A 144179-nucleotide genomic window follows, 5' to 3' on the forward strand; every position below is an offset into this window, starting at 1 on the left:
CAAAACACTTTATGGTTTCAAATTCTTTTTTACCCCAAAGGAGATTCAAGAATCCGAGTATGGTTAAGTAGGGAGCAGTAATACAAAAAATCTTGTGTGTGTGTGTGTGTGTGTGTGTGTGTGTGTATGTTTTTCTTTGTGTGTGTTTTTACAAGCAGATGTACTTCCACATTTCTTGCACCCCTTTTTTGCTTTGGTAAGGCCAAGCCCCACAGGACACATCATACAAACGACCCCTGCCTTGAACTCACAGACTCAAGGGTTGAGGAATTTATTTACCCTCGCAGGATAACTATAAAGGTTTCCAACTGTCACATAGCATTAAAAATAACCCAACCCCCCCCCAAACCGTAAGACGCGAAATCCTGATACACTTAAATGCTTCCTTTGCTGCAGCTGTTCCTCAGATTCCTAATCGTGGACTCACTACAAGGACCAGAGCAACAGGATTCTCTTCATTTTGTTTAGAATAAAAAAAAATTTTAAGGGACATTTCAAAATAATAAAAAAAAAAAACTGAAATTCAAATTCTGAAAATATCTTGCCTTTTTTATTAATCATGTCATCTAACACCAATTAAAAAAACAAATATGTGAATATGATATAAAAATACGATCCCAGGATTAACACTTTGTTGCAGGCACAGTTATCTCACAGAATAAATGTTTGGAGGGCCAGGGAAAAGAGTTTATTTTTGTTTTTGCTTCTCTTAAAAAAAATCCACAGCAGTGCAAGTAGGATCAGGATGGGGCCGGCGGGGGGAAGAGTCTTAGCAGCAAAATGTCCAAGGTTCTCTAATCACAATCAAAACCAACGGATACTGGATTTAGGAAAAAAAAAAAAAAAAAAAAACAAAACAGGGATGAAGGGGATGCTGCCCAGACCCATTCGTCATCAATCACTAAAAGACTTCCGTAGCAAAAGCCCCAAATTGTGACATATGAAGGACGTGCTCTATTACACAAGCAATCATAAAACGTATCCCTCAAGCTTTTGACCACGTCTGTCACTTAAATATATGTACAGGAATTGGGCTACTCTTCTTATTCATGTCCCTTCCGGTCTCCACTGTTTGGTCGCTCTGGGTAGGCTCTTGGTGTATTTTGCCACTTCTGGCCTCCAACATGTGAACAGCATTTGCACCACCGATGCTGCTCCTGCCTGCCTCGCCGGCCTTGGCTGTTTCTCGCAGAGGGTGGGCAAGGGGGATGGTTTAATGATCATTGTTCTGTTTCTCTCTCATCCAGGCATGAATCTGTTCTTTCAGTTCTGGCACTGAGAAAAGAAAGGAAAGAATTAATACCCCAGATGGGAGGGCTCTTCCTGAGAGATGATGCTTGTAGTTCTGTATAAAAGGAAAGAAAAGGCAATTCATTCCCTCACTGAACTGAAGGCTGAAGAAGAAATAGGACATGAAAAGTAAGAACTGGAATTCTGTAGTGAAAAAGAGCAAAGAATGTTTTATGTCTTGTCCATTAAGTGTCAGAAACCATGTAGTGTCTGGATTTGTTACATTTCCCCCTTTTGACTACTCTCTGATACACGATTTTGGCCTCACTGCTCAGTACAGGTGCAGGCACTGCAGTTCGAGCCATGCCCTCCTCTACCTGGCTCCAGCATGCTCTCTGTCAGCGTCTGTCGGTTGAAGGGGTCCGTGGGGGAGTTCAGCAAGTGCCGCAGGATGATGGAGCGGTCCATGATGGTGCCAGAGGGCAGCCGCACGGGGTCAGTCATCAGGGTGTCCATCAGAGGGTCTACAGAGACAGAGCAAAGCAAACTCTGATCTAACAATAGAGCCTAAAACTGAAAAAGAAAACAGAGTCCCTCCTATCAGTGAAAAATATAACCATAGGAAACAGCAACCAAACGGCCCCTACCAGGCCCCCAAGTTTAGGAGGAAATCAGCATTAGATAAAGGCATACACTTCACCTTTTGTAGAGGGGAAGCACCCTTTTGTCAGCTACTGCTGGGAGGAAAGAACAGACAAAAAAGACAGCAGGACAGACAGGCCCTCCCGAGCTGTATGGCGAAGATGGCAGGCTAGAATCAACCTTTCCTCTTAGGACTACTCAGAATTCTTTGAAAACATGAGTCCCCACTTGTAAAGGCAAGATTGACCTTAGAATCTTCAGGGTTGTTATCTGGTTTGAAATCAGGCTGAGGACTTTTTTCTCTTGTAATTTATAATATGAACTAAAGGTAGATAAACAGAATTTCAATTTCTGACCAGTGTCTCAAAAAGCAATGAGAGGGGGCTTCCCTGGCGGTGCAGTGGTTAAGAATCTGCCTGCCAATGCAGGGGACACGGGTTTGAGCCCTGGTCCGGGAAGATCCCACATGCCGCGGAGCAACTAAGCCCTTGCGCCATAACTACTGAGCCTGTGCTCTAGAGCCCGCGAGCCACAACTACTGAGCCCACGTGCCACAACTACTGAAGCCCACGCACCTAGAGCCCATGCTCCGCAACAAGAGAAGCCACTGCAGTGAGAAGCCCACGCGCCACAACGAAGAGTAGCCCCCGCTCGCTGTAACTAGAGAAAGCCCACGCACAGCAACGAAGACCCGAGGCAGCCAAAAATAAAATAAATTAAATTAAAAAAAAAAAAGTAATGAGAGCACAGAATGTCCTCTTCTAATGTTACATGTTTCAAGTTAACTCAAATCAAAGAATTCCACGTGAAAAAAGCGGGCCCACTCGCCTCTGAACTCGTCTGGGGCGTCACTGTAGTCGATTTCTGCACGCGCGTTCTTGGCCACGATCTCCTCCACCTTCTCAGCCAGAAGTTTAAACTTCTCTATCGCTATTGTGGATTTGATCCCTGCCTTCCGCATCTTCAAAATAACTTCTTCAAACAATTCTTTGCTGTAGGATCTCTGAAAATGAGGAAAGACACCGTGAGACGTAAATATATTTTAAGTGGAAAAAAGCAAGCTGCAGAAAATACCCAAAGCATCATCTGTTTTCTAAAAAAGCCCTAAAATTCTAATGTACATATATAAATACTTTGACATGGCTATAAATACATAAAGACTGGGCTAATACGCACCAAACTGTACAAGGCCTCTGGAAAGGGCTTCAGGATTGAGGCAAATGCGGGGAATTTTAAAAAGTTTTAATTACTTTTATAGCAAACATCCATTTCTCTTAAAATTTAAATATTAAAAAGAGAAGGAAATATTAAAAAGAGAAGGACTGAAAGTCTACTTCAGTCCTTGCCAGGCACTGAGCCCTAGCAGCCTATGAGAGGAGGTGGAAATTTCAGTTCTTTTCCCTAAAGGTAAACATGGTGAAAACAACCCAATATAGTTCATAATCAACAAGCGCGTTCTCCCATTCCCTGTCAATCCTTATTTAAGATCTCTCAGTTCAACGCTGTTAAATGTCAGGGGCTCTGCTGACGGGAGCAGACAGGGTTTATGCCTGTGAGAGTGGGAGGGCTGGTCTACACAGCAAGCGCCCACCAAAGACCCAGGCAAGCCTGGGTTTCAATCCTGGCTTTACCATCTACCTGCTGTGTGGTCTTAGAGAAAGCTCTAACTCTCCTGAGCCCCAGTTTCCTCAGGTGTAAAATGGGGGTAGTAACACCTACCCCACAGGTGCCTAATTTATATAAATCACTGCCATTTCAAAATATCAAAGTATATCGTATTTTGCATTTACGGCAAAATCACTGAATGCTTGTCACTTTAGTGACAGTGATGCAAATGGAGGAGGGGAATGACTAAATCTGAAACTCTGAATGACAGGACCATAATCTGTGACCTGTGATTTCTAAACGAGGATTCACATGAACATCATGGGATGAACTCATCTCAATACTTGTGTTCCCTTAGAAGGCTGGAATGAAAGTCCTCAGTCTTTCTTCGGTTCTTTTTTAACTTCAGTTTCTAAATAAGTGCACATGCTCGCTTTCTCTCTCCACACACAGCCACGCCCCTTATTTAATCCATGCAACTCAGGGGAAAAGAGAGGAGAGGACAAAAAGCCAGCAGGGCACTTGGGCCTGGCAATAATCCTTTAAAATAATTTGAAAAGTTCAGAGAGCCTCGGTTATGGTTTTCTGAAACTAAATTACTACATTAGGTCAACAGATACTTGATTTGGTGTCTACTTATTATGAGCCAGGTAAGCTACAGTCCCCGTCCCTTTGGGAAGAGGCACAGGGGATAAATGGCCAAAGGGTTATGGTGAGATGTTGGAAGGGCAAAAACGCACAGGGTGGGTGCTGCTATCCACACTACTGAGACGATTCACCTTGAACTTCTCTGTGTAAACAAGTAGTCATTCTTAGCCCATTTACTATTCTCGAAAATATCACCCACTCTATTTCTCAAAAGATGATTGAGTTTTTAACCAACTGACTTCTGCCTGCTGTTAAGTCAACTTCTAAGATAGAGCAGTGGAGTGAGCATTATCAGAAATCAAAGGGTAGGGACTTCCCTGGTGGGGCAGTGGTTAAGAATCCGCCTGCCAATGCAAGGGACATGGGTTCGAGCCCTGGTCCGGGAAGATCCCACATGCTGCGGAGCAACTAAGCCCGTGTGCCACAACTACTGAGCCCACGAGCCACAACTGCTGAAGCCTGCGTGCCTAGAGCCCATGCTCCGCAACAAGAGAAGCCACCGCAATGAGAAACCTGCACACCGCAACAAAGAGTAGCCCCCGCTCGCCGCAACTAGAGAAAGCCTGTGAGTAGCAATCAAGACCCAGCACAGCCAAAAAAACAGAAATAAGAAATCAAAGGGTACTTATGATAAGAGGACATGGCACTCAGTTTCAAAGAGCAGTGGTGCCAATGAATCGACCAAATACAGATTACTGAGCTGCTGCTTCAAGTTCAGTGTGGATGGTGTCAGAGAGGAAGCAAAGATGTTGTGGGTTTTTTTGGCTGTGCTGGGTCTTGGTTGTTGTGTGCGGGCTTTCTCTGGTTGCGGCAAGTGGGGGCTATGCTTTGTTGTAGCGCACGGACTTACTGTGGTGGCTACTCTCGTTGTGGAGCACGGGCTCCAGGTGCGCGGGCTTCAGTAGTTGCAGCACATGGGGCCCAGAGCGCACGGGCTTCAGTAGTTGTGGCGCGTGGGCTCAGCAGTTGCAGTGTGCGAGCTCTAGAGCACACGGGCTCAGTAGTTGCGGCTTGTGGGCTCTAGAATGCGGGCTCAGTAGTTGTGGCGCCTGGGCTTAGTTGCTCCGCGGCATGTGGGATCTTCCCAGCCCAGGGCTTGAACCCATGTCCCCTGCATTGGCAGGCAGATTCTTTTTTTTTTTTTTTTGCAGTACGTGGGCCTCTCACTGTTGTGGCCTCTCCCATTGCGGAGCACAGGCTCCAGACGCGCAGGCTCAGCGGCCATGGCTCATGGGCCCAGCCACTCCGCGGCATGTGGGATCTTCCCGGACCGGGGCACGAACCCGTGTCCCCTGCATCGGCAGGCGGACTCTCAACCACTGCGCCACCAGGGAAGCCCGGCAGGCAGGTTCTTAACCACTGTGCCACCAGGGAAGCCCAGGCTGATTCTTAACTACTGGACCACCAGGGGAGTCCCAAGATGTTGTTCTTGACCTCAAGGACCTTACAGAATGGCTACAGAAATTAAACATAAAAATATCTGCAAATCATGTATCTGATAAAGGTCTAGTATCCAGAATATATAAAGAACTCACACAGAATATATAAAGAACAAAACAGAAAGAATCCAATTTAAAAAATGGATAGGGGCTTCCCTGGTGGCACAGTGGTTAAGAATCCACCTGCCGGGCTTCCCTGGTGGCGCAATGGTTGAGAGTCCGCCTGCCGATGCAGGGGACGTGGGTTCGTGCCCCGGTCTGGGAGGATCCCGCATGCCGCGGAGTAGCTGGGCCCGTGAGCCATGGCTGCTGAGCCTGCGCGTCCGGAGCCCGTGCTCCGCAACAGGAGAGGCCACAGCAGTGAGAGGCCTGCGTACCAAAAAAAAAAAAAAAGAATCCACCTGCCAATGGAGAGGACACAGGTTTGAGCCCTAGTCCAGGAAGATTCCCACATGCCGTGGAGCAACTAATAAGCCCATGCACCACAACTACTGAAGCCCGGGAGCCTAGAGCCCGTGCTCCGCAACAAGAGAAGCCACCGCAATGAGAAGCCCACACACTGCAACAAAAAGTAGCCCCCGCTTGACGCAACTAAAGAAAGTCCGCGTGCAGCAATGAAGACCTAATGCAGCCAAAAATAAATAAATAAGATAAAAAATGGATGAAGGGGAGTTCTCTGGTGGTCCAGTGGTTAGGACTCGTGCTTTCACTACCGAGGGTCTGGGTTGAATCCCTGGTCAGGGAACTAAAATCCCACAAAGCTGCTGGGTGCGGCCAAAGAAAAAGAAAAAGATGAAGGATCGAACAGACATTTCTTCAAAAAAGATATACAAATGGCCAGCAAGTACACGAAAAGATGTTCAACAGCATTTGTCATTAGGGAAATGCAAATCAAAACCACAGTGAAATACAACTTTACTCCCACTAGGGTGGCTATTTAAAAATAAAAAAACAAAACAGAAAATAGCAAGTGTTGGCGAGGATGTGGAGAAATTAGAACCTTCGTACACTGCTGGTGGGAATGTTAAACATAGAATTACCATATGACTCAGAAATTCTACTCCTAAGTATATCCCAAAGAATTGAAAATAGGTATTCAAACACTTTTACATGAATGTTCACAGGATACTATTTATAACAGCCAAAAGGTGGAAACAATTCAAATGTCCATCAATGGATGAATGAACAAACAAACCATGGTATAGCCATATAATGAAACATTAAGCCGTAAAAAGGAGTAAGGTACAGATACGTGATATAACATGAATGAACCTCGAAAGCATGCTACATGAAAGAAGCCAGACACAAAAGGTTATACACTGTATGATTCCATTTACATGAAATATTCAGAATAGGCTAATAGATAAATGTAAAAATAGGTAAAATAAAGACAGAAAGCAGTTCAGTGGTTGCCAGGAGCTGGGGTGAGGACGAAGGGACACTGACTGCTTAATGGGTACGGGATTTCCTTGTGGGGGTGATTAGAGGTGATGGTTGTACAATACTGTGAATGTACTAAATGCCACTGAATTACACACTTCAACATGGTTAATTTTATGTTATGTGAATTTCACCTCAAAAAAAAAAAAAAAAAAAAAAAAAAAGGAAGGCTGCAGGACTTCCCCGGTGGCGCAGTGGTTAAGAATCCGCCTGCCAATGCAGGGGACATGGGTTTGAGTCCTGGTCTGGGAAGATCCTACATGCTGTGGAGCAATGAAGCCCGTGTGCCACAACTACTCAGCCTGTGCTCTAGAGCCCGCGAGCCACAACTACTGAGCCCACATGCCACAACTACTGAAGCCCACGCGCCTAGAGCCCGTGCTCCGCAACAAGGGAAGCCACCGCAATGAGAAGCCCGCGCACTGCAACGAAGAGTAGCCCCCGCTCGCTGCAACTAGACAAAGCCTGCGTGCAGCAATGAAGACCCAACACAGCCAAATAAATAAATAAATAAATTTATTAAAAAAAAAAAAGGAACGCTGCATAGGAGAAGTGAGATTTCATATGGGCTCTTTTTTTTTTTTTTTTAATTTTTATGGTTGCGTCGGGTCTTAGTTGCGGCATGAGGGATCTTCGTTGAGGAATGCGGGATCTTTCACTGAGGCATGCGGGATCTTTCACTGCAGTGCGTGGGCTTCTCTTTAGTTGTGGTGTGCGGGTTCCAGAGCGCAAGGACTCTGTAGTTTGTGGCACGCGGGCTCTCTCGTTGAGGCACGCGAGTTCAGTTGTTGTGACGCACGAGCTTAGCTGCCCCGCGGCATGTGGGATCTTGGATCCCCAACCAGGGATTGAACCTGTGGTCCCTGCATTAGAAGGTGGATTCTTTACCGCTGGACCACCAGGGAAATCCCAAGATTTTTTTTTAAATTTTTTAAAAGTCTTTATTGAATTTGTTACAATATTGCTTCTGTTTTATGTTTTGGTTTTTTGGCCAGGAGCCATGTGGGATCTTAGCTCCCTGACCAGGGATCGAACCCACACCCCCTGCACTGGAAGACGAAGTCTTAATCACTGGACCACCAGGAAGTCCCCATTACGTGGGCTCTTTACTACTATTGTTGTTTAATGGAACATGGTGTGAACAGACAGCGTTCCATGAACAACAGATCTGCCGTCCATCTGCCCGGAAACCACAGGCAGACTTGGCCCTCAGTGCAGCTCACTGTGTCAGGCTAAGACCTCTCTCTCTCCTGGGCTCCAGGGACAACTGTCCTGTCACACTTCCTCTCTGACGAGGGGCTCTCTCCTCAGGCCTGTGAGTGTAAGGCTCAGGGCTCCTCGCGCTGGGGCCTTCTGTCACCTCTCCCGGGCACCTGTCTTCCGCCCGCTCTCGGTGCACAGGAGAGAAGGCTCTCAGTTTCTTCCCTTGCTCGGCTGCTGTTTTTTTCTCCTCTGTCTTCCCAGGAAAACAAGACATACCAGACGGAACCAGAGCGAAGCAAGAGCGCTGCTCCCAAGGGAGAAGATGAAATTCCACCACCTCCCTGGAGCCTTCTAGTCTTCCATCCTTCCACCCCCAGCGCCCCCAGCCCCTCTTCCGAAACAATCCAGTGGGCAGGCTCCTCATCAGCTTACAGCCCATATAAATGGAAAGTGTCCAACAATGAAGACAAACGCCACACTGTACAAGGCAGCAGAGAAACCACTGCAAGAGTGTTTTTCTCTCCACTGTGCCGCTGGCACTTGTGTGCCTGCTTCACGTGTCTGCAAGAACAGGGCTATTTAGACATTCGAGAAGACCCACGTGTCACTGTGCAGAAACCACTGCCTGTGACTCAAGCCACGTGCCACCACAGGCCACCACCTGTGCCACCACCACAGTCCATAGGCATTACCAGGCAGTGTGGACGTTTTGTTGGTCACCAAGGAAAGGCAGCTGGAAGCACTCGGAAACACTCCTTTGTCACCCACTTGGTTTGCACCGTCTCAGTGGGTGTGCTGTGCTCATGCACACTGCAAACTTTATGTTACGTGTTATAATCGCTTGCGACGTGGCAGCCACAGCAAGACCTACCAGGAGAAGAGGGAGCAGGCTAAACGACCCTTCTGAGTCCCTGACAGTGAAAGCAGAGGAGGCCCCGGGCACTCCTCACACCCAATCTCTGGCTGGGCCGGAGAGGCCCAGCTCCAGCCAGCCTGCTGCCCAAGCAGACGACCTGACCTTGCCTGGGGAGCGTTGCCATTTCCTGTCCCTCTTAAGGCTACCGCTTATCTTCCATTTCTCAATATGTGCGGCATCATACAGTCGTAGGCTAGAGAATCATTTTAGCATCTACCCAAAGTAACTGCAAACACCTAACCTGCTCTTTTAACGCGACCTTTTATGGAAAAACTGCTTTAGACATATGTGGTTTTTTCCATTGCAGGTGCTTTGTCAAGACCACATCTCTTGCTTTATCCAAAAGTACCCATGTATGAGAATTATGTCTCAATAAAGCTGTTATTGAAAAATAAAAAGTACCTACAATTCCCCTATTTTGACCTTTGGATGAGATATAAGTAAAGAACCTTCTGGAATGCCTAGTGATGGTTACCCTGAGATGTGAGTTAATACTTGGATAAATAATGTGAACAAAGATGCGGAGACTGAAACGGACATGGCACTTTGGGGGCATTTTAAGTGGAGAGCAGAGAAGCTGAGAACATGGGCTCAGGGCCAGACTGCCAGGTGGGAGTCCTGCCTCTGCCTCACATCAACTGTGCAGCTCGTTAACCTCCGTGTGCCTCCCTGAAAAGCAAGGAATCCAACTAAACCTCAATCGTAGGATCCTGTGAGGATTACAAGTGAAAACATGAAAAGTGGCTAAAACTTGATGTGTGGTTAATAACATCAGTTATTATAACGCTGAAGATGCTGCAGGACACAGGACCGTGGAGGGAGGGGAAGCCCTTCATGAGATACTGAAAAATTAAACATCGAGGCCGGACAGGGGCCGCTTGGACTAAATTGGTAGCTGTGGAAATGAAAACCACAAAATGGATACGATCAGAGGGACGCAAGGCATAAAGGAGGGAAGAATGTAAAGATAACGTACACGGTTTGAAACCTGGAACCACAGAAATAATGGCAGCACTGAAGCTGTTATTAAATCTCCTTCTTGGGAAGAAGATTTGGATTCCCTGCGAAAACCAGGCTCTTTCTGGAAATGTAACCGATTTGTCGAGTGAGGCCCTTAGTAAGATGGGTACAAACTCAACTGGAGACGGATCTGAGAGCCAAATCTGCTCTTTACGCCCAAAGGAAAACAACTGAGTCACATCCATTTACACCAGACAAGTTCCCCTTGCTACTGTGGCCATTATTTCTATTTACATACTAAAAACTTCTCAAACCATGTTTTGAAAAGTGTCACCTTCCTTGATTTCAAGTGGGGAAAATCCAAGAACAGATGGATATGTAATCGCGCAGGGTCTGCCGGGAAATCCACAGGGAAGCAAACTCAAGTCACCCACCTCAGGAGCCTGAACTCCAGGCTCCCTCTGAAACTGTTCCCTTGGGCACTAACCTGGTCGTCAGCAATGGCTTTAGCGAACCGGGCACAGTCCAGCTGCAAGTAAATATCCGTCAGTTGGTCCAACAGCTTCTTTGGTTCAAAGCCATATTTCTCAGGGTTTTCCACTTTCAGGTCACGGCACTTAGGACCACAGAGTTGCTGAAGATTAAAGTTCAGCATCGCAGCCAATCGGGGTCCAAGTTCCTAGGAAATCACAGGATAATAGGACAATTCATGCTGTTGAGACAAGCAAGAAGGACCCAAAACTCCCATTTCAGTGGAGGAACAGGAATTGGCAGGCTCAATCTTCAAAGAATCCCTTATATGTGCTATATCATACGCTGAAGAAGGACACTCCATTCAAACTTTTCTTTACTCTCCGTTTCTAATCCAGTAATTCTAATACTTCATAGAATGTTGCATGCTGATGGAATATTTATAAATACCAAAAAGGCAACATTTTCATTAAATTCATGCTTTTATTATAAAAACAAGGATCACTTCGAATTTGTTAATAGGTAAAAGAGGGAAACTATTCATAATTCCATCATCATCACACGTGTCATGAAAGTTTCTGGAGTATGCTCTTTCAGCCATCATTTTATGCATTATTTTTCTATAAATTTCAAGTCCCTGACAGTTCAGGCAATATGCACTATTCTTATTTATTTATCAGATGCAAAGAGTGAAGAAATATAAAAGAGGTAGAAGATAAAATTTATGTCTTGAATAGTTTTAAATCTAGCCAGTGAGACAAGACAAACTTAAATGAAACAACTAAAAACTAATTATGAAATAATACGCTATAACCCCACAAGGTGACACAGTACCTACTACAGGTGGGCATACATTGCTTTAAGCAAACCTGAAATAGGAAAACCTGGCTTATAGAGTATTAAACACTGGCCATAAAAAATGAGCTGTGAAAGCTTCTCTTTAAGTAACAAGGTTTTCATTAAATTTCATGACTGGATTTATACAAATTCAACTTAAATTTGTCTTCTAAAGGACCTGCTTTTGCACAAAGTAAAAAGTACTCCTGTATTTAATTGTTAAGAAACTGTGAGGTAAAGGAGGGATAAGAATAGGATATAATTGGTAATTTTTTTTTTCCTGAAGTGGGAGAGTTTTGTGTTAACCAGCAAAGAAGGTGAAAACAGTGCAGCAAAGGAAAAGGAACGATCAAAGCAGGCACAGGCAAAGGCTGGGGGGCAGAAGACTGTGACCCAGGTGTATGGAGAGCTCAGATCAAAGAGTAGGTCTTGAAAAACATTAATTTTAATTGACATGAAAATAATAGACTTAGCTTTCAATAATGTCCTTTACAAAAAATGAAGAATTTAGAACTAAAAATAGGCTTTATGATAATTTAGTCTCAAGCAATTTTTATAGTTTCTGACCTTCTGAACAATCAAAGAGCACTGCCATCGGAGTAGTTGAACACAAAATAAAACATGACTTAGAGCAGGGATTGGCAAACTGCTAGCTGCAAGACATATCTGGCCTGATGCCTCACTTCATGGAGTTTTATTGGAACACAGCAACAGCACAGCTAGCAGCTGCAACAGAGGCCATGTGGCCTACAGTGCCTAAACTATTTACTGTCTGGCCTTTATAGAAAAAGTTTAAAGAAGTCCATTTGCAAACCTTTAAGGGAAGCAAGTGTCTGAAGTACCTTATCTAAATGAGTTGAGTGTTCTTACGCTTTCACTGATGCACTGTTTTGCTTCATGTTCTGCTGCTCTTGCACTGAAATCTATTTATGAAGAGACATGAAATGTAAAGGGGACAGAGGAGGGGGCTCATCTCTTGAGTTGCACGTAGGACAGGGTGTAGTGATAATGATGGAGGTGAGAGTAAACAGGGAAACTGGAGGAGACGTGTAGTAAAATTATATCCCACTGTAAACTTGTCTCCATGTGGGCAAGTCACTACCAAATCTCAGGCCCCTTTCTTGCCTTCCTCACTATCCTGGCCCCGGCCCCACCGTAAGACTTCTAAACTCTGTGTGTGTGTTTGCGTGCGTGTGTGTGTGTGTGTGTGTGTGTGTGTGTTGCGGGGGATTGTTGAAGAGAAGCAGAGATCTTCATTTATGCCCCTCAGTTTCGATTTCAGAAACGGGATCCCGGTCTCATCAATCAAGTCATGGCCAAACAATCTGGCTACCTTTGCCCTATCATAAACCCTAATTACGGCTCTCATTAACCTTTGGTTTCCTGAGTGTAACAAACCTACAGTGAAGAGAACCAAAGATCTTATACACTATCAATTATTTCTACTTAATATAGTCTCATTTCCAATTGATGTCACCTACACTTTTCCTATAAATAAAATACTGGAGTCGACGATGACAAAAATACGTCACAGCTTCAACATTAATAATCCAATGTGCTGTCTCAGCAGAAAGTGATATAAGTTATCTTGGAAGTGACCTTTCGCAGACTTCAGACTATCGATAGAATGTTGTGTGTATCGATTAGCATAACTGGGAACAAAATCAGTAACAGAATCTCACCGATCGGTGACTGTGGTGCTGAAACACCCAGGATTTCAACAACTACTCTATTTAGTTATAAGTGATAGACTCTGAATGTGGAATCCAACAGACAAAACAAATACCCCCAAGGTTCTACTCACAGGTCTGAGGAATGGCTTCTGGACCTGCTTGGTGAGGATATGGAACATGTCCACGGTTTCTGTCGCCAGGGCAAGATACGAGCGTGAAACGCGCTCATCCTGAGCGAGCTGGGACTGGCGGGCCTGCTGCTGATCCTGGGGAACAGTGAACAGATGCCAGACACATCTCAGTACAGTCAGCAGCTCAGCAAACGCCAAGCGTGAAGGAAAAATACAGTCAGCTCATAACTGGGGAAGTGCAGAATACAGCCAACATACTTAGGGAATGATACAACAACCTGTACAGCAAACCTCCCAGATAACTGGGGTTTATTCCTTTTGCCATCGGATGTCTTAGGGCTTTGAATAAGGGGACCTTGGCACGTGACTTAACTTACATGAGACTCAGTTTCCTCAATGATAAAACAACTCACCATCAGCTTCTATGCAGGACGCAATAAGTGATTCTTACATCCTGCCTGATACACGTGCTAATAAAGGATATTCACCTTCCTCAATAACAACGTCTGCGTAGTCATCGTTATTTTGAAAACCACAGGCGTGCTGCACTATCACACTGGCCTATAGGTTTCGCCACAACACCAAGGGCCTGTAGATTGCTCAGCTTTTGAATTTTGTCTCTCCACATCGGTTAGGCTGTCAGCCTCTACAACTGTCAGCATGCTTGCCTCTGGTGCCATCCTCCTCCTTCTACTCTGCCATAGGCTGGGAAACAAGACAATAAAGTGTATTTGACTCATGGGTAAAATAAGGTGGAATCTACTGAAGGCTCTGTGATAGACCAAATACAGAAACATCAGTACGGGCTTAAATTCCTACATCTGCTCAGAGGCCTGTTTACTTTACCTTGGGGGAGGGGAAACAGCTAGAACAGCTGATGTAGCCACACGAGTGCCCCCTGGGTAAGTGCCCGGTGGAGATCCTGCACCAGTGCTGGGTGACCTGCCCACCGCCCTTCGGTCAGGAACGAAAGGCTGAAGCAGGGAGGATGGAGGGAGAGCAAGGTGAGAACCACCTCAGTGTGTGTGTGGGTGTCACATTCATTCATCAATCGTGTGATCCAGCCCCTTCCACAGGCCAGGCCTCCTTTAGGTCCTGGAGATGAAGCACAGAACGTGACCAAGAAGGCTCCCTACCTCATGGAATTTAGACGCTAGTTAGGGAGATAAGCAATAAACAGACACCCACCCAGATACGGATAAGTCCCATAACGATGAAGAAAAATAAAGCCAGGCTGGGGTGGCGGCAGGGTAAGAGTGTGCTGGGGCTGGGGTGCTAGTCTGGAAAGGGTGGTCAGGGAAGGCCTCTCTGAGGAGGTAACATTTAAGCAGGTATCTGAAGGAAGTGAGTCAGCAAGATCCAGGGGAAAAGCACTCAGGGCTCAGGGAACAGCAAGTGCAAAGGCCCTGCTGTTCGGTGGAAGATCAAGGAGGCGAGTGGGGGCAGGGTAGCATGAACGAAGGGGAAGGGCAGGGCCGAGACTGCAGTGCCCTCCAGGCCCAGAGTGTGAGAATTCGGGAAGCCTGGAAGGTCTCTGAGCAGGGCAGGGATGAGAGGCTGACAGATTTTAACACCATCCTGCTGGAATGCACATGGGCAAGGGTGGAGGCTGAAACCAAATGGGGGGCTACTCCGGTAATGCAGGTTAAGAGACGGTAGTGAGCTGGAGGTGGGGGAAGAGGTCAGATAACAAACATACTTTAGGACAGAGCCCAGGGGCCTTTGCTGGGAGAGAGAGGAATCAAGGAAGACTCCAGAAGGTGCTGAGCCAGAGCAATGAGCTGAATGCGGTCGGCACTTCCTGCGACAGGGCAGTCTGGAGAGGAGATCTGGGGGACGACATCAAGGGCTCAGTTTTGGACAAGTCAGGTTTGAGATCCTATTAGACCACTGGGCAGGGGCAGGTCAACAGCTGGTTATGTAAGCCTGAATCAGGAGTGAGCCGAGCTGGGGAGGCACATTCTGGAGTTGTTAGAATACAGACAGCTAAAGCCTTGGAATAGATGAGATCAGCTAGCAGTGATTTTCAACTGGGGGCATCAGGCCACGTGTGGGAATGTTTCCGGTTGCATGGTGACCCAGGGTCGGAGGGAAACATCACTAGCATTCAATGGGCACGAGCTAGAGATGCTAAAGGTCCTGCAGTGCCCGGGACCTTGTCCCATAGCAAAGAATTACTCTTACAGCAAAACTCCAACCAGCATCCTCACCGTGAAACACACGACCTAGGGAGCAAGTGTGTAGAGAGAAGAGAAGCCCGAGAGCTGAGCACCTGGGAGGACCAGGCGGGGAGGCAGGAGGCAGGAAGTGACTCCAAAGTCAAGCAGACCTGATTCTGAAGGAGCATTGTTTTAGGGATTATTTATGCCCTTTTCCATCCGCTGACCCAGAAAAATCAATCGTATCTGCTCAGTCGCCTCATAAACAAATGCTATTATTATAAGCACTGACTCTGGACGAGGTAATGTGCCACAGACCCGCATCCCAACATCGACAACGTAAGCTGGTCCAACATTAGCATCGTGAGTGACATAAAGAGGTGTTACAGGAGTGGGGAGAAAGGTGAGACTTTGCAGCTCCACTGATGGGGCAGGTCAGCCGTGAGGGAGTATTTGGACAAGACGTCCCTCAAAGAATGGGTAAGATTTTAATACGTAAGAGTAGAATGTACAGCATTTTGGACAGAAGTGTCTCAAGGCAAACAAAGCAATAGGGGCTACACATCCTGAACACTTTCTCTGGGCTGGTCATGAACTATGTCCTCACCATCTGTCTCTCCTCACAACTTTCCCACAAGGCAAGAACTATCTCTGACTTACGGGCTAGGAAACAGCGAGGAAGAACTGTTAATGTGCGGCAGTGACAGTTCTCAAACCCAGGTCCCCTGGACCCCGAAGCTGGGGCTCTTGCAACTACAGCTCATCTGTTTCCCCGGCATGTTCTGCAAAGGCCGGGGGACTGGACCAGATTCGAGCTGACGGACTGTGACAAGGGGTAAGCATGGGAGGAGTTCTTAGAGCCACCCTGGGGAGCCTCAGGCCTGGGGGTGACGCCGCCCCATGGGAAACGGAGAGCGGCAGGAGGAGGGTTTTGGAGGCACAGGAGTGAAACAGTGTAAGATGTGTTTAGAAATGCATATGAGGCTGGTGGGTAGGATGAACGCCATCAAAAGGCTGCCAGTACAGTGCCGAGGGAAAAGATGACGACCACTGCGCCACCTCATGAATACAATTAGAGGGGCTCAAGGAGCGTGGTGGCGTGGACACCGGAGAAATCCAGCATCCACGGACTCTGCGCAAAGCCCCCCCAGAAGGTTTAAGTTTGTAGTTGAAGCACGTTGGCTACAGTAACACGTAAAATTCTCATCAAAGCTGCAGGAATACTTGGAATGAAAACCTTCCCTAAGTGTGCTTCGACATTCTACGTTTAAGAGAGTTTTGACTCCACAGCTTTGGAACAACCTCAGTACTATCTTCATCTCGAGAATGCTGCTGCGAGTAAAGAAAAAGCAGTCCTCCCAGCTTTCCGGAAAGCAGTTCTGATTTTGAACCTAACAAAACCAGGAGCAGAACTAAGCAATATATGAAGTCACCAATAGCTGCGAAGGGCCTAATAACTGACCGGGGAATCGTCTAAATGGTGGCAATCAATGTCAGGAGAGGGCAGTGTGCTGTCACTGGCACAGCAGGAATTTCTCATGGAACCTGGCAAAACAGACCTCTTTTCTGTTTATAACTGAACGTAAAAACCAAGATGTACTGAGAGGAAAAACACCCCATCAGAGCCCTCCTGAGTTAGTCACACAGATGTCCAAAGAAGATCATGCGAACAAACCGAATTCTTGACTAGCAGACAGAGTCCTAGAGATTTAGTTCCTAGTTACTTTCCTACATCTTAACATATTCCAACAATAAAAGCTCTTCTCCAAAACAGCCCTTGAAAGTTAAAAAGGCAGAGAGAGTTTTCAGGACAAAGACTTCTCACCTCATTTCCTAACTTTAGGTCAAGTGTTTAAGGGTTCTCCTACCCCAAACCTGGGCTCTAACTTCACAGAAGCCCACAGGTGGGACGGTAACAAGTACCGACAAGTCTGTCGGACCTAAGCCTTCAGACCCAGATGCAGCCCCCAAAGCAGGGCTCTGCCTGGGGCCAAGGCTGCTTCCCTGCGATGCTGTCCCATCACCTGGACCGTGTCCTCACCCGGGGCAGCTGGTCCCACTGTTCTTTGTTCTTCATCTCTTCTTGCACTTCGTGGATCCGCTTCAAAGACTCCAGGCTTTCATCGAGCAAAAATGTTGTGTCGTTTATCAGCATGTTTATATAGCGGACAAACTGCTTCCCGGAACTAAAAAGGCAATTACACGGTACATGGTCACACATTTCCCTGGAGCGGAGGTGCAGCTCTGGTGCTGCAGCCCCACATCTCCTGAGACCTTGTTATTCTTCTGTATTAACTGATAAGCTCATTCCACCGATGTGCTACAGCCACCCTGCACGGTTCCCGAGAGCCAAGTCCTAACATTCTAGAGTTCTGCGAGCAAATTCCCTTGGTAGCTCAAATTTGGCAACACTGGTGGTATTTACACCCTGGACGACCAGCAAATGCTGATCTTTCTCCCCCTCCAGAGAGTGGATTTACCAGCACTCCCCAGCTCATTCCCTCAATAATTTTAAGTAGAGAAAACACTCTTCCAGCCTAGAAAAGAAAATATGCTTAAACTCCCCAACATATAAGGAAAGCACAAATACCCACATATAAGAGATAAGAGAACTTCCGATACAGTTCTTCTTTATTATAAAGAAAGACAGGTTGAAGAAAAAGTGGAAGCTGTAATACTGATAAAGTAGGATATTAACATACTTTATGGAAACAGAAGTTTCCAATCTCTGGAACTGTCCTGCATATCCTATTATAATGGAGGGACTTGCTGGTGAGCTGAGATGGCTTGGCCCACCTGTTAGACTCTGTATCTGCCAGATTAGTAGAGAAAAGAGGAGCTACACTTCAGGATCTACTGCTGGGTGACCAGAGGGCAGTGAGCCCATGCCGGGGGTGCGGGGAAGAGAAGTTCCTGTGAACAAGGGCAGAGGCCTGGATTTCAGGAACATGGCAAGTTCAGGATGAACTCTCCAGGCAGATGAAGCTGTGGGCCTGCCTGGTCTCCTAAGCTCATGCCAAGCTTTTTTTTGCTGGAACGTAATTCTGATGACAAGAGCAGTTCATGGAGATAACTAAATTAAAGAGGTTACTCTGCAGAAAGGTGTCTAGCAAATGGCTACTCCACTGGTCACACTTATACTGTTGACTAGTAACTCAGTAAACAAGTGACAGCTAGGCTTGACCAAAGACTGAACATGGGTTGCAAAAGATCCAAGGAGATGGGATAAAATCTCTTCTGAAGAATAATTCAAGAGTTCAATATTTTCACCTACATTTCTATTTGAAGTACTTTTCTTTTTAAAGTAACTTAGGTGGAATTACTAACGTCCAGGTTTAAGTAGTCACCGAAATTTCAGGTTGGTAATGAAAAGCCCTTAATCAAGGTCTAGGGCCTCACTACAAAGAACGTCACTTCAAGTGACAGCCTTACCCTATCTGCTTCTGAATCTGAAGTTCTCCTTACATTTCTAACTCTAAAGCTTGGTATCATATTCAAGAGCACCGTAAGATCTCATTTCAGGCATTCTGCAAATTCATTTAATACTGTACTCAGGAAACACCAAAAAACACAACACATCATTTCAGAATAGTTACAGATTCTTTCTCTACGTATACCATGCCCACAGTATCTTGAAAAATCTGAAGTTCAGCAATGTCTGTCAAGCACAGAGATTTAGATAACCCTACTCACATTTAGCAGTACCATCTGGAAAACTTAAGGGAGGCTGAGACCAAGCAAACAGTCAACAAGAACCCAGCTGTGAAAGTTTTTAAGCGGCCACTCCACCTGTGATTTGCAAGAGAGCAAGCTGTGACATTAGGGGCCCAATACTCACTTGAACTCCTCCATAAAGGTGCCATGGTGAGCTATATTTTGCCAAAGGCTTTTAAAAATGGTGCTAATATGATAGCGAATGGTGAACTTGTCATAGAACTCGCTGGTGGCTCCGGTATGCTCAACATCTAAAGAAGAAAGACAAGGGACTGAAGCATATGTACTTTCTTCCCTTTCTAAAAGCAGTTATTGCTGCTACAATGTCACTGAATGAATAATACAAATCTGCAAAATCACAGATGTGATAAAATCTTGTCTATATCTCACATGGAAGGCAGAAGAGAAATTACGAGGTGGTTTTGAAGACAAAAGTTTCACAACCAAGGTCTGGCAATGACACAATAACAAAAGGAACTGGGCTGGGAAAATAGCTTGGCAACACCCATGACCAGAATCTGAATTCTCATAACTCCCCCAATTTTCTTACTAATTTATAGAAATTCCATAGAACTTTAAATGAGTATCCCTGAGCAGGAAAAAAATTGGGTTAAGTTTTATTAAGGGCCACATACCTACTAAATGTGACTATTATTTTAACTACTTTTGTATAATTGATGTTCTAAAAGTAGAGAAAAGCATAGTAAATCTCTATGTACTCATCATTCATTTACCAATTACCATCATCCATGTATCTTTTTACATGGAACAAAGATCAAACTTAGTTATCCAAAAGACAAACAGCTTAAGCATGAGAAATTCCTGAATTCATGACAAATCTTAAAAAGAAGGAAAACTGTCAGGTAAAGACAGTACGACTCAAAGAAAAGATAAAAGGCACCCTATAAATGCTGGTGGGGATGAGCAGACAATTTTACAAAATGTATCACCAAGCCATCAGTATGCCCATCTTTCTGACCCACCAATTCTATTCAAGAAAACACATGTTCAAAGACTGATCTCCAAGGATACTCATTAAAGTACTATTTATATGAAAAGAATATAAATAATCCAAGTGCCCAACAGAGAACCCAAAAAGGTATTTGTGATATATTAAGTGAAAACCATAGGCTACCAAACAAAATATACAGTTTGGGTCCAATCATATTAAAAAATACACACACACTCACACACATGATGTACAAATTGACTCGAAAGATACAGAGCAAAATGTTAACAGATTCTCTCTGAGTGCAGAGATTATCAATGATTTTTATTTTCTTTTTTGCTATTTTCTATATTTGCCAATGAACAGTTTCTTGGGATTAAAAAGGAAAGTAGTTATTTAAAGATAAAAGGAATAAGCTAAGACCTACGGTAAAAAGATCTAAAAGCACTTACATATATTCATTAGGTCAACCTTTCTTTAAGCTGAACTAAGTGTCATTTTATTAACTGTATAAAAATGTGAACTAAAGCGTGGAGGGCTGATTCAGCAGAGTCCACAGGAGAAGAACACCGGGGGCTGACAAAGCCTGGTCAAGGCTCTAAATGGCTCATAACACCTGTACTGTATCCTGAACACAGCAGAGGCTAAGTAATGACCGTTAACTTACTACCCATCAATATACATCTCTCCCAACATTAAAAGAAAATTCATTCCTAATGTTCCCTCAAAACTGCATCAGCCCAAGTTCTAATTCTCAAGTCCTAGTTCTGAGAGGCCTGCAATGAACTACCCCTGGTAGTTGCTCCCCCGTCATGAGTCTTCTGGCTTGATTCACCAGGCTGCTCAGGCTTCAGGGCCTTTACGCTTGCTGTCCTCACTGTCTGCACACTGTGGCTGAGATCTGCTTATTGTCCCCTCTTGGGTCTCATTTTCAACATTACTCCAAAGTCATCTCCTCAGAGACCTCCCCTGACTATGCTTCTTAAAGCAGCACCAGGCCTTCCTCTCACACTCACTCTCTGGAATTACCTCATTTATGGGTTCAGTGTCTGTCTCCCAGCTAGGGTGCCTGACTGGTGATGGCGGGGATTTGGGGTCCTCACCGCTAGGCCCTGGCAGCAACACCAAAGCTGACCCGCAGTAGGAGCTCCGTACGTATTTGTTGAATTAGAGATCGAATCTACTTGGGCTAACGCTGGCTTTGCTGATTCAGATCAGCGTGGGGAAGAGAACAGTCTTGAAGGTAAGTCTTGGTTATCAGTGTTCTTCCTGGTTCTGAGTAGCCAAGTTTTGAGAGCTGGTCCTTAAGGCACTGACTGCTGTGGTACAAATAAAATACTCTTATTTTTGAAACTCAGTTTTATTTTTGGAACAAACATTTGATCTTAAGTATTGTCTAAGCTAGAATACCCTCTCTGGGGTGTAAAAGAGGAGACTGTTCCAGAGATCAATCTCTAATTCATGTCTGAGAGCCGTGCTCAGGAGCCAGGACCTCAGTCAGCAGGACTTAACATGGATTTGATGGACACGTGGGGAGTGTCCACCACGCCCGCGGCAGGGCTCCCTTGGCGCAGGGCCCGTGGTAACTGGAGGAGCACCTGTGCTAATGCCCGGCTGCTGAGGCCGCTGCCACTCACTGGCTGTTTACCTTCAGCAAGCTTCTTGACCTTTCTAAGCTGCAGTTTCCTCATTCGTAAAATGGAGATATTTATAGCACCCATCTTGAGGACTGCCGTGTGGATTTAGTGAAAGGATTAGTAAATGTTCAATAAGCAGTGGCTATTATTAGCATGGGTATCATCTAATACCCATGGACCACCACAGAGGTGGCCCAGGGCCAGAGGGCACACTGCTTGGTGGCAAGGGGGAAAGGAAAAACAACACCCGCCCACCAGCTCCTGGAATCTTACCGGTGGGGGGCCCCCCAGGCCCAGTACTGGTCTCACAGGCAAGAGGCCCAGCCCTGTTCTTTATACCAGAGCCACAGTGACAGGCCCAGGGCACTGAGTACAAAATGCACTTAACTAAAAAATTTTTTTTTTAATACTAACAATGCATGTTTACTGTAGAATAATTAAGATGTTCAGATAATTTAAAAAAAAACCCACAAACTACCCACAGTTCTACCATTCATAAATAACCAATTCACTGTTAATATTTTGGCGTATACTCTCCCATACTTTTTTCTGTAATATATATATGTGTACCAAAACGTGGTCATACTTGACATATTGTTCCATTACATGGCATTTTCTTTACTTTTTATTACTTAACCACGTACTGTAAATAACACACTATTTTTCATGGTTCCCATAGACCCACCGTATGGATACACTATAATTTACTTAACTGACCCACAATTGGCAGGAATTTAGGTTGTTTTTAATACTCTCACTGTACCGCATTATAAATACTAACACAGTGAATGCTGTTATAAACATTTATAGACATTTATATTTATTCCCACAGAATCGATTATTATGAATGAAATTTACATGTAAGAGGGTGTACTCATTATTTAGCTGCTGTCTCTCAGTCCCAAATCCACCAATTTTTTTTTTTTAAAAAGACATTTATTTATTTATTTCTTTGGTCGCGCCGGGTCTTAGTTGCGGCACTGGGCTCCTTAGTTGCGGCATGTAACTCTTAGGTGCAGCATGCACGTGGGATCTAGTTCCCTGACCAGGGATCGAACCTGGACCCTTGCATTGGGAGGATGGAGTCTTAACCACTGGGCCACCAGGGAGGTCCCCCCAAATCCACCCTTTATACTTGGCTTTGTGATACTGACGCTGGGACTCTTAAGTTTCCCTTTGCCGGCTGGCCCCCTGTTAGGCTCGTCAACAGGGGGCGCTGCAGGGGAGCTGGAAAACTGAAGAAGGGACTTGGACCTCTGTTGGCTTGCTGCTCCCATCATGGACTCTCCAGCCCAGCAGCAGCAGCTGGCTTGTTTCCAGCTTTGTTCCACACTCGCAGGACCAGGAATCCCATATGCCCTCAGAGACACCAGCACCAGCTGGCCAGCATGCTTCCTCAGGCCTGGGTCCCAGTTCTGTCTAAGCACTAATTTGAGGCACTAGAATCCCATAACCCCAGCCTTTTCCCTTGGTTCCCCCAGTCCTAGGGACAGATGATGGCTGCTCCCTGCACTGACAATCTGTACTACCCCAGTGTTCCTTATTTGCCTTTTCTGTCTTCCACTACCTATTTCACCAGTTCCTTATGTTAAATTCTCTCTCTTAAACTAACCAGCAGGTTATCCTAACTGGGCCTTGACTGATATGGAAGATAAAAGGCTTTGGTGTGGACTGCCAATTTGCCTTCCAGAAAGGCTTTACCAACTTACATTCTTAAGAGAGTTTCATAGCACTAATTCTACACACGAGCTACGGAGGAGATGAAACAGACTTTTGCAGGTTCGTTTATTTCCCTACAACCATATTAGCACTAGGTATTCCCATCTTAAAAATAAATTTAACAGGTGAAAAGAGGTACCTCATCATTATTTTAAGAAATGCAGAATTACCTTCAATTCAGGTAAGCCTGACAGGTGCAAGGGACCATACAAGGTCCCGTCCTGCACACGGGTGATGTACCACTTGTACCTGGAATGGCCCGTGGTCCTCTCCTACCAGGGCTGAGAGGTAAGAGGAGGACAGGAGAGCCAAGCGGGGGCCTTTTACCCAGGAGTGTTCTGCTGTTGCCAAGGTGAGCATGTTAACAAAACTTCAAGAGGCCTGCATACTTGTTTAGGTTTAAGAGGATATAGGCAGGCTTGGGGAAGGAGAGAATCTCCTAGTAGGTGACATAAGATAATAGTGACAAAGGGGAAAGGAGGTAGACAGGTTCTTGAGCCTCAGAAGCACACAGAGAGAGATGTCAGCACCAGCCCAAAACAAGCAGGAGCAGGTCTTGGTCTACAGGGAAGGGGTGGTTGTCACTGAACACAGAGGAATCCTCAAACCGCTGCTGCCGCCGTGAACAACAATGGACTGTGCTCCGGGAGGCTGGTGTTTCTTCTAAGAGCATGGCGAGTACATTCTGCTAAATGGGTGCTCAGAACGTGCTAGGTTCAATAGAAGATAAGAAGACAGACAAGGGCTTCCCTGATGGCGCAATGGTTAAGAATCCACCTGCCGATGCAGGGGACACAGGTTCGAGCCCTGGTCCGGGAAGATCCCACATGCCATGGAACCACTAAGCCCACGTGCCACAACTACTGAGCCTGCACGATCCACAACTACTGAGCCCACAAGCCACAACTACTGAGCCCACATGCCACAACTACTGAAATCCGTGTGCCTAGAGTTTGTGCTCCGCAACAAGAGAAGCCACTGCAATGAGAAGCCCGCACACCGCAATGAAGAATAGCCCCCGCTTGCCGCAGCTAGAGAAAGCCTGCGCGCAGCAACAAACACCCAACACAGCCAAAAATAAATAAATAAATAAATAAATAAAAAGAAGACAGACAACACACTTCCTTTCCTGAGAAACATACAAACTGGAGGGAAAATGTTCCATCTGTATAATCCTGTGCCTTTGGTAGAGAACAGGTGAATGCATCCCCTAAGTAATGGGCCTTATGAAAACACATTTGCAGTTCAAAAGCCAAATTAAAAATGAAAATTTGGAATACAATTCAACCAGAAGAGGAAGACCTCCTTGCAGAGTGTCTGATACATTCTCAGTTTTGTTCACCAGTGTTGCCTAGCACCTAGAACAGTGCCTGGCAAATAGTAGGCATTGGATGAATGTACAGAATTAGTCAATGAGTGACTCTCAGAGATCCTGATTCTGCTGGTTTGAGTGGGATCTCCAAGAATAAGCATTTTTAACAAGCTCCTGGTTTTACCCAGTTTTGAAACTCTGGGTTATAGGACAGTGTTGCGAAACTAATGTTGTAAGTTAAAAGCTAAAATGACCCAGGTAGTTTCAGATAAAAACACCAACTTGATCTCAGTGTTACCCATCTGACTTTCAATGGATCTCACTGAATCATCAGGGACTAGTATATAGAGTGGTCAGTGTAATATTTCCACAACTCAGGGGAAAAATAACCAACAGTTTATGCTCTGCTGGCAGTGTATTAGTGGGTCATACTTAAGCCGATGTCAGAATATTAGGTAACAGGTTTAGAACAACTTCAACCACTGGCTTTAGACGACCTTGCCCACCTGTACACATCAGGAACCTACCTGTATAAAACTTCATCAGGGAAGGGACCAACAGCTTGGTGGAGAGAGGATGGTTCTCAATCATTTCAAAAAACTTCTGGGTCCGTGGCTGAACAGCAGGGTTAGTCATAAACATGACTTCTACGAGTTTGGCCACCAGATATGGATTTCGGATGTAGTTCTGGTTACACAACATCACAACGAGGAACATCACAATATCCTGAGTACAGGGCTCATAAAGCACCTGAGGAGAGTATCTGAAGAGAGGTGAGAGGAACAGGTAGTAAAGCTCTGAGAAAACACGGGTGGATGCTGGTGTCATTAGGCAAGGAAGGGGACGAATAGGTCTAGGAGCCAGGACACGGAATTCCCTTTAACTTGCTGAGTTTAAGGTGACTATCCCCATTACAACTAGGTAGATTTAAAACCCATTGCGTCTATTGGCCATAGCATGTTATATTAACTTATGTTTTAGAAAATAAACCAAAGGTATGATTAAATCATAGGTGAATTTTACAAAAGATCTTCATGACCAAAAAGACTTTAAAAAATATTTTGATGGAGCTGTTTTCATTTTTTTCAAAGTTCAAATATTGGTTATACACTCAACATATTTCTTTGTAAGCATTCTCTAATTTTACAATTGAGAAAAATTTTGGTACAAAATATAGAGGTGGGTATTTCTGGCTTTTGAATGTTCACTCAGATATTTATAAACGGTTTTCTCCTTGTTTCTCAGACACACAATTCGACTCACTTTTCACAGAGCACATTATTACCAGCACTGTTAATCCTCCTCTGTCTTGAGTTATTACTGGAATTGGCTGGATGCCACAGCCGGATTTATTTTTCCAGTCTCCAGGCAGCATTCGGTTAAAGCAGTGGCATAAGATGGAGGTTCATAATATAATGTACATATTAAATATAAACACATGTTAGAACTATGTAATATGGGAATGGGACTTACTGTACAATAAAAAATAAAAATTCAGCAACATCTTCTACATAAAACTCAGGCAATGCTGCAAATACCTTGGGGACATCTGCACTTAAAGGCAGCGTGATGCTGTCAAAGAGAAAAAGTACCGGTTACAAAATGAAATCATGACACATCAAACTACAAGGAATATTATACTACCAACACAAGTAAGTGTTTCACTTGGAAAAAGCTCTCATTCTATAACAGAACTATGTAAAAAGTGCACAGGCAAAGAAACTACAACCAGAAATGAACAGGGAATAATGAAGACAGGGATAGGCTAGGGTGGACGTGAAACATTTTCGTTTTTCCTTTTCTTGATTTCTTGATTTTTATTTATTGCATTAAGATTAACGCAATAAATGTGAAGGAAATAAAAGGGTCATGTTTGGTCATTTTATGGAACTCAAACTGTTTGAGACAACAGAGCTACACATGTACTTTAAATACTATTGGGTTGGCCAAAAAGTGCCTTCGATTTTTAAGTAAAAATAAAAGACACATTTTTCATTTTCACCAAGAACTTTATTGAACAACGTCTTCACCCTTTTGATCCACTACCTTCTGCCATTTTTCAGGCAACTTCATAATTCCACCTTCCCAAAACTTTTTATCTTTTTGAGCAAAGAACTGTTCCAGGTGCCTTTTACAGTCTTCCAGGGAATTGAAATTTTTTCCATTAAGAGAATTTTGTAAAGACCGAAATAAATTCAAATCCAAAGGTGCAACGTCTGGTGAATACGGCAGATGAATCAGAGCTTCCCAGCCAAGCTGCAACAGTTTTTGTCTGGTCATCAAAGAAACATGTGGTCTTGCGTTATCCTGATGGAAGACTATGCGTTTTCTGTTGACTAATTCCGCACGTTTTTTGTTGAGTGCTGCTTTCAGTTGATCTAACTGGGAGCAATACTTGTTGGAATTAATCGTTTGGTTTTCCAGAAGGAGCTCATGATAGAGGACTCCCTTCCAGTCCCACCATATACACAACATCACCTTCTTTGGATGAAGACCGGCCTTTGGTGTAGTTGGTGGTGGTCCATTTTGCTTCCCCACGATCTCTTCCATTCCACATTACTGCACAGTATGCACTTTTCATTGCCCGTCACAATTTGTTTTAAAAACGGAACATTTTCATTACATTTAAGTAGAGAATGGCATTCGGAAATACAGTCAAGAAGGTTTTTTTTTGCTTAACTTATGTGGAATCCAAACATCAAAGCAATTAACATAACCAAGTTGGTGCAAATGATTTCCAACGCTTGATTTGGATATTTTGAGTATGCGGCTATCTCCCACGTGGTATAACATCGATTGTTCTCAGTTAATGTCTTGATTTGATCTCTATCAACTTCAACTGGTCTATCCGACCGGGAGTGTCATCCAGTGAGAAATCTCCAGCACGAAACTTCACAAACCACTTCTGACAACATTCGATCAGTCGCAGCACCTTCTCCATACACTGCACAAATCTTTTTTTGCGTTTCAGCTGCGTTTTTACCTTTCTTATAATAATAAAACATGATATGCTGAAAATGTGACTTTTTTCCTTCCATCTTCAATATTAAAATGGCTACACAAAAATTCACCAATTCTGATGTCTTTTTTTAAATGCACGCTGATATGACAGCTGTCACATACAACCTAACAAAATTGTTTCGAATGAAGTTAAAGACAACTAAGTGCTACTAGAGCCATCTTACGGAAAAAACTGAACGAACCTTTTGGCCAACCCAATATTTTCCACTCCTGCAGGGGGCTTGGGCCAACCTCACCAACACTGGTGATCCTGAGATTTCATAATAACCATAAAATAATAACAAATAAAACAAAAATGGCTGCCTGGAGGAGCTGTCCAGGTGATGATAAAGAGATCAAGAATGTTCTCAGCTCATTCTCTGAATTCGCTAAGGATTTGCCTGGACCCAGTGTCTAGGGGGACCTAATATCCTGTTAACTCCAGCGTTTAGCTTCCAATTTCCTTTTCTATCAATCAAAGATTTTATAGCCAATTTTCCAAGAATATAAAATGGGAAACAGTCTCTTCAGCAAGTGGTGCTGGGAAAGTTGGAGAGCTGCATGTAAATCAATGAAATTAGAACACTCCCTCACTCCATGAAAAAAAATAAACTCAAAATGTCTTAAAGACCTAAACATAAGACATGACACCATAAAATCCTAGAAGAGAGCATAGGCAAAGCATTCTCTGATATAAATCATACCAATGTTTTCTTAGGTCAGTCTCCCAAGGCAATAGAAATAAAAACAAAAGTAAACAAATGGGACCTAATCAAATTTACAAGCTTTTGCACAGCCAAGGAAACCATAAAAAACAAATGAAAAGACAACCTATGGAATGGGAGAAAAGTATCTGCAAATGATGTGACAGACAAGGGCTTAATCTCCAAAATATACAAACTCATACAACTCAACAACAAAAAAAAATCAAACAACACAACTGAAAAATGGGCAGAAGACCTTAATAGACACTTCTCCAAAGAAGACATACAGATGGCCAGTAGGCACATGAAAAGATGTTCATCATTGCTAATTATTAGAGAAATGCAAATCAAAACTACAATGAGGTACCACCTCACAAAGGTCAGAATGGCCATCATGAAAAAGTCTACAAATAACAAATGCTGGAGAGGGTGTAAAGAAAAGGGAACCCTCCTACGCTGTTGGTGGGAATGTAAGTTGGTGCAGCCACTGTGGAGAACCGTATGAAGATTCCTCAAAAAACTAAAAACAGAATCACCATATGATCCAGCAATCCCACTCCTGGGCATATACCTGGACAAAACTATAATTCAAAAAGACACATGCACCCCTATGTTCACAGCAGCACTATTCACGATAGCCAAGTCATGGAAAAAACCTAAATGTTCATTGATAGATGAATGGATAAAGAAGATGTGGTACATATATATACAATGGAATACTATTTAGCCATAAAAAAGAACAAAATAATGCCATTTGCAGCAACATGGATGCAACTAGAGATTATCATGCTAAGTGAAGGAAGTCAGAAAGAGAAAGACGAATACCATATGGTATCACTCATACGTGGCATCTAAAATATGGCACAAATGAACCCATCTACAAAACAGAAACAGACTCACTGGCATAGAGAACAGACTTGTGGTTGCCAAGGGGGAGTGGGGTGGGGGAAGGAAGGATTGGGAGTGTGGGATTAGCAGATGTAAACTATTAAATATAGGATGGATAAACAACAAGGTCCTACTGTATAAACACAGGGAACTATATTCACTATCCTGTGATAAACCATAATGGAAAAGAATATTAAAAAAGAAAAGAATGTCTATATATGAGTAACTGAGTCACTTTGCTGTACAGCAGAGACTGGCACAACACTGTAAATCAACTCTACTTCAATTAAAAAAAATAAAGAAAAGCGAGGCTTCCCTGGTGGCGCAGTGGGTAAGAATCCGCCTGCCAATGCAGGGGACACAGGTTCGAGCCCTGGTCCAGGACGATCCCACATGCCACAGAGCAACTAAGCCCGTGTGTCACAACTACTGAGCCTGCGCTCTAGAGCCTGTGAGCCACAACTACTGAGCCCACATGCCACAACTACTGAAACCCGCGCGCCTAGAGCCCGTGCTCCACAACAAGAGAAGCCACTTCAACGTGAAGCCTGTGCACCGCAACGAAGAGTAGCCCCCTCTCGTGGCAACTAGAGAAAGCCTGCGTGCAGCAACGAAGACCCAATGCAGTCAAAATTAACTAACTAAATAAATAAAAGCAAAAACAAAAAAACCCCCAGAACAACAACAAAAAACCCTGAAGATTTTATAGCCAATTTTTAAAAAGCACTATGTCAAAATTAATAATTTAATAGGTGTTGACAGTCCCTTATTACTGTAACTAATTCCAAGGAAAATATTTATTTACTTATTTTTTTCCCCAGGCCGCGCCATGCGGCACGTGGGGATCTTAGTTTCGCAACCAGGGGTCGAACCCATGCCCCCTGCATTGGGAGTGTGGAGTCTTAACCACTGGACTGCCAGGGAAGTCCCCGAAAATATTTATTAATACTACTACTTTCGGGCTTCCCTGGCGGTGCAGTGGTTGAGAGTCCGCCTGCCCATGCAGGGGACACGGGTTCGTGCCCCGGTCCGGGAAGATCCCACATGCCGCGGAGAGGCTCAGTTAGCTGTGGCCACTGAGCCTGCGCGTCCAGAGCCTGTGCTCCGCAACGGGAGAGGCCATAACGGTGAGAGGCCCATGCAACAACAACAACAAAAAATTACTACTTTCTATATAAGTACAACCTGGAAATGAATTCTTAATCACGTAAGGGGCTTGTCTTAGGTATTGGCTTTGACGAACAATAAAGACAACACAGCCTGGGGAGTGCAGCCGGCGTGAAGAGGACAGAGCACACTCACTCGGGATAGGCAGGGTCCAGGATGCGGAGCAGCAGCTGAATGAGAAGGCCGTAAAAATTCAGACATCTTCTCAGGAAGCTCTCGTCAAGTAAACCAGCATCAGCACAGGCCTTGCATCGTACCAGTTTCTGCGGAAGCAGGTATGTCCCCACCCATAGATTAATTAGTTGGTGGCTAAGTACCTGCAGCGTGATTGGGCAGGGAATGGGCAAGGAGATGGGAAACCTAGGCTCTAGAGCTTCAAGAGCTTCCTTGCTAACTGCCTGTAAGATGCTGGTCATGTCTCAAGAGCTTTCTCTTTCTCTGTTCTAAGAGAAAGAAAAGGCATGCCATGCGAATCACTGGGCACAGAACCTAGCACACAGTTAGTGCTGAAAAAGGTTAGGCTGTCACTGCCCTATTCAAATAACCTGATGGGGGAGGCCCTTCGGAAGTCAGGGATGGTTACTGAGAAGAGCCAGACAAATCCGCATCTCAGTGCCAGGTCAGCATTGAGCTGAAAAGCTGCTCTTGGGCAAAATGCTTGTCCACCAAGGGTATGATACCCCCCCAAAGTATCGCTGTGAGTTTAAACACACACGTGAGCACACAGTGCATATAAACAGTTTACAGGCTTCTTGAAACCTATCTCTGGAGTGCTTAGGGGGTCTATAGACCCCAGAAAAGAGCCCCCAGCTTTTTCAGCATCTCAAAGAGGTCTACTGTATAGATAAATAAAACTGAAATCTTAACTTGTACCAGAAATCTAAGTCAGGTAAAATGTCTACACATCATCCTACTAATCAACAAAAAACACGACCAGCTAACATTCAGCTTTGTAATTTGAACATAAAAGTGCATAAATGAAAAATGCATAAATTTGCTGTCTGTGCTTCCCTTGTACAACCTTAGCTAGCATCTGTTCCCAGCTATGTCTCATAAGCAGAAATCTTCCCATCTGCAGTTAGGTTCTATACGATGGATCATTTTCAATTAAACGAACAATGAGGGGCAAAGCAAAGAGATCTTTCCACTACCACAAATCCACTTTGTCAAACATCATGAAAATGCGTGGCTGGACAAACTGGAGTTGTGTGTGTTTTGAGGTGCGGGGGTGAGGGTTAGCAGATGGGGAGGATCTTGCACAAGGCAAGGAAAGGGAGGTGATGTTCAACTGAGGATGATAAAATCCATTAAGAATTCATATTGTCATTGGCATAGGCATAAGCATTTTCTGTCCTGAGATTCAAATATACATAGAAACTATCCACAAGTTTTTAAATGTACCATTTTTATCTTGGGGGGAAGAGAATAATGAGAAAAACTGAAGACATTAAACTGCTCACTCAAGGCGCATATTCTGGTGGGAAAATTACTATTATGAGGCTGGTGTATAATTATCCCAATTAATGATACAAACCTTAAGCTGAGTCTTGCAGCGCTTCAGCATTTCACGGTGTCTAGCTGCCAGTGGGGAGTCTTTCCATTGGCTTTCATTGTTTTTCAAATCTTCCACAGTTCTGAAAGTGAAGACTAACAGTCAAATGAAAGAAGACACAGAGATCCATCACCCACCTTATCTGTTCATTTTCACCATGTTACTGACTCTCAGACACATGTCCCCTCTCTCCCCCCATGTCAGCATCACCAAACTCAGTGGCAAGTTATGGCTAAATTGGCAGTATTTTTCTTTCTTACTGATTCCCAACATAACGATGTCTTAAAGTGGATGGCATTTTAGATTTGATGAAATACAGTAATCATTACTTTTGGAAGGACGTACATTGTTCCCCGTTTTTCTGGGAGGGAGAAAATGCAAGGTTACTATGCCTACTCAGTTACCCAAAACAAAAGGCTGCTTTACTAAGGACACTTTTCCTTCTGCTTGGAATGCTCTTCTCTGAGGTTACCTTTGCGACTTGCTCCTTCACTCCCTTCAGGTATCTCCTCAAATATCACCTGTCAGACAGGTAAAGCCTTCCCTGATCATGTAATATGCTGCATATTTTAAAGACTGGCTCACTTAACACTATGTCAACCCTTTTTATCTATCAAAACATTGTGTAGGAAACTAGGGGGCAATAACTTCTTTAAAAGTACATTTCCTAGCGACTTCCCTGGTGGTGCAGCGGTTAAGAATCTGCCTACCAATGCAGGGGACACGGGTTCGAGCCCTGGTCCGGGAAGATCCCACATGCCGTGGAGCAGCTAAGCCCATGTGCCACAACTACTGAGCCTGCTCTCTAGAACCCGCGAGCCACAACTACTGAGCCTGCGTGCCACAACTACTGAAGCCCACGCACCTAGAGGCCTGTGCTCTGCAATAAGAGAAGCCACCACGAGAAGCCCGTGCACGACAACGAAGAGCAGCCCCCGCTCGCCGCAACTAGAGAAAGCCCGTGCGCAGCAACGAAGACCCAACACAGCCAAAGATAAATTAATTAAATAAATAAATTAAACAAAAACAAAAACTACATTTCCTTGATTCCCTTGCTGCCAGCATTTCTGCACATGACCTAGCTTCCACCAAGAGGTGAGCCCTCACTGAAGGCAGAAGTGAATATAGTGAAGTGACAGCCACATGGTTCTTCTGGAAGCACAGTGTTGACGGGTTTTGCTTGAAGCACTGGCAGAGGCTGAACCCTGAAGCAGCTTTTTCCTGCCAGGCCAGGTTCGAAGAAGAGCTCTGGGAGTCCTCTTTTCCAGGCGTGCCAGTGATTCAATAAACCAAATAGTAGCCTTAATTATTCTCTTGCTGCTTATCTCAGATGAAGTGGATTCCTCTGTCTACAACTGGAACATGAATAATGGTAGACAGAATAATGCTCCGCCCCACCGCCCCACAGGAAGATGTCACAGCTTAATCCCCAGAACCTGTGAATATGTTACCTTACATGGCAAAAGGAAACTTGCAGATGTGATTAAGGGTATGGAGTCTAAGACGGGCCCATATGTCTGGGTGGGCCCAATGTCATCTCAGGGTCCTTCTAAGAGAAAGAGGGAGTCAGAGTAAGAGAAAGAGTTGTGACAAGTGAAGCAGAGATCAGAGGAAGGCAGAGCTGAAGATGCGATGGTGCTGATTTTGAAAAGAGAGGAAGGGGGCTGTGAACCAAGGAATGTAGGGGGTCTCCAGCAGCTGGAACAGGCAGAGAAAGAGATCCTTCCCTAGAGCCTCAGAAGGAATGCAGCCTTGATTTTAGGACTTCTGACCACCAGAACCCTAAGGTAATACTTTTTGTTGTTTTAACTCACGAAGGTCGTGGTAATCTGTTGCAGTAGCAAAAGGAAACTAACAAAACGACCTATATGCTTATTGGCAAGAAGAGGTTACAGGTAACAGGCTCTTAAGAAAAATGGGCCTTTGGGATTAGTTCTTCGACTGGGCTGGTTTGAAAGTGGTGAAGGGGACTTCCAGTGGTCCAGTGGGTAAGACTCCACGCTCCCAATGCATGGGGCCTGGGTTCGATCCGTGGTTGGGGAACTAGATCCTGCATGCCGCAACTAAGATCCCGTGTGCCACAACTAAGACCCGGTGCAGCCAAAATAAATAAATAAAATAAATACTAAAAAAAAAAAAAAAAAAAAAAGAAAGCGGTGAAGATTCAGTTAGCATGTGAGGGCATAAAACTGGTAGCCCAGGTTCTCAGTGGAAAAACAGCTGCATAAACGATCACCAGTGACCTCCTGGAGTGAAGAGATGGTGTGGCTACTTGTAACTATGCTGGAAAGCTCACAGAAGAAAATGACAGGCTCCAGATTTTAAAATCTCGCCTCAAGAACAAGACAATGAGTCAGGGAGTTTCTAAGACGACCATAAAGAAGCAGAGTCTGGTCCTATAAAGCACCAAATTATAACATAGACTGAATCCATAACCTCACTGGATCTCTTATCTAAATGTCAGAGCAAAGACTGGGACTCCAAGAATTCAAATGGAGGAGTTCAGGAGAACCAAAGTACCCAAATCCCTAAATCCCCTGAGCCTCGTCTGACAGCAGAAGCAGCTCCTGCAGTGACTGTAGCTCAGATGGTCAAATTGCAGGATGATGTCAATTTCCCTTAGGTCCCAACCCATCACACGTCATTGCTTCCAGAACCGAAACTGGAGTGAGATCAATCACTGTCCTTATGGGCCAATTACAAAGCCATATGCAGGAAAAGCACACATTTGAAGAAAAAAGAAAGACCAAGATTTGCTAATATGTTATATTAGCTTCCTATTGCTGCTGTAACAAATCATCACAAACTTACTGGCTTGCAGCAACACAATTATAGTCTTAGAGTTCCAGAGGTCAGGAGCCTAAAATGGGTCAGCAGGGGATGCATTCCTTCTGGAGGCTCTAGGGAGGGTGTTTCCTTGCCCTTTCCAGCTTCTAGAGGGAGCCTGCATTCCTTGGCTTGTGGACCCACATCACTCTGATGTCTGCTTCTGTCATCACATTTTCCTTTCTCACTCTGACCTTCTTGCCTCCCTCTTAAAAGGACCCTTGTGATACACTGGGTCCACCCAGATAATCTAGGAAAACCTCTCCATCTCAAGATCCTACAATTAGTCACATCTGCAAAGTCTCTTTTACCATGTAAGGTAACACATTCACAAATTCTGGGCACTAGGACATGAACATCTTTGCCGCACCACTATTCTACCTACTATATATGTAGTGAAGAAATGTGGCAGTATGTGTGGAACAGATTTTGAAGATGCTTGATCACCAAGAGAGGAACATGCTAACACACTCCTAAGTGGGGATAAATTCATTGACATGAATACAACGACCAGAGTCTCTGGATTCAACCTTATCCTGAGTATCTGGGAGGGGCTCTAACTGTGTGCCCACCTGGTTGACTAAAACCTAGAATTGAAGTTGAGTTGTTAGGAATTCCTTGATATAAATTCAGAGGAAGGAATCCAAAATATAAGAAGCTTGGGATATTAATATAGATTTACCACATATGACTAGCTCAGAAAACCACCCTCTCAAAACACACGCATACCCCAACTGTGTCCTGGAAGATACTTCTTTTATTTTCTTAATCTGACTTCAGCCAGATGTACTTTTATTTATTTAATTAGTTTTTTAATTTAAAAAATTTATTTATTTATTTTTGGCTGCATTGGGTCTTCACTGCTGCACGTGGGCTTTCTCTAGTTGCGGCAAGCGGGGGCTACTCTTTGTTGTGGTGCGCGGGCTTCTCATTGCAGTGGCTTCTCTTGTTGTGGAGCATGGGCTCTAGGTGTGCGGGCTCAGTAATTGTGGCTCGGAGGCTGCAGAGCGCAGGATCAGTAGTTGTGGCACACGGGCTTAGTTGCCACGGACTACAGGCTTAGCTGCTCCACAGCATGTGGGATCTTCCTGGATCAGGGCTTGAACCCGTGTCCCCTGCATTGGCGGGCAGATTCTTAACCACTGCGCCACCAGGGAAGCCCTGGAAGATACCTCTTGTATCACAGCACTGAAAAATACACAGGTGGGGGGAACACCAACATCTCTGAAAGGCACCAACCCTCACTGCAGGCTGGGAGTGAAGATGGCAGATGGTGCCATTGACATGTATCCTCCGAAGTCAGTGGGAATGATGGGACCACAGGACAGCATCCACTCCAGGATGAAGGAACAGACAAATCAGAGTTGGAAATTTTTATAAGCCTCTCAATAACTGATATTATAAGCTGATAAAATCAGCAGACATAAGGAAAATTTGAACAAAAGATAAACAAACTTAAACGATATATGTGAAATACTGCAAAAAGCAATATAGAAAGCGGATTCTTTTCTTTTCTTCTTCTTTTTTCTTTGGTTGCGTGGCACGTGGGATTTTAGTTCCCTGACCAGGACTGAACCGAGGTCCTCGGCAGTGAGAGTGCAGAGTCCTAACCACTGGACTGCCAGGGAATTCCTGTGCGCTCATTTCCGTTATGGAACATTTATTAATTTAAATGTTAGCTACGAAGCAAATCTCAATAAAGTTCAAAGAACACAAATCAGAATATGTCTTCTGACAATGGAATTTAGCTAGAAATCAGTAACAAAGGATAAATGAACAAATCCCCCCAAGAATCTGGAATTTAAGCACCCCATCTTTATATAATCCACAAGTCAAGTAAGAAATAATAAAAATTCGAATATATTTTGAACGGCACAATAAAATACGACATACCAAAAGGTGCTCAAGATCACTAACTATTAAGGAAATGCAAATCAAAACCACAATGAGATATCACCTCATACCTGTTAGAATGGCCACTATCAAAAAGATAAGAAATAAGTGTTGGTAAGAATGTAGAGAAGAGGGAAGCCCTGTGCACTGTTGGTGGCAATGTAAACTGGTACAACCACTATGGAAAACAGTATGGATATTCCGCAAAAAATTAAAATTAAAACTACTGTATGATCCAGCAATTCCACTTCTGGGTATTTAGCCCACGAAAACAAAAATGAAAAGATATATGCACCCCCATGTTCATTGCAACATTATTTACAATAGCCAAGATAGAGAAACAATCCAAGTGTCCACCAACAGATGAATGGAAAAAGAAATGTCTCACACACACAGACACACACACACACAGAGGAATATTTTTCGGCCATAAAAAAGAATGAAATTTTGCCACTGGTAACAACATGGATGGACCTTGAGGGCATTATGCTAAGTGAAATAAGTCGGACAGCGATAAATACCATATAATCTCACTTATGTATGGAATCCTAAAAAAACAAACAAAAACCCAAAATACCAAGTTCAAAGACACAGAGAAGACGACTGGTGGCTGCCAGAGGTAGGGGAGTGGGGTGGACAAAATAGGTCAAGGGTGTCAAAAGGTACACAAACTACCAGTTATAAAATAAGTAAGTCATGGGGATGTAATATACAACATGGTGACTATAGTTAATAATACTGTACTGCGTATTTGAAAGTTGCTGAGAGAGATCCTAAAAGTTCTCATCACAAGAAAAAAATATGTTACTATGTACGGTGACAGATGTTAATTAGACTTATTGTGGTGACCATTTTGCAATATATGCAAACATCAAATCATTATGTTGTATACCTGAAACCAACATAATGTTATATGTCTATTATACCTCAGTAAAAAAGATGACCTACTAAAAATGAGGGATGCAGCTAAAGCCATACTTAGAGGGAAACTAAACAGCCTTAAATGCATATATAAGAAAGGGCTGAAAATGAATGATTTAAATATCAACCTCAAAAAGCAATAGAAACATCAACAAAAAGCAAATTAAACTAAAAGGAAATAATAAAGGCCCTACAGACACAAAAGTGATAAAAAGAGGATACTATGAACAACTTTATACCGAAAAGTTTTAAAACTTTACATACCACGGGAAAACTGGCACAAGATGAAATGAAAATCTAAACAGGCCAATATCTATTAACAATAAAATACATAATTTAAAAAACTTCCCACATAGAAAACTCTAAGCCCAGACAACTTCATCAATGTTTCCTAACATTTAAGGAAGAAATAAAATAATTCTTACACAATAAACTCCTCAAAAAATATAAAAAGAGGGGACACTCCACAACTGATTCTATGTGGCAAGAATAATGTTGATAACAAAATTTGAGGAGGACTTAACAAGAAATGAAAATCATAGGTCAATCTTTCTTTTGAATATAGACTCAAAACTCCTAAACAGAATGTTAGCAAATTGAATATCCAATGAGATTTAAAAGCAATAATATAGAGTTGAGTTTATTTCAAGAATATAAGGGAACTTCCCTGGTGGTCCAGTGGCAAAGAATCCACCTTCCAAAGCAAGGGACGCGGGTTCGATCCTTGGTCAGGGAACTAAGATCCCACATGCCACGGGGCAACTAAGCCTGCGTGCCACAACTACTGAGCCTGCATGCCTGAACTAGAGAGCTCACACACTCTGGAGCCTGCGCGCCACAACTACAGAGAGAAAACCTACACGCCACAACTAGAGGAAAGCCCAGGAACTGCAACAAAAGATCCTGCATGCCTCAACAAAGATCCCACGTGCCACAACTAAGACCCAACACAGTCAAGAATAAAATAAATAAAATAATAATAATAATTAAAAAAGAATGTAAGATTGGTTTGATATCAGAAAGCCAGTTGATGTAATTCAACCATATTAATAGAATAAAGGGGAAAAAAATCTGATCTCCTCAACAGAGATGGAAAAAGATTTTAATAAAATTCAACTCCTGTTGAGAACAAAAAACTTGTAGAAAATAATCACCTAAAAGGGAATTTCCTTAATCTGATAATAGAGGATGTCTAAAAAACTTCCCCCCATTAACTGAAATAAGAAAGAAATTTTAATAAAGTTATCAATACTTCTACTCAAGACTGTAGTAGAAATTGTAGCCAGGGCAGTAAGGCATGAAAAAGAAAATTATGAGGGCTTCCCTGGTGGCGCAGTGGTTGAGAATCTGCCTGCTAATGCAGGGGACACGGATTCGAGCCCTGGTCTGGGAAGATCCCACATGCCGCGGAGCAGCTGGGCCCGTGAGCCACAGCTACTGAGCCTGCGCGTCTGGAGCCTGTGCTCCGCAACAAGAGAGGCCACGATAGTGAGAGGCCCGTGCACCGCGATGAACAGTGGCCCCTGCTTGCCACAACTAGAGAAAGCCCTCGCACAGAAACGAAGACCCAACACAGCCAAAAAAATAAATAAATAAACAAATGTGGGGTTTAAAAAAAAAAAAAAGGAAAAGAATTTAAAATTAATCAATACAATCATAAATAGCATGTAGGTCAAATAATAAAGCATAATTAAAATTAGAAAAATAATAAAAAGAAAATTATGAGAAAGAAAGAAAACTGTCATCATTTACAGACAACATGATTACATGTAGAAAAAAAAATATTAAGAAATCTACCAGGCAGTTATTAGAATTATTAAGTGATTGATTCTATTTTAATTCAAGGTAGATATAGATATGACACATTTTCTATCATACTCAGACTACACCACTCCTGGACCAAATGGTGTTAAGTGGCTACTCCATTATTATTCCAGATGACCTGTTCAAAAAAATGTTTGCCTCCTATTCCTGTGACCTTTGTTTGCAGGTGCTGGTACATGGGGAGAAATGCTTAGATTAAGAAAAACAACAATGGTGCTAATGAATAGGAAACTGAGGCTACTATCTGGCCCTTTTAGACTTCTTATGCCACAGGACAATGTGCAAAAAAAGTGAATTACATGTGGGTGGGAGTAAATGACCTTGTTTATTAAGAGAAACCAGAGTTACTGTTTCACAGTCCAGGGAAAGAGGGGTATGTCTGGAACCCAAGAAATCCTTTAAAGTGCCTCCTGATAATATGGTACCCAGTGGAAAAAGTTAATGGAAGTCTCAACCACATACCAAGGGTTGAGAACTGTAGAAATCAAAGTTTGGGTCACTTCACCATGTAAAGAACTCTGGCCAATCAAGGAACGTGGATGTAGTAGCAGAGGCAGTACCCTATGTACCCCTCACATTCAAATCTACTGGCAGTACCCTATGTACCCGTCACATTCAAATCTACTGGTCACAAGGGAACTGCCTGCTTGTGAGAACAAGTGGTGACTCAGGCAACCTCAGGACATGGCATCATGCACATACCTGTTGAGCTCCCGTATGGCCCGGAGTCTGCGGATGTAGCGTCGGCAACCCGGCAGAATTGAGAGATGGTGGGCGTGCAGGGTAAGGAAGAAGCATTCCGTAGGGAATTTCGGCTCAGAAAACGGAGATTGATCTCCATCTAGGAAAAAGAACAAAATCCCCGAAATAAAATCTATCACATGACTATATCAGAGGAAAAGCACAATTAAGAAGACAAAATTACACTTGTATTTTCAAGAAGCTTAAGGACACTTTTTTGTGTGTGTGTGTGGTACTCAGGCCTCTCACTGTTGTGGCCTCTCCTGTTGGGGAGCACAGGCTCTGGACGCGCAGGCTCAGTGGCCATGGCTCACGGGCCCAGCCGCTCCACGGCATGTGGGATCTTCCGGGACCGGGGCAGGAACCCACGTCCCCTGCATCGGCAGGCGGACTCTCAACCACTGTGCCACTAGGGAAGTCCCCAAGGACACTTTTAAAAAATTAGAATTAATGGGACTTCCCTGGTGGTACAGTGGTTAAGAATCCGCCTGCCAAGGCAGGGGACACGGGTTTGATCCCTGGTCCAGGAAGATCCCACATGCTGAGGAGCAACTAAGCTCGTGTGCCACAACTACTGAGCCTGTGCTCTAGACACCGCAAGCCACAACTACTGAGCCCACGTGCCACAACTACTGAAGCCTGTGCGCCTAGAGCCCATGCTCTGCAACAAGAGAAGCCACTGCAGTGAGAAGCCCGCGCACTGCAACGAAGAGTAGCCCCCGCTCGCCGCAACTAGAGAAAGCCCATGCGCAACAGCGAAGACCCAAAGCAGCCAAAATAAATAAATAAATAAATTTATATTAAAAAAATTAGGCTTAGGTAATGTTATAAGAAAAACAGAATTCCTCTGAGCTCCATGTATGATCAGGTACTCTGCCCCATCTAATTAAATGTTTATACAAATGTACACCAACAATCTTCCGTGATGTGTCTTCCTGGTGTATTTTATAGAATCATTTCTACTATTCAAACATCATTGTTAAACCTCAAAATGGTATTAGATTATGTAAATAAGCTACAGATTCCACAGCCATTTCCCTACTGTTGGACATATTTGTTGTTTCTAATTTTCCTCTATTAGAAACAGTGCTGGGAGGATCTATGTATAACAAGTTACTCCCTCACCCCCTCTCCGTTGCCAGCTTTGCGAGCATATTCTGGGAAGTGGAATTACTGAGAAAGACAGTATTACAGATTTTTGTTATGAATCACCAGAATTCACTTTAGATAGACTAAATTAATTGATAAAATGCCATCTATTTATTTACAAACTTATATTCTACCTTATCACTCTGTTTTTGAATAATTTGTAGTTACAGAACGTTAATTTGAATTTCTTTCAATTTGTACCTAATTCCTACAAATATGTATATTTCCCCTACAAGTGTATTTTATTTGACATATACTGCTTATATTGTTCCCACAAGCGAAAGACAACTGTTTCTTGGTAGAATTTAGTTTTGGTCTTACACATTTATAACAGTTCTGCATTTTGAATATGATTTTATCAATTATGTGACATATTTTCTCCCATTCTTTTATTTTACATATTCCTTTTCTCTCCCTCTATAAAAAGTATGTTTATATATTAAGATATATATATATAATCTCTGATGATATTTTCCATTTCTTAAATCATTAAAAATTTCTCTCTCTTTTATGGCTGGGTCAAATCCTCTGTTCGGCTTTTTCGTGCCAGGGAAGGACGGAATCTCTACATTACTCCATAAATAATTTTATAATGTGTAAAACTAAATGTCATATGGTTTTTATGTTCGTCATTAAGTAACATGTTTAAAAAATTTTTTTTTTAGGAGTTTATTAATTAATTAATTTTTGCTGTGTTGGGTCTTCGTTTCCGTGCGAGGGCTTTCTCTAGTTGTGGCAAGCAGGGGCCACTCGTCATCGCGGTGCACGGGCCTCTCACTATCGCGGCCTCTCTTGTTGCGGAGCACAGGCTCCAGACGCGCAGGCTCAGTAGTTGTGGCTCACGGGCCTAGTTGCTCCGCGGCATGTGGGATCCTCCCAGACCAGGGCTCGAACCCGTGTCCCCTGCATTAGCAGGCAGATTCTCAACCACTGCGCCACCAGGGAAACCCCTTAAAATTTTTTAAATTGAAGTATAGTTGCTTTAATAACATGCTTTATAATATAGAGAAAAAGATCCATAATCATAACACCTTCAAAATACTCGTATTTTTATTCCATCAATTCATCAAGATCTGTGAGAGATTTCATGAGAATTTTAACTGGCATATATAAAACCTACATAATAACTAAGTCATTGCTATCATTTCTATTGTATACACATACATATTTAAACCCAGAACACCACATTTCCTCCCATTTGTTCTACGTATCTATTTGATGTTGGCTAATCCAAAAGAGAACTTCTTTTTTTATTGTATTAATTTTTATTGCATATCTCTAGCTCATAAATGTATTTCTAGAGAGGTAGTAACAATTTGTGAGGAGTCATTAGCATCCAAACAAAATAAATTTTTCTATTTTTCCTAGACTCTGTAAACTCTAACTTCTCACCTGGTGCAGCCGAGAACCACCCCTCCACATAAGCTGGATGTGGCTCACTTGGGTGAATGAATAGCATTCCCAGTACTGACAGATTCTCAGGGATTGTAACAAAACAAAGAAATGGAAAAGCAGAAAAGTCTTTTTTTTTTTTGCGGTACACGGGCCTCTCACTGCTGTGGCCTCTCCCATTGTGGAGCACAGGCTCCGGACGTGCAGGCCCAGCGGCCATGGCTCACGGGCCCAGCCGCTCCGCGGCATATGGGATGTTCCTGGACCGGGGTACGAACCTGTGCCCCCTGCATCGGCAGGCGGGCTCTCAACCACTGAGCCACCAGGGAAGCCCAGAAAGTCATTATTTTCCTTCACTCAGGAATCACTTTCAAACCCAGTATTTTGCAACATAAAATATGTACCCATTTCTCTTGGATTTCTACTTTTCTGTTTTCCTGATCACCGGTCTCTCAGATACATTTTATTCGTCACAAGCTTCCCTTTGCCTGTGTCTTTCCTTCTCTTCTGCCTTCTCCATCTATACTCCTTTGCATTCTCTCCCTCTGTCCCTCTACCTCTCTGTCACGACTGCGTTTAGCCGGGAAAGCAGCTGTGGTCAAGCAGGGTAGGCTCTCTTCTTCCTCTCCTACAGGCCCTCCCTCTGGAAGGGCCCTTCCTCAGAAAGCGTCTTCCTTAGCTCCAGCCGTCCTCTGGGCAGCCTGTTCTTTAAGGGACCCCCTTGACCTTCTCCACAAACCCTCTAACTACCCCCAACCCGGGCTGGCCTGGCCCCAGGAGCCCAGATCCTAATTCTGGAGCCTGGCTTATCAGAAATCAGGTCGCCTGAGAGGAACAGAAATTCCCTAAAGAATTAGGTTGCTTCCCTCACTACTGCCAAGTAAGAAAAAGTGGAACCGAACTAAACACCGGGAAGGATGGACCCAGATCAGGGAGTGTGTGGTGGAGCCGACAGAGCCCTGGGCTCGGCTCAGCACACCTGAGCCGCAGCTGCAACTCGCTGATTGACAGGCTAGGCGAGCTGGGCACTTTCTGGAGCCTCAGTCTCCTTATATTTAACGAGTAAGACAGTAGCGTTGCTATTAAGATGTTTATTAAAGTTCTCCTCCTGATAATCCCATAACCGTCTGATGCAGCAGCTTTAGGGGGAGAGGAGTCAATGAAAACTGGCACTGATGATGGAGAACAGGAACAGGGCAAGAGGGAGCCCCAGGGATGGGGGTGGGACGCTGGGAGGTGACAGACAGGGACGCTGTAGCCGGTGTCAGATTCACACTGTGGGATGATGCTGAGTCCAAATGGGTCCTTCTGTTAGAATGCGTATCTACTCTACTTTTTGTAATTAAAAGAAAATAGAAGAACTGCTTCCCTGGTGGTCCAGTGGTTACAACTCCATGCTTCCGATGCAGGGGGTGTGGGTTCGATCCCTGGTCTGGGAACTAAGATCCCACGTGCCACGTGGGGCAACCAAAAAAAAATAATAAAAGAAGGGCAGCTTTTAACGACCTAATGAACATGTCACTCACAAAGTTCAGTCAGCCAGTCATTCACGTCCTCCATCGTTGCATTCACTCTCGTCTCATCGCTGGGAAGAGTAATCCGACACCTCGGGTGGAATATGTACGTGGGGTCGACTGTCTCTAACTTGATCTTTGTGCTTAGCTGCTGCAGCACCCAAAGGAAATTCAGCATCAATCCGTCCGTAGATACCAATCTATCATCCGTCTGTGAAAGAGAAAAGTATTTAAAATCATGATCTGAACAGAAATTTTGGCAAAAGCGTACAGAAAGGAGAGCAAACTTTCATCCTGAAGTCAGCGAGGGGACACCTATAGCACCACCATCGTCACTCTACTGGCAGGTGCGATTTGTTGAGTGTTAACCATACGTGAAGGGTTTTCTCTCACTGAATCTCCACAATAGCCCTTAGAATTGAATGATACTGTTATTCACATTTTACAGAGGAGGAAACTAAGGCTCAGAGAATTTAAGTGATTTGCCTAAGATCCTCAAAATCAGTAAGCAGAAATGCAATAAATGCTATTTCCTTTCTCTTCTTTATTTCCCCTCAGAAGCATCGGAACAACTCGTTTCACAGTTACCACTTGACTAACAGCTTCTCTGGCTGACAGCGATAGCATAATCCTGCTCTAAGAATACAACAATTCTGGGAATTCCCTGGAGGTCCAGTGGTTGGGACGCCATGCTTTCACTGCCCAGGGCCTGGGTTCAATCCCTGGTTGGGGATCCTGCAAACCGTGTGGCACAGCCAAAAAAAAAAGACCATAATTCTAATAAAGATAGTTAACATCGGTGGAGTGCTCACCACGTACTGGGCATGATTCTAACAGCTTTACATACACTAAGTCCACGAGTCAGGTACTATTATTATCCCCACTTGGCAACAAGGAAATGGAGGCACAGAGAAGCAACTGTCTACGTCCTACTGCCGGCAAACAGTGGAACCCCAGTTGGAAATCCAGGCAGTCTAATACCACGTCCATGGTATACCTCTTCTCTCTGCTTTTTCTTCTGAGTAGAAATGTCACATCGCTCAGTAATAATATAGCAAGGGAGCTTCCCTGGTGGTGCAGTGGTTAAGAATCTGCCTGCCAATGCAGGGGACACGGGTTTGAGTCCTGGTCCGGGAAGATCCCACAGGCCGTGGAGTAACTAAGCCCATGTGTCACAACTACTGAGCCCGCACGCCTGGAGGCCGTGCTCCGCAACAAGAGAAGCCACCGCAATGAGAAGCCCGCGCACCGCAAGGAAGAGCAGCGCCCGCTCACCGCAACTAGAGAAAAGCCCACGTGCAGCAACAAAGACCCAATGCAGCCAAAAATAAATAAATTTATTAATAATAATAATATAGCAAGGATGCCCTTTTAACTTTTCCATGCCGGTGAAGTGGTCCCAGCCACCAGCCTCCCTCATCAGCAACACCGCACCTTGTACCTGGTCTCTTCGGGTTGGCTCCTGTACCCCCTCCTCCCATTAGCCCATCCTCCACACAGCAGACTTGGTGATTTCCTTCCCGAAAACCCTCCAGTGGCTCCTCATGACACTTCTTACAACATCAGCTCAACCTGATGGAGCCTCTGCCCACCCCTCCAGTCCATGACCCGCCGGTTTCCTTCCTGTTCACTATCCTCCAGCCATGAAAGCCTGCACGTGGGGCTCGTTCCAAAGCTGGTTCACTCCCACCTTCGTGTTTCACACGTATCTAGAAAGTTCTTTTCTCAGCCTTGTGATGGCTGGCTCTTTCTTATCAGTCAGGCCTCTGATCAAATGTCTCCTCCTTGGACACTCCCATGCCTTCCTTCTGGTGCCTCCATGGTTACTTTCAAGTCCTCTACCTTGCTTCACTGGCTTCCTCGATTCTAGAATTAAACATTTACACGTCTACTCATCTACCCTATAGAACATAAGCTCCACAAAGGCAGGAAGCTTGTCTATCTTGTTCAACACTGTATCTCCATTTCCTAGCACAATGTCTGGTAGGTTCTGAATAAATATGACTTAGATGAATGAATTTAATGAATAAGTAAAAGCAGTCTTCAGGAATCCTACCTGCATCTGTGCTTTCTTCATATTGGCATTGACGACAGCTGCCATGTAACCAAGAGCAGCCTCCCGGGTTTCTCCGTTTAACAAAATACTATGCAGAATCTTGAAAAGCTCTTGCTGAAATTTATTTTATAAGGGAAGAAAAAAATTAAAACTTTGTTTAAGAAATTATTCCTTTTTGACTTTACGAAAAGCTAAACTCCTTCCCACTTTTTCTCCTCTCCCAGGTCCACTCATTTTAGAAGAACCTGACTACAAGGATAGAAGAAAAGTCCGTATTCAACTGTATCAAGATGATCAGCATGAAAGCAGAATGTGGCGTGGAAGAGGGGAGTAGTTATAGTTTTAATAAAATAGCCTTTGCTATTTCCTTTCCAGGACAGGGGCCCAATTACCTTAATCACACTATAATGAGCCTATAATTGTGCTGCTTTTAACTTTCAGAACTGAAAACACATTCATCCTTTGGATACATTTTCTCAACACCTACCCTTCCCAGCTCCAAGTAATGCTGCAGTGATTGGCTCACCACACGAGTGTTTTCCAGGGTAATGGCAGGCCCTGAGAAATATTTTTCAACCACTTTTGCCTGGAAAGAGAAAGCAAAAATTCAACGTATAATATACATTTGGGGAAGAATCTGAACATAAGAGCAGCAAAGTGCCGCTGTACTTACATCATCTTCTGCAAAGACTGAGAAGCTAAAGAAAGCCCCCAAGTACGAGAGTCTCTGCAGCTCCCGCCCAGAGCCAGGGCTTAATGATTTAGGCAACCACAAAGGCAAAGAAGCAACCTAGGAAAAAACAGAAGAGGCAAGTCAAGCTGCTAAATCAGCAAGTGATGTAAAAATGAGACAAAAAGAATTCTCGGCAGGTGACCTGTTCAGCTGGTTCTTAGCCACCAGCAAAATGGCTGACACTTAACATCCAAAAACACAAGGTCACAAATATGTCAGGACGCCTGTCCACTTTTTCTCATTTCAGATGAAGGAAAGCACTCCAGGTCCGCTACATTTTTACAAGATATACTTTTAATTTCCATGTTTCATGATAATATTTGATATCATGCAAATGAAGTATTCCTATACCACCAAAGGACTCAAGGAAACGTTTCCAACAGGACCTGTTGTACTAGCTGTACAATACTTATCTCCCGAAAATCACAAAAGAGAAGTGAATAATGTCATTCCCGGAAATAACGCAGGTGACAACAATGTAACAGTTGAGAGCCACCCACATGTATTACTCACATCTGCATCTCAACGTCCTCCAAGAGACATTTTTCAGATACTGTTACTTAAGGAATATCTTCTGTGTTACATGTTCACTGAAAATGTGCAAGTCCATTAGGGTGGCACTTACCAAATTGCACACAGGGTGTGTCTTTCCAAACTTGGTTTCACAGAGCTCACCTAAAGCCTAGAAACAAGATCAGAAAGGGTCATTTAAATGTATTTCATCCTAAACTGACCACCATGGGTAACATCAAGACATAGCTTTAATGCTGCTATAAACAGGTATGCATTCCCAACAAAGCACAAATAGCTTCACTGCTTTTCTGATGAATAAACTAGTACATGTGCGTTGTAAAAAACTTCCGATAAAACAGAAATATAAAATGAAACTACAAGTCGCTCATAAACTTCACCCTCATTAACCTCTATTGATATTTTGCCCAAGAGCTTTCTAGACATATTTTTGTACATATACACACAGAGGTAAATGAGTGTATTCTTACAATAAATGATTTTTTCATTTAACATCTTTCTATACCAGAAAGATATGCTTCATAAACTTGAGATGGCTAGTCTCGCCAGTATCAAACAGGACTATAAATAATTAAAATTTAATAAGCGACCAAATTCAAAATATATTTAAAAGTATTCCTTGGTTTCAAGATCCCTGGTTTTTTGAGAACCTCAAAGTTTTCCATCGGCGCTCCAATCGTTCTCGAGTTAAGACAATCAGGAAATATAGTTCTTAGGCACATAAAAAGCGTTTACCATGGCCATGGTAATACAGTCAAGCACTATTTTAACAGTGAATTTAATTTCCTCTGTGATTTGGATGTTGCTATGGGAGTTGCTAAAACAGCTGCTGGAAGCTTTTGAGTCCATGCATTCAGGCACTGACACAACTGAGAAGCCGCTGAGGCTCAGAGAGCCACTGAGAAGGAAACATTCTCCCTGCTCAGCACCAGGGCTCCCAAACTCAGCTGCACATTAGGATCACCTGGGCAGCCTCTGAAAGCCCCATGCCAGGCCACGCCCTCACCACATCCTCAACGAATTAAGTCACAGCTTTGGAGAGCCAGGCAGAGGTACTTTCTACAGATCCCCAGGTGATTCCAAGGTACGGCAAAGTTGGGATCCACTGGCCTAGAGGATAATCATGCTTCTTTCTGATTTTAGCTCCAACGGTCTTCCGCTTCCTGCCTTAAATTATTGCCCTTTCTCTCAGTGCACTCCCTTTGCTGCACAAGCATCAATAATGGTACAAAATAAAACTATTGTCTATCATAATGGAGGCCTTTGTCTTTTGACCCAGAAGAACACTTTGTTGATATCTGACACTAAAAGCTCCTTACTGAATCATCAAGCTAATTCAAACCACAAGAGAAAAGCCAACAATTCCAGGAGGGAATATTTATATAATACAGTGATAATTAATGTACACTAAGAGATTTCATCACTGAACTCAAATAATCAGATTTTTCCACTTCTTTTTATGTGCCAAAGACAGAACAATGTACAAGGATTAATAGAATTTCATTAGGAATGGGAATAACATGTGCACTAGGAAGAACCCTGACATAAATTCATTCAAAATTATTTTTAAAACTAAGACTTCCTGCTTCACCTTCTATTTAACTGGCTTTAATGTTTAAAACATTAATTAATGTTTTAATGTTTAACTTTAATATTTAGCCTTTTAGCTCAGTTTTGATTTTCTGAAACAGATAAATACACCTCTGTGTTTGCACTGATTGTAATTATCTGACTGTATCGTTGTGGTCTTGATTTTTGCCTTGAGGAGAGGCACCTTATCTCATGAGCTCCTGGGTCCTCTGTGTGTGTCACACTTGAGGCGCTCAGGAAGCAGTGAATTAATGGTAAGATGGAATCAAGTTAGCAGAATGAGTAAAAGGAACATGGGCAGCAAAACATCAATTTAACCAAGGCTTCAATTTACACAAGGTCGTGTTTATACAGAGTCAACTGATTTCATGTTTTGATATTTTTCCTTCATACTTTTAGAATGAAAAATATTCAGTAATACTTCAAAGTATTTTTCTCCCAAAATTTTAAAGAAGCAAGGTCAGAGAAGAAAACAGCCTCTTATTTTCTTTCTGGTTCCAATATTTTCACAACTCTGAAGACCCTTGGTGAGAATCTAGCCAATAGTTCTGTTCACAATTTATGCTTCCTCTAAGTGCCTGGAGGAGCTGAGCAAATTTGTGTTTTCCAAGTAAAGCCTGAAGTGAAGTGTACAGCCTCAGGAAACGGGGAAGATGAACAAGAAAAGCACTGTGCAATTTTCTGTGCAAAGTCACTAGGTAAAGACAAAATTGTATTCCTTTTCTTAATCTAACTCTGCCTTCTTTATTTGCATCTGTCACAGTTCTTTGTTTTGTTTTGTTTTGTTTTAAATTAACAAAATTTCACCCCAAATATGGTATGCTCATTGCTAGGACAATCAAGAAGGAGACCACCAATGATTATTGTTTTCATAAGCTACAGAATAAGGCAAAGTACATTTTAATGACTGTATCACTGACTCCTGTCTAAGGCTCGGATGGCCGCTAACTGTCTTCACTGATGCATCTCACTGCACACCAAACACTCTGCATGGCCAACACAATGATTTCATGTTTTAAGTTTGAAAACAAGGTTGATCATGGACCTGAAAGAAAAGTGTATGTTAAAATCATCTGGAAGAAAAACATCTGCTGAATGTGTTACAAGGAAAAGAATAAAGTTTTACCATGAGGGGGTATTTAAAGTAGTCGCTGTCGAGGGAGCACTCTTTGGCAGCGAGAGCCAGGCCTTGTAAAATGGGGATAAAGATCTACAAGAAAAAAAAATCAGAAATATAAGTTACAGAAAATTTAAGAACAGGAGGCATGTCAAATAAAGTGCCGAATCTGCAAAGTCCAGGCATTTGCACTGCTTGCCCAAGGAAAAGCTGTTTTGCATACACAGGAGCCTAGAATCCAGCCACAGGGTGTTGCTTTGTCCTTTCACAAGGCTGACCGTAAAGTAAGGCAGCTGAATTCTCCAGAAGTAATAGGTTTTGGTGAACCCTAAAACTCTGACAAGACTCCCCGTGATTCAACAGAAACTCACAGATGTGGAGCCTGCTGCAGGACCCTCCCGGGCTCCTTGCTCTAATCAAATAAATTACTCTAACCTGCATATCACAGCAACGAGTATGTTTCTGATTACCAAGCACCTAAAACCTGTAAAGAAATTGGACTAAATGTTCCAATATCTGCTCAATTCTATTAACGTTTTAAGAAATTTTTTGTTGCCACCCCTACACCTACACCTTTAATTCTTTCCATCTTTCCTCGTTTACTTCGAAGAGAACAAAAAAAATAGACCAATAATGGATATTATTAGTATCTTAACTTGAATTATGTAGAACAAAGAGATGGCTGGTAAATGTTGAAACTGAAAAAGAAAACTTCATCAGGATGCCTTACCTCCATATGTGGTGTGATTAGTACAACAACCTGATGTCAGGGCCTAAGGGCACTCAAATTTACGTTTACAAGCTCACCATTAATATCAGGGCACAGGAACACTGCAGAATCTGCTCAGCACAGCTCATGTTTAAATTTCACAGTGTACTCACTGAGCAGCACATTTAGGGAGTTGGTTGGGATTCAAGACTAATAACATTAAGCTGAGAATGTTGTAAACAACAGCTGACAGTCTGAATGCCAACAAGTTGAAAAAGGGAGTGTTCTAAAAAGCTACTAGAAAACCTGAAAAATTCTCTTTCCTACTAATTTCATCCCATTGTATGGAACACCTTTGTCATTTAAGGAGCACAGTATTAAAAAGGTGCCCTGCATTACAAAGTGTATTAGAGTGTCTTGAGATATCAACACAGCTCTTGAAGAGATCCTTCTAGTTCTCGCAACCCAAGCAATCAGGGTAGAAGTAATGTGCTTTCGTAAGCTAGCTAAAAATGGAGAGGAGATGCTTAGGTGTAGGGGTGGGAAATGCCCAAACTGCAATAGAGGGAAAAACAGTAGTTCCAGAATCACCAAAAGATAAATTTCACAATTGATCATCTAGAAAAATCTCTTAAGCATTTTTTTCAGGAACGCTATAAAGTAAAACTTCTTTAGAGTTATCCTCTTTTGCAAGTAGGGTTTAAATTATAATAAGCAGACAAAATATTACTAAACGTAATACTTTTCAAATATCGAACATTATACTGTTTGTGTGACTTACACGTTTTTAAAATAATTTTATTTTCAAATAAATACCTCCCAGCACCGATAAAAAATGCTCCAAGTGTTCATCTCCAATTCTAAATTCTAACTACTATTTATTGCTGTTTATTTATCTATGAACATCTCAAACTTTAATTAAAGGAAGACTGAAATTTCTCTCAAAAGGTTTAATCATTCAAATCTGCCACATTATTAAGACAAAAGGTAAAATGCTGTTTTTCAGTTCAGCAACTCCACTGCACTCATCATTTCTCTTGAGGAAACATGGTGACACGTAAGAAAAGACAAGGGATCAGAATTCTGTGATTAAAAATAAACAGATAGGGCTTCCCTGGTGGCGCAGTGGTTCGGAGTCCGCCTGACAACGCAGCGGACACAGGTTCGAGCCCTGGTCCAGGAGGATCCCACATGCTGTGGAGCACCAAAGCCCGTGCACCACAACTACTGAAGCCTGTGCTCCACAACTACTGAAGCCCGTGTGCCTAAAGCCCATGCTCCACAACAAGAGAAGCCACCGCAGAGAAGCCCGCGCACCACAACGAAGAGTAGCTCCCACTGGCAGCAACTAGAGAAAGCCCACGCATAGCAACGAAGACCTAACGCAGCCAAAAAATAAATAAGGTGAAATAAATAAATTTAAAATATAAAAAAAACAAAAAAACACACATAGAGGTCATTTCATAGCCTCTATGTAAGTTTCTTTATGAATAAAATAGGCATAACATACTTTTTTAGCTGACCTCCAGGCTTTCATACAGGTAAAGCTACTCTGGTTCCTCAAGTGATGTCTTTTTGAGTAGAAGTATTCTACTTTATGTATATTACACATATAATATAATGTATCACTTAAACCTTACAAGACAGTTACATATTTTCATCAGAGTTCACTTAATTTTCTAGAGAAGAAAAGCTCACTATAATGCCTAAAATATTCCTATAAGTCAGTAAGACCATCATCTAAGATGAGCAGTTGATAAATTCCAAATACAGAATACACAACACTGACTGGGATTTTCACTCCTGGATGCTTCTTTCACTAATATTTTGAAAACTGCTGAAAACACAGTTTCTGAGAATTCAAAGGCCTCAATATGAACAGTTAAAAATAGTATTAGGTATAAAAACAGATTAGGGATCTCCCTGGTGGCGCAGTGGTTAAGAATCTGCCTGCCAATGCAGGGGACACGGGTTCGAGCCCTGGTCCAGGAAGATCTCACATGCCTCAGAGCAACTAAGCCCATGCGCCACAACTACTGAGACTGCACTCTAGAGCCCATGAGCCACAACTACTGAGCCCACGCACTGCAACTATTGAAGCCCGTGTGCTGCAACTACTGAAGCCCGCATGCCTAGAGCCAATGCTCCGCAACAAAAGAAGCCACTGCAATGAGAAGCCTGCGCACCGCAATGAAGAGTAGCCCCCGTTCGCCAAAATTAGAGAAAGTCCGTGCGTAGCAACGAAGACCCAAAGCAGCCATAAATAAAAAAACAAACAGAGTTTTTAAAAAAACAGATTAAAAGGAATCATATCATTTGTAGCTATTGCCTCTATTATTCTTTCTAGAAACAAAAAAAGAGATTATCATACAACAAATTGTAAGAAAATGTCATTAGCATCCTTTCATCATGGGAAACAGCTGTGTTAAAGTTGTTGTGGCAAAGTGCTTACTTTACAACACAGGCCACAGAACAGTAATCAAAATTCATGCCAAGGTTTTACCTTGGAAGAAATCTTTAAGACTAACTTTTTTAGTTATTATTATTATTAAGCTTTATTATTAAATATTACATATCTGCATTTTCACTTGCCTTTACACAATGGGATATCAAAAATGTATGGATACTTAATGAATGAAGTAATCAGTAAGATCTGAGACTTCATTCCCGGTCTAGTGGTGAGAAGACAATGGTTTTATGTGACCTGCAAACTGCAGCTGAGCTAATTTGGTCTTTGATTTATTAATCTCCTTTTTGTAAACTCAGAGAACTAATTTTCAACACTACTTATCTGGCAAATGTATATCACGTCTTATGCTACCTCTTGGTAGTGTGTTAAGAGCTTCTTAAAATCAAAGACAGGGCCTTATATTTCTTCTACTATCCCAAAACATTTAGCACAGACCATGTTTAAAATACCTGATGCTTGACTGATTAGTTGAAATGTACACATGATTTGAACAATGCAGCTGTCAATCTGATTTCCTCAGGACAGGAATCTCGGGGAGCTCTCTCTGAGCAAATGACATGCGCATGTTCAAATTCAGGAACCAAAGTTTTCAATATATGGTGTCTTTAGAAATCTAGCTCGGCAGGGAAGCTCCTAATCCAGCAGTTTCAGTAGCAAACGCACAAAACCTTACCTGCTTGAACACTTCTTCATCCTGGTGAGTGGTTCTCACCAGTTCTTGAATAAAGCCGTATGGGAGATTCCTACACAGCATGTACGGCACCAGGAAGGACGGCTGCTGCAGGGACCTGCAGACCCACGAAAGTCAAGGGCTCTGATGAATCAACTTGTCACCGTGTAACAACAGAACATACAGAATGTCATGTAGCTGACAATCACAGGTCAAGCTTCAAATTTCCCAAATAATCCACACAACAGTCAATCGTTTTAGGCAAAAGATCACCTTTCTCATTGTTAAGATAATCACTTTGGGGGCTGTTCAGTGAGAAACCATAGAAGGTTTGAAAGGATCCATCTTTGCCTCCATATAGCCCTTGAAAAATAAAGCATCAGAAAAACCAAAGTATTATATGTCTCTTTTACTTATTTATTTATGCCTCATCCAATGGGGGAAGAAAAGATTAGCAGTGGCTGAAGACTTTTTTAAGCTCTTATTAATTTTAACCATGGAACAGTGTGTAAGTTTTAGTACATGTGCATCATTTTCCTTTTTTTTTTCCTGACAAATTTCAAAAATGGTTATGGTAAGATCATCCAGAATGAATAAATCTTGAACTTTGTCATTTTTCCTTTAGATGTTTTTTCACAAGAGAAATGAAATACAGAAATACTCTTTTATTAAACCTGAAACCTTTATGGGACCCTCTGAACAAAAATTAATAATGTAGTACACTTCGGGTGATTCCCATGTTACCTATTCCACCACTATTCTTTATTATTGAATAATAGAAATTGATTATACGATACATGGACAGTGATGATCTACACATTTTTTTCAAGTATCTATACTGCTTTCAAGCAGCTGCTTTTAAACTGAATTACTAATTTGCTGCCCTGAAGTCAACATATTTCAACCACAGTCTATCTCAATAAACCACACAGAGTGTTTTATTTTCATAGTATTTTAGAGAAAGAAAGGGACCTCAGAAACCATCTAGTCAACCACTCATTTCATGGGTAAGGAAGTGAGTTATCCAACGTGGTGCAGAATGGCTGGGCGGCCTGATGGAGAGGGCCCTCTCCCTGCTAACAGCAAGCACATATTGGTTTTTCATACCTTGGTTGTGTGAGGGACCCTTGTAGTACTAATGCAGTATGGGATATGCACTGTGAGCGGATGTTGCTCAGAAGCTGGCTGACTGCTGGCTGGCTGCACATCTGCAAAGAAAGGTAGAGGTTAGGTCTACAAAGACAAACAAAATAATCCCATACAGTTGAAAACTGACAAGAGTCAGAAGAGATCAATCTGCAGGAAATGGCACCCTTTTCTCTTCCTTTACCGATGATGAACAAACTAGAGTAACTGTATCATCCAAGTATAATGTCTCCGCTAAAATCTACAATTAGAGAAGAGAGAAGCAGAAGCTTCAGGTGACCACGTGGGGATTTCAGAGATACGCGCCCACTCTCTTTGATTTTGCTACGGTTAAGTGCAGCAAACCCCAAGAAGCCCTTCACAAATATGAAGCTAACAGGTTGACAACCGGATTAGTTTCCAATAGAAAACCAGAACTAGAAAATGAAATTGGGGTGGTGGGGATAAATTGGGAGATTGGGATTGACATATACACACTACTATATATACAATAGATAACTAATAAGGACCTACTGAATAGCACAGGGGAACTCTACTTAGTACTCTGCAATGGCCTGTATGGGAAAAGAATCTTAAAAAAAAAAAGAGTGGATATTTGTATATGTATAACTGATTCACTTTGCTGTGTACCTGAAACTAACACAACATTGTAAATCAACTATACTCCAATAAAAACTTAAAAAAAAAAATGAAATAGGAATGAAATGTGATAATAATAAAGTAACTCAGCATGAAATAGAAGAAAAAGTGCAGCTTGCTGAGTTTAAACCCAGTTTTGCAATTTATTATTTATGTGATTCTGGACAATTACAGGTATCCCTCGCTTTTTGAAAGTTCACTTTACGCCACTTGGCTTTTAGGAAAGACCGAGGTTAGTATGTACTTGATCTCTCTGAGGTTCATTTGCTTATTAACACAACGGAAAAAAATAATACTTATACCACACAGGACCACACTGGACTAATGAACAACTGTGAGAATGAGACCTAGCCAAGTGTCTGGCAGTCTAGGCGCTCCATAAATGTTGGTTATTATGATTACGACAGACTAGGAGAGAAATCATCAGGGCCGTGTAAGTCGCTGGTGGCAGTGGCACTTGGCCCTGTCACTTCTTCCCTCTACTAGGATGTGAGTTCCATGAGGACTGGAATCCTCGTCTGTCTGGTTCACTGATCCACCCCCAGCTTCTAACACAGTGCCTGACCCATAGTAGATGCTCAATAACCACTTTACTGATTGAATACATGAGTGAATGCTCATTAGGGGGTCAAAAACCAATTATTTATCCACCACATAACCAGGTTTTTGTGGGGGTTTTAAAATGAATCCATTTCGGGCTTCCCTGGTGGCGCAGTGGTTGAGAGTCCACCTGCCGATGCAGGGGACACGGGTTCGTGCCCCGGTCCGGGAAGATCCCACGTGCCGTGGAGCGGCTGGGCCCGTGAGCCATGGCCGCTGAGCCTGCGCGTCCGGAGCCTGTGCTCCACAAACGGGAGAGGCCACAGCAGTGAGAGGCCCATGTACTGAAGAAAAAAAAAAAAAAAAAGAATCCATTTCACGTTACCTTCGGTGCTTTTTTTTCCTCTATTCCAACTCGGTCAAAACACTCGATGAGGTAGTTCAGCATATCTGTCTCTTTGCACGTCTCAATGGTGAAATGGTCGCTGTAGGAATCCCAAGTACTTGCCCCACCAGAGGCTCCAAAACTTTGGAGAAAAGAAGAATGGATGATTTTTACCTGTTCTCAATAAATCACGTTTGATAGAGTTTGCACTTCTGCAGAAAGCCCGTTAGGGTCCCCACACCCAGAACAAAGCACAGACACCCATGCAGCCGAGGCTGGAGCAGACTGCTTGTTTCACCTGCTCCAAGTCCAACAATAGCAATTTTTAGTAAACATTTTATTGACCTAAGAAGAAAGTCTGTCCAGAAACCCAACATCTTATCTTCTTGGGAACAGCACCTTACAAAACCAGGAGGACTCTAAGAATTGCTACTGAGCACTGGGCATTTGAAGGGATACCACACGTATGTAAACCCAACTGGCCAGCTGCAATTAGGCAGGCTTGGAGGTTAAAGCCAACCTACGCTATTACGTAATCGAAGTCTTTAGGAGGGAAGTTACAAGGGACTAACAAAACATCCCTCTTCCTAACTTCTAGCACAGATCTTAAAAGCCTTCATCCAGCATTCGGCAACAGGACCAGGGCTTAGGAAAACCGTCCAGTTAGAAGGAGACACGAAAAATATGTTACAAACACAAATTTTCCAAAATGTTTGGCAAAAGGGACAAAGTAGTATAGTGAAAACAAAACAAAAACCTTGCACTAGGAGTATCCAAACTTGCGTTCTATTCCCATCCCTACTGCTTACTTGTTACCTGAACCCAGAACTTCATCTCATCTGCAGTGAGGGTTCAATAAAATCATGTGGAGGTGCTTTGTAAAATATAAGCAGGATACAACGTGAGGCACTGTTATTATTAGTAACAACTATTCCCTGAGACCATTATCACAAGGGTTAGGTGTTAGGAAATCAAAGTTTAGATTAACCATCAATAGGTCAAATACCAAATCTGGTGTTTAACTCACAAATTCGATAAGACATAAAAGATACAAAAAGATTAATCATGGCATAGGAAGAGGTCAGGAATTATGAAATGAAGACAAATGAAAAAATATAAACTTAGCAAAAAAAAAAAAAATTTACATGTGAAAGATGATAAAGGCGGGGAAGAATATCAGGAACTTGAGATACCCATCCCTACTTCAGCCTGGGGCAGAGAGGAGCTAGAAACTAAAAGAAGAATTAAGATATTAATGACACGTTATGCAGATAGATGCACAGATACACAAAAGTAATTTTGGAATATATACATAACTGACCTTAGAATTTTAGAAGAATACACATAATTGACCTTGGAATGAAAGTATGATATTAGAGTATTTCAATTTAAAAAGATGAAAACAATAGCAAGGCTTTAAATCCAAGGCTCTCAGGCCAGAGTCTCGTAAACCTGAATTCTTACAACTTACTTACTACATAGGTCTGACAGAAGGGAAGGGAGGAGGGGAGGCTGAGAAGCAGTCAAAGGCACAAGGCACGGCTTCCCTGGTGGCGCAGTGGTTGAGAATCTGCCTGCTAATGCAGGGGACACGGGTTCGAGCCCTGGTCTGGGAAGATCCCACATGCCGCGCAGCAACTAGGCCCGTGGGCCACAACTACTGAGCCTGCGCGTCTGGAGCCTGTGCTCCGCAACAAGAGAGGCCGCAACAATGAGAGGCCCACGCACCGCGATGAAGAGTGGCCCCTGCTTGCCACAACTAGAGAAAGCCCTCGCACAGAAACGAAGACCCAACACAGCCCAAAATAAATAAATATATTAAAAAAAAAAAAAAAAGCACAAGGCAGCCAACGCCCTCCTGACTGGGCAGATAATGGAGCCACCCACAAAGTGCCTCACCAGAGACAAAGATGGGCAGCCCAGGGTGGGACACCTCAAAAAACCAAAAACAATTCTTGTGTCTTCACACCACTTAAATTTTGGACTACAGTTCATGGTATGGTAAGATCTGTCATCTGTTAGTTGACCTGACAACAGAAAGATGAGGACTGCAATGAAGCAAAGGAAAAAAACAAAACAAAACGTAAGAACAAAACCGAAAAACCCACCCATAAATATAAGTAGTGTGGTGAATCCCCAGAAGGAGACAGGGGAGAAAGATATTTGGCTTTACCTGCCACGATCCCGCTCTCAAGCTATCTGCTATCCCTCCCTCTTCCATCTGAGGTTAGTGACTCAGGGACTATATTCACTGCACTTCCCAAAGATGAAATTTGCTAACACAGGCTTATAACTATACACAGTTAAGGTTAAAGTCCCTTTGAAAAGCTCTCACAGATGACACTGAAAATAGATCTTCCTCGTGTTTAAAATGAAGTATTTAAACTATACATTTCCTTGATAATAAGCCCCATCTTTCTCACATTTTTACACCTCTGGAATGGAAAGCATCTGATATTTGATGCCAATAGGTCCTTGCCAGTTGCAAGGAGTCAGTCTGATGCTGTGCCTGTGAACGACTGTGGGAAGTCAACGCGCTTAGCTGGTGGCTGCTGATGCACTGACACTGGGTCCCATTCTCAGCCAAAATGTCCCCTTTCATTTTAACTTAGATCTGAACACCTCAAAGTCAACCGAAATGCCTTCACGAACATTTCACAAAGGCATGAAAAATGACAGGGTGTGTACGAGACCGCCAGGCAAGGCAATGAGAGACACTCAGAATGTATAAGAGAAGTTTCAAAGATAAAAGACGTTGATGTATGCTGTGATCATCTGTCAGGGACCAAACAACACTTCCAAGTGACTTTCAAGAGAAGAGAAAGAAAGAAAAGAAACGTAAGTTTAACTAAACAGAAAACATAGAATAAAGCCTAGTGTTCGTCAATATGCTTCCAAATTATGAGATCAGTCCTAAGGGCGCCGAGGTAGGCCATGAGCACAGGTGTGCAGAGCGGCCAGCGTCGCCAGGGATGCGCATGATTGTCAGTGGTCAAAACCGGTTTATAAGGATCTCTAGGTTTGAACTCAAAGAGCTGAACTCAAATTTTGAATGTGATACTGAAGGAGCAAGGGGTGTACAGTTTATATGCATTAAATTTATGCTATCAATGGACATTTTTAACTGTTTTAAAATAGTATTTCATTTTTTTCCTGAAGAAGTTGTTATGAAATTCATGATGCTTTTACAACCGTAACATGGAATGTGACACTGGAAATATGTCATGTTTAAGTCCTAAGAGTATCTATAAAATTATACCTCCCTTGGGAGAACATGTGAACCATTTTCTGATAACAACAGCAACAATCCAACTGAATAATTTAATTACTTCACATATTGGAAATACAGCTGAATCCTTCTGAAAACACAATGAAAATATTTCTGGGGATTTATACATGCATCAGATCTGTGCAAATTGAGTCCCATTTTAAATGTACCAAGAAAACTTGTTTCTTGAAAGGATTCCATCGCAGTTTCCGTTCTTCTATTATGGGAATAATCACCCTATTTTATTACTTTTTTAGATGCAGACTTTGGAATGGTATATTTTCTAGATGCAAGGCAAAGGCAGAGCTGGGCAGGGTCAAGCCATGTAAATTCCCTGAACAAATGTCTGCACTGTCGAAGGTCCTGGGGACAGTACACTGAATCAAACAGATAAAGACCTTGTTATATGCCAACTACATTACAGAGAGAAGACAATTAAAAACAAAAATAGTATAGAAGTGCTTTAAGTGCTATGAAGGAAAAGAAAGGCAGAGTATGGGTGACAGAAAGGGGCAGGAAGAGTGTGTGAGTGTGAATGTGTGTGTGTGTGTGTACATGTGGGATGCACTGTCTTGCAGGCCAGGGTGAGAGGCTTTGGGTCTTACTCTGTGGGAGAAGGGAAATCACTGGAGGGTTTGGGGGACAGACATGGCAGAAAGATTTCCTTTCGACCATCTCTGTTGCTTCATCTCCAAATAGTGATGGTCAGCAGAAATAAGAGGGGAAAGGTCAATGTTTTCCCCTATTTGCTAGTTTTCTCTTTCTCTATTCACATAGGCTCAGGACTTGCAAGATTTGATCTCCTTCACTGAAATATCTGAGCAGTGAGAAGAAGAACCCAATAAACGAAAGAAAAACTTCTTTCTAGTCCTCAATTTCCTAGGAAACAATCAGAAAACGTTTCCGCAGAATAATTCCTTTGTTATATTTATTACAAAGATAACTCTCACTTCACTCATTTCCATTCCTGCAGGAAGTAGTTCCTTATAATTCTAGCTTTTTTCACAGAGCACTACGAAACAGTCTAGAAGGAATGTTTTTGCCTTTCTTAAATTAACCCTTATTATCACCACTATAAATAATTAACATAGGAATGTATGTCCTAACTACTTCACAAAAGATGTACAACCCATCGATTCCACTGGGCAAGCACAAAGGGAGACAGAAACAAGCCCCCTTGACTGCTGCTTCTATGACATTGATCTTACCAGGCGAGAAGTGGGTGTTAAAAGTGCTTACTTCAAAGTAAATAAAATTCTAAGATCAATTAGAAAAGGGGAAAGAAAAAAACTCTTCACCGACTGCCCAAATTAATCAGATTTTTCTGCTACTTCTTGGTTCTGACACTACGTGCATTCTCAAGTTCTTCTCTATTTGTTTAATCAGTTATATATGAATATGCCCTGTCCTTCTACATTCTTTTTGATATAGATTCTGATATAGATTCAGAATCTGTAATTTCTAAAACCTGGACAGATCAGATTTCATTTGAACAGCCAGCAAAGGACCTGCCAGCTGACTGGAGTGGAATTTTGTAATTAAGGAGTAAAATGTTGGCACTTTCTTGCCAAGGAACTGAGTAGATGTGTAAACTCTGGGCAGCGAAATAACTCGTAAGGAATGAGAACAACACAAGTCCCACTGGGCAAAGATGGAGAAGCCAGAGGCAGCTGGGTATGGTGGGAGGAATGTGAGTTCTGGACTCAGGCTCTGCCTCGTACTAGTTGTGTGACTAACCTCCCTGTACCCACGTTTCCTGGCAGTAACTAGGGGCGGTGCTGTGAGGATTCGAGTGATAACGTAGGTTGAGAGCTGACACAGTACCCGGCAGGTGATGCTCGTAACTATTCGCAGCTACGAGTACATAATCGGTAAGATTTATTTCTCCTTATCAAGTCTAGATCTGAGACAAGGTTGGGATGTTATAAGTCTAGAGCAGAGTCAGTGAAAGCAGCATACAATTCTGGTATCTTTGTTAGAGGAAGCTGGAATTCAACAGGCCCGGGAGAGACAGCGTTTCTCCCACAGATAGCTTACAGTAAAACAGATAATAAAGCACTTTTTTCAGGTACAGAAATTGATTCCTGACAAGGATGTCTGCTGCATTACTATCGTCATGGATGAGGACTTTATCTACATGAAAAAGACACTTCTATCTGTGGGAAATTTACTTGAGAAACAGTGATACAACGTTCAACCTAATACAAATATTGACCTTCCTGAATCAATATTCGACATTGCACCAACGCCCCTCTCTTTATATACCCTCTAATGATTCTTCTGAACACCGACGAATTGAATGCAGTGTACCTCACTCCTACGGCTGTCTCTATTTATAGCCTGGAGCTATTTTTGAACACTGCTGGTCACAAATATCAACTTGGTACAGAGGAAACGTCAATTTAAGAGCAAAATTGTAAGACAATGAGTGGGAGGGTTAGAAAGACGGGGCTATTATATTTTCTTGTTCAAAGTCACCTAGAAGACCCAAGCGGTCTCTTTCACTCGGTTTTCAGGGGTGAACATTCAGCAACATCATGAGCTATGCTTTAGCCTCTGCTGCCATTCCACAGGCCGTCTAAACAAATACGGTTTGGCTTTACCAAGGCCAAGGAGGTGAATGATTAGCAAAATTTAAGATTAGAAGTGAAAGCAGCGGGACTTCCCTGGTGGCGCAGTGGTTAAGAATCCGCCTGCCAATGCAGGGGACACGGGTTCGAGCCCTGGTCCAGGAAGATCCCACATGCCGCGGATCAACTAAGCCCGTGTGCCACAACTACTGAGCCTACGCTCTAGAGCCCGTGAGCCACAACTACTGAGCCTGCGTGCCACAACTACTGAAGCCTGCAAGCCTAGAGCCCATGCTCCGCAACAAGAGAAGCCACCACAATGAGAAGTCCGCAAGCGGCAATGAAGAATTAGCCCCCTCTTGCTGCAACTAGAGAAAGCCAGAATGCAGCAATGAAGACCCAACACAGCCAACAATAAATAAATAAAATTTAAAACATTTATTGAAAGAAAAAAAAAAAAAAGAAGTGAAAGCAGCATCACAGTTGTACCAGACAGTATGACCCCACATGCTCTTCAGTGGACTGCCCGGAGTGAGCTGGAGGGACACACTCACACACACACACTCACACACACACACACACACAAGTTCCAGCCCCTCTGCCATGCCTAACTAGCAGCAATCCATGCAACTGTACATAAGAGAACATGCCTCCCAGAGTAGATTTTGCTCACACCTGGCAGCTCCTAAGAATACTCTTCCAACAGATAAATGGAGGGCCTCTCATTTTAGATCTTAGGGTGGGTGAACTGAATGATGACTGATCTTTAATCTTTGATCTTAACGATGACTGATCCTGTTCATGTTCTTGACAAATGATTACATGTAAGTTTTTCTCCAAACTTGTCAGGCAACAACTATGAAATTTTTTTCTATGTACCACTTTACCCCATGAGAAGGTCCTAATGCTTTAGTACATGCAAAGTTTCTCACATCTTGACTTTTCAGGCCACCTGGAGTCATTTGACCCTATCCTGTTTGGATTCAAAGCACACCTCTAATTAAGACTTATAAAAGTTAGTTCCTAAGCACCTAGGCACATGCAGGGGTAAGACTCCATTCCTCTGATACCTGGACCCAAACTGGACACAAGAAAACTCATCACCACCACCACCACCTTCATCATCACCATCATCATCATCTTCTTCTCCATCTTCATCACTACTGTCCCCAGAAAGTGCGAGGAAGAGGAAGGAGAAAGGACTGTCGTACATACTACCGTAACAAAAGCAAAAAAAGTCATCAGGGAACAAAGGAAAACAGAGAGGAGGAAAGCTTTTACAATTGCTGGCCTTTTAATGAAATCTTACGCTACAAGTTTTGTCTACTGACATGCAGAAAAATAATTCACCTAAATTATATAAAGGCATAGGAACCCTTGAGGGGTGGAGGGCGCGGATTAATGGAGTCACGATACTGCTTCTTTCTAAGGGGCTGAAAACAAAGTGTCAAGGCATAACCACTTGCCAGAGGTAAGGGATCTGCTCCCTCAACCCCTTGGTCTGACTGTATTTCAACTATGATTAGCAACAGTACGAAACGTGGAAAAGTGGTCCTGTGAGCCCCAACTCTCAAATACAAGCTGGCCAGTCTCTGAAATTCATTTGTCAGGAGGCATGACATGTGCACTCGATTTCAAACACCAAGTGACTTCTTTTTATTTTGTACAGGAAGGAGGAAGAGTGAGGGGGAAGAAGGGAAGAAAGGGTCTCACCATCAAGCAACCCACACTTTCTGATGTGACTGAAGCCTGGCTGGGCGTGGACTCGGGGCACGAGTCTACCGAACCAGTTAGACACGCGGGTTAATGACCCCAAACAGAGAAACACAGGTAACCGAGGTCAGTGCCACACGACAGTTCTTCCAAACCGTGTTAATCTCCTCTCCCTGGACTGCAAACACGCACCCGACTCTCCTGCTGCATAGATACCTAGGAGAGCTCCTTAGGGAGGAGGGCCGTCTGCTCATGGCACCCGCACCGGATGAGGCGGACAGTAAAGGTGGCCCCGCGCCGGTGGGTCTCTGTCGGGAGGAGCTGGCGGGCACGGCTTGAGGGCTACTAGCTGGGGTGGGCAGGCCTGGGGAGCTCGACAGGATGGAGCTGCCCGAGGACCGCGGGGCAGGAGAAGATGACGACCCCCAGGGGTGGGTGACAGTGTAGGGCCGGTACCGCGGAGACGAGGGCTGGCTTCCCGCAGGTGTCCCTGCAGCTGCGCCGTGAGGACTGAGGGAAGCGGGAGGAGTGGACGCCTGGCTGGCTGCCCGGGACGGGGGGGCCAGAGGCAGACTCATCATTGGCACAGAGCTCCAGACACTCATGCTGGGAGCTGGGCTAGTCTCATAGAGGCTAAACGAGTTGAGAAAGGGAGGAAAGGAGAGAAAATTGAAGAAAAGCTTGAGATAAATAACTAAAATGGAAAATATCATGTTTTTAAAGAATAGTATAATTGCACTTCATATCTCTAAGCGTTCAAGTATAGAGATCTTTTAGAGACTCACCTAAATAACTGTAAGTAGACTGCCGCACTGATTTAGAGGCTATACTTATAATATGAGAAAGCCTTCTTTCCAGAGAATAATATACTATACACAGTCATTTGTTCCTAAAACTTAACTTACCAGTAGCCTAACCATGGAAAGCCACAGAGACCCAAGTGGAAGAGACAATATCTCCTCAATGAGTCAATCCATCCCCCAAACACAATACATGTCATAATCTGCATGACAGGCCCACAAATGAACATTCCCTTCTCTTACATACTTCCTGGCTATTTTACCACCAATGACATGTGCAAAAAGAACCACACCGACCTAGATAAAGAGCTGGCACCGAAGGAACCCACGCTGCAGAACATGGGGCTTGTTCCTGGATTGGAGCCGGTATTTAGCATGAGATTTCTGTCTGGTGACCGAGCTGCCGCTGCAATTGGCTGGGATGTGGCTGTCAGACTGGCAAATGGGTTTTCATCTCTAGTCTGAGTGGACATCATTAGCACTTCCATTAAAATCTGGCCAATCAAGTCCTTAAAATCAGAGAACACTGTTGGAAAGGCAGAATAAAGAAGAGGTTACACATGGTTCTTCATACACACAGTCCTTGAATAAGCCAAAGTGAACCAGAGAAGTTCGATGTGGTATCTTGGGTTGGATTCTGGAACAGTAGAAGGACGTCAGTAGAAAACCTGGTGAAATCCAAATAAGGTCTGGAGTTTAGTGAACAGTAAGATCTTAGTTCTGACAAATATACTATGGTTATGTAAGATGTTAACATCAGGGAAAACTGCGTGAAGTGTATATAGGAACTCCCTGCACTATCTCTAGAACTTTTGGTAAATCTAAAATTATTCCAAAACAGAAAGCTTATTAGAAAAAAAACAAAAAAGAACTGGAGCCCAGCTGATGAGAGTCACTGCTGATATATATTAACTATAAAAAGAAGCTACTCCCAACTACAGAGGTTAGTTTATCACACTAGAAATGCAAACTGGGTTACTATTTCTTCACCTCTGTATGTTTATATAGTTAAACTGTTAAGTACAAAGGTCAAAGTATTTTATGAAGGGTCTAATATTTAGTCACCACCTGCCTTTCTGGAGCAGACTCTTGTCTTCTAGCTTCCTTCTTATTCTTTGCAGCTCCCAACTGCTTTACTGTAGGTCTTTAGATATATTTTAAATATTACTAAATAAATAAAATGTCTAACCCATGTAAATCTTATCTGATTTCTTATTAAAAATTACCACTTATATATGTACTGGACAGATTTAAGAATCTTAACAGTTACAATAATTACAAGTGGCAGGGTTTTGAAACTCATGGTTGCTAAGCTCATCTCTATAACCAGAGTTAAGAAGATCTCAGTGAAGTCAGAAGTAAACTGTCCATCCACCAGGAACACAGAGGACTCGTGTGTGTGTGTGTGTGTGTGTGTGTGTGTGCGCGCGTGTGTGTGCGTGTGCGCGCGCGCGCACGCATGTCTGTCATGGAAGACAAGCAGCAGAGAAAAGGGAATGCAATCTCCTTGATGTTCATTCACTCATTTAAAATGTATCTACTGAGGGATTATTAAGTGCAGGCACTGGGAATACATCAGTGAGCAAAACAGACAAAAATTCCTGCCATCAGGGAGGTTATATACTAGTGATACGTAGAAGAACACTCTGGCGCACTTCCCCTCCCTCTTCTGTTCTCGAAATGACTGCTGTAGAGAAAAGTGAGTGTGCCCTGTAATGCTGGTATCTTGCTAAGAGTTTTATTACTTTGCTGTAAGTGTGGTTTAGTGTAGCCTCTTAAAATAGAATCCTGTAAACACTGCAAAATATCAACATGTGCTATCTTGCTAAGCAGTTTAATCAAGCCGATTTACTCCACTGTCTCCATATGACCCGGGAGGCACTTACAGCAGGCATAGGCCATCCAGAGCGCCTCTCTCAGGATCCCCGGAGACTACCCAGTATACTCCTGCCCAGAGTATAAGAGGCACTAATGCTCTCTCTAAGCACCTTCTTATTGCAAAGGAAAAAACTTCAACCCTGAGACAGTAGAGACCATTAACTTATTTATACGGTTTTCTTTTAGAGAAATCAAAAAAGTAAAAAAAATAATTTATCAATAAGATAGGTGGAAAGTAGGCAAACAGCAGTGGCCTCATCAAGAAGTATCCCTGTAATCAAAAATACAACTGCAAAGCAAGACAATGAATGTGGATAGGAGGGAAAGACAAAAGATTTTTCATCCTGGTTTTCTATTAAGGGCTCTGAAATAAGACAGCTGAGCTTGATTCCTACCTTCTTTTGGGTTCTGCTTAAATTGTGCAGAAAGAGAAGAAAGAAAGATGACATCTCTGTCCCGGTCCTTCCAGGAGACACGGAAGATCTTACAGACCAGCTGTAAGGCCTGTTCTTCAGACACTTCAGAACCTGATGAAGGCTCCTTGTGAGGAAGAAGATTTGAGGGTTAATTTCAAGTAGTAGGAGGTGTGAGTTAGACTTTAATAGAAATACCTAATTCTGATTTAATTTTTTACAAATGAGGATATTTTAGAAATGCATAAAACTATTCACCTACTGATTTAGGGAAAAATAAACTTGCTACTATGACTTCAAGGTTACAACATGTAGGTCTCACGAGCTTACAACGGAAGTCTATGGGGTGGGTGGAGTATAAACCAGCAGGATTGTTATCAGGAATTGCCAAGGAAGACAGTGATAAAGGATGTACATATATCCCATTTATTTACTTTTCTGAATGCTAAAAGACCAGGTTGACATTCTAGGTATACAACCAATTTTTCTCTAGAAATGTTTCCAGAATTCAATGTTTTTCACTACTTTCCATCACAGAAAGTATCATATATGAAAGAACTTTGTAAACACTCAAAACCTATACAAAATAAAGCACTGCACCACCAGGAGGCTACAGCCCAGCTTCTAATAATGTTGCTGAACACCAATAATTTACTGAACAGAAAGTGATGCAATTATCTCTACCAGTTCTACACCATGACACACACCAAAAACCCAAAAAATCCTTTTTCTAAATATAGGGAACTAAGGCTCAGATGATAACAAAATATAAAAGCCTCCTGTTTCCTCACATTCTTGCTTCAATTCCCAGTCATTTCCCTCAGAATACAACCAAAGATGTGATGACCTACTTGCTTAAGCAATTAAAGACAGAAAAAAATTCAAATTAGCTCTAAATTATTTGCTAACATTTACTGAAAAAAACATGGACCTGAAACAAAGATAACTGAAGGATTTTTATCAGGTAAAAGGACTGAGTTATACTTCCACTAATAAGGGTGATCAAGGCTACCCACTTTTCCTGAAAAAAGTAAAAGAAAAAACCCAGTCAACTAAATAGGATCTGCTGGTTTGGGGTGGCATTCTCTCATGGACTTTACAGATACAAGACATGAAGCAGTGTTTATTTATATTACCTGTAACTAAAAACAGAAGCAAGGGCTTCATCTCTTACCAACCTTATCGCTGAGGCTCCTTTTTTCTCTTCGGTCATTTTCATCAACTTCCATATTTTCAATTCCTGAATCCACATCCACCTGGGACATGCTTTAAGTATAAAAGACAATCAGTCTTTCACCTTAGATAAATCCACCCAATGTCATAGCTACTGGTTGAGGAAAAGTTTTTGTTTTTTGTGGTTTTTTTTTTTGGCTGTGCCACATGGCTTAAAGGACCTTAGTTCCCCGACCAGGGATTCAACCTGTGCCCTCAGCACTGAAAGCACCAAGTCCTAACCATGGGACCGCCAGGGAATTCCCTGGGGAAAAGTTTTAAACTATCAATCAAAATCAGTCAGGAAAGCAAAATAATAAAGGTTCATCTTTTTTCTCATTAATTTTTAAGAGCTCTTCATATATTAGGATATAAACATTCTATCATTCTTGTTGAAAATATTTTTCCCAAGTTGTCATTTCCTTAGGCTCACTTTCAAAAATAATAATAATATTGTTGGAAATATTTTCCTCAAGTTGTTATTTTCTTAGGCTCACTTTCAAAAACAAAAATTAAGAGCAGGTTTTCTATACATACTATTTCTAAATGATATACAATCAATCAGAGCCTGATTACAAAATCTGGTGAAGTACATATATTATTTCCCCCACATTAAATAACTGTCCCAGCACCACTTACTGAAAAGACCATCCTTTTCAACACCAATATGAAATCACCTACGTCATATGTCCAACTGTCATACATGTGCAGGTCTCCTTCTGGATACTCATTGCTGTTCCATTAGACAATCTGTCTGTCCCTGAGCCAATACCACTGTGTTGTACTTACTACGACTTCACAATAAACCTTGCTATATGCTAGGTCAACGCCTCTACCTTATTCTTCTACCTCAGGAGAGTCTTGGCCATTCTTGGCCCTTTGCTTCCACATGTACTTAAGAATCAGCTTGACGGGTTCCTTAAAACTCCTGTTGGGATTTTGACTAGAATTTCACTGACTCTATAGATCAAATTGGGAAGAAAAGACCTCATTATGTTACTGATCTATCCATGGACAAGGTACCTCTCTCCAAGTATTTAAGGTCTTCTTTCAATAAACTTTGATAATTTTCTCCCTAAGTCTTCCACTTCTTTTGCTAAATTTATCCTTAGGCACCATATATATATATATATATATATATATATATAAAAATATATATATTTTTTTTGGCTGTGTTGGGTCTTTGCTGCTGCGTGCGGGCTTTCTCTAGTTGTGACAAGGGGGGGGCTACTCTTTGTTGTGGTGCGCGGCCTTCTCATTGCGGTGGCTTCTCTTGTTGCGGAGCATGGACTCTAGGCGTGCGGGCTTGCTTCAGTAGTTGTGGCTCACGGGCTCTAGAGCCCACGCTCAGTAGTTGTGGCGCACAGGCGTAGTTGTTCCACAGCATGTGGGATCTTCCCAGACCAGGGCTCGAACCCGTGTCCCTTGCATTGGGAGGCGGATTCTTAACCACTGCGCCACCAGGGAAGGCCAGCACCAAATATTTTTAAATAAAATTGTGAATGGGCCTTTTTAAAAGTTAAGTTTTCTAATTTGTGCGAGTACATAGTAATGTAACTGACTTTACACACAGACCTCTTATAAGCTACTTGTTTACTTATACACTGGGCTTATAAGGCAATCATTTTATCTCCAAATAATAACTGTTTTGTTTCTTTCACTCCAATCCTAACTTGCTTTACTGCAGTGGGTAGGATCCCATGTTGAATAGAAGCAGAAACAGCACTCATCCTTTTTTTATTCCTGATTTTAAAGAGAATGCTTCTAATTTCTTACCACTGAGTATGAGAGCTGCTGTGGTTTTTTGGTAGATGTCCTTTATATTAGTGAGAATAAGAGGCTATGTTGTAGTAACACATACACTCTGCAATCTTAGAGGCTTCACACTATAAGGGTTTGTTTCTTGCCTCCGCAAAGTTTGACGAGTGAAGCAACCTTACGCCATCTTTAATCTATGCCGTCTGCAATATACAGCCTCCAAGGTCACTAGAGCAAGAGAAGAGAGGGATGGAGGAGGATCATCGGCTCAACTGCCTTCACCTAAAAGTGACACATGTCACTTCCATTCACAAGTCTACTGGACAGAACTAGTTAATTAGCCCCAATCTAATGGCAAAGGAGACTGGAAAGGCAGGGGAGCCTGTGGAATATTTGGTGAACTCTGTCTCTGCCCTACAGTTTAAGGATACAACTTTCTGTCTCCTGTTTGCTAAGATTTTTACCATGAATCAATGTTGAATTGTATCAAACCTTTGCAACTTCCAAGATTATATGGCTTTTCTATTTAATATATAATGTAGTGAATAATATTTATAGATTTTCTAATGTTAAAGCACCTTTGCATTCTTAAGATAAACCCAAGTTGGTCATGTTATATTATTTTTTTTAACTAATCTTTTAGTTGAACTATACAGAAATGTGCATACATGATGTGTTTGGCTGAATAGTTTCACAAAGGAAACATACTAATGTAACCGACACCCAGGTCAAGCAACAGAACATTACCAGCACCCCAAAAGTCCCCCTCATGACCCTTTCAATCACTACTACGCTAGCCCACAGTAACTGCTCTCCTGGCATCTAGCCCCATAGATGTTTTGTCTTCTTTTTATGTGCTGCAGTATTTGATTTGCCAATATCTCCAGACTTTTGCAAATATGTTCATAAGCATGATTACCACGTAATTAATTTTCTTCTTTTACGTTATTCTTGTCTGGTTTTGTACATTAAGGTCATATTAGTCCCGTAAACTGATTTGGTAAGTTTAAAAATTACCTGAAAAATGTGTGTAAAGTTGGAATGCTGGAATTACCTATAAAATCATATAAGAAACGTGCTTTCTTTGGAAAATTTTAAAATACTGATTCAATTTATTTCACGTTTTTTTGATTATTCAGGTTCTCTCTTTTTTCTTGAGTCAATTTTGGGAGAATGTGTTTTTCTAGGAATTTGATTTTCATCCAAATTTTGAAATTTATGTGCATCCTGCATATTTACATTTTTTGCAGAATTCTTTTTCAGTAACAAGTATTACTGAGTGCCCGTTCTATGCAGGCATTGTTCCAGGTGTCTGAGATGCCAACAAACAAACAGACAAAAAAATCCCTGCATCATGGAGCTCCATTCTAGTTAAAGGGAGAAAGATAATAAACAATAAACAAAGCATATAGTATATGATAAATGCTATGGAAAAATTAAAGAAAACAGAGCAGGAAAAAGGCAATTGAGAGGGCAGGGCTTTCCCCCTTTTAAATGGGGTGACCTCACTGAAATGCTATCTGGGCAAAAATATGAAGGAGGTTAGCCATGCACATATCCAGAGGAAAAGTATTCCAAGAAAAGGGGTTTTATTCCCAATATTTATTTATATTCTTTTTCCATTTTTCATTTTTAATGTATTATATATAGCTTTATATTCTCTTTAAGAAGCACATTAGCTGCAACACACAAATGATGATATGTAATATTTGTTATTGTTCAGTTCTAGATACTTCCAAATTTCCATTATGATTTCTTCTTTGACTTGTATTTAGAAGCATGATCTGTTTTTAAAATTTCCAAATTCATGATGGGTTTTTAAAAGATTTTTTTACCTTATATAATTATCTAAGCTAATGTCAGAAAACGTGATCTGTATGATTCTGACTCCTGAAACCTCTGGGTCAATGGATTTTATCAGAAAAGAATGTGTATTCTCCAACTGCAGAGTGCCAAATTCTGTATCTTTCAATTTGATCAAACTTGTTAGCTGTGTTGTTTAATTTGTCCATATGCTTACTGATGTTTATTCTCTTTGCTCTATTGATGACTGAAGAAGACATGTTAAAAACCTCCCATTATGATTATGTCTGTGTCAATTTCCTCTAGTTCTATCAAGATTTGCCTTATTTCATGTTGCTATTACATTACTAAGTGCATATACTTTGGAAACTGTTATATCCTACTGTTAAACTAAACACTTATCACTGTACAGTGCTTATTTCTAGTAATACTTTGTGGCAAAGTCTAATTTATTAATATACTTTCCCCAATTTTCTTTTGTTTAGTATTTTTGCCCGGTATATATTTTTCCCTTTCTTTTATTTTCAAACTTTCTCTAACCTAATGTTTCAGGTATGCCTTCAGTAAACAAGAATAAAGCTGTGTTCTATTTTGTTTTTAATCCAACCTGACGTTTCACTGTGATTTACTGTGATTACTGACGTATTTTCATTTCTTTTAACCATCTTATTTTGTGCTGTTTGCCTTTTTTAAAATCTGTGTTTCTTTCTTCCCTTTCTTTGAATTGACTTAAACCCCCTCCCTACCCACCCCAATTCCATATTTTCCCTTTGCTGGTTTGAAAATAAACTCTTTCTATTCTTTCAGTGGTTACCCTTGAAACTTCATCAAGTATTCTTAACTCAAAATCTAAAAGTTGGCCACTGTCTTCACCCCTCTCCCAAGCATACAGATCACTCCCCTTCTGGCTTACCTGCCACTGCTGTTCAGTATGTTAGATCTACCTGATGATCTACTTCTCTCCCCTATACTATTTCATAAACTGTTATTACTGTCTTACACCATCAGTGTTTAGGGTTACCACATATTTAATATTTTCTTGACTCATCTTTCCTTCTTGCATCTCAGACATTAGTCCTGAGACCATTTTCCTTCGTCTTAAACTGCATCTGTTAAAAGTTCGGGTGTTCTGGTGGCAGACTATCAGGTTGTTCTAGTTTGTTTTTTAAATCTATAAATGTCTTTATTTCACCCCTGCTCTTAAAAGATAGTTCCACAAGGGCACATAATTCCCAGCTGACAGTTACTTTCTCTCAGCACTTAATGCTACTTCCACCATCCTCTGGCCTCCATCACTGAGACATCTATCTAACTATTGTTCTTTTGTAGATAATCTCTCATTTCTCTCCGGCTGCTTTAAGCGTCTTTGTCTTTGGTGTTCTGCAATTTTACTATAAAATGTCTGGATATGAATTTCTCTTTGTTTAATCTGCTCGTGAGTTGTTGGGCTTCCTGATCTGAGGATTCATAACATTTATCAACTCCAGAAAAATCCTCAGCCATTTATCTTTTTGATAATGGCTTCCAAACCAGCAGAGGAAAAAACATGGAATAAGGAGAAGGGTGGGGAATCTCCCAGTCTGCCTATTCTCTCCTTTTGACATTTCTATTAGATATATATTGGATCTGTGTCCTCTATATTTCTAAATACCCTTCATATTTTTCAGTTCTTTTTCTCTTTGTGGTACACCCTGGATAAGTTCTTCAGCTCTATCATTCCATTTGTTAATTTCTCTTTAGTTATTTTAATCCACTGTTTATTATTTTCATTTCTAGAAATTCTATTTGGTTCTTTTTCAAATGTGCTTCGTTGTTTTTATAGTTGCTTATACCTTATTCATATTTTCCATACTCTTAAATTTATTTAAACGTACAAATTTTACATTCTGTATTTCATAATTCCAAACCCCAAAAACATCTAGGTGAATAATTCTGTTTTTATTGATTCTACAGACTCTTCTTACTCATGGTGGCTTTTTCTAGCGTGCTTTAATTTTTGACCATCAGTTCATATTTCTTGGAAATTTTTCTAAGGACATTTTCTAAAGACTTGGATGATTTATGTTTATATCTGCTAGATGCCTAAAGACACTAAAGAGTCCATTGTCTATGACAGTTCTTAGCCTGAGATTTTTCAGACTACCACGATAGTGTAAATTTAGGTTCTAAACCCATGTGAAAGTTACCCACTGGCCAAGAAATTGCAGAGTTGACTTGATTTTTAAAAATTCATCCACTCAGAGCAAAGGTAATAAGAACACAATTGTTTTTACTCTATGGGGTTGATTTTTTTCTACTTGATCTTCTTCCTGGAAGTGTAGTCCTTTCTGAATTCTTGCCTAATGCGGGGTAACCCCTGACCTGGCTCCTCACCCCAACCCACCAAGTGCACGACACCCCAATATCCTAACACACACAGAAAATGGTATCTGTCTGGCCCACTGACATAAACAGAGGGGGCTGCTTGAGGGCAAAGGAGCCAGGCCCTGGAGGTCTGGCTGCCCAAGGAGTACTCAACCCTTCAGCGACTCTGTTATCTTGTCACAGCACACCTGCAACACAGGAATGCTCTGCTCCAAGACACCCTGATCCTCATGGAGCTCCTAGAATATGGGGCTTACCTGCCTATACCCTTCCAAACTTTTAAAATTTCACCAAGCAGTAAATCTTTGCAGAAATTTTTAGGGGCTGACCTATGCTTGCCAACTTTGCATTTACAAAATAAAGACATTAAAAAAAATTTTTTTTTACCACCTATACCATTATTTCATAAAAGACATTCCAACACCAAAAACAAAAAAAGGTATACAGAACATTTCAGAATAAAACAAAGACCTTTCAATTTATTATATTTAGCTCTGATTTGCTAAGGACTGCCATGGATCTCTGGGCTGGCATTTGAGACCACTGGACTAGAGATTAAAGTGAATGGATCTTTCCCTTTCCAACAACAAAGCAGCTTACTGGAAAACTGGCTTACTTTACCTTTTTTCACAAGAGACTCCATCGATATCCATGCTCTGGGAACGTGAGAGAGACTGAGATTGTGTTTCAAGGCTATTGGAGGGCGAGCTGCTGAGAGAACTGACTCCTTCACTGCTCTGGCTTCGATGGGCTACTCCTAACCAGAAGAGACATGAAAGGTGAAGTCTCATGTGAGATAACGTCAAAGCTATTTGTAACGGCCACAGTAAACACACAGAATCGGCATTCACACCATCATTACAGTTGGCAACCGAGGACTTTCTATCAGAATATTACACTGAAGGTTGAAGGAACATTAAAATCATAGGAATGTTAGCAAGAAATCATAATTTATCAACAGATATCACATGAGGTCAGTTACAGAGCTACGTCTGATACCTAAAACTAACTCATCACCTTCTCTTTCACTAATTCAAACTATGGTCCCTGAGTACAAATCAGCTTCCAAGACAGTCCAGAAATATCCTTGAAATGTACCAAAAATAAGATACCTTAGTGAATGGATAGAGAGACAGACAGATGGAGAGATGTATGATAAAACAAATACAGTAAAATGTTAATAGTAGAATCTAGGTGATGCGTACATAAGCATTCACTGCAAAATTCTTTCTACTTCTCTGTATGCTTAGAATTTTCATAATAAGATGTCGAATAGATCCATCTAAGCCATGTCCTTAAATACAGATCAATCCATTTATTAACTGAAGATCTTATCTTGTGATAGTTTGGGGAAAACAAAAATCCTGACATCATCCTTGCCCTCACAGAGACCACAGTGTAGTGAACCACCGCCAGGTACACAGGGACACAGTGTTTCTAGTAATGTCTTCAAAACCATCTTTTTCATAGAATTTTAAAAATTACTTTAACTCTATGAATATCTTTCTATAAAAAAGAAAAGTTTACCCAGGCATTTTCAAGTACTTAAAAAATATATACCTATGTTGCTGAAAGGAAAATGGCTCATATATTTTAAAAAGCAAAACAACACAATTTGAGTTATCACTTGTAGCTGAAACAACTATCAAGTGGAGGAAACTTTAACCCTCCCAGCATCCCAAGAAAATCCACTTGCCACCCTTTCAAGTCTCTCTTCGTTGAACACTTTATCCATGCCCGACAGCAGGTTTTAACATGGACCTGTTTGGTTTTTTTTTTTAATTTTTAATTTTTTTTTGGCTGTGCTGGGTCTTTGTCGCTGCGCACGGGCCCTCTCTAGTTGCGGCGAGCGGGGGCTACTCTTTGTTGCGGTGCGTGGGCTCCTCATTGCTGTGGCTTCTCTGGTTGCAGAGCACGGGCTCTAGAGTGTGTGGACTTCAGTAGCTGCAGCATGCAGGCTCAGTAGTTGCGGTGTGTGGGTTCTAGGGCACGCGGGCTTCAGTAGTTGTGGCGCGGGATCCGTAGTTGTGGCTCACTGGCTCTAGAGAGCAGGCTCAGTAGTTGTGGCACACGGGTTTAGCTGCTCCGCGGCATGTGGGAATCTTCCCGGACCAGGGATCGAACCTGTGACCCTGGCATTGGTAGGCAGATTCTTAACCACTGCACCACCAGGGAAGTCCCAGACCTGTTTATTAAAACTTTTGCAGGACTCAGGAGGGAAAGAGAAACTAAATTTTTACTATTCATAAGTAGATTAAAGTAAAATACCAAAAGCATTTGATGTAGTGAGAATTTTGAAATAAGCTTAGAGAAGACAGTAAAACTTTAAATCATCAATTCCAGTGTAACCCAAAATAAGTCCTCAATAAATATTTATTGAAGGAGTAAATAACAGAGCATCAACAATGTCCTGAAGAGAATATCATTTTACCTACCACACTGAAAGGACTGACAACTTTTTAATAAAATAATAAAGTCCAACAATTTTTATGGGATATCAATTTAGCAGCTTTTAAATCTCCACCTTGTAAAAACCAGTTCTAAAATTAAATTGATAATTACAATAAGTTGTTTAAGTAACTATACTTGTAACATAGGGTGCTCTGCTATACTATGTATACAATAACCCTATAGTAATAGAGTGCCAGAGTATATCATATAGTATAATATACTGTATTTGCAATATTTTTATAAGACGACAAGAGTATCATCTGAATTCTTTTCTTCCTCAACCCTCCATATGATCTTCACAAGGCTCAAGTGGGGCAATTCTCCCCAGAATTTATTATGTCTACCAGTGTTCCCCAATCTCTACACACCATCTAGAATCTAGGAGGGACCCCACTTCTTTCTTTTTATTTATTTATTTGGCTGTGTTGGGTCTTCGTTGATGCATGCAGGCTTTCTCTAGTTGCAGCGAGCCGGGGCTACTCCTTCGTTGCGGTACACGGGCCTCTCATTGCAGCAGCTTCTCCTGTTGCACAGCACGGGCTCTAGGCGTGTGGGCCTCAGCAGTTGTGGCACGCAGGCTCAGCAGCTGTAGCGCACGGGCTTAGTTGCTCCACGGCATGTGGGATCTTCCCGGACCAGGGCTCAAACCCATGTACCCTGCATTGGCAGGCAGACTCCCAGTCACTGAGCCACCAGGGAAGCCCTCCACTTCTTTCTTAAACTTAAAAAAAACGGAGGGTCTCTTTGACTTTATCTAGAATCGATATAAATTAAATACTGTAACTAAAATCAAATCAAAACAACAGAACAAAATATCACTTTGGGGACTCCCCTGGTGGTGAAGTGGTTAAGAATCCACCTGCCAATGCAGAGGACACGGGTTCGAGCCCTAGTCCGGGAAGATCCCACATGCTGCAGAGCAACTAAGCCCATGTGCCACAACTACTGAGCCTGCGCTCTAGAGCCCGTGTGCCACAACTACTGAAGCCCGCGCCCCTGGAGCCCGTGCTCCGCAACAAGAGAAGCCACCGCAATGAGAAGCCCGCGCACCACAACGAAGCGTAGCCGCTCGCCGCAACTAGAGAAAGCCCACGCACAGCAACGAAGACCCAACGCAGCCAATAAGTAAACAAATTAAATTAAAAAGAAAAAAAAGAAGCTGGGACTAGATGGGAGAAACAACTTGTAGGACTCACTACAGCTTCAGTTACTTTAACTGAAAGTTACTTGTAACTGAAAGCATCTCAATTTAGAAGGCTGCCAGGTGACTGCCAAGTCACTCCCGGATGAGGACCTCCTTCCCATGGGTGGCAGCCCACCCAGTATTTGTCTCTGTTAGAAAGCACATCATTCTGGAACAGAAGCCGTCCCTTCATGCTCAATGGATAATGAAGCTACCCACTGGCCCTATTTTTACCATCTAGGACCAAAGGAGGCAAGCATAAGCCGGCCTCCTCCTCATGACGTTTCACACTGTTTTCATGGAAAGCTATCACAACCGCCTGAGATTTCTTTTGTTTGAACTACACATGCCTATGTCGTTTTGGTCATTTGCTCTTCCAATCCACTTACTGATCAACAGATCTTTCTTCGGTGCCTACCACGTGGCATGCACTGTTAAGGCACTGGGCACGCAGCAGTGAATAAAATGGACACAAGTCCCTGTCCCGCAGAACTTATACTCTAGCAGAGGAAGCAGAGAAAACAGGATATACAAGTAATATACATGCTATGTCAGCTGGTGACAGGAGCTCAAAGAAAAAGTGTCTATGTCAGATAGAGGTTGCACTTTTATACAAGGTGGCCAGAGAAGGCCTTTTTTAAAAAAAATTATTTATTCATCTCTAGTCGCAGTGAGCAGGGGCTACTCTTCGTTGCGGTGCGTGGGCCTCTCACTATTGCGGCCTCTCTTGTTGCGGAGCACAGGCTCAGTAGCTGTGGCTCACGGGCCCAGTTGCTCTGCGGCATGTGGGATCCTTCCAGCCCAGGGCTCAAACCCGTGTCCCCCGCACTGGCAGGCAGACTCTCAACCACTGCGCCACCAGGGAAGCCCCAGAGAAGGCCTTTTTGAGAAAGTGACACGTGGATAAACAACTGAAGAGCTGAACAAAAAAGCCATGTGGACTTTAGCGTAGGAGAATTCTAGGCGAAGAAATAGCAAATAAAAAGGCCCCCACTAGGTACCATGCCTGGAATGTTCCAGGAACAGAGAGGAAGCCAGTATGGCTGGAGCAGAGGACGCAAGAAGGGCAGTGAGAGAGGAGGGCAGGGCCGGGGCAGGGGCAGGGCCAGGTCACACGTGGCCCCGGGTCGAGGTGAGGACTCTGACTTTCATTCTGAGTGAGGCCGGGAGCTAACAGAAAATGATATGACCTGTCTTACGAGGGGTTCGTTTTCTATTTTGTTTTGTTTAAACTTGTTTATTTAATAGATCCCTAAAAATCTGTTTATCCAACCTGCCAAGAGCCTGGCTAATAATATCTACCTATTTATGATTATGAATAATGATGATTATATGAGAAACACAATCGGGACTTAACAGCAGAGAGGCGCACTGCCAAGAACTAACCATTCAGAGTCGCCCGAGTCTGTTGGTTTGTGATAGTAACTATCCTGCTTGCTGTAAAAAATAACGCTGCTGTCATACAATGCTGTACTTATGCTTTAGTGGGAGCCAGTATGGCTCTACACTGAGGACAGACTGAGGTGAGTAGGTGGTAGGCATGGAGAGACCAGTCTGGAGCCCACTCCAGTAATCCAGGCAAGATATGCTAGTGCCTTGAACCTGGAGAGGTGGTGAGATGAGAAGAGATGGTGAGAATCGGGTCTGGTTCTAAATTTTGCTGACAGACCTAGAGCTGGGGTGGGCAAGCTACAGTCCACAGGCCACTCTTACCTCTTTTTGTAAATACGGTTTTATTGGAACACAGCAGTGATCATCAGTTCATCATATATTGCCTATGGCTGCTTTTGTGCTACGGGGCAGAGAAGAATATTTGTGACAGAGACTGCACAGCCTGCAGAGCCAAAAATATTTACTATCTGGCCCTTTAGAGAAAGAGTGTGCTGACCCCCGATCTAGAATATGAGGTAAAAAGAAGAGAGAATGCTTTAGGCTTAAGTAACCAGAAAAAAAAAAGTTGTCATTTATTGAGAAGGGGTCCTAGGAAAAGACAAGATGTAAGGAAATATCAGGAGCTCGATTTTGGACGTGTTACCTGTGAGATGTGTAGTAGATGATGCGTGGGTCTGAGGTTCAAACGACAGGTCTGAGCTGGAGATATAAACTTAGGCATCATCAGATTAGAAATACCAACTAAACCCAGGAAGCTGGATAAAATCAATAAGAGAATAAGCATAGGCGGAGAGGACAAGAGGTTAACTGAGTCCTGGAACCCTGACACTTCGAAGCCAGGGAAACGAAAAAGACTCATACAAAGAGCTAAGAATGGAGACAGGACGAACACCAGGAGTGTGATGCTCCGGAGCGAACAGACACCTCAAGGAGAATAAGGCCAAACCCACAGTGAACGGGGCTGACAAGTCAGATCAGACAGTGACTCAGAGTGGACCACGGGAGGCCTCACCTGACGGGATTCGACTCAGCAGAGGTACAAGGACAGAAGGAGGAGACTGAGGACAGGCAACTCTTTCCAGAAGTTCTGTTGTGAAGGGGTGCAGAGATGTGGGGTGGAAGCCGGCAGGGTATATGAGATCAAGAGAGTTCCTTTCTATTTACTCCCAAGAGGGGAGAAAGAACAGCATGCACAATGGCTGTTAAAAGAAAAAATAAAAGGTTTCCACTTGAGATGGAAAACCAGATGAAGCAGGAGAGAGACAGGAACTGTTGGAACAAAGGCTCTGGGTAGATGAGAGGAGATGGGATCCGCGGCGCAGCCTGCAGTTAGGGCAGGGACAGTTCAAGCCCAACAAGAACTGGCCACATATTCGAGTAGGTGGGTGGAGGCATGACCGAAGCTTAAGGAGGTAAGTTCCCTTCATTTTGACCATTAGTTTAATCTTGCATTTTCAGATTATTTTATCTTAAAAAAAAAGCATCAACCAAACTCATGAAATCAACAGAACCAAATTTAGTCTTAATCTCCTTGCCACCAGAGATAAAGACCTGACCCTGTTTGAAAAAAAAGATGAAAGCTGGGCTTCCCTGGTAGTGCAGTGGTTGAGAGTCCATCTGCCGATGCAGGGGACACGGGTTCGTGCCCCGGTCCGGGAGGATCCCACATGCCGCGGAGCGGCTGGGCCCGTGAGCCGTGGCCGCTGAGCCTGCGCGTCCGGAGCCTGTGCTCCGCAACGGGAGAGGCCACAACAGCGAGAGGCCCGCGTACCGCAAAAAAACAAAAAAAAAAGATGAAAGCTATAGAAAGGAAAACAAGTAGCTTCAACAGATCACTATCAAAATGAATAGACATTAACAAAACACACTCTAATGATCTTAATCTTTAAACTACTGCTTGCAGGATTTTAAAAAGTTGCTGTTCAATTCAGCAATTGTTCAATTCATTTTATGTTGCTGTGGAAACGCCACAACTGTAAGCGTTAAGAGCAAGCTTACAGTTGTGGGAACGATAAATGTGTCCCAGGTGTGAAGGCAAGGCTTACCTGATGCACCTATGGGGGAGGTAGCTGGGGTCATGTTGTGGACATTGAGACCAAGACTCTGGGACGGGCCTGGGGCTGAGGCTGCTACAGGAGGCCCCGGAGGGCTCTCCCTCTGGGGAGAGGTGAGCGGGGTGTTTGGCTGGGAGGTCTGTCCACCAGCAAGTCGTGCCAGGCGCCTCCGTCGGATCTACAATGAGAGCGAAAGGGCATTTCATAACTGAACAGCAGAAACACAATTCTGCCGAAGAACAACAACGTTAATGTTATCAATAAGCATACTAGAACTTGACAACTAAATACGCCTTGAGAAAAAAGCACTCATTCGAGACAAGTGATAACTCTGTGTACCAGTATTTTTATAAGCTACCACCTCACATTTTAAAAACTGAATCTTTTTTTTTTTTTTTGGCCACACCACACAGCTTGTGGGATCTTAGTTCCCTGATCAGGGACTGAACCCAGGCCCTCGGCAGCGAGAGCTCGGAGTCCTAACCACTGGACCACCAGGGAAGTCCCTAAAACCTGCACTGTAATCACCTTACCACCTCTGTTTACTGAATCTTCTTGAGTGACACTGTGAATTTGTAATAAGCATACAACACTTTTAAACACACTAAAGCTTGTTGTTATTGTAATAAAACTATATAAATTTGGTCATATTAATAGGTAGGATATGAAATAAATATAAGTCACTGAAACAGTGAAATTAACAAGTTATATTAGGACAAATTTTACTCTCACTTTCAAGAACAAAATGATTAGATTTTTCTTACTTAATTTCAATAAAAACATAATCAACAACTTCCTCCTTATAATGACATCTCAGAGTTATGAAGTGATTACAAATATGTACCACAAAATCCCGGTGGATCACAGAAATGTTTTCCCCACATTTTGATAGTCACTAATTCATAACCAGGCAAAAAACTGAGCACCTGCCCTCCCAGGCAGTGGGCATACAAAACAATTACGATAAGGCTTCTGGCTCTAAGTAGGCATCAAAGAAGCAAACCAACTAGGTTGCTCACACTCTTTCCGTTACGAATAAGTTAGATGAAAAAGTTAAATTACGACAAATGCTAACGGGGACGGACCTCATCTGAACTAAGAACCTATTTGCCATATTCTAACATTGTTGGAAATCTGCTCCTTCTATTGTTCAGACAAGAACATCCTGATTCTTGACCCCAAAGTTCAGAAGCCCCTCCCTGTGCCCCTGCTGTAAATACATCTATCGATGAATTTATACAAAATCCTGAAGTTGTTTGGTCACAAAAAAAAAAACTTGTATAAATTATTTACTATTGTGATTAGATCTACACAAAGTTGTCTTTTCACTGTCTGTGTTTTGTTAACGTGAAATTAAATTGTAGTTATAAGTAAAAGTTGGCTGCCTAGGGAACAATAACTGTATATTCAGTTTAACAGAAATAAAAGAATATGTGTCTTAAAAAAAAAAAAACACCTCACTGAAAGAAGCTAACAAGTCGTTCTCTCAGGAATACTTCATGGGGGGGGGGCGGGGGAGGGGGACGGACCAGAAACACCACCCCCAACCTGTTCCCAACGCAATTATCAAGCCAGAGACCCAGGGTCTGTGTTCCCAGCTTCTCTGCTGCCCTTCACCTCCTCAAACATAGACAATTTACCACCAAGTCCTGTTCCTTCTGCTGGAGTACACCCTCCCCGCTCAGCTCCTCTGCCACCACCCTCTCTCACCAGGACCTCTGCGAAAGCTTCCTAATGGATACGCCTGGGTCCACTCTGGCCTAGTGAGGGTAGAGGCCCCATCCGCCTTTCTTTAAACACTTCCAAAGCTTTAGATTTCTGAAACGCAAATCAAAACCACAATGAGCTAATACCTCACACCCCTTAGGATGGCTACTATGAAAAAAACAATCAAAAACCCATAAAATAACAACTATTAGCAAGGGTGTAGAGAAACTGGAACCCCTGTACACTGCTGTTGGGAATGTAAAATGGTGCAGCCGCTATGGAAAACAGTATGGCAGTTCCTTAAGAAATTAAACATAGAATTACCATATGATCCAGTAATTCCATTCATAGGTATATACCCAAAAGACCTGAAAGCAGGGACTCAAACATGTATTTGTTTACCCATGTTCATAGTAAAATTATTTCCAAAAGCCAAAAGGTGGAAGCAACCCAAATGTCTATTAATAGATAAATAAAATGTGCTCTAAACATAAATGGAATATTATTCAACCTTAAAAAGGAAATTCTGACTGCAACACAATGAGCCCCAAGCACTTTATGCTAAGTGAAATAAGGCAGTCACAAAAAGACAAATACTGTATGATTCCACTTACATGAGGCACCTAGACTAGCCAAATTTCATAGAGGCAGAAAGTAGAATGGTGGTTGCCAAGAGCTAGGGAGATTTTTTTTTAATCTAAGTATAGAATAAAATCCTAAATGATAAGAAAGCATGTATCACCTAGATTCCTCTGCAACCCATTCCCCACACAGCAATCACAGTAATTCTTTAAAAACACAAATCACGAGGCTTCCCTGGTGGCGCAGTGGTGACGAATCCGCCTGTCAATGCAGGCGACACAGGTTCGAGCCCTGGTCCGGGAAGATCCTACGTGCTGCGGAGCAACTAAGCCCGTGCGCCACAACTACTGAGCCTGCACTCTAGAGCCCACAGCCACAACTACTGAAGCCTGCGTGCCACAACTGCTGAAGCCCGCGCACCTAGAGCCTGTGCTCCACAACAAGAGAAGCCACCGCAATGAGAAGCCCATGCACCGCAGGGAAGAGTAGCCCCCACTCGCCACAAATAGAGAGAGCCTGCGCACAGCAACAAAGACCTAACATAGCCAAAAATAAATAAATAAAAAGAAAAGCCAGACATGAAAAAGCAAACACTGCATGATTCCATTTTGATAAATCTCAAAAACAAGAAAAACTAAACTGTAACATTAGTCAGGATAGTGGTTACCTTTGGCAGGGGGTGCGGGGGTACAGGGAGGATGGCTGGGGGAGGCATGAGCGGGTGTCTCCGGTGCTGGTAATGGTCTTTCGTCTTTTTTAACGAGATGCTAGTTTCACAGGTGTGTCCGCCCTGTGACAATTCATTGGGTTGTATACTTACAACTGTGGGTAGTGAGTTCACAGGTGTTCATCATATTAATCTTCATAACTTATACGTTAAATAGTCTTTTACATGTTTCAAATAGGATATAATTTTTTTTTTCTTTTTTTTTTTTTGCCATGGCTCACAGGCCCAGCCGTTCTGTGGCATGTGGGATCTTCCCAGACTGGGGCACGAACCTGTGTCCCCTGCATCGGCAGGCGGATTCTCAACCACTGTGCCACCAGGGAAGCCCCAAATAGGATATAATTTTAAAAAATAAATCCTACTTACCCCTCAAGGCCCACTGGAAATGCTACAGTCTTTATGAGGATTCTCCATTTTTTTTTTAATTTAGTGTAAATTAAAATACCTTACACAAACACTGTGCTTACTACCTGATACTGAAATTAAGGCAGTTATTTTCACTTTAAAATGTGTTTGTGTATACACACCAATACAACAGAAGAGACTTTAAATTTTCAGGGAAACCAGCATTTGGGGATTTGCTAGAAGTTAAGTTTCATTACTTTAGAGGCAGCTAAACTTAAGAGCCCGTGCTTGACTTGAAATTCAAATGCAACCTTTACTACTAACCCACTACCTAAGTGGGTTCAAGACAAGTCGCCTGACCTCTCTGGGCTTCCAGATCCGAATCTGTACAATGGGGATAAACAGTGCCTTCCTCAGAGAATTGTGAGAAAACTACCACTTTGCCCTGTTCTCTAATTCACTTTATGTTCACGGCTCTTAACTGACCTACTACATATGTGATGTTTCTTTTTTTTTTAATTAATTAATTTATTTATTTTTTAGCTGCATTGGGTCTTCGTTGCTGTGTGTTGCTGGGCTTTCTCTAGTTGCGGTGAGCAGGGGCTACTCTTCATTGAGGCGCGCGGGCTTCTCATTGCAGCGACTTCTCTTTTTGCGGAGCATGGGCTCTAGGCACGTGGGATTCAGTAGCTGTGACACGTGGGCTCAGTAGTTGTGCCTCATGGGCTCTAGAGCGCAGGCTCAGTAGTCGGGGCGCATGGGCTTAGTTGCTCCGCGGCATGTGAGATCTTCCCGGACCAGGGCTCGAACCCGTGCCCCCTGCACTGGCAGGCGGATTCTTAACCACTGCGCCACCAGGAAAGCCCTGTGATGTTCCTTTGTGTATTGCTTGTTCACCATCCCCCTACTTTTAAGTTTCTTCAGGCCCGGGCTTTTCTCAGTTTTTTCTCTGATGGCTCATCTGTGCCTAGAAGAGTGCCTGGCACATAGTAGGTGCTCTTTAAATATGTGCTGAATGAATTAAAGAATAAATGAAAACTATCAGAAAATGCATCGCACGTAAAATTTACTGTTTAGGGAATGATAATATTACCTTTGAAAAAGCACACATTGCTTTTGAAAAAAATATGAAGCCACTTTAAATCTGGGTGCCGGGCTTCCCTGGTGGTGCAGTGGTTGAGGGTCCGCCTGCCGATGCAGGGGACACGGGTTCGTGCCCCGGTCCGGGAAGATCCCACATGCCGCAGAGCAGCTGGGCCCGTGGGCCATGGCCGCTGAGCCTGCGCGTCCGGAGCCTGTGCTCCGCAACGGGAGAGGCCACAGCGGTGAGAGGCCCGCGTACCGCGGAAAAAAAAACCCAAAAAACTGGGTGCCAAGTTCAGCCTGAGATGTTACATTCAGATGTCCTCCTCAGTGATATAAACATAGAATAAATGTCCTGACTCACTGTAATACGGGCTTGAAGGAAATTTTCCAAGAAGAAAGATTTCCACCGTGCTGGGATTCCCTAATCCCTCCCCACCACCACTCCACAAACACAGGTTTAAAAAAAAGAATAAGAATCAAGACTTTGTGAAATATACTGTGGACCAGGAAGGGAGATGGAGGAGTGGAGTAAGGAAAAGAGACAGGTCCACGCATAACATGAGCTGGTAGGAGGAGACTGGCAGAACCTGTCCTGACCCCCCATCTTAAAAACCTGCTGGGAAGGGAAGAAACAGCCATGGATGGGGCAGTGCTCCGGGCGGCCCCGCTGCAATGCTCTCAGTAGAAGACAGTGCCTTCAGTGGACCGACCACTTTCCACCATGGTGGTGGCTCTGAACTGGCCTAGCAGCCTGAGGACCCTGGGAATTTCTGGACTGGAGACTCAAGAGAATGGCTTTGAGCAATCGCAGGTATGAAGGCCTACCTAATTAATTTGACTATTAAGAGACGTGACCTCACTTTCATCACAAGCAAAACGTATGAGACACAAACTAAAAATAGTCCCAACACACCAAAGTATTATTAAACGTTTTCCTCTTTGCCTACTCTATACATAAGCAGGTAAGACCGGTAGAATGTCTTTTAAGTTAAGCGGAAGTCCTTTTTAAAAGAACTGTCTTCCTAGATGTCACAGAGAGTAAAAAACCCAGAGCATAAAAAAGGAACTTCCAATTCCTCAACTTACGACCTAACCACAACTCAAACCCAAACATACTGATCATGAAATCTCATTCCTAGAGTTTTTCTTGTCTTGACTGTTTCAGTTCTTATTTCACAAATGACATTAAAATAGGGGTTTCCCGGGAATTCCCTGACGGTCCAGTGGTTAGGGCTCAGTGCTTTCACTGCTGTGGGCCTGGCTTCCACTGCAGGGGGCACAGGTTCAATCCTTGGTCAGGGAACTAAGATCCTGCAAGCCACACGGTACAGCTGAAAAAATAATAATAATAGAATTTTAAAAGGATAAAAAATAAATAAAATAGAGGTTTCCCTGGAATTGTTTTATCTTGATGCAGCATTTCCTACCCTCACGTTTCTGACTAACTAAAAATAGATTCAAAACAGCCTCTGTTCAAAACAGCAAGGGCCACTGTGGTGACATGAGGCAGAAGCTAAGACAGGATGGGCCAAACTGATCCTCCTATTTTTAGCGTTTGTGTGGGGAAAAATAAATCCACAAGGCACTGTTTTAAATTTAGTAAACAGTCATTCTACAAAAGCATCTTACTTTTCCAAATTATTAAATTCTAAAATATTAAATTCTAACATAAAGAAAAACATTTTCAAATATTTACTCTTTGGGATGGTGTCCTTCTAGAGATATCTCCTGTTTTGATTATTATTGTAGGTTTTATTTTCTTTTTTAATAGCTGGTCATATCTAAAAGTTATTAAATGCTATGACAATTTCACAATATGCCTATATCTAAGCCCAACAATATATCTCAAAGTAAATACATTCAAATCTGAACACCACAGCTCTGAGATCTAAAATTCACAAGTTTCCTTTTTAAAATTCACAATTTTAAATTAATTTTCACTTAAAGCTCCAAAAGTCTTGTCACTTAAATCCCCCCCCATTTAAAAAGAATATATTAAACTCAGTCTATCACTGTCACCCTATATACATGAGGCCAAAAATATGAAAAAATGCTTTTTCTTTAAATCCTAACATTATAGCAAGAAGTGACAAGAGTTTAAGTCAAAGATTTCAGCTGAACACAAGTACATGTCTCCTTACTTCTCAATACAATCCTATAATCTCCTCTCCTGCAAAGAGGAAGTGAATACGGCACTCAGATAATAAAGTTTTCTAGGTTAGTCACTGACGATTATTGATACTTTGGGAGGCTGCTGCAAACTCTAAGACAAAAAAAAATTAACATTAATATGATTAACACTTACCAAACCCTTATCATGTCTCAAATGCTGGTTCTAAGGGCTTCACGTATATAAACTTAGTTAATAATCCAAAGAGACGGTACATTTATTTTCCCATTTTATAGATGAGAAAGCTGAACTCAGAGAGGCTAAGTGACTTGCTCAAGGTCACACAGCTAGAAAGCCAAAGAGTAGCCACTCTAACTCCAGAGGGTACAGTCTTACCCAAACCCCATTGATCTTTTACAGAAGAAAACCCCCTCTGAAGCTGCAGTGTCTTGCAGATGGAGGCAGCCTTACTTCCCTGATGACACAGTGCTTGTGCACTATCAGTTACAAATAAAGGAATTTATGCATAGAATGTTGGTATTTCAGATACTGTATTTATATTCTAACAACATTAGAATATTAGAAATATCCCTCTTTGATGACTGTGTATTCTGAAACAAAGAAAATTTCCATTTTCTTGTTTAAAATACACAGAGTATCGATAAATAAAACAGGAAAAAAATGACACTTTATGAACATAATCTTGCCCCCCAAATTCAGTCCTTTGTTGGTTTTTTTGTCTACTTTGCACCAGTCACGGTAGCAGGCACTAAAAGTAAGACAACACTAGGGTCATAAGCTCTATCCTTAAGGACTTCCAGATCCACTGTGGAAAGACATAGAAGAAAATCAACAATTATGATACAGCAAAATAAGGTCTGCACAAGATATAATAAGAGTAGAAAAGACACAAAGGAGAAGAGTGCAACTCTTCTCCTTTGATAATGGATGTCTGGGGCATCCATTATCACTTCATAGGGAGGTTACACATACACACATACATATATAATACATACATACGGAGCTTAGTCATGCCATATATATATATATATTTTTTTTGCGGTACGCGGGCCTCTCACTGTTGTGGCCTCTCCCGTTGCAGAGCACAGGCTCCGGACGCGCAGGCTCAGCGGCCATGGCTCACGGGTCCAGCCGCTCCGTGGCATGTGGGATCCTCCCGGACCGGGGCACAAACCCGTGTCCCCTGCATCGGCAGGCGGACTCTCAACCACTGCGCCACCAAGGAAGCCCAGTCATGCCATATCTTTTAAAGAAAACAATGTGTTTCCTATTCAGATATCTCCTGCTCTTAAAAGAAGGTATATTTTTAAGTTATATGTATTTTACCACAGTATTTTTTTAATTGAATTGAAAAAGCAGGTTGCAAAAGGGCACACACTGTGATTCCATTTGGGTATACTTACATTACAATAGGTGTTAGTGCAAATGAAAATGGCAATGATACATAATAAATTTCTATTTTTGCCCGTCTTCCTTCTCCTTTCACACAATTTCTGATGAAGAGAATGAAACTATTATTATCTCCTAGTATGTCTATAAAATCTGAAAACATTCAGATGCAAGGGCTGTTCTGCTCCAAATCGTCCTCACTCCAAGGACCCAGGATGACAAAGCAGCCTCTACAGGGAACACTCCCACTTGTCAAGGCAGAGGGAGAGGAGCGTGCGCACTGGGTGCCGGCCCAGAAGGGACCTATTCGTTTCTGCTCACATCTCATTGGCCAAAACAAGTCACATGGCCACACCTGCAGCCAGTGGGGCTGAGAAACATAACCTTCCGCCAGGAAGGGGCAGGGAATATCTTGACAATAAAACAGTCTAGTGCGGCAGAGGCTCTTTTCCCTTCAGCACACACGCTGTCCAGGTGTTAGGGGTCACTTCCTGCACCGCTGCCTCTTTCTCCCTAGCACACTCCTCTCTAAGACAACTGCCCAGCATCCCCTCCTCAGGTCTTTGCTCAAATGCTACCTTCTTCGTGAGGCCTTCCCTGGCCACCTCCTGTCCCCCATTTCTGCTTTATGGTTCTCTGTACTTTCAAACAGTTCAGTCAAAACCAACATGTATGTTTACGTATGTATGTTTACATGCACACACACACACACACACACACTTACATACTAAGTGACTACGGAACAAGGCAACGCTAACACACGATGAATCCATCCAGGTGACTTGATCAATCTTTCTGCAGATTTGAACATTTTCAGAATAAAAACTTGAGAGAAAAATTATACCTACCAGCCCACCCGGCTTGGCTTTTCTCTAGCCGTGTTCAGCTGCACACAGTAGGCATGAAGTGGGAGCAGCCAGGGTTGCCCATGAGTATGAGACAGTGAGACAGAGGGAAGGTAATGCACAGTGTGTACAAGGGGCGATTACAATGAAGCACAAACCCAAGACAAAGGAAGCCCTGGCAGCGTTCTGATTCCAGGTTCCAGTTCCTTCCCGTGACCCAGCTATCTTGCTGTCCCTGGGCTCAGAAGCAGGACCCCTGTACCCTTAAAATAAATCCTATTTTTGCTTAAGCTGGATAAGCTGCTGTATTACTTACTGTGTACATGTTTATAAATCCTCAATTCCCCAAAGACATGATCAATAGTTTGTGCACAGAATAACACCTGGCTTTTGTCACTATTAGGTTTTCAGGACTCAAAATCACTTTCGCTAACTATAGTAAGTCATTTCTGAATCGGCCCAAAGAGTAATCTTGAAAGTCAAGCAACATACAAATTCTACAACAGAACACGCTGTGCACGTTACCTGACTAGAGTTTCTTCCTCAGGACAGGTAGGACTCAGCAAGCAAAGGGACACAGGAGCACTGGCAACGGTGGGGAGGCTTTGTGAGAGCACACAGTGTTTAGGGAATTCTGGGCTGCTTGTTAAAGATGCGTGTGAATGGCCAAAGCAAGACACAAGGCAGGAAAGACAGGCTGGGGCAAGCCCATGGGGAGCTCTGAATACCATCCTAAGGCTGAACGTTTTCATGACGTCAAGGAAGAGATTTTGAAGGAGTGACTGGGTCAGATTTATCTTTTAAAACACATCACTCTAGTTACCATGTGGAGAATGGACTAAGGCAGGACAAAGCAAGCCTGGGCAAGGGGGACGCTGCAAGCGACAGTTCCAGGGATATTTAATGTGTATAATCAACAGAACTCGGTCATTATTTTGGAAGTGAGATGTGAGGAAGGGTGGAGAGTCTAGGTTTCGGGCCAGGATACCCAAGTGGATGGTAAAATTCCTAAAACTGAGAATACAGAGGGAGGGGTTTTTACGAAGAGAAGATGAGTCATGATCAGACTGCTGGGTATGAGATGCCCGTAAGAATATCTCAACAGAAATGCCCTACAGGCAGCTGACATTTGTTTTATTTATGGTTATCACTTCTTTGTTCTAACAAGGATCGAAAATGATTCACAAAAAAACCACATAAAATACATTTTTAATTGAACTTAATTAAGTTAAAATCAAATATTGATAGATAAGGAAACTAGGACAGAAATAAGATGATGACAGAAAAAATCAGATAAAGCCAGAAGGGAGATTAGTACACATTATGCCTGTAGTTTACCAACACAGTATGTGAGTGACAACTCATATCACATACTCAGTATCGGCAGATGCTAACGCCAAAATATGACTCAGAGGAAGCAATCCAGTTTAGAGTGGCCCCAATGAGGAAGGAGGGCCTTGCCCCACCTTTGTGGCCTGGCTTGATTTTGGGATAGACTTCAGAGTACTAAGGGCACGGATTCAAAATCTGAGGGTCACGAGGATCTCCAGTTTTCATAAGATTTGTAAAGAGGTCCCTGACTCAGAACAGATTAAAAAGCACTTTCTCAGGGAATGAATGGGCTGCATATCCTTCACTCGATCCCCCATAAACATGTGCCCTCAACAGATCTCCTAGTGAGCACTGAGCTGAAGCAAGTTTTAGTGGCCCTCCAGTGATACCCCAAAGCAGAGCCGTGTGTAGAAGTATAGCTGCTGAGAAGACACGCACCCTCACTGTCTGCCAGGCTGGGGCAGCTGGAGATCTGGGTCCAGATCGCAGACAGGAGATACGAACTTGCAAGTCATCAGTACCAACACTTACATGGCAGATAACTCTAGGTACCAAGAGCAGAAATTTGCTATCTAGTTCACATCCATCTCCTGAGGCCTGCAGAATCGAGCATGGACCACAGGAGCATTAAATAAGTACCTGGAGAATAAATAAGTGAAGGCCTAGTAAAAGGGTATTCATTCGTGCATGCATTCATTCATTCACCAGATATACCTTGAAGGTAGGGAATGAAGGGATTCGAGAGTAGAATCCTGAGAAACATCATCATTTAAGGTATACAGGAAAGAGCAGTCTGTGATAGAGACAGAAAAGAAAGAAAGAAGTCAAGAAAAGCTGTATCCCCATGATATCCAAAGGAAGAGACTTTGAAAAGAAGAAGTGGTCACCATGGTCAAAATCCAAAGAGAGGTTAAATAACACATTCTGAAAAGTGCCAAGGGATTTGTCAATCAGGTGGTCTTAGCAAGAGCAATCTAAGTGGAAAGATGAAGGAAAAAGCCTCCCCAAAAAGCACAGGAAAGGAGGGGGGACTGAAAAATGAGTGGGGATAAGAGATCTACCCTTGTAAGAGCCTAGTCTGTGAAAGCAGAGCCAAGGGATCAAGTGACAGCAAGAGGGGAATGCAGGGCTAGAGGTGGCATCTTGTTTTTCGAACCAGAGTGAACTGGACATTTTATTAATCAAAACTTGTAATGTTCAAGAGGGAGGACGCTAGATAGAGCAGAGGTACAAAGGTAGGAAACAGCAGAGTATGCAAAGTATATACACACTGAGAAAATCTGGGAAGGCAATCCCCCCGCCAAATTAACAATGGTTCTCTCTGGATAACAGGTTTACAGGTAATTCTTGCTTTTCTCTTTATTCCTGATTATGGAAGTCTTCGACAATGAATCATGCAGAATTCAGTGAATCTATACTACTGAATTTATAATCAGAAAAAAATAATTTTAAACGAAGAGGGTAGGTTAGAAAAATTTCTAAAATCAATTTCCAAAAATCTATGACTCTAGAGGGACAAAAAAAAATATGTTAGAAGGTTTAGTTGTGGGGGGAAAATACTAACCTAGAAAAAATAGTGGAATAGTGGAAGCAAGTATATACACCAGAATGTAAACGACAGGTACCCCTGGCTGGTGAGGTTCTGAGCAAAGATTTTGCTTCTACCTTCTGTTTCCTATTTTTATTTTTGCCTCATAATACAATGAACCTAAAGTACATTTAATTGTAGAATCTGCAGTTCTCTATCTTTCCTTTAATGGCAAGTCATAAAAGGGAGGTATCAGAAGAAAGGAACAGACAGCTGGCCGCATTCCTGTGACTGTGCACTGTAAGTTGTAACACATGAATTTAACAGCTCAACGAGCCCAGATCCCATACTCCAAATAAAGGACCAAGCCCTCCTATCAGCTGAAACCTGCCACAGGACACACAAAGCACAGCAGAGAGAGACAACAGTAGACCAGTCATGTCACCTCTGCAATCTGTCTTCCAATCATTTTCTGCTTCTCTTTCCAGATTACCCACCCAACTCAATAAATGTTTACTCAAAGCTACAAGAAGCCTGCTTTCTCTACTGCATTTCCTCTCCAAAGGATATGATGACCACATTCACGACTGACTCCCAGATTAAAACCTTAAAGCATCAGTGCTTTTCCCAAACACTCCTCCCCAGCCCAAACGTGTCACACACAGCAGGGGGACCATGGATCCCAGCAGTGCACTCCAGGTGCTCCTGTCTAATTTTAACAGAGCCCCTTCCGCTCTCGGAAGAGTCCTGGTTTGGACACGACCATTTCGTGGTCACTTGCTATCTGTCTCACTGTCCTGCGTTCAGCACCCCTGGGCTGGTGCCCCCTCTATTCCAGCGCCTGTCTTTACCCACATCCACTCAGTTGCCTGCCAGGCTCCCCTTCCCTTCGCTGCGAAAGGAATGCAGACAAGGTAAGTTATCCGACTTCCTCCATGAGTACTTTTCTAGTTGAGTAAATCTCTCAAAAATAAAGTACAAAATTCTTACAGAGGCCAAGTTCCAGCAGTCGCTGGCAAAATACACAATTTTCAAACTAACTGTCTTTTGAACTCTACTACCCTGGCTGCTTTACCATAGGACACTCACACCTACGTAACTAGTCTAACCACCAACCCCAAAGTCTGGCTCACGATAAAGAAATGATTTTATTGTCATTAGAAAAGAGACTATAAACTGTTTTGTCTCAGGGAGAAAAAAGGTTTGACCCTTAGTAATTCTCCAATGCCGGGCAGTGATTACAGGGTTTTTCATTACATGGAGTTTTATAAAGTCCAACAAAAATGACTGATGTCAATACTTTCTGCATCTGATCAATAGTATGGAGAACCCTGGGTATGTGTTAGGTATGTGCCTAAGCACGTTCTGCCAGAGGGAGAGGGCTAAGAACCAAAGGCATAAGCTGCCTGATTATCCAAAGTACTTTCTTGAGTCACCCTGTAACACTGAAAATATTAGTTAATAGTATTACTTCAAATTAAAATAATAAACGGCTTATAACAATACTTATTCTAGACTCTTCATCAACATTTGATATTAGAGCAATTTTTTTAAAAAAGCATTCCGCTTGAAAGTAAAACAAGGGGGAAAAAAAAGAGGAAGTAAAACAAGAGACCGAGCGCAGTGGGTGAGCGATTGCTGCGCCAGGTGCCGTCTTCACGGCCTTCAACGGGACGGACGAGCTCTCCTGGGGCCAGCTCTGGGTCAAAATCCCAGCTGTACCCATTTCCAGCTGTGTTACCTCTCTGGGTCTTGGTTTCCCCATTTGGAAGCAGGTGATGATATAAATATCACTCATCTTGCAAGACAGTCATCAGAGATTAAGGTAACGCAACACATTACGTGGGCTGGTCTCTCTTTATGGGCGTATGGCCTACCTCCCCGCGGCGCCGCACAAGGAGAGCAGGGATCTGGCCTATCGTGCTCACCGCCACAGCCCAAGCAACGACAGCAATGCCTACAGCAGAGAGCACTCGGTAGATATCTGCTGAACAAACCAAGCGCCCACCTGACACACAGTAAACAGTCATTGTGTTTTTGTAGCTTCAGCCTCCAGGTTTCCACCATCCTTTTGCTCTGTCCACCTCCCTTTTAGGCTCAGACGCTGTTTTCCTTTGGCTCAGGGCTCTGTTTCACCCAAACGGTATGAATAAACAGCACAGCTATATCAGATCTGTGAAAAACATCGGATCTATTAGCCGACTGTGAAACTAGGAGAAACCACTAGAATCAAGAGCCTAACATTATAGAGCAGAGAAACAGCCTGAGGGTAGGATCATTTTAACTAGATCTGATTTTTAAAAAATGATTCTTACAGGGCTTCCCTGGTGGCCCTTAAACAGACGAGAAGAGCCTACAGACCAAGTAGCAGCTACTTCTGACACTCTCTCACAGAATGGTTCCTGGTCACTTAAGAATGACCGAGTGAAACAGGCAGTATTAGACATTTTAAAGAATTTCCTGAAGCCCAGCTATGAGGAAAGAGTTTTTAAATTGACTCACAAAATAATTATTGCTGAAACAAAAGTGTAAATTCTTCTGGGGCAGGGTTCGTGCGTTTTCTCTAATCTCTACCAAAGGTCTACATTCACACCAACTCTGAACACTCCAACGCCAATATTCTAGCAGATCTATATAGCAGGGCTGGGGAAAGTGGGCTCTTTCAGAGGGAGAAAACACTGACTTCTGGCCATTTCCTGTCCATATATATATATATTTTTTTTTTTTTTTGGCGGTACGCGGGCCTCTCACTGTTGTGGCCTCTCCTGTTGCGGAGCACAGGCTCCGGACGCGCAGGCTCAGCGGCCATGGCTCACGGGCCCAGCCGCTCCGCGGCATGTGGGATCCTCCCGGGCCGGGGCACGAACCCGTGTCCCCTGCATCAGCAGGTGGACTCTCAACCACTGCGCCACCAGGGAAGCCCCATCATATTCTTGATATGAATAAAGGTTTCCTTCCTAACATGGATCATTAATGTTTAAGTTCCTCCTACAGGTTAAGCATCATCCCAAATGCCACTCAGCCCTTTTTAAAAACAGAAATGGCAATACTTTCATATAAATATCTCGTTCCAGTACGGGTCAATGTGCTTTGTTACCTGTCCACATTAACATCAAGAAAGACAAAGAGGGACTTCCCAAAAAGTCCGTGCTCTGCAACAAGAGAAGCCACCACAATGAGAAGCCCGCGCACCGCAACAGAGTAGCCCCCACTTGCCACAACTAGAGAAAGCCCACACACAGCAACGAAGACCCAATGCAGCCAAAATTAAATAAACAAATTTAATTTAAAAAAACTTACCAAAAAAAAAGACTAAGAGGTGTCTAATGGGACACTTGCACAAGCATATTTTCCACTTGGCATTCACTAAAATTCTCCCACTCACAAGCCATTCTAATCATAACATCTCAAGGCAAAAGACTGCTTTATCCGCATTTCCCTAGACCAGAAATCACCAAACTATTCGAGTGTGAGGACATTTATACAAAGTAAAGAAGAACAAACACACAAAAGCCCCTGCAGATGACCAACCCATCTGCCCCAAGTTGGCCTTGAAAGAAAAAAAATTGGGCACTCCTGTGATGGAACTCCACGGAAATGATGTCTGGTCTGTATTTATCATAACTAAAAGGTTAACTAACATAAAAGTGGAAAGCTAATTAATTAATTAATGTTCACCAAACATAAACATATATATGCTGTCATACGGTAGCATCCTAAAACAAAAATGTCGTAAATGACACTCTAAACATCTACTCTACATAACTGATGTTCAAAGCTCAAAGGGGCTATACATTTTTTTCTCTGTGTAGATTGAAAGTTAACATTTTTTAACTGGCCCACAAAATAATTATTGCTGAAACCAAAGTGTAAATTCCTCTGGGAGATCTATATACAGTAAGGTAAAAGTGTTTTGCTATTGCTTTTTCGCATTTAAAATTCTTCCTTCATCTTGCCTCAAAATTTTTTTAAATTAATTAACTAATTAATTTTAAAAAAATAAAAGGGACTTCCCTGGCGGTCCAGTGGTTAAGACTCCGCACTTCCACTGCAGGGGACACAGGTTCGATCCCTGGTTGGGGAACTAAAATCCCACATGCGCATGGCGTGGCCAAAAAAAAAAAAAACTTTACTACCTGCTTTTTTCTAAATATTCATATCCCTCAATAGCCTAAACAGGATAATTTTATGGGTAAATTAAATCACACATAAAAAGTTCTACTCAGTAGATTATAAAGGTTGCTAGATATTTTTAAATTTTCCACCAATTTTCATTTCCCTCTCAGAAATAAGTTTTTCCCACCAGGGCATTCATATATACAGAATTTTTCCATCTCTAACATTAAATGTACTTTATTATTTTTGAAAATGAGAAATCTGTATATGATTATTTTGGGTCAATCATAATACCTGATTGGCCAGCACAAAGAAGTATTTACAGATAAGCACCAATAATATAGAAAACTAGCTGTTGGACAACACTTTTTAATCAAAAATTTTTTAAATTTTAAAACACGAGTTATAGTTTTAAATACAACAATCCATAATTCATGAAAACAAGTGTTTATACTATAAAAATATGACCAATGTATTTGATAAAATACAAAAGAGGTTTCATTGAGATTGGAGAAATAAGATATGCAACATGAAAACGATAATATGGACGTAAATGCCTCTATGTAAAAATATTGATTAAAAAAAAAGTGAATCTGGGCTTCCCTGGTGGCGCAGTGGTTGAGAGTCCGCCTGCCGATGCAGGGGACGCGGGTTCGTGCCCCGGTCGGAGAAGATCCCACATGCCGTGGAGCGGCTGGTCCCGTGAGCCATGGCCGCTGAGCCTGCGCGTCCGAAGCCTGTCTCCGCAATGGGAGAGGTCACAACAGTGAGAGGCCCGCGTAAAAAAAAATACACACACACACAAAAAAAAAGTGAATCTATTTGATGAAGTTTAATGAGTTATCCAAAGATTCAATATTGTGTATAAGTAGAAACTTGTTAAAAATTTCAAGAAATTCTCTTAATGACATGGCATTAGAGTCAGACACATATCAATATTTTTTCCATTAAAACCTGAACATTGGTCTTTGATGAGCTTTCATACGGTTTTCTATAAGCTTGGTTCTAACCAAACGCTCTCCAGACATATACCCACCTGTACAGAGAAAGTCAGTGACAAACGAGGACCAGCTACAGGATTTGTGGGGCCTGGGGCCTAATAAAAATGCAGGGCCTCTTTCTCAAATGTATTAAAAATTTCAAGACAGCAACAGCAGAGCATTCGACCAAGTGTGGGGCACTTCTGACTGCAGGTCACATGTCCGCGAAGCCAGCCCTGGTGACAAGTATAGACAGAGGTCTGACCAAAGACCCTGACCTAATATGACCCTAGAAGAGTGCCTGGCAGATGACAGATGTGCATGATGATTTGTTTGGAAATCCGAGGAGTTCAGCTCCCAAAAAGACCCATAAAAGCAAAGGGCCATCTCATCTAGGCAGAAAATTTAACTAATTACCATGACACTATTACACATCTAGAATCTATGCCAAACACTGACAGGGAGCAAAGAAACAATGTGCACTGAATATATTTCACAAAGTTTAATTAGAAAGTTAATTAAGTCAAGGCCAGATATTCTCAATACTAGGACCCAAAAGAGAGCTCTTTGCCCAGCCTGACTACTGTTTTCAAATGATGCTAAAGATACGGCAGCTGGTAAGCAGTTCGCACAGTGTCATCCCATTCAGAGATTCTCCTTCTCCAGCCCTGCAGGAGGGGACAGTCCCTTCAGAAGACAAAACACGTCATCTGACTTGAGCAGACTGAATCACCTCGTGTTTTGGGTTTTGGTCCTGATACGCAGCGTGTTTCTCCTGTCTGCACAGTTCCCCTCCTTTCACACTTCCTCGCTCTTCCTTCACCCCTTTAGTACATGCAGGGCACCTGATCACTCCAGATTTTAGGAAAAAGGAAGAGGAGGTGTGCCAAGTGATAACACTGTGGCTTCACACAAAAGATGGCAGCTGGGTGAGAAGAGACTTTAGGAAGCTTAAGGGGCTGGGGGAGAGGATTCCAGCCCAACCTTTCACACAAGCCCCAGCCTGTTTGCTACCTTAACAGGTAAGAGAACTCCTTTTATGCTCTCCGCATTGTTATGTGCAAAGGGCTCGGGAGGTGCTATATAAGCACCAACTAAAATTCTTACCATGTACAACTTAATCTTACTCTGGAAAAGAGAGCTAATTTGTCCCAGGAAGGGACATATGAGAGCTAATATGTCCCTACATGCTCTGCCAGGGCACTGTACTCAGCACTTTATGTATCACTGCAATTAATATGAAGAACAATGCCACGGATAGGTATGCAGACCCCCATTTTACAAGTGAGGAAACTGAGGCTCAGAAAGTACTTTGCCCGGGGTCATCCAACTGGTTGGTCCACCTAAAACCCAGGTACATCTGACTCTGAATTACAGCTCTGACAATAATGTTTCTTTCCAGTGCCTACCTTAACCTAACTAATGTAATTTTACATAGTAACAGCAAAAACAAAACAAAAAACGATTGCAGCACAAGAACCGGGAGTCACGGAAAGACGCCTTGTAGTCAATTCGTGAACTCAGCCGCTATTTACCGTGGGGCACCCTGTGTCAAGCCCCGTGCTAAGAGATGGATAAAAAACAGTGAAAACAAGAATAATCAGGGCTTATGCTGCAGTAGGAGATACGCCAAACAAATAGACAATTCCAACCAGTGTGATTAATATCAGGATAGGAGAAGCGATTTTAATGAAACACCTTTTCTGTTCTTCCTATTTCTCCTCAACTCCTCCTCCTCCAGCTTCTGCTCACTTACTGGTTTAGGAGCGTTTGGGGTTACACAGTTGGCTGTGCTCGATAATCACATGGCAAAACCTTTCAGACCCACAAACACCCACCAATATCAGAGATTTTTTCACCATCTCCAATGCTTCTTCAGTGCTTCTAAAAATTTTACGATCAATTTCAAAGAGTGAATGTAACAGAGTTTGCCCAGAGTAAGAAATAACTGAAACATTTATCCTCACCACAGATTTTTCTAATGTCAAAAATTCTGATCATCTTTACAGACTAACTCAAGTCCTCCCAGAGCCCTTCCCAGATTTCCCCAGTCAGGATTCACTGCTCCATCAACTGTACTCCTTTACTTAAATATCTATTTCAGCCCTTGAACTCTACTTGGAGTTGGCTGTGTTCCTGTCTCCCCATTGCAGTACGAGCTCACTGAAGGTGAAGACCAGGTCTCACTCATATTTGAGACGGTATCTCCACACATGTACCCCCAATACCCAGCAGAGAGTAAACATTCCACATATATTTGCTGAAACTACACAAACAAAATTAATATTTTATCATATACCTATTTGCCACTCTTTCTTAAATGTTCTAAAGATTAACTGTAGTATGATTCAGTGTGCCCAGATTATGGTTCAAAATTTACACTTGGAACTCTTCAGGCCCCAAACACCCTGCTAGGAATAATATACAAATCTATCTCCACACCTTTACTTCCTACCTCGGGAAAGAGAGGAACAGAGTAAAGAGTAAATATTTATTGAATGAATAAAGGAATTAGTGATCATAATAGGAAATGGTAAAAGATAAAATTTAAAAGGATATGTTCTGGGACTTCCCTAGTGGCACAGTGGTTAAGAATCCGCCTGCCAATGCGGGGGACACAGGTTCAAGCCCCTGGTCCGGGAAGATCCCACATGCCGTGGAGCAACTAAGCCCGTGCGCCACAACTACTGAGCCTGCGCTCTAGAACCTGTGAGACACAACTACTGAGCCCACACGCCTAAAGCCCGTGCTCCGCAACAAGAGAAGCCACTGCAATGAGAAGCCCGCGCACTGCAACGAAGAGTAGCCCCTGCTCGCCGCAACTAGAGAAAGCCCGCACGCAGCAACAAAGCCCCAACGCAGCCATAAATAAATAAATAAATAGATAGATAGATAGATATGTTCGCCAAATATCTTCTTCCCACTTTTTAAACCCATGGCTTCACAGTGTATGGATGGCTCCCCAGTATACCCCTGGAGCTGACACCTCACTCTGAGCTATGTACTCTCCCATCCCGTTCTGTCTTACTCTGTCTTGAACCTATTCAGCAATGAAATTGGTCTTGTTAAGGTCACTAATGACCTCCACGTTGCCAAATCCCATCGTTGAGTCTTGGTCTTCCTTTAATTTACTTTACTGGCATTCAACAGAGCTGAACACTGCCCTCCGTCATGAAACACTTTCTTCTCCTGGACACCAGAACTCCAGGCTCTCGTCTTTCCTTCTATCTCAGTGGCTATCCCTTGTCAGTTCTTTTCTGGGTCCTCTTTTTTTTTCTCTTTATTAATTAATTTATTTTTATTTATTTTATTTTTGGCTGTGTTGGGTCTTTGTTGCTGCGCCCGGGCTTTCTCTAGTTATGGCGAGCAGGGGCTTCTCATCGGGGTGGCTTCTCGTGTTGCAGAGCACGGGCTCTAGGCACACAGGCTCAGTAGTTGTGGCTTGCGGGCTCTAGAGCACAGGCTCAGTCGTTGTGGCGCACAGGCTTAGCTGCTCCGCGGCATGTGGGATCTTCCCGGACCAGGGCTCGAACCTGTGTCCCCTGCATTGGCAAGTGGATTCTTAACCACTGCACCACCAGTGAAGCCATCTGGGTCCTCTTTCCTTCCCATCTCTAAATGCTGGAGAGGCTCAAGGCTCAGTCCTCTGACCTCCACTCTTCTATCTAGGCTCACTCCCTAGGTCATCTGTCCATTCTCATGATTTTAAATATACTGACAACGTCCTGACTGGTATCCCCAACCCCAGCCTTCTTCCTGAACTGCAAGCCCAACATACATCCAACAACCTACTTAACATCTCCAAGTGGACAAATAATAAACAATATAACAAGAATATGACCAAAACAGCTTAATTTCTCCCTCTAATCTCCTCTTTCAGTGTTCCCCACCTCAGTACAGAACAACTCCATTTTTCAAACTGTGAAGGCTAAAACTCTTGGCATCACTGTGGTAGAGATAGCTAGTTGCTTCCTCCTCCTATACATTCAGCCACCCTTGCATTTGGTTATGGCCACGTGACTAAGTTCTGGCCAAGGAGGTGTAAGCAATGATGTGTGACATCTCTGATCATGCCCTTGACAGACGGGAACATGTCCTCCCCTTTGGTCCCTGAGAACTGGAATGCAGATGTGCGTGTAGGCACTGGAGCAGCCATCTTGGACTACAAGCTAGATGCCTCATACAGAGGATAACACAGCACTAAACAGAACTGGCTCCCTAGTGATCATGGAATTATTAAACCGGCTCTCAACCACTTACCCAGATTTTTACTTAAAAGAAATATAAGCTTCTATCTTATTTAAACCATTATTATTTTGGATATCTCTGCTGCAGCAATCAAACCAATACCTTAACTAATATATAGAATTTGGAACCTGGAAGTAATCAACCTAAACAGAATATAAATACATGGCAGTGTTTTAGGGCTCAGCATGGGCACAGATATTGCAGGATGGAAGGCTGGTAACCTTGTTAGGCCACAATAAAACGTTTGGTAAAACCTGTGACACCTCAGAAAATAGCCTGCATGCCTACACGGCCTACAATTCTAGGGGAACTGGTTGAACAATTCGGAATTTGGGTGCCTATTGGCTTCTTGCCACTTTAAGCAAGAAGTTCCACAAGAATGAGACAGACTCAAGCTGCAGTTTGCCGATTTGCCTGCAGAGATAAAAGGGAAAACAGGTCTGCCTAAGGCACGTCCACAGTCTAGTCTAAGTTTGCTCAGAGTCTGGTAATTTGGGGATCAAGTAGGGTTGAAAAAGCCAACTCCTTCAGGCTCCTGAAAGAAACAAGCTGGAGACACTGTTCAGCCCCAGGAAGGGGATATTCTCCAATGACCTGGCCCCAAAGGACTGATTCAGGAACTCCCACCACTGCCAAGGCAGGGAGACCCCCTACCACAGCCTGGCAGGAGCTGACAATGGCTGTGGACCAGTGAGGGATCTGTACTCCCCATTCTTCCCTTTTCGAAGTGGTAGTTATTTCCATGATTCTATCCTACTCCACCACATCACATGGTGGGGCGGGGGCGCGGGGAGGGAACAGCAGCTGATAACCTGCATTTTAATCTAAAGGTTCCTGGATGGTATATCACCCAGAGATTCTGGACTCAACTGAAGGTTGCCTCTTTAGGAAAGCAGAGCGTGTGTTTTAGGTTTCGGAAGAAGGGTTTGAACAGAACAGCCTTGACTGTACTCCCCTTCTAACGTGAGAGAGCTTTTAGATGAGCATACAGCTACCCAGTAAGAACTGCAGTTCTCAGCTTCCCAGCCAGGAGCCGTGGCCACGTGACTTAGGTTCTGGCCAATGGGAGGTGAGCAGAAGTGAGTGATCTGTGCAACTTCCAAGCTGTGCCATTAACGAGGAGCATGCCTTCTCCTTCCCCTCTCCTCTCGTCCCTCTGGCTACAGTGCAGACAGACGTGGACCAAAAGATGGATGCCATACGTTAGGAGAGTTGGTACAACAGGACAGAAGGCGCCTGGGCCCCTAATGAGCGCGGAGCTGCCACAGCAGCCCCAGCCTCCTACCCAGACTTCTATTTAGAGAGAAATAAACATCTATCTGGTTTAAGCAGCTGCTATTTCGTGTTGTGCTATTTCAACTGTTACAACGGTCCACTCGATGACATCCCAGCTCAGATGGCCATTCTTGACTCCACTCCACATCCATCCCATCACCCAATCCTATTGGCTCTACCCACAAAATATCTGACCATCCTCTATCTGACCTTTTCTCACCTTCTCCACTACAAACCCTGGTCCTGGGACTCCTGCACTGGCCTCCTAACCTTTCTCTCCATTTTCACTCTTTCCCCCTTTATCTATTCTCTTCACAGCAGCCACAGTGATTCTTTTAAAACATAAATCAGGGACTTCCCTGGTGGTCCAGTGGTTAAGACTCCACGCTCCCAATGCAGGGGGCCCGGGTTCGATCCCTGGTCAGGAAACTAGATCCCACACGCCACAACTAAGACCCGGCGCAGCCAAATAAACTAATTAATTAATAAATTTTAAAAAAAACATAATTCAGAATGTAAGCCCCATGCAGGCAAGGATTTCTGCCTGTATTGTTCATTCATATATCCTCATGATCTAAAACAAAGCTGGGCATATACCATATGTCATCAAATACAAAATGTCACTGACTGTAAACTGCACCGTTGTTTTTTGCACCACCAAGACAAAAAACTACTGTCCATTAAACCACAACAAAATACCTTAACAACAGACCAGGCCAGAGTAGTAATCAGTTACACCAGCCTCTCATTGCTTTGAAATTTCTTTCTGAGAAGGTGGAGTGTCTCTGACCTTCAATTGCATTGCCTGGGTGTAAAAGGCAGTCCTTCTAACTGTATGTTCAATTTCAAAATGTGACACAGCTTCAGAGACTTGTGGATTTCTGCCTTTCTACGGCTCCCTAATGCACTTGGTTGCTGCTTTGCAATAAAATATGAAATTGTGGTCATTCTTTCACCAACATTTTCTTTGTTTCCTTTACTAATATCAAATTGAGACCCCACTGCTATTTCCATTTCTCTCTGCATACAAAGTAACATATGCTTTCACTGCTAATCAAAGTGTAATTTGGGGGGAGGCATTTAAAATAGCAACTATATTTATCATGCACAGCATTTAATTGAAGGTACAACAACATGAACAGGTATAACCAGGTTTACACATAAACAGGAAATGACAACTTTCACAACTACCACGTGGCCAACCGTGATTACACCAAGAAGCATCCCAATTTCAAAGATGTGAAAATGTGAAGTAAAAAAAAAGGTTGGGGCACCTCAGAATTGATTGAAAGTCGCCTCCTAAAATTGCACACACTCCTCGCATTGCTCTCCATCCCTTTATAGCCTATTTTATTTTTCTCCGTGGCACTGTCACCAAATGACATCTTATATGTATGTATTTGTTTATCACGTCTCCTCCCACTAGAAAGGAGCTCCACGCAAGCAAGGCTCGTGTGGTGTCTGACATGCAGCAAGTAAATGGCAAGTATCACTGAAGGAGCTGCTACAGAAGCTCTCTCCACCTGGACACACCACAAGTACCTTCTGAGAAAATGCATTCTGTGCCAAGCACAGGCCTGAAGACCCAAGGACCCGTTGTCAGAAGTCTTTCTGTCTTTTTCCCCTAAAAGAGTAGAGGGCTATTTGATAAGCTCCACTCTTAGCAATAACGAGGGCTTCCACTTCCCATCTCAAGAGGGACAATAAAAATGCTGCAACCATTACATCTGGCTGAGATTATTCCTATTTTGGAGGTAGTTTAGCAAAGGGATTAAGAACTCTGGGATCAGACTCTGGATTAGAATCCAGGTTCTACCACTTCCTCGTTGTCCACCTTTTGGCAAGTTAATTTCTATCAGCCTCAACTTTTAAATCTGTAAAACGGGGCTATTAGTACCAACCTTGCTGAGCAAGTTAAGTGCTTAGCACATATTAAGAGCTTCATAAATATCAACTATTATCATTACCATTCTCTGTTTCTTGGCTAAAATGAACAAAAAGGAGTGAGAAGGGGCCTGGGAGGCAACATCCCACTCTCCTTCCAGGCTTGAGGAAGGAGAATCCTGGTTATCAAGTGCGTGTTAGCAATGATCTACTGGAAAAAAAGTGAGCTTAGGTCCTGAGGCCTGTTACAAAGAAAGAAAAGGTCAGAGATGGAGATGTTAAGAGCAGAAAGGCCAGGGCTGGCGCCTCTATGTCAGCTCATCTCTCAGTGGTCCAAAGGAACAAATCTGCTTTCTCCAAAATCTGCTCCTTGTCTGGAATTCCTTCTCTCTCCTCCAATGAAACCAAGGAGTCATCTTTTTCTTTCTTTCTCTGCGTCCACCTCTTTCACATCAAACTTATCATCAGAAGTGGGTTAACTTAGATCCTCAATATTTCTGATGTCTGCTCTCCTCCGTTCCCACTGCCAAGGCCTTGCTTGAGACTCCACTGCCTTGGTTCCCATAGCAACAGCAGCCACCTTCTTCCTATCCACCTTTGACACCCTTGCCAGTTATCTTTCGAATCCCTTAAAATCCCTCAAAGGCTTCTGATAGTCTTACTGAGAAAGTTCAAACTCCTAAGCATTTCTGAAAACCCTCGGAGACCTGGTGCCTGTCTGCCTGCGGCCACTCCCCCAGGCAAATCCTGTCTCCAGTCCCACTAGTTCTTGTGGTTTCCTGAGCTCCCCAGTTTCACAGCCGGTTTCAAGAGCCCTTCGCATAAGCATCGCTTTTTCTTGAAAGTTTTCGCTAAGACGCTAAGCCAACAGGGCTCCCTTCTTGTTTTTCTTACTGTCTTGTGCATAGGTCCACAACAGCTCTTAGCACCCTGTCTGTATTGTAATTGCTGGACTCCTAGCTATCTCTATCTCTACCCATCCCCTAACCCCAGTTAAATAATTTCTTTAAGAAAAAGACTGTGTTTCTCCTAACCTACCTAACACATTGCTGGAAATGCACAGCATCTTTTGTTTTAACATCTTTATTGGAGTTTAATTGCTTTACAATGTTGGGTTAGTTTCCGCTTTATAACAAAGTGAATCAGCTATACATATACATACATCCCCATATCTCCTCCTTCTTGAGTCTCCCTCCCACCCTCCCTATCCCACCCCTCTAGGTGGTCACAAAGCAACAGCATCTTTTTTTTTTTTTTAATTTTAATTTTTATTTTTTTGCGGTACGCAAGCCTCTCACTGTTGTGGCCTCTCCCGTTGCGGAGCACAGGCTCCGGACGCGCAGGCTCAGCGGCCATGGCTCACGGGCCCAGCCGCTCCGCGGCATGTGGGATCTTCCCGGACCGGGGCACGAACCCGTGTCCCCTGCATCGGCAGGCGGACTCTCAACCACTGCGCCACCAGGGAAGCCCCAACAGCATCTTTTTAAAAAATGTTTGCTGAGTGAATGATTTTGGAGGGGTGTGATGAGAGTCAGCACCAAAAAGACTAGAAACTTGATCACATCATGAATGAATTCATAAAAAACAACACTTTTACAGAAAAACTATGCAGATCAACCATGTTAGTAGGATATTTATATAGAAGCTGTGGTGAATTTATTGGCAGTTGTTGGGCAGTAAAATACAGTAAAAAGGGCTTTTAGATCAGGAACCCTGGGTTTGAATTCCAATTCTGTCACTTCTAAGCCAGGGCACTATGGACTTAACCTAATTCTCAGATGCTTCACCTATAAAACAAGGAAAATTTAAGGAACTGCTGGACTGCACTGTTTTATCAAATGAGACAATGGTTGTAAAATGCCTGGCACAGAGCAGGTTTCTAAGACTGCTAATAAATGTTGGTCCCTTTCCACTGAAAAAACACTGCTAAAATGTCCAAGGTCATATATTCTGCATTTGGGAAGGAAGACAACTTCTAAAACCTTGACCACACCCTGAATCCCAGCCAGCCCTCTTGAAGATGAACTAGGTCATACAGATTTTGCAAAAAAAAAAAAAAAAAAGAAAGAAAATCATTTCAATGAAAACACATCAGCACCATAGTTGAAAACCAGTTTAAAATACCTGCCCTACTCAGAGCATCATTTTGGTATAAAAAACAAACAAACAAACAAAAACACATGAGCAGGGTACAGAATGAATGTAATGTAAATAATGACGCCTTGAAATGCAGGCTCCTGAAGAGAATAAACTTAGTCATGGATCTGCTCTATACAGCAAAGGGCTCATTGTAATGTGCTATATAAACAGCACTGAAGTTAAAGAAATACTCTACTGAGAAAGCACAAGAGAAGAAAAGTACAAGAATTCAAGGTGATCTATAAGAGGGACCAAAAAGTACCCATAATGTAAAATCTTCTAAAGCTACTACCCTGGTTATAGCAGGCTCTATTTGCCATGGACTACATTCTCATATATTTTCATTTTGCTAAAATATGACACTCTGTCATACCTAATTTCCTAATTTAGATTGAAAGATCAATGTCTTGATTGTTTACACCCTGAGATACATGTTTGAGTTTTCAATAATATAAATGTATTATTTTCTAACCAAATAAATGTCAACTACCGTATCTGTGACACAAGTTTCCACCCATAGAGTAACAATAAGGCAAAAGTTCTGGAAATGTCTCTGTTGAGAACTGTTCACCTAATCCCAGAATTACAGGAAATGGATTAAAAAAAACTTAAGCTTCTTCCCCATAAAATATTTGTTTTAGATTATGCTGAGAGTAAAATTACCAGTTATTGAACTGTCCCTTTGTGTTCAGGCCAACTAATTTGTTGAACATAATTTTATATTGATCTTGTATTAGTGAATTTAATTTTTCACATTTATTTTAATATTTTGTTGACCTTGAAAAATGTCTATCTCCTCCACAATGATTATATTTGTTCCATATATGGTAAAAAAAAAAAAGTTAATACCTTCCTCAAGGACTGGATAAAGTGAAGAGCTACAGTTCAGATTATACAGTTCTTTAACTGGTCTGTATGCTTTAATGGTTTTCTTAGTGAAAACTCAAGTATGTAAAAACTTCTAAACCAGGAACAATTTAAAGAATGTCAAGAAAAAAAGTAATTTCTGGAGGTAAAAAACTCACTAAAAAACTATCTGCCTTAAGAGAAATGATCCACTAGCATTAATGTTAAAGAAAAAAGGGGGTGCACTTTAAAAAAACTACACAAAACAAAGTGCCTCTAAGAGGATCTCTTGATAGTTCCTACCTGAATCAAAGAAATTGTTCAATATTCTTCTAATTTAAGATTACACTATTGATGTATTTAGAAAACAAAATCAGTAACAAAGAATGGGCAATCCTGACTTTCCAAAAAGCCAGGTATCAAAACCAACAAAATTATTTGCTTCCTTTTCTGCGTGACCCTTAACCCACCACTTGCCTGCCTCATCTCTGGAGAATTTTAGTCCCTAGGTAAATATACTGACTGCTCTGCAGCTAAAACTGAAGCATGGAAGTTTTACAGTACAACCAACCTGATAGATGACTACTTTCATAATACTGTAGAGAAGTTTTACATGAACTGTGGAAGAAATGGTAGGTGGAAGAGAATGAGGCCAGCAGGGGTCCTGAAAGGGAAGCTCCCTATTTGTAAAAAAAAAAGAAGGGAAAAGTCAACAGAGTCACAGGAAAATCCTGGTACCCTAAATGCCACTTTTTCTTATTATTATTAAATAATCTTGAAAACATCAAGAAGGGGATCTGTAAGACTCCTTTCAGAAATGATAATAGGAGGAATTTTCAAAGTCATTTGCTTCCATTTGCTTCCTGTTCAGTGTCTGTTACAGCAAAACACAAATTTGAAAGGGGCAAAAACTAGAAAAAGGCATAATGAAAGAGGAGTATACCAGAAGCCATTAGTGGTCTGTTAAATTGCTAGAATTTAACTGTAATTCACGAAGCTATTGAGAAGATGCATATTTTGTTAAATATCAAAGAATCTGTCTGTAGACCACCCCCAAACACATATGTAATGTTTAATTAACTTATACAGTGAAATGCCACACATACTTGGGATTTCAAATCCTTTAAAAACATACACCTATACATTATGATTCCTCCCAAAATTATTCTTTAGATCTCTGCAGTAAGGCGAGCGCGCGCACACGCACATGCGCGAGCGCGCGCGTATACACACACACACACACACACACACACACACACAACTTGATGTAAATCTAGCCCTTTTTGCTTAAATACCCTGAAGAAAAGAATGAAAGCCTCAGTATGCTCTCCTCTTCTTTAGACCCTAAAAGAAGACTCGAAAAGAGGCAAATGGAGTTCAGGATGGAAAAAGAAGGCAAAGGAATACAAGAGAATACAACCGGAGACCCTCTCAGGGACTCATTTAATTCTCAGAAAATGTCATCTCCATTCCTGCCCAAAGGCCAGGCACCACTGGCGCAATATCAACCCTATCCAAAGCGCCAAAGAGTTGCCAACTAATCTCCCAAGGTGTCCCCCAACCTCCTCACCTCATCAGCGCTCAGCTCCTCCATCGCTTTCCTCTTAATGGTGAAAGGCGTTAAGGAGAGATCTTCTGTTCTTTGAGACTAGGGCGGGAGGAGAGTGGAAGGTGTCTATCGGGCTGTCTGGTCCCCCGAATGGGGGAGGTTTCAGAACTGCATAGTCAGAGGTTAAAAAATAAGAACACGAGAGGCAGTGAAATGCCTTGGCGTCGGTCACTCCAATTGCCCCAGAGACTCCTACAGCTGCTTACGCCACGAGCAGCCTCCTTTGACCGCCACTGCTGCTGCTACAGGGTTACCGTAAGGCGCCACTTTTTACCCTCTGCTTCCCAGGTTACCCAGACTAGGGAGCTCGGTCTCCAGCTCTCCTCGTGCCCGGAGCCTACTGTGTCTTCGTGGTGGTGGCGCGGCAGCTGCGCTTCCTCCAGCAGATCGTGCTCTCCTTCCAACCCTTTCCCCCTGGCGGGAAGTGTTCAACTGCAGAGTGGGTGCCCCGAGGCAAGGCGACCCCAGAGCCGCCCAGGCAGAGCCCAGCACTGAGGAGAGAAGCTCCTCCCCTCCCAAAGCAGGCCGGCCACGCCCCGCCTCCACGCCGGAGCCTGGGCAAGGGGGAGGGGGAGGACCGAACTCGCGATGTTCTGGCTGGAAGAGTAAATCCTCCTACCCCTCCACCCCTACTCTTACCCCCTCGCCCCACCAAGTATTATTCATCAAAACAACAGGGCGGCCATCTTTGAAAGGGATCACGTGACCCCGTCAGACAGGCGGGGTTTCTGGCCCCAGGACGAGGCAGCCAATGGGCCGCGGGCGTCGCGCGGCCGATTTCCTCTCTCCTGAGTCTCCTCCCGCCTCCGCCCCACCCTCTCCCCGGCAGCCGCGCGGGGCGGGGGGAGGGGCGAGCGGGGCCGCCGGCGGACCAGCCGAGCGCGGGGGGCGGGGCGGAGAGTTGCCATGGCGACGGCACGGGGAGCGGTGCGCGGGCCCGGCCCAGGTAGGTTCCCGGGAGGGCCACGTGGGCGGGCGATGGCGGAGGCCGCGGGGCACGGGGCCTGCAGACAACGGGAAGATTGGCCAGAAGGGGACTCCCGCCCGCGACCCGGGCCCACAGCGCCTCCCTTGTTCCCAGGCTTTTCTCTTTAGCGGCTCACAAACGCCTCTCGACTGTCCACGATGCCATCCAAACGAACTAAAAGAAACGGAAAACGTCTCCTTTCTGCGATGCGCGTTCTCTACCAGCCTGACCGCTCACATTCTGCAAAACCTTTCTACGTAGACTCTTCCTCCTCCGCAAGGAAAGCCCATTTGGAAGAAAACTTTAACACAAGCAGAACTTCATTTCATTTCACTTTGTTCTTTTAGAGAGATAATTTCTGATTTTTTTTTTAAAGTGTGTTCCAAATTTGAAAGTATAAATGGGTTTGAGACCCAGAAAACTTTGAAGTGCATACACAAACACAAGGAAGACTTGTGGAGCCAAGGAAAAGAAACCATCGTCCTCACCTGGACAAGAATACAAAAAAAATTTTAATTGAAATGTGTGTGATCAAAACATCATATTAGTTTTAACGTGTACAGCATAATGATTTGACATACGTATATATTGGGAAATGATTACCACAATATGTTAACACCCATCACCACACATACTTGTTTTTTTGTTTTTTTTCTTGGAATGAGCACTTTAAAGAGTTATTCGCTTAGCAACTTTAAAATATATGATACAGTATTGTTGACTGTAGTCCCAATGCTGTACATTACACCCACAGGACTTCTTATAACTGAGTTTGTACCTTTTGACCACCTTCACCGTTTTGCCCACGCACTATCCCCCTCTGGCAACCACAAATCTGTTCTCTGAAGAATGCAAATATTTTATAATATACAAGTCTAAACAGTGGTCAATGTTTAACAGTGTCATGAAATTCCAGATTTTGCCACCTACGAAGAATGTAATGTATGGGATGGTTTACTTAACCATAATATTACAGATTGCATTCCAGAATTAAAAGTCACAATTTTTTTTTCCTGCTACTTACTTAAAATAGTAACCTGACAACCAGATATGTAAGGAATTTGTAAGTAAAATTAGACCACTGCTGGCTTTACATATTATCTGCTCTCCAGGAAAGGAATTCTGTGTAAGCCAGAATTTAGATGCCTGTTGACATTGATATCAGTACATTTACTTCTTTTTTTAAACGTGGTCATTGCCATGTAATTCGTATTCCATACAATTCACCCATTTAAAGTGTACGATGGTTGTAGAATATTCACAGTTATCAACCATCATCACTAATTCCAGAACATTTCATCACCCCAGAAAGAAACCCTGTACCTGTTAACAGTCACCCCCCATTCTCCCCTCCTCTCCCTCTGGGCAACCACTAATCTACTTTCTGTCTCTACCAATGGAATCCTACTCTATGTGGCTTTTTGTGTCCAGCTGCTTTTATTTAGCATATGTTTTCAAAGTTTATCCATGCTGCAGTATATATCAGTACTTCATTTCTTTAATGCCGAATAATATTCCATTGTATGGATATACCACATTTTGTTTATTCATTCATCAGCTAATGGACGTTTGGGTTGTTTCCACTATTTGGTTATTATGAATAATGCTGCTATCAATATTTATGTGTAAGTTTTTGTGTGGACATTTGTTTTAATTTCTCTTGGATATATACCTAGGAGGAGAATTTCTGGGTTTTATGTTTAACTTTTCAAGCAACTGAAAAACTGTTTTCCAAAGCGCCACACCATTGTACATTCCACCAGCAACGTATGAGGGTTCCAATTTCTCCAAACCTCACCAACACTTGTTAGTATCTCTTTTTTAGAATAGTCACACTAGTAGATGTGAAGTGGTATCTCATTGCAGTTTTGTGTTTTCATTCCTCTGAGGGCTAACAATATTGAGCATCTTTTCATGTATTTATTAGTTATTTGTATATCTTTGGACAAATATCTGTCCAAATCCTTTGTTCATTTTTTAATTGGTTATTTGTCTTTTTATTGTTGAGTTGTAAGAGTTCTTTATATACTCTGGATATTAGTCCCTTAACAAACATGTAATTTATAAATATCTTTCCCATTCTGTGGGTTGTCATTTCACTTTCTTGATAGTATCATTTGCAGCACAAATTTTTTTATTTTGATGTAGTCCAATTTCTTTCTTTCTTTTGTCATTTGTGCTTTTGATGTAATACATTCACTTTTACAAGGCATATTGAATCATTTATTATTTCTCTTAGTCAGTTTGTGCTGCTATAACAATACCATAGACTGAGTGGCTTATAAGCAACAGAAATTTATTTCTTAGTTCTGGAGGCTCAAAGTCAGAGGTCAGGGTGCCAGCATGATCAAATCTGGTGAACTCCCTCTTCCAGGTGGCTTGTACTAGCTTCTGCTGGTATCCTCACATGACTGTGAACAGAGAGCAAGCAAGCTCTCTAGAAACTCTCATAAGGGCACTGATCTCATTTGAGTGCCTCACCCTTATGACCTCATCTATTCCTAATTATTTCTGCAAAGTAATGCCATCACATGGGGAGGGTGTCAACACATGAATTTGCAGGAGACACAAACATTCCATCTGTAACAATATTCAAATACTATAGGAAATATCCTTCCCATTTTGTGGCTGGAGAAAGTGAAACTATGACTATTAAATGGCCTGCCCCAAGTCAAATGGGAAAATGATTAGAAGTCTTGCTTCCCCTGAATTCTTTCCCTATCACACAAATATCTGTCTATACATCACAAGAATACAATATCTAGAACAAAATGGGTGTTCGAAAAATGTAAGATGAAGTACTGATTGTATGCTTGTTTGCTGAGTAGTGATATCGTGAAAATGCCACAGTATTTTATTCACCATAGATTCCATGTCCAATCTAGCTTTAACCTTTTATGATTTATGACATTTGGATTTTCTGACATAGAATTCACTTTTAAAGCTGTCTCACTATTTTAAGACTAAGAAATACAGGGATTTTTTTTACCATTTGCGTGACAACTCCACTCCCTTTCTTTTTCTTCAACTCCAAAGTACTCTTTCTGCAAATACAATGAATTTTATAAAATCACAAAAATTAAAAGTGAACTCTCTTTAGCCATGTACTGTATTTCCCATGGTCTTTTACAGGATGAATCCCTCTAATATGCTTTTTAGTGCCTTTTACAGTTGTGTTTTAAACTGCGCAAGTGCTGGAGTACCTACCACTTCCCTTAGGGGAAGCTTTCCCACAAAATCGTAAATAAGAGTATCTCAGAGGTGTTCATGATACTTAGCTCATTGTTTTGCTCAGTTTCTTCCATCTTCCATCTTCTAAAGGGGGCATTATATTACCCCCTTTAGATCATGCAAAATAATCTGTCTGCCTCATTTGGGAACTACCAAGCATCAAGGCCCAAGACAAATTAGTTCTCAGAATTACCTAGAAGTTAGCAAAAGTACTTTTTAATACTAGTAACAGATAAAGGAGGAGAACAAACTGAAACGTGACTGAAAATAAAAGTATACTTTGGGCAGATTTTGTTATTTTATAAGGGGAAAGGAGTTTCTGTGGGGTTTTTTTCACTTGAAAGTAAAAATAGGGACTTCCCTGATGGCGCAGTGGTTAAGAATCCGCCTGCCAATGCAGGGGACACAGGTTCAAGCCCTGGCCCGGGAAGATCCCACATGCCACAGAGCAACTAAGCCCGTATGCCACAACTACTGAGCCTGCGCTCTAGACCCCACGAGCCACAACTGCTGAGCCCGCATGCCACAACTACTGAAGCCCGCATGCCTAGAGCCCATGCTCCGCAACAGGAGAAGCCACTGCAATGAGAAGCCCATGAACCGCAATGAAGGGTAGCCCCCGCTCTCAGCAACTAGAGAAAGCCCCCGCGCAGCAATGAAGACCCAACACAGCCAAAAATAAATAAATAAAATAGTCTTTAGAAAAAGTAAAAAATAGCCTCCTAGTCAATTAAAAGGCATTTGTGAAGGTAAATTCTAGAACTTATAATCTTTTAGGATAGCTTTTATTCAAGTGCCAGGATATAGAGAGTTCACTGGACCAAAATTTGTCTTCCTGATGATCTACAAAGCTACCTACATCTATAAGTACAGTATATTCTGTTTTCTCTTCTGCCATCAGAGGTCAGCCCCTGCACCTGGACCCTGGATTCCTTCCCCTCCCACCTTCTTAAGGACTTTGGTCCAGGATTTATGCTTTTTCTTTTGCATCATCATTTTCTTTCTCCCCACTGGACACATTTCTGCTCTAGGGACAATAACTTTAAAAACCCCTACCTTGACCTTACATCTCCTTTGGGCTATGCCTCCTTTACTTGCTTCCCTTCACAGCAAAACATCTCAAAAGACATTTTGCATATTATTTCCACTACTTCCCTTATTCCTCAGTCCAGTCTATCCTCTGTCTGTGCCATTCTGAGAAAATTCTCTTGTTGAGATCGCCAATGATCTCCATCTAGCCAAGACCAGTTCCATTTTTTGTATCCAGTATTTATCAGCCTTCTCAGCAGCATTCAGTACGGTTGAGCACTTTTGAAACACGTTCCCCTATATTGCCTTTCATTGAGGCCACACTCCCTTGGGTTTCCTCTTGCCTCACTGGAAGCTCTTCCTCAGGTTCATTTGCTGCCTCCTTCACCCAAGTTTTTTTTTTTTTTTCACCCAAGTTTTAAATATTGTAGAACTGCAGGCTCAGTGCTGAGTCCTCTTCTCTCTACCAACATGATAAGTGCTATAGATTAAAGTAAGTCCAAGAAGGAGAATAATGCTGGAGATTGGTGTTTCCATTTTAAAGAGGGTGGTCATACAAATGAATCTGTATACAAAACAGAAACTGAGTCACAGGTGTAGAAAACAAACTTATGGTTACCAAGGAGGAAAGGAGTGGGGGGGGATAAATTGGGAAATTGCGATTGACATATACACACTACTATATATAAAAAATAACTAATAAGAACTTACTGTATAGCACAGGGAAATTTATTCAGTGCTCTGTAATGACCTATACGGGAATGGAGTCTAGAAGAGAGTGGGTATATGTATATGTATGGCTGATTCACTTTTCTGTACAGCAGAAACTAACACAACATTGTAAATCAACTATACTCCAATAAAAAAATTAACTAAAAAAATAAATAAAGGGGACTTTCCTGGTGGCACAGTGGTTAAGAATCGGCCTGCCAATGCAGGGGACACGGGTTCGAGCCCTGGGCCGGGAAGATCCCACATGCCACGGAGCAACTAAGCCCGCACACCACAACTACTGAGCCTGCGCTCTAGAGCTCGTGAGCCACAAGTACTGAGGCCGCATGCTGCAAATACTGAAGCCCGGGTGCCTAGAGTCCGTGCTCCGCAGCAAGGGAAGCCACCACAATGAGATGCCTGTGTACCGCAATGAAGAGTAGCCCCCACTCGCCCCAACTAGAGGAAGCCCCACGCAGCAACAAAGACCCAGTGCAGCCAAAAATAAATTAATTAATTTAAATTCAAATAAATAAGTAAAAGGGACTTCTCTGGTGGTCCAGTGGCTAAGACTCCATGCTCCCAATGCAGGGGGCCCAGGTTCGATCCCTGGTCAGAAAACTAAATCCCACATGCCTCAACTAAGAGTTCGTGTGCCACAACTGAAGATCCCGTGTGCTGCAACTAAGACCTGGTACAGCCAAATATATATATATATATATATATATATATATATATATATATATATATATATATATATATAGAGTGGTCAGAGAAGACTTAACTCAGCAAGTAGCATTTGAAGAAAGACCTGAAGGGACAGAGGAAGTGAGCCAGGTGGATATCAGTGGGAGAGCATATGAGGAACAGAGGGAATAGAAGGCCCTGAGTCAGGAATAGGCCTGGCAGGTGGCCAGTGTGGCTGAAGCAGGATGAATGTTAGGGAAAGTAGAAAGTGATGTCTGTGGCTTTCTACCCTAAGATGGGAGCTGTTGGAGCATTCTGAACAGAGGAGTGATCTAATCTCTCCGAGGTTTTAAAAGGATCACTCTCTCGATGCTACATTGAAGACAGACAGTAGGGAATAAGAGTAGAAGCGCAGAGACCAGTCAGGTTCTCACCTCTTGGCTCAGTGATCCAGGTGAGAGGTGCTGAGGGCTCGACAAGATAGCAGCAAGCAAGGTAGGGAGAAGTGATGGGCTTCTGGTTATATTTTGAAGAAATAGCAAACAGAATTTGGGAGTGGAGGGTGAGAATGAAAAAAATGAGAGAAGTCAAGGATGACTCCAAGTGTTGGTAGAAAGAGAAGTTGTGATTCATTGAGATGGGGAGGACTATGGGTGGAGCAGACTCTGAGGGGAAGATAAGGAGCTCAGTTTGGTGCATGGTAAGTCTAAGATATCTACTAGACTTTGAAGTAAAGATGTCAAGTAGATGGCTGCACATATAGCACTGGAGTTTAGGAGAGAGGTCCAGACTAGAGACATCAGTTGAGCAACTTTGGTGCATGGGTGAAAATTTGAAGTCATGAGATGGGATGAGTGATTAGAAGAAGCAAGGAGGAGGAAAGGAATCAGCAAGGGAGACTGACAATGGCTGGCCTGCAGTTGGAGGAAAACCAGGAGACGGTGGTGTCTGTGACCAAAGTCAAGTGAACAAAGTGTTGAAAGAAAGAGGTAATGATCAGCTGTTTCAAATGCTGTCAACAGATGACTTAAGATGAAGACAGAGATTGTCCATTGAATTTAGCAACAAGCAGCTCTTCGGTGACCTTCAGAACAGTTTTGGTGGATTGATGGGGCAGGAAACTGATCTAGGTATGTATGAGAAAGAATGAAGGAATAGACAACTCTCTCAAGCCGTTTTATGGCAAAAAAGAGCAAAGAAATGGGACAGTAGTTGGAGGGAGAAGTGGGTAAAACTGTTTTGTTTTTCATATTGGGAGAAATAATAGTATATCTTGTATGTTAATGGAAATTATCAGTTGAGAGGGAAATTTTTGAATGTTTAGGGAAAAGTAGATTCTGTATACTATTGATGTCTTCTTAAATCCTTTACCTTCTAAGAAGTATATTCTTTTTTTTTTTTTTTTTTTTGCGGTACGCGGGCCTCTCACTGCTGTGGCCTCCCCCATTGCGGAGCACAGGCTCTGGACGCGCAGGCTCAGCGGCCATGGCTCACGGGCCCAGCCGCTCCACGGCATGTGGGATCTTCCCGGACCGGGGCACGAACCCGTGTCCCCTGCGTCGGCAGGCGGACTCTCAACCACTGCGCCACCAGGGAAGCCCTAAGAAGTATATTCTTATCTTATAAATTGGAAAAGTGTATTTCCTCTTGAAAGGAAAATAATAGCAAGATATTTTTCTTACATAAATATTGTTTGCTATTGCTGTTAGCAATTTTCTAGATTTTTAACCTTCTTCTTGCCTAAAATGATACAGCACGCCTGCCAAAGAATGCCTACTGCTTTATGAGGCCATGTTAATCATTAGATGTTGTTTCTGGCTAGAATCACAGGTAATGTCTGTGACTGACTTAATGTCTCTAAAAGTTAACTATCTGAAATTTATGTATTCTGACTCTTACTTGGGCTTAGGATTCAGAATTCTGCTTGCTTGGAGTAGAATTTGATTTTTATAGGATTACATTGTTATGCCTAATGTCTGGGGTTGCTTGATACACTCAGCAGATGTGGTCACCAAATCCAGGAAAGAAAACCAGTACTGCTGACTCACTCTGTCATCTGTTCGTGCATTTGGTAACCACTTATTGAAAGCCTATGATGGGGGAGTTTCCTGGTGGCCTAGTGGTTAGAATTACGGGCTTTCAATGCTGTGGCCCAGGTTCAATCTCTGGTGAGGGAACTGAGATCCCACAAGCACACGCAAAAAAAAAGTAGGAAAAAGAAAAAAAAAAAGCCTATCGTGGGCAAAGCAGTATACAAGCTACAAAGACAACTGGTGAATAAGACATGCTAAGTATTCTCCTACCCATAAGATGCCTTACAGTCAAGGAGAGACATAAAACAGACACACAACTTTCCTGGGCATATATCCGGAGAAAACTCTAATTCAAAAAGATACATGTAGCCCAATGTTCCTTGCAGCACTATTTACAATAGCTAAGACATGGAAGCAACCTAAATGTCCATCAATAGATGAGTGGCTAAAGAAGATGTGGTACATATATATACAATGGAATATTACTCAGCCATAAAAAAAGAATGAAATAATGCCATTTGCAGCAACATGGACCTAGAGATTATCATACTAAGTGAAGTAAGTCAGACAGAGAAAGACAAATATCATCTGATATTGCTTATATGTGGAATCTAAAAACAAAAAGTTATTGTACAAATGAACTTATTTACAAAACAGAAATGGACCCACAGACATAGAAAACAAATTTATGGTTACCAAAGGGGAAAGGCAGGAGGGATAAATTAGGAGGTTGGGATTAACACATACACTATTTCATACTATATATGAAATATATATATTTATATATATATGTATATATATACATATATAGTATGAAATATTTCATACTATATATGAAATAGATAACCAACAAGGACTTATTCATAGCATGGGGAACTATACCCAATATTATACTCAATATTTTGTAATAACCTATAAGGGAGAAGAATATGAAGAAGAATATATATATAGCTGAATCACTGTGCTGTACACCTGAAACTAACACAACATTGTAAATCAACTATACTTCAATAAAATTAAAAACAAAAAAACAAACCCCAAAACACGTATACAACTATAATACATTGTAGAAAGTGTAAAGTGCTGTAAAAGAAATTCCAAGTGGGAATTCCCTCGAAGTCCAGTGGTTAGGACTCTGCAGTTTCAGTGCGGAGGGCCTGTGTTTTGTCCCTGGTTGGGGAACTAAGATCCTACAAGCCATGCAGCACAGCCAAAAAAAAGAAATTCCAGGAAAGCACAGAGGAACTCAAAGGATAAAGAGATTATTACTTGTTTGGAGGACATTGCTCTGACTCACTGAAGCAGGCAGGTATTCTGAGAGAAATCTACCCAACAGCCTTCCTTCCAATGATCTCAACTAATGTCAGTATTTCCCCACATTTTAAAACATGATAATTCATTTTTATAATCCCCTGAAAAGCAGGAACATCTTGACCCCACTTTCATTTTATAGCCAAATGAACTGACTCCATCTCTTTTTGTTAAAAAAATTCTATTAATGTTATATGTACTTAAAACGTAATATTAGAAGAGTTTCCTTTAATTTTTAAAACCTAATGAACAGTTGCATTTGAATAAAAATAAGATTTATTATGTTTTTAATCAGATGAATACTCACAAACTCATCTTCTATATTTCCTCATTAAGTGAAAAGTATTATCGGCAGAAAACTACATACCTCTTGGCTATATTTTCATCATAAGTCTCCTACATTCCTTCTCTCTCTCTCCTCTTAGAAAAAAATTGATAAATGTGTCAGTGAGCATAAGAAAGGAACATGATGGAAGACACCACCTCACACGGGAGTAAGTCAGTCACACCAGATTCAAGGGGTTCAGAAAAAGATTTTTTAAATTTTTGTTTAAAAAAGGGAGTTGGGAGACTTCCCTGTGGTGCAGTGGTTAAGAATCTGCCTGCCAATGCAGGGCACATGGGCTCGATCCCTGGCCCATGAAGATCCACATGCCGTGAAGCAACTAAGCCCGTGTGCCACAACTACTGAGCCTGTGCTCTAGAGCCCACGTGCCACCACTACTGAAGCCTGGGTGCCTACAGCCCGTGCTCCGCAGCAAGAGAAACCACTGCAATGAGAAGCCTGCACACAACAACGAAGAGTAGCCCCCGCTTGCCGCAACTAGAGAAAGCCCGCGTGCAGCAACGAAGACCCAACGCAGCCCAAAATAATAATAAATAAATTTTAAAAAATAAAAGAAATTAAAAATAAATAAAAATAAACATGACATACAGAGTGGAAGTCCTGGATTGATGGATTTCATTTATTTATTTGGTCATATTTGCATTCCTCACCATGTTTCTGTATTGAGAACATATGTGTCGTTTTATCATTATCAATATCTGGGTAAGTAATATAAACTGAGGAAAATGGGAATTCCCTGGGAGTCCAGTGGTTAGGACTCAGCGCTTTCACTGCAGTGGCCAGGGTTCAATCCCTGGTCTGGGAACTAAGATTCCACAAGCTGCGCAGCGTGGCCTAAATAAAAAAATAAATAAACTGAAGCAAAGGGTCCAGGAGAAATTGGCTCCGTCCATAAATGGAATTTATCGATTTACATAACTGCAAAGTCCAGAGCAGATTTTCAGGTCATGTTTGTTCCAGAGACTCGACAGTGGACCCAAGGTTCTTGATTCTCTCTGTTTTCTGCAGTAGCTGCCTGCTCCTCTGGAGGGCTTCCTTCACGGTGTGCTGGTGGCCCCCAGGATGGGTTATACTTCTTCATCCAAGCCTTGTAAGGAAGAGATTGTCTTTTCCCATCCTTCCCAGCTAGAATCCTGAAACCCGCTCACATTAGACCACTTGGACAACATGTAACCAAAACAAACAAACAAGCACTAATTGATTTAGTCTGGGTCACATGTTTCACTTCTAGAGCTGGGGTGGAGTTAACTTCAGCAGAACCAAATTGAATCTCCCGGAGCAAAATAAAAATCCCATTATCCGGGCTTCCCTGGTGGCGCAGTGGTTGAGAGTCCGCCTGCCGATGCAGGGGACACAGGTTTGTGCCCCGGTCCGGGAAGATCTCACATGCCGCGGAGCGGCTGGGCCCGTGAGCCATGGCCGCTGAGCCTGCGCGTCCGGAGCCTGTGCTCTGCAACGCGAGAGGCCACAACAGTGAGAGGCCTGCGTACCGCAAAATAAAAAAAAAAATCCCATTATCCACCCCACTAGTTAGAAAGCTAAATGACAGGGACTTCCCCAGCGGTCCAGTGGTTAACAATCGGCTCTTTCAATGCAGGGGCGTGGGATCGATCCCTGGTAGGGGAACTAAGATCCCACATGTGTGGTGTGGCCAAAAAAAAAAAAAAAGAAGAAGAGATAAATGGCAGCTTCTCCTGAGAAATAAGTGACTAAGTAAATAGTCTTAAGTTGCTATTTTAGATAATACCAGTACCAGGGATGGATCTAGGTTTTGTAGTATCTAAAACATAAACAATTTCGGAGGTCTTCTTTAAGAAAAAGAATACAAAATGTGTCTCAAATGTGAATTTCAAGAATCAGAAAAATAAGTTTGATTAACTGCCCCTAAATAAATTTTATCTGCAACATACTCATTGTCTCTTCATATGATAATTTCATAATATAATTTTTTAGAGAGATTTTAAAAAGTAAACTAATCTTTCCTCTATCGTGGTTGACCTAAATCTACTTTTTATTACTGATAGCTTAGGAAAGTTTCTTTTAGCTTCACAACTTATGATAGTAAGGATATTACATTATTGGTAAGGATAGGTAAATGTTAGGACTGTTTTTAAACTTGGGGCTGTTTCTTTTTCTTTGGCCTGCGGGATCTTATTTCCCTGATCAGAGATCAAACCCACGCCCCCGGCCGTGGAAGCCCAGAGTCTTAACCACTGGACTGCCAGGGAAGTCCCTTGGGGCTATTTTTATGAAATTTCAGACATGAACTGGGATATTTCAGAGCGTCATACATTTTCTTTTTTTTTTTTTTTTTTCGCGGTACGCGGGCCTCTCACTGTTGTGGCCTCTCCCGTTGCGGAGCACAGGCTCCGGACGCGCAGGCTCAGCGGCCATGGCTCACGGGCCCAGCCACTCCGCGGCATGTGGGATCTTCCCGGACCGGGGCACGAACCCGTGTCCCCTGCATCGGCAGGCGGACTCTCAACCACTGCGCCACCACGGAAGCCCTGAGCATCATAAATTTTCTTATGCTGTGATTAACAGTAACACTCTGAATTGAGGACTCACAATCACCAGTTTGCTTTTGCCTTCATCATGGTGTCTTATGTTTCATATTAACTCCATCAGTGTCAGTATTTTATGTAAACTAGCCAGAAATTTAAATCTTTTGATTCACCCCCTTTCTTTTTTTAACATTTATTTTATTCAAGTGTAGTTCATTTACAATGTTGTGTTAATTTCTGCTGTACAGCAAAGTGATTCAGTTATAAATATATACATTCTTTTTCATATTTTTTTTCCATTATGGTTTATCACAGGATATTGCATATAGTTTCCCATGCTATATAGTAGAACCTTGTTCTTTATCCATTCTATATATAATAGTTTACAATCTGCTAATCCCAAACTCCCAATCCATCCCTCCTCCACACCCTTCCCTCAGGGCAACCACAAATCCTTTCTACGTCTGGAGTCACTCCCTTTCTTTTTTTTAAATTAATTAATTAAATTTTGGCTTCCTTGCTGAGAGCAAGTGGGCTTTCTCCAGTTGTGGCAAGCGGGGGCTACTCTTCGTTGCGGTGTGCAGGCTTCTAATTGCAGTGGCTTCTCTTTGTTGCAGAGCACAGACCTTAGGCGCGTGCGCACGCGCATGGGCTTAAGTAGTTGTGGTGTGTGGGCTCAGTAGTTGTGCCTCCCGGGCTCTAGAGCGCAGGCTCAGTAGTTGTGGTGCATGGGCTTAGTTGCTCCGCGGCATGTGGGATCTTCCCAGACCAGGACTCACACCCACGTCCCCTGCATTGGCAGGCGGATTCTTAACCACTGCGCTACCAGGGAAGTCCCTCCCTTTCTTAATTGGGTTATCAAACAATTCAAGAAACTATTCATTACACCTATGTAAAATTTATCCTTATAATGAACTATTGCTTTGGGTATGACCTTTAAAAAAATTTTTTTTCTTACAATTCACTGCTTAATGTTAGAATCATTTATATGGAATTTATCATTGACTTTTTATGACTTTTGTTTCATATTTTCAGGACCTAGTACCACTTGGTGAACCTCTCCAAATGTCTGCTGACTTGAATCCAATCTAAGCAATTGTGATAAAATGCGTCTAATAGTTAACTATAGTAAATCACCATGAAGATGGCCTCTTGCATTTTAAAATGACAGAGGGATACTTTGCATATCATATTTTCTCACTTGTTTTACGGAACCATGCCAAAATGTCTTTCCAAACTGCAATTAAAGCAGTGAGGCATAATTAAAAATATATATTTGGTCTTTGTCTTTGATTCCTGGCACAGAGGTCCAAAAACTCTTGGAGTTTCCTGAGTGATAGGAGTGTCTTTGTCATTCATAAGGGGCAACTGCAGATCACGCTTGAGTTTGTCCTAATGAGACAGCTTAGGGTGTTCCCCCCCTCCAAATAGCCTCAGAATGGGGACTGGTCACCAGAAAGACCAAGCACTTTATTAGAGGGTGGGAACCCTCTGTCCAGACTACCAGCCTCCGGGAGAAGAAGGGGGACTGGAGATTGAGTTCTATAAAAACCTTTGAACAATGAGGCTCAGGAGAGCTTCCAAATTGGTGAACACATCGAGATGTTGGGAGGGTGGAGGACCCAGAGAGGACATGGAAACTCCATGTCCCCCTACCCTTGCCTTATGCAGCTCTTCCTTTCGCTGTCCCTGAATTGTATCCTTTATGATAAACCAGTAACGGGAAGTAAAGCTCTGTGAGTCATTCCAACAAGTTATTGAACTTGAGGGAACTGTCATGGGAACGCAGAAGGCCACTTACTGTACAACTCGATTTATATAAAAAAATCCAGAATAGGCCATTCCATAGGGATAGAAAGTAGATTAATGGTTTCCAGGGGCTGTGGGGAAAGGGTTGACTGCTAATGGGTAAGGGGTTTCCATCTGAGGTAATAAAAAAGTTCCAGAATTAGACAGTGGTGATGGTTGTACAACACTGTGACTGTACTTACTGTCATTGAATTGTACATTTTAAAATAGTTCAAGTGGTAAACTTTGTTATGTGTAAATTACCACAATTTTTAAAAATGCACCCATTAGGATGGCTATTAGCAAAAAGCCAGAAAACACATGTTGGTAAGAATGTGGAGAAATTGGAACCCTTGTGCAATTTGGTGAAATGGCACAGTTGCTGTGGTACACAGTTGGCCGTTCCTCAAAACGTTAAACACAGGATTACCACGTGACCCAGAAATTCCACTTGTGTATATACTCAAAAGAGTTGAAAGCAGGGACTCGAATGGATATTTGTACACCTGTGTCCACAGCAGCATTATTCACAATAGCCAAAAGGTGGAAGCAACTCAAATGTCCATTGCCAGATGAATGGATACACAAAATGTGGTCTATCCATACAATACAATGGAGTATTAGCCTTTAAAGGGAAGAAAATTCTAACACAGGCTACAGCATGGATGAACCTTGAAGACGTATGCTGCGTAAAATTTGCCACACTCAAAAGGACAAATATACGATTCCACACAGGTGAATAGTCAAATTCATAGAAACAGAAGGTAGAATAGAGGTTGCCACCGGCTGGGAGGAAGTGGAATGGAGAGTTGTTTCGTGGGGACAGAGTTTCAGTTTGGGAAAATGAAAAAATTCTGGAGATGCATGGTGGTGATGGCTGCACAACAATGTGACTGTACTTAATGCCACTGAACTGCACTCTTAAAAATGGTTAAAATGGTAAATTTTATGTTATGTATAGTTTACCATAATTTTTTAAAAACACTAAAAACTAAAAAAAAGAAAGAAAAGGAGAGAAAAGAAAAGAAAAAGAAAAGAAAAGAGAAAGAGCAAGGCCCTCTTTCCTTCCCCAGAGGGCCCCGCGAGAAGAGGATGCAAGGCTCGTCCAGAAGGGGGCGCGTCGGGTCCCCGTGCTCCTCCGCAGCATCCGGGGCTACCCAAGAGGGGTCACTCCACCCCAACTTCCCTTAACTTCAAATCTGGGTCACGGTGTGGCGGGGGGCGGCGGTGACGCGGGGGTGGGGTTCCCCTCTTTCCCGGGCTGTCCGGCCCCTTCCCCGTGTTTGGGTGGCGCAGACGGTGCCCCTCTGAAGCGCGCGTCATTCCCTGGAAAGCTCCTGTCTTTCCAGAAGGCTTCCTCTGCTTCCTAGGCTGGCAGAGCTCGCGTTCGGAGGAATCCCCTATTTTATTCTATTTCATCTATTTCACTGTTGCTCTCACAGGATGGCCAGCAATAACTTTGGGGAACAAACAGCCTCAGCGCGTCACCCTCGCACACATTAGGCTCCTGCAGCGCGCGCAGCGCGCTCCGCGTGGACACGGCTACCCGCCCCTTTCTCCCAGGGACGCGTAGCAGCTGCTCCCAGAGCCGCCCAGAAAAATCCGCATAGCCCTCCCCCGGTGGACGTCTCCCGATTGAAACAAAAACTCCGTCGTGGAGGATTCTGAACTCTTCACAACTGGAGCCAAAATAGCACCATAGGCAACTGTATACCAGTCTTTTCCTTGGAGAATGGGAAGAATTTTAATTTCTAACGCTTAAAACTTTTAATAAAATGCCTGAAGAAACAGACATCTGCAGGGGTAATGGGATGAAGGGTCAAACTAAAACCACTCCTATCTTGATTTGGTAGGTTGCCTAAGTGGGGAATGTTTTTTAAAAAGAAATGTTTCCTAGACATAAGGTGAGAGGAAGGAGGAGAAAACAAGGAGAAACGCAGAGAACTAGGGGCTTCCCCGGTGGTGTAGTGGTTAAGAATCCGCCTGCCAATGCAGGGGACACGGGTTGGAGCCCTGGTCTGGGAAGATCCCACATTCTGTGGAGCAACTAAGGCCGCGTGCCACAACTACTGAGCCCGCGTGCCACAACTACTGAAGCCCATGCACCCAGAGCCTGGGCTCCGAAACAAGAGAAGCCACCGCGATGAGAAGCCCGAGCACTGCAAGGAAGAGTAGCCCCCGCTCACTGCAACTAGGGAAGCCCTGTGGGCGGCAACAAAGACCCAATGCAGACAAAGAAAATTAGAAAAAAAAGGCAGAGAACTACTGCTTATTACTTATAAGTTATATAAGGGAGGAATGGAGGAGAGCCAGCCATTCTGGAGCTGGTGCACTTGCAGGTGGAGGTAGACAGATTCACGGCTTTGCTAAGAGTGATGCTCTTCTCCTGTGACCTGAGAGTCTCATAACTTGGTTTGAAGAACTGAATAGATACATAAATAAATAAATGCTCTATACCCTGAACTGAAGTGGATAGATCCAGGTACTGCTGAGCAGCGGTCTAGCAGATAAGATTGCTCAAAGTCCCCTGGCTCTGTGAAAGGCCAACCTCATCTCCTCCCACTCTCAGCCCTGCTCCAGCTGCCTCCTGGCTGCACCTCCAGAACGTCAGACATCCTTTAACTTCAGGCCCTTTGCACTGGTCCTCTTGCCCCCCAGCTCTCCACAAAGCTTATTTCCTTGTTTTATGACTATGACTAAATATCACACTTTCCTGAGATTTTTCTTAACCATCTTGCTTAAAAGGGCACCAGCAACATCCTGTTTTCTCTATTCCCCTTCCCTATATATATATATTTTTGATAGCACTTACCACTGTATGTTTAACATATATATTACCTATCTCCTCCCTTTGGTTCATGAAGGGAACAATTTTTCACTTTTTTCACTGCTAAATTCCAGGAATTAGCATGGTCCTAGGGAAAGCAGGTCCTTCATGTTTGTTTTCTTTTTTGTTTTGTTTTGTTTTTTGGCTTCACTGCACCGCCTGTGGAATCTTACTTCCCAGGCCAGGGACTGAACCCAGGGCCACGGCAGTGAAAGTGCCGAGTCCTAACCCACTGGACCGCCAGAGAAGTCCCCCCATATTTGGATAAATTAATAAATGCCGATAAAACTTTGCCCTCCCACTGGAGCCTATTGTTTCAAATTGCCCCAAAGCAATGCTGTTATGTTAGGAGATTTCTAAAAAGGGGTGGTCTCACAGCCCACAGCCTCCAATTTGGGTTACTCACTACATAATTCTCAAATCTGACTGGGTCTGCAACCTCAGCCAATCCACCTACTGCCTGATTCTATCCTGAAACAATCTTGTGTTCTTTCTTTTTGGTGGGATCACAATATCTAATTGGATCAACAACTGTCTTCTGACTTCATTTGACTCCAAAGTCACCACTTTTCAGGTCAAACTAATAACTTGGTTTCTGTTATTTATGTCGACTGAAAAAAAAAAAGCACAGCCTAAAAGCTGAGAATTATGTTTTATTCAGCAGACTTACTGAGGACTTAAGCCCAGGAGCCAGCCTCTCAGATAGCTCCAAAGACGTAAGGGAGGAGCCGGAATATATAAGAGTTTTTGCAACAAAAACCAGGTAGTCAGAACATCAAAAGATTACTGTTACAGAAAAAAAACAGGGTCTTCCCTGACGGTCCAGTGGTAAAGAATCTGCCTTCCAATGCAGGGGACGCAGGTTCGAGCCCTGGTCCGGGGAGATCTCACATGCCGCAGGGCAACTAAGCCCGTGCGCTGCAACTACTCAGCCTGCATGCCTCAAACTACAGAGCCCACACACTCCAGAGCCGGTGCACCACAACTAGAGAGAAGCCTGCGTGCCACAAAGAAGAGCTCGAGTGCTGCAACTAAGACCCAATGCAGTCAAAAAATAAATAAAAACAGGGCTTCCCTGGTGACGCAGTGGTTGACAGTCCGCCTGCCGATGCAGGGGACATGGGTTTGTGACCCGGTCCGGGAGGATCCCACATGCCGCGGAGCGGCTGGGCCCATGAGCCATGGCTGCTGAGCCTGCGCGTCCGGAGCCTGTGCTCCGCAACGGGAGAGGCCACAACAGTGAGAGGCCTGCATACCGCAAAAAAAAAAAAAAAAAAAAAAAATATATATATATATATATAAAAGAAATTTAAAAATAAATAAAAATAAATAAATACGAAAAACAAAACAGACATCTCAAGTTAATGAATTTAGCACTTTTCTATGTATGGGAAGATGCAAGAGTCTGGGCCCATTGAAATAATTCCTTTGATATGCACCTTAGCTATCTAAGGCCAGTATCCTATTTTTCTCCATCCTGGGTCCCCTGAGGGTGCAAAGTTGGAGGCTGCCGCAGTGGCTGGTGGCTTGATGGCTGCAACATTCTTGGTTTACAGATATGGCAGGCCACATTTTTTGTCCACACTTAAAACAAGAGCTATATCTGATGCTCACACTTTAACTTCCTATAGATTTCTGACATCACCAGCAGATGGTAAGCTCCTACAGGCACAGACCTTCCTCTGTTGTCCACGGAATCCCGAAAGCCCAGCTTAGAGCCTAGCACGTGGTGAGTACTCAGTGGCCATGAGTCCTTCCCTGACTTGCCTTATCATCTGGCATAGACTCTATGGTCCGTAAATTCCATCCATCTCGCCAAGTTGGTCCCCTCCAAGACTCCCTGAAACTACCACCACATCCCTTCTGCTTCTCACTGTCTGTACCCCTTCGCCTCTGCTGGTTCCAAAACCCTTCGCATGCTGCTTCAGTACCAGTTGTGCTGCTAAACCATCCTCACCAAGATGGCAAAATCCTGCACCTCGCCTTATGGATAACTTGGGCATCTCAGAGAGCACTGAACCCTCCCTCAAGCCTGAACGTTTCCTTCCTTTGCTTTCCTGATGCCTCCCTGTTTTTCCCACCCCTCTGGTCCTGGGGCTGTGGGGTTTGTACCTCGGGTTTCTCTCTTCTCACTTTAAACATAATGTCCCAGACAGTCTCCTCCATATGTGTAGTTTATATGCTCGACAACTTGTGCGTGTCTCCGGACCCATCTATCCATTGTCTCCTGGCAGCCTGGCTTTCACCTGGCACAGGCACCTCAGAATCTGAAGTTCTGACTCCACTCCCTTCTTCTGCTTGTGTTACCTTCTTTCTGATGGGCCTTACCCTTCCTATAGCAGCCTGAAACAAAAGAGAGCACCTCCCTTGATTCTTCCCTCTGCCAGCATCCCTAGATCTCATCCATCACCTTGGACTATAGATTCTGCCTCCTTAATAATTGGTTACTTCTCTCCAGTCCCAGGAGTCCTTTTCCCGTATTTGAGACCTGGGCTCCAGGTGATCCTGAATGACGTCACCTCACACTGTGATTTCCACCAGGCTTTCCAAACTGCCTCCTGATTCGCATCCCCCAGCCACAATCTTTCATCCCTCTGCATTCAGAGTTACTCCTCTGAAACAACCTAATTGTGCATATCTGCTTAATACCCATCACCATCTTTTATTACCTTGGGGACAAAAATCTCACCTCTTTACCCTAGCATTCAAGATTCTTCATGGTAGGGCCCGACTGTCATGTCAGTTTCGCCTGCCGTCTCTCCCCCCGCCACCCCACCCAATGCACCCTAAGCTGCAGCTATAGCAATCTTTTCAGTTCTTCAAACATCCCTTCAACTTTTGCCTAGAATGCTTCCTGCTTACCTATGCTTCAGGTCCCAGCTTAAGGATCACCTCCAGAAATACCCCAGACCCCTGCCACCACTTGCCCATCCCCAGATGTCAGGTTTGCCCCTCCGGAGCTCTCACAGCTGCCTATACTTCTCACCACTGTTCAGACTGTTTGTTTCCTCCATTTTCCTCAGTAGACCTGGAAGACGGGAATTAAAACTTGTTCATTGGTGTGTCAGTGGTGTGCCTAGAAGGCTTCCAAATTTTCTGAAAATAAGGAGATATGCTAAATTTAGAAGGAAAACATCATAATCATTGGACAGGTTTATTGAAGCTGAGAAGTTTTCTCACAATCCAAATGGCTTCTGGTACAGGATGTGTGACACCTTTCTGACCACAAGGCCCCATCCACCAAACCAGGACAGATCAACACCTGTTTATCCTGGAATATAATTCAGCATTAAGATACTGCCACATGTGGACTCTGTGGCTGGATACAGATCAAGCTCTCTGGAACGTCTGTTTGCACACTTGGCCTTCACAGAACATTTCCTAGGGGCAGGGAGGAAGGGAAGACGAAAGAAGATGAGTTGGCATGTGGTCTATTACTATTAGTCACAACACTTCTGACACCAGGTACGCGGTGTCTTTTCCAATCCCATGTCTCCAACCCTCTGACGCCAAACTGGATGGTCAAGAATTTTTCTTTTTTTAAAGTTTCACTTTTACTTGTATCTTTCTTTCTCTTTTTTAAAAAATATTTATTTATTTAGTTGCACCGGGTCTTAGTTGTGGCAGGCAGACTCCTTAGTTGCAGCATGTGGGCTCCTTAGTTGTGGCATGCATGTGGGATCTAGTTCCCTGACCAGGGATTGAACCCAGGCCCACTGCATTGGGAGTGCGGAGTCTTATCCACTGCTGGAATGGCCAAGAATTTACTTCAGTTCTGACACTGAGGACGAGAGCTAGTGCAGACCCCACAGGTCAAGGGCTTAGTCTCATGAGATTGCCCTTACTTCAGACATCAGTCACAAGTCCCAGGCCACCTATACTTCTGACCGAACAACTGTAAATTGGGGATTCCCACAACCCCCTCCCCTCAGGTTCAATACTTTGCCAGAATGGCTCACAGAAACACTCTTTACTTGTACTTACAGATTTATTGTAAAGGATGCAACTCAGGAAGAGCCAAACGGAAGAGATGCATAGGACAAGGTATCGCCGGGGGCGGGGCGGGGGGGGGCGTTTGGCAGGGCGGGCAGAGCTCCAGGAGGGCTACCCTTCCAGCACTTCTATGTCTTTACCAACCAGGAAGCTCTCTGAACCCCCTTACGTAGGGGTTTTTATGGAGGTTTCATTACACAGGTATGATAGCTTAAATCACTGGTCATTGCTCATTAACTTAATCTCCAGATCCTCTTCCCTCACCCAAGCTCAGGGGCTGTGCTGAGAGTTCCAGCTTTCTAATCCGGCCTTGATCTTTCTTGGGACCAGCCCCCATATCCTGAAGCTATCTAGGGTCCCCAGCCACCAGTCAGCTCATTAGCACACAGAAGACACTCTCATAACTCTGAGATTCCAGGGGTTTTAGGAACCAGGTACAAAGACCAAATATTTATTCATGTATGTATGTTTGTATGTATGTATACTCTATTTTTTTGGAATTTTTGAATTTTATCTTATTTATTTTTTTATACATCAGGTTCTTATTAGTTATCCATTTTACACATATTAGTGTATACATGTCAATCCCAATCTCCCAATTCATCACCCCCACCCCTGCCACTTTCCCCCCTTGGTGTCCATACATTTGTTCTCTACATCTGTGCCTCAATTTCTGCCCTGCAAACCGGTTCATCTGTACCATTTTTCTAGGTTCCACATACATGCGTTAGTATACGATATTTGTTTTTCTATTTCTGACTTACTTCACTCTGTATGACAGTCTCTAGATCGATCCACGTCTCTACAAATGACCCAATTTTGTTCCTTTTTATGGCTGAGTAATAGTCCACTGTATATATGTACCACATCTTCTTTATCCATTCGTCTGTCAATGGGCATTTAGGTTGCTTCCATGACCTGGCTATTGTAAATAGCGCTGCAATGAACATTGGGGTGCATGTGTCTTTTTGAATTATAGTTTCTCTGGGTGTATGCCAGTAGTGGGATTGCTGGGTCATATGGTAATTCTGTTTTCAGTTTTTTAACTAAAAATACTCCATACTGTTCTCCATAGTGGCTGTATCAATTTACATTCCCACCAACAGTGCAAGAGGGTTCCCTTTTCTCCACACCCTCTCCAGCATTTGTTATTTGTAGATTTTCTGATGATGCCCATTCTAACTGGTGTGAGGGGATACCTCGTTGTACTTTGGATTTGCATTTCTCTAATAATTAGTGAAGTTGAGCAGCTTTTCATGTGCTTCTTGGCCATCTGTATGTCTTCTTTGGAGAAATGTCTATTTAGGTCTTCTGCCAATTTTCTGATTGGGTTGTTTGTTTGTTTAATACTGAGCTGCATGAGCTGTTTATATATTTTGGAGATTAATCCTTTGTCCGTTGATTCATTTGCAAATATTTTCTCCCATTCTGAGGGTTGTCTTTTTGTCTTGTTTGTAGTTTCCTCTGCTTTGCAAAAGCTTTGAAGTTTCATTAGGTCCCATTCGTTTATTTTTGTTTTTATTTCCATTATTCTAGGAGGTGTATCAAAAAAGATCTTGCTGTGATTTATGTCAAAGAGTGTTCTTCCTATGTCTTCCACTAAGAGTTTTATAGTGTCTGGTCTTACATTTAGGTCTCTAATCTATTTTGAGTTCATTTTTGTGTATGGTGCTAGGGAGAGTTCTAATTTCATTCTTTTACATGTAGCTGTCCAGTTTTCCCAACACCACTTATTGAAGAGACTGTCTTTTCTCCATTGTATATCTTCGCCTCCTTTTTCATAGATTAATTGACCATAGGTGTGTGGGTTTATCTCTGGGCTTTCTATCCTGTTCCATATATCTATATTTCTGTTTTTGTGCCAGTACCATATTGTCTTGATTACTGTAGCTTTGTAGTATAGTCTGAAGTCAGGGAGTCTGATTCCTTCAGCTCCATTTTTCCCCTCAAGACCGCTTTGGCTATTTGGGGTCTTTTGTGTCTCCATACAAATTTTAAGATTTTTTGTTCTAGTTCTGTAAAAAATGCCACTGGTAATTTGATAGAGATTGCATTGAATCTGTAGATTGCTTTGGGTAGTATAGTCATTTGCACAATATTGACTCTTCCATTCCAAGAACATGGTATATCTCTCCATCTGTTTGTGTCATCTTTGAGTTCTTTCATCAGTGTCTTATAGTTTTCTATACAGGTACAGGTCTTTTACCTCCTTAGGTAGGTTTATTCCTAGGTATTTTATTCTTTTTGTTGCAGTGGTGAATGGGATTGTTCAAATATTTATTTTTATTGTATCACAGCTTGTAAGAATCATCCCAAGAGTATCCATAGAGCAAGGGTCCTTCTATCCTCTGCTTCGGCAGAGTTCTTGGCTATGCCAAAGAAGGATGCATGCAATTTGAACATTACTTCTTACAGCCAACTAATCTGAATCCTCAAACAAATTTGTGTTTTCTTTGTAGGTTCATGTTACATTTTTGTGATGGCAAGTTTCTTTTTCTTTTTTCTTTTTTTGCAAGTTTCTTAACTTTGTTTTTATTGCCAGAAGAGTGTGAGATTTGTCAATCTAAGAATCAAAATATCTTCAATGTCTTTGTAATCAAAGACTCCCCAGACTCTCAAATACCACCCAAATCCAACTTTAAGATGAGTGCTCTCATTTTGTTTTCATGGATCTCACCTAGATTTCACATGTATGTTGAGACTTAAAAAAACAGAGTTGGAAGCACCCATTCTTGTCAGACTTAGATTTGAATCTCTACTCTGCAACCTTGGGGAATTTCTAAATCTCAGTCTCTTCATTTGTAAATGGGAAAAATAGTGTCCCTTTCACAGGACTGTCTTGAAGACTAAGTGAGAAAATGCACTCAAAGGATTTAGCTAAGTAATCACACGCAAAATCATCACTCAAAAACTGTAAGCCAGGGATTCCCTGGTGGTGCAGTGGTTAAGAAACTGCCTGCCAATGCAGGGGACGTGGGTTTGAGCCCTGGTCTGGGAAGATCCCACATGCCGCGGAGCAACTAAGCCTGTTCGCCACAACTACTGAGCCTGCGGCTCTACAGCCCGTGAGCCACAACTGCTGAGCCCACATGCCACAGCTACTGAAGCCCGTGCGCCTAGAACCCGTGCTCCACAACAAGAAAAGCCACCGCAACAAGAAGCCTGTGCACCACAACAAAGAGTAGTTGCTCACTGCAACTAGAGAAAGCCTGTGCTCCGCAACGAAGACCCAATGCAGCCACAAATAAATAAATAAATAATTTTTTTTTTTTAAATGTAAGCCATTGTAACATACCTGTATGGCAGGAAGAAATTCTCATTTTAAAAGCCATAATTAAGCCTTTATGTACAATTTTGTACCCTCTAGATTATATTGAGAAATTATTGATTAGGTTGAGCTATAATTTGTATGGTTTTTAAGTGCTGGTGGCATAAGAAATTGATATACCCTTTTGGAAGCGAGTAAAGCAACAAAGTAGCAGGAGGCAATGATGTCTCTGACAACACTGATCCTCTCGCAAAAAATTCTGTTTATATGAATTTAAGAAATAGCTGAGGGCTTCCCTGGTGGCGCAGTGGTTGAGAGTCCGCCTGCCGATGCAGGAGACGCAGGTTCGTGTCCCGGTCCGGGAAGATCCCACATGCCGCGGAGCGGCTGGGCCCGTGAGCCATGGCCGCTGAGCCTGCGCGTCCGGAGCCTGTGCTCCGCAACAGGAGAGGCCACAACAGTGAGAGGCCCGCGTACCGCCAAAAAAAAAAAAAAAAAAAAAAAAAAAAATAGCTGAAAACACCCTGAAATATTCCTGGACATTGAAATTAAAAAAATGTTTTATTAATATGAGAGTTCATGAACCTGATGGAATATTATGCAGCCAGTTTGCTACGTTATTATATGTATTCAATTTATACATGATGAATTCAATAGGGAAATTATTTAGAAACCTGGAATATGTTTTTCTATTGAATGAAAAGGAAGAATATTCTAACAGACTGGATGGTAAGATACCAAACTGAAAACAGTGAGTTGGGATGATAGGATTGCTGGGCATGGTTTCCTGTTTAGCATTTTCTTTAATAATCTCATCAAAAATAAGAACACTCAACAAGAAAATACAAACAACCCTATCAAAATAATGGGCAGAAGACCTAAATATACATTTCTCCAAAGAAGACATACAAATGGCCAATAGGCACAGGAAAAGATGCTCAATATCGCTAATTATTAGAGAAATGCAAATCAAAATTACAATGAGGTACCAGCTCACACCAGTCAGAATGACCAGCATTAAAAAGTCTAAAAATAACATATGCTGGAGAGGGTGTGGAGAAAAGGGAGCCCTCCTACACTGTTGGTGGGAATGTCAATTGGTGCAGCCACTATGGAGAACAGTATGCAGGTTCCTTAAAAAAAGTAAAAATAGAATTGCCATATGACTCAGCAATCCCACTACTGGGCATATACCCAGAGAAAACCATACTTCAAAAAGACACATGCACCCCAATGTTCACTGCAGCACTGTTTACAATAGCCAGGTCATGGAAGCAACCTAAATGCCCATCGACAGATGAATGGATAAAGAAGGTGTGGTACACATATACAATGGAATATTACTCAGCCATGAAAAGGAACGATATTGGGTCATTTGTAGAGATGTGGGTGGGCCTAGAGACTGTGAAGCAAGTGAGAAAGAGAAAAACAAATATATATTAACGCATATATGTGGAATCTAGAAAAATCGTACAGTTGAACTGGTTTGCAAGGCAGAAATAGAGACACAGATGTAGAGAACAAATGTATGGACACCAAGGGGGGAAAGCAGGGGTGGGGGTGGGGTGAAATGAATTGGGAGATTGGGATTGACATGTATACACACAAATATGTATAAAATAGATAATAAGAAGCTGCTGTATAAAAAATAATAATAATAAATTAATAAATACAAAAAAACCCCAAAGAATTACCATATGATCCAGCAATCCCACTCCTGAGCATATACCCAGACAAAACTATAATTCAAAAAGATACATGCACCCCTATGTTCATAGCAGCATTATTCACAATAGCCAAGACATGGAAACAATCTAAATGTCCACTGACAGATGAACGGATAAAGAAGATACGATACACACACACACACACACACACACACACACACACACGACGGAATACTACTCAGCCATAAAAAAGAACAAAATAATGCCATTTGCAGTAACACGGATGCAACTAGAGATTATCATACTACGTGAAGTAAGTCAGACAGAGAAAAACAAATATCATATGACATCACTCATATGTGGAATCTAAAATATGATACAAATGAACCTATTTATGAAGCACAAACAGACTCACAGACATAGAGACCAGACTTTTGGTTGCCAAGGGCGGGGGAGGGAAGGGATGGACTGGGAGTTTGGGGTTAGTAGATGCAAACTATTACATATAGAATGGATGGACCACAAGGTCCTACTGTATGGCACAGGGAACTATACTCAATGTCCTGGGATAAACCATAATAGAAAAGAATATAAAAAAGAATATAGGGCTTCCCTGGTGGCGCAGTGGTTGAGAGTCCGCCTGCTGATGCAGGGGACATGGGTTCGTGCCCCGGTCCGGGAAGATCCTACATGCTGCGGAGCGGCTGGGCCCATGAGCCATGGCCGCTGAGCCTGAGCGTCCGGAGCCTGTGCTCCGCAACGGGAGGGACCACAACAGTGAGAGGCCCGAGTAACATAACTGAGTCACTGCTGTACAGCAGAAATTAACACATTGTAAATCAACTATATTTCAATAAAATTAAAAAAAGAACAAAACAGGGCAAGTACCAGGTGGAGTTGGTCCCCTTCAATCCAATGGGTCCAGCCTCTGTTCTTCTTTTGCCCCTTCTGCACACAGGTGAGTCTGTCATTGTCCCAGATGACCAAGCTCTGCATGAGGGATGGGAGAAAATACTGGTTTGCTCTAGCAACATCCTCAGGTATTACTAGGGAAGGTGCCAAGGTAACCTTGCAAAACTAAAAGCCTACGTCATTTAATTTTTACCTTGCATTTTCTGTTATCCAGGCCTTTGTTATCCTCATCAAATTCTTCTCCAACTTTAAATTTCACAAGGTAGTTCCTGAAGCTGCTGTTCGTGTGGATGGTAAAAGAATCCCCATTCTGCTCAATCACTTTCTGTGGTTTCAGCAGCCTGGCTATCTTACGCGTGGCAAAGTCAATATCTTAAAAATAAGTTTTTAGAAAGAAAAGAAGACATTTCAACATTTCCTTGAGATGCAAAGACTAAGAATTTGGCAGCTGTCCTCAAAATCATTGCATTTGATGGCTAGTCTTGCTTTTACAACTTCAGTGTCGTCTCCTGACAAAATTGGATCTACAGGGTCAGCTATCCTGGCAAATCTCCTTCCAGAGGCTGATTAAAAATCTTGAACAGGGCTTCCCTGGTGGCGCAGTGGTTGAGAGTCCGCCTGCCGATGCAGGGGACACGGGTTCGTGCCGGTCCGGGAAGATCCCACATGCCGCGGAGCGGCTGGGCCCGTGAGCCGTGGCCACTGGGCCTGTGCGTCCGGAGCCTGTGCTCCACAGCGGGAGAGGCCACAACAGTGAGAGGCCCGCATACCGCAAAAAAAAAAAAAAAAAATCTTGAACAGCTTTCAGGGAAAGTTCATTTGGCTGGCTGTGCGTTAGGTGATGGATTTGAAGCTGGGCATGGCAAAGACAGTTCTGGGAATCCCCTCTGAGGTTGACAAGAGGACAAGGAAGCCAAGGGGACTGGGCTCAGGCCCCAATCCAGCCTCAGTCACAGATGCCTTTTTCTGCTTTATACATTTACACTTCCAGTTAAGACAGCATTTGAACAATTTCTGAACACAGGGAAAACAAAACAAAACAAAACAAAGCACCTCTAACAAAAAAGAAAAACAAACAGGGAATTCCCTGGCAGTCCAGTGGTTAGGACTCGGCGTTTTTACTGCCAAGAGCCTGGGTTCGATCCCTGGTCGGGGAACTAAGATCCTGCAAGCTGTGTGGTGCAGCCAAACAAAAACTTAATAATTTAAATTTTTTTTTAATTTTAAAAATTAAAACAAGAAAAAAATTAAAATGAAAAAAGAGGAAATAAAGCACCTCAAAAAACATTGTAATCATGCAAATACTACTATACATTGAGAAATCTTTAATAAGCTTTAAAAGAGTCACACACCAAAACATGGAACACTGAGACGATCAGCATTTTGGTATAGACAGCTCCCATTAAGTGGCTATCAACCCATTAGGTACTAGAGGTAAGGGTTGCTATTTTATTTTATTTATTTTATTTATTTATTTTTAACATCTTTATTGGAGTATAATTGTTTTACAATGGTGTGTTAGTTTCTGCTTTATAACAAAGTGAATCAGCTATTCATATACATATATCCCCAAATCTCCTCCCTCTTGTGTCTCCCTCCCACCCTCCCTATCCCACCCCTCTAGGTGGTCACAAAGCACCCAGCTGATCTCCCTGTGCTATGCGGCTGCTTCCCACTAGAGATCTATTTTACATTTGGTAGTGTATGTATGTCCGTGCCACTCTCTCACTTCGTCCCAGCTAGGGGCAGGACAGGAATAAAGACGCAGATGTAGAGAATGGACTTGAGGACACAGGGTTGCTATCTTAAATAGGGAAGCCAAGTGCCATTTCAGCCAGAGCTGAGGGAGATGACGAAGTGAGCTGTAAGCTGTGCAGATTTGGGGGGAAAGAAGTGTAAGACAGAGGTCACAAGGATCCCAGGAAGGGCGTGCCAGATGGTCTCAGGAACACCCAGGAGCCTGGGGTGGCTGGAGCAGAATGAGGGAGATTGAGGAGGAGGAGGAGACCTAGAGCTGAGATGCGAGGGGACAGTAAGGACCATCGGGCTTCAACCCAGAGCAAGATGGAGTCAGCTGGGAGCCACTGGAATGTTTAGAGCAGGTGACACGATCTGACATGATCAGGCAGTCACAGCGATATGCTGGCTCGTCACCCTGGACAATTCTATGAGTCACAGGGCATGGTTCTCCTATTTAGGGACTGTCCTATTACGTAGAATAAAGTTTTAGGAATCTTCATTGCAGAGACTTGCGTACCTCACTGCAGGTAGCTTGGTCCCAGAGTTGACCCCTGTTTTAATTTGTTTGCCTAACAGATTCGGTTTTTCCTGACACGACTGCCATTTGCAGTTAGCTGTGTTTAGCTGTGCTTCTCGGGGCCAGGTGCCTCATACTTCCATTTCCAGCCTAGAAAACGTGGCCAAGCCCTGAGTAGGGGTCCTTCAGCATCTCATTAGCCCCCACCCATTTCTTTTGTCTTCTTAAAAATTTTTTCTCTTTTTTTGGCCTCGCCACGTGGCTTGCGGGATCCTGGTTCTGTGAACAGGGATTGAACCTGGGCAGTGACAGCGCAGAGTCCTAACCACTGGACTGCCAAGGAATTCCCAGTCCCAGCCATTTCTAAGCTCAATGATAGTATAAATGTTTTAGAATGAAATAATGCCATTTGCAGCAACATCGATGGACCTAGAGATTATCATACTAAGTGAAGTAAGTCAGAAAGAGAAAGACAAATACCATATAATATCACTTATATGTGGAATCTAAAATATAAATATCTACGAAACAGAAACAGACTCACAGACATAGACTCACACCCCTCTTGTGGCTGGCAAGAGGGGTGGAGTGGGGGAGGGAAGGATTGGGAGTTTGGGATTAGCAGATGCAAACTATTATATATAGGATGGATCAACAACAAGGTCCTACTGTATAGCACAGGGAACTATATTCAATAACCTGTGATAAACCATAATGGAAAAGAATATGAAAAAGAATACAAACGTATAACTCAATCACTGTTTTACAGCAGAAATCAACACAACATTGTAAATCAACTATACTTCAATAAAATTTTTTTTTAGTTTTTTTAACCTAGAACTCAAGTTTTTAGCATGAAATGCAAATGATCCAGTCTTTACTTGTTTTCAGCAATGTTTAAACATTGAGGCTAAACCCTTAAAATATTTATCTGATTATTAAAATGACCAAGCCAAATTTAAAATAGTTATCACAGACTTTCCTTAAACCCTATTCTGTATGTGGAACAAAAACAAACAAGAGGGCTTCCCTGGTGGCACAGTGGTTAAGAATCCGCCTGCCAATGCAGGGGACATGAGTTCGAGCCCTGGTCCGGGAAGATCCCACATGCCGCAGAGCAACTAAACCTGTGTGCCACAACTACTGAGCCCGTGCTCTAGAGCCTGTGAGCCACAACTACTGAGACTGCGCTCTAGAGCCCGCGAGCCATAACTACTGAGCCTGCATGCCACAACTACTGAAGCCCACCCGCCTGGAGCTCATGCTCCACAAGAGAAGCCATTGCAATGAAAAGCCCGCACACCTCAACGAAGAGTAGCCCCCACTCACCGCAACTAGAGAAAGCCTGCGTGCAGCAACGAAGACCCAACACAGCCAAAAATAAATAAATTCAAACAAACAAACAAAAGCAAACAAACAAGAATCCAAACTTTAGATAATTACATCAGTTATGCTTTTACCCTCAGTGAGATGATTTGTTGCTAGTAAATTTATAATTAGTACTACTGTTACTGAAAGCTCGGCCTCTCTGCGCACCGGCGCCTAATCAAATCCAGGAGACACAGTTTTGGGTGAAGTAGAAAAGGAGAGCTTTATTGCTTTGCCAGGCAAAGGGGCACACAACGGGCTTTGGCCTCGAAAAACTGTGTGTCCCAACCCCAGAGGATTTGATGAAGGGTTTTATAACAGTGGTTCAAAGGCGGGGAAGTCTCTGACAAGATTAGGGTGTGAGCAGGGCTTGCACTTCCTTAACCTCATCTCATGTGGTCATCTCCTCATCTTAATGAGCTTCCCTGGTCCCTTTAATCTTGCCTCAGGTGGTTTCTTGGCTGCAACTTCTTGATTAGCAACTGTTGGAAATCCGCCCCTTGGAACTCAGGGAAGGTCATGGAGGCTGGAGTCTTGCCTGTAAGAAATGGTAGACAGGGAGCTCCCTGGTGGCGCAGTGGAATCCACCTGCCAACGCAGGGGACACGGGTTCGAGCCCTGGTCCGGGAAGATCCCACATGCAGCGGAGCAGCTAAGCCCGTGCGCCACAACTACTGAGCCTGCGTGCTGCAACTACTGAAGCCCACCTGCCTAGACCTTATGCTCCATAAGAGAAGCCACTGCAGTGTGAAGCCCGTGTACCTCAACGAAGAGTAGCCCCCGCTCACCGCAACTAGAGAAAGCCTGCGCACAGCAACGAAGACCCAACACAGCCAAAAATAAATAAATAAATAAATAAATTTAAAAAACCGGTGGACAGGGACTTCCCTGGTGGTCCAGTGGTTAAGAACCTGCCTTCCAATGCAGGGTACTCAGGTTTGATTCCTGGTTGGGGAAATAAGATCCCACATGCTGTGGGGCATCTAAGCCCCCACACCACAACTAGAGAGGAGCCCGCAAGCCGCCACTAGAGAAGCCTGTGCCACAACAAAAGATCCTGCGTGCTGCAACTAAGACCCGACACAGCCAAATAAATAAATAAATATTTTCAAAAAAGACGAAGAAATGGTGGACAAAAGAAGGCCTCCGTGCGCAGGCCGCACTCGGTTTCACTACCAAATTGTAAGATTGTCACTTAACAGATTTGCAGTTGCAAGGTTGGCCTTTTTAAAGATCAAAATTTAAATTAGCTTAAGTTCTGGTCATTTTCTGCCAGGTCTACACTTACCATGACCTCAGTGGCCAAATGGCTTTAGTGCTCATAAGGCTTTTGTCCAGGTCAAACCATGCTTTTCCACACCATTAGATTTTTCAGTAGGAAACAAGACATTCCAGCAGGAGAAGGAAACAATCTAAAGGATGCACATCCTATTACAAGGATGTGTGTGAGCATACACATTTTAGGGCAGGATCTCAAAGAGGCCAACACAAACATTTACTTTTCTAAACTTCATGTGTTCACATTAACCCTTCATCCCAAAGCCACTTCTAATCTTGAGGCAATGTGGGTCTTGGAGCCAAGAGATATTGGCTTTAAATCCAGTTTATGTGGTAACCTTGGACAAGCTGGTAACATCCCTGCCTTCTCATGTTCATGAGATTAAAGGGGAGTCCAGACAAGATGGTCAAGCCCTTGCAGGCATTAGCACAGCATTCTTTCCTGCCTAGAGCTTCACACCTTGGGTCTTCCTTTGCTATTGTGGGGTCCACCAAGAACTCCCAAATCCAGAGCTAGCTCCTCCAGTCTTTAGAACCCAAGCAAACTTTCTTCAATGTCCAAAGGACAAATTGCCTTTCTTCTCCCTGCAATTTGGCAGAAGCTAGGAAAGCGCAGTATCAGAGCCATGTTGGGGAGTTGCAGGATCAGCCCTAGTCAGAAAGGAGTAATTTTCCCCCTCAAAAGAGATGCTGGGGGACTTCCCTGGTGGCGCAGTGGTTAAGAATCTGCCTGCCAATGCAGGGCACACGGGTTCGAGCCCTGGTCCGGGAAGATCCCACATGCCGCGGAGCAACTAAGCCTGTGCGCCACAACTACTGAGCCTGCACTCTAGAGTTCGTGAGCCACAACCACTGAAGCCCGCGTGCCTAGAGCCCGTGCTCCGCAACAATAGAAGCCACCGCAATGAGAAGACTGCGCACCACAACGAAGAGTAGCCCCTGCTCGCCGCAACTAGAGAAAGCTCGTGTGCACCAACGAAGACCAAGTGCAGCCAAAAATAAATAAATAGATACATTTATAAAAGAAAAAACAACCATAAACATTTTTAAAGGGAGAATCATTTGGGGAGGGGGTCAGAGTCTTTGCTCTCTTCCACTGTGTGCAGACTTTCAGGGTGGTGTTCTAGGAATCTTGTGCTCAGTCTGAAGTTACCATCATCCACCTGGGTGGAGACCTTAGTTCCCGCATAAGAACTCAAGCATAAGAACTCTGAGATGCTCATCACTGAATGTTCTTTAACAGATTGTTATGTATATTCCTTGAGGAGGAACAAGGACTCTGCCCCAAGGCTGCACTATTGTTTCTTGACTGCTCCTCCTTTGTTTCTGCACTCCCTACTTTCCCTGATAAGCAACTTGAATCTTACCTTTGGAACTCAGGGAAGGTCAAGGAAACTGAATGAAGCCTACTTCCTACAAATAAGAAAGGAGGGAAACAGAAAGGATTTGTACCCATGAGGGCCCCACAGGATTCTACTCAGTTTCAGAATCACCTAAGAATCTGGTTGAATGCAGATACTGATTCCATAGAT

The 144179-nt window shown here is 42.8% G+C and overlaps 2 protein-coding genes across 4 annotated transcripts in view; both read right to left on the reverse strand.

The window, feature by feature from the left end:
- Positions 1–834: 834 nt before the first annotated feature.
- Positions 835–111135, reverse strand: UBE4B (ubiquitination factor E4B). Of its 3 annotated transcripts, XM_030879009.2 has the most exons (29): positions 110432–111135; positions 81693–81879; positions 75243–75378; positions 68663–68750; positions 67467–67611; positions 65491–65719; positions 64610–65026; positions 63751–63894; positions 56843–56984; positions 55240–55340; positions 54136–54250; positions 50293–50376; positions 47671–47727; positions 46986–47102; positions 46800–46898; positions 46313–46426; positions 44269–44467; positions 40163–40301; positions 31979–32078; positions 30580–30707; positions 26159–26257; positions 25213–25448; positions 19193–19319; positions 17396–17540; positions 13196–13330; positions 10571–10762; positions 2701–2875; positions 1608–1754; positions 835–1275 (listed from the first exon to the last, which is right to left on the reverse strand). In XM_030879009.2, the coding sequence occupies exons 1-29, from the start codon at positions 110453–110455 to the stop codon at positions 1214–1216; spliced, it is 4083 nt and encodes a 1360-aa protein (XP_030734869.1). In that variant the 5' UTR covers positions 110456–111135; the 3' UTR covers positions 835–1213. The 3 variants fall into 3 exon arrangements, with proteins under 3 accessions (XP_030734869.1, XP_060139274.1, XP_030734861.1); XM_060283291.1 differs by lacking the exons at positions 63751–63894; positions 64610–65026 and having other exon boundaries at positions 110432–110509; positions 110764–111132; XM_030879001.2 differs by lacking the exons at positions 63751–63894; positions 64610–65026 and having other exon boundaries at positions 110432–111132.
- Positions 111136–131117: 19982 nt separating this feature from the next.
- Positions 131118–144179, reverse strand: part of RBP7 (retinol binding protein 7) — an 18373-nt gene continuing 5311 nt past the window's right edge. Inside the window, exons 2-4 of the mRNA XM_030879013.2 lie at positions 137938–138116; positions 137721–137822; positions 131118–131285 (exon numbers count right to left, since the gene is read on the reverse strand). Of these exons, the coding sequence (XP_030734873.1) occupies positions 131235–131285; positions 137721–137822; positions 137938–138116 (332 nt within the window). The 3' untranslated portion in view covers positions 131118–131234. The remainder of the gene's footprint in view (positions 131286–137720; positions 137823–137937; positions 138117–144179) is intronic.

This window comes from Globicephala melas, chromosome 1, assembly GCF_963455315.2.
Source record: "Globicephala melas chromosome 1, mGloMel1.2, whole genome shotgun sequence".
Classification (NCBI taxonomy): Eukaryota; Metazoa; Chordata; class Mammalia; order Artiodactyla; family Delphinidae; genus Globicephala; species Globicephala melas.

What these genes read in the sequence shown, in the direction of transcription:
- UBE4B (XM_030879009.2), bottom strand. Translation starts at nt 110,455, where the DNA reads ATGGAGGAGCTGAGCGCTGATGAG. An exon ending in GGAGTCTCTTGTGAAAAAAG is followed by an intron (nt 68,751 to 75,242) that starts GTAAAGTAAGCC and finishes TTATACTTAAAG; the next exon opens with CATGTCCCAGGTGGATGTGG. An exon ending in GGGTCCCTCACACAACCAAG is followed by an intron (nt 54,251 to 55,239) that starts GTATGAAAAACC and finishes GTGGGTCTGCAG; the next exon opens with GTCCCTGCAGCAGCCGTCCT.